At 39.9% G+C, this 144,179-nt stretch overlaps 1 protein-coding gene across 5 annotated transcripts; it reads left to right on the forward strand.

Annotated features, from left to right (window-relative positions):
• Nucleotides 1-404: 404 nt before the first annotated feature.
• Nucleotides 405-102,803, forward strand: LOC124556582 (glycoprotein endo-alpha-1,2-mannosidase). 5 transcript variants are annotated; one of them, XM_047130549.1, is made up of 5 exons: nt 405-482; nt 35,043-35,259; nt 66,526-67,212; nt 67,319-67,726; nt 102,139-102,803. In XM_047130549.1, exons 3-5 carry the CDS (start codon nt 66,582-66,584, stop codon nt 102,555-102,557), a joined length of 1,458 nt encoding a protein of 485 aa, XP_046986505.1. In that variant the 5' UTR covers nt 405-482; nt 35,043-35,259; nt 66,526-66,581; the 3' UTR covers nt 102,558-102,803. The 5 variants fall into 5 exon arrangements, with proteins under 5 accessions (XP_046986505.1, XP_046986503.1, XP_046986506.1 ...); XM_047130547.1 differs by lacking the exon at nt 405-482 and adding an exon at nt 607-750; XM_047130550.1 differs by lacking the exons at nt 405-482; nt 35,043-35,259 and adding an exon at nt 609-750.
• Nucleotides 102,804-144,179: the final 41,376 nt, after the last annotated feature.

A 144,179-nucleotide genomic window follows, 5' to 3' on the forward strand; every position in this document is an offset into this window, starting at 1 on the left:
TACTGCTATTGGAGATGCAAAGGAACATATATAAGTGATGTTGAATCGCAAATATTTCGAATTTTCCTTTCTTACTCTGCTGGTAGGTGCCCATAAAATGCCTTTGAACAAATCCCGTAAATTACGAGTTGTCTCCAAAGAGCTGTTATGAGATTCATCGTACAGATCGTAGCCGGTAAGTTCCTTACCGTAACCTTCCTGATAGGAAAAAAAAAAAAAAAAAAACAGTTATTTGAGCATCAGGGGTGGAGGAATGACGTAGTCACATATTTACTTGCCACTTTTTGTGTTAGTAACATTTTTTTTATTATTTCGATTGGTATCTGCTAAAAACAAAAGCGATGAATCGTAGTGCCACTACTCTATAAACTGACGAGTTTAGCTGAACCTGAATTTGTTCCGCGAATTTTCGCCAGTCAAATACGATCCCACTTCGCAGCGACGTGATCGAGGATTAACGTTTATACAACGCAGATTTCCAGGTTAAACTTAATCTAGAGTCATTTTCTGTCGTAATCTAAGATTAAATGATTTATACAATCGACCCATAGTGGCTCATCATCTGACTTGACAGTTGTAGGCAAGTAGACTGGCGAGGGCAGTGGTGGGGTTACCCCTGCGCAAGTTTTCCGTGTGTGTGGAAACGCAGTGTAAACAGATGTCAGTTTATAAGTTTCGCCGAGATAGTGTGTAATGTGTATGATGGGGCGACTGACGCTTAACTCCGCAGAGTGTTAATACTTGTGACAGGTGAATGGCATTGTACGCTAGATGCATGTGCCTACTGTGCGGAATGAAAGTTTTAATTGCATGTGGTACTTAAGGGCAAAAGTGGTTGCAGTGAAGTGACAAATGAAATACAGACGAAGTATCTGATGTGATATGCCCGACTTTCCTTAATTACCTTCTTTCCCCCACCAAATAACCTTATATAACACAATTAGTCCTATGTGTATGAAGATAGAAACAATACAGCAATTAAAGAAGGCAAAGTTTTTTTTTATTATTGCATGTTTACTTTTTTATCCATCCAATTACCTAAAAAAGATTCATTTTCCGCCAACACTTATTAATGTTCTGTAAAACTGCCGACCACTTCCTGAATCGTACCACATCCCACCTGAAAAATAAGTAATATCAAGTTAATGTATAGTTAGTATCATGTAGAACTAATAACAACTAGATTTAACTTTCAGCATACCGTAGGAGTTCAGTACTGCCCTGATTTCATTCTCAAAGACCGTTAGGTACTTTCTTATGTATTTACCAAATCATTTGGTGTGAAGGAAGGCTGTTTCCAATAATAATACACTGGAAAGCAAAAATACTGCATACATTTCAACTATGGGTCATTGGTTTTTTTACAATTAATTGGCCAGAAATCAAAGCCCCTGCGAAAAGTTTCTGAAAGAAATGTGTAAAAAGGGCTGGGGGGAGGGAAGGGAGTTGACTTCAGCATTGCACTGAACAGTCTCATACTTTCATTAACTCTCCAGATGCATTAACCTCCTTTCATATTACTTTAGGCACAGTTAAGTAGATCATGTTGAACACAGGAATCCAAAAATTGAGAGTGCTGTCTGTAATGTAATCTAGATTAACGACAGCTAAGAATGTTGGCAGTTGGTTCATTGATATCAGAATTTTAAGGGTGACCATAGTTTTGTACCATACTCGTCTATGATTTACCAATGTTGTGTGATAAGAGTTCTACCAATCATTAACACATTTTATTTTGAAATTATTACACATTTTTATGATTTGACCACAAATTCTGCAGCTATTCAATTCAAAGATTGTAACAATGTTATATTTATTTATTCACCCAAGGATCATCTGATAATGATACGGAATTTTAGGGGGAGTAAAACGGAAATCCTTAGCTCAAAATATACATACGCGTACTATACATAAGGCATAGTCCATATCAATTCAGGTAGGCTGGGAAAAAAATCTTACCATCATAGTCTTAGATGCCATTGAAATTAGCATATGTTTAAATGAAGGACTAAGTAAGGAACACGTATTTTTTCGTTTTCTAAAAATAAATAAATAAATCTCTCAAACACTTATAGATATTTTGCTGGTTTTTTATTTGAAAGATAATTGTGTCGTGATTACAAAGAAATCCTCCATATTGACTTATCTGTCAAAGTTCTTTTACTGTAGCATTCTGAACTTTTTTATAATTTATGGAAAAAATTATAAAAAATGCCAATCCATAAAATTTTGATTTTTTTTTTTTTTTTTTTTTTTTTTTTTTTTTCTCTCTCTGTTGATTGGTACCTTATAGTTCTACATTCCCTGAAAAGGAGAGCTCTCATTTTGAGGTTGAACAGCTTTGATAAATTTTTGCCATACATAAAACCTGTTTTATTACCACATTCTCAGATAACAGGCTCATAAAAATCAAAACCTAGCCTTATTTAACGTAATTTTAATTTTGAAAGATGAGTAAGAGACTCATTTTTCAAGCACTTTTAAAGTAAAATGTATGTGAATGGTCCGAAGACTTAAGGGTTTCAATTTATACAACTTCTGGTGAGTCTGTTTTGTACTGATATTAGCCAGTCAATGAACTAAAAATGTGTTTCACTGCTTCAGTATCTTTGAAAGAGTGGCTTTAGTTTTGCCTTGGAAGTATTCACCAAGTCAGTTTTTAAATCCTGCCCCCGTGGCTTTCTATGGCCAAAAATTTTTTAGATTTTCTGAAATTTGTCAAGAAACATGTCACATTTTTAATTAGGCTCTGCAACAGCATTATGGGCTACATTTAAATTGTGACGTCCACAATGGATGGAGGTACAAAAAGTGCTATTTTTGTTTTGTCTGCACACTACTGTCTTTGTAACTCATGATGGACACTTAGTCATTACCTGGGGCACAACATTTGCTTGAGTCTAGTGTCTTTCAATCTATAGATTCAATTAGCAGATGTTTGAGTTCTATTGCAGGCTGACTACTTTTAACACAGCACAAGCCTTCATTTAAATTGCAGATAATAATAATGTATTGTGTTATCACATATTACATGAAAAAAATCTCTTTACTCTGAATGTATTAAATTATTTTGTTATGAGATAAGTCTGAAGTGCGTCACAGAGCCATAAGGTTTCTGTAGGGTTCAAATTGATGTAGGTTGCGGTAGTTGTACGGAGATCAACAAACTTCCATAGACTACACTAGCACAGATAGTTCCATCGCACTAGTCTTTTAATTGAAGACCACAACAACAACAACAATGGTTTCTGTAGTAAATCTGTTGTTGTTGTTGTTGTTGTTGTTGTTGTTGGTGGTGGTGGTGATGGTACTAAGTAGGCCTATATTAAAACTCAAATACATTTGAACTAGCTCAGTCAAGCCTTGGTCTCCCTCTACAATTTGTACTCCTCGCACTCCACTCCATTACCAAACTTATGATTCCTTGATACCTCAAGGTGTATCCTGTAAGTTGATACCAGTCAAGTTGTGCATTAATTTCAATTCACTCCCACTTCATTAGTTACCTAACATACCAGTCTAACCTTCAGCATTCTTCAGTTGCATCCAGTTTCAAAATCTACCATTTAATTCTTGTCTCACATGTTTATCATCCACATTTCATTTCACTATAAGACACCAGAAAAATGCTTTCAGAAAAAGCTTCCTAACACACTAATTTTTATGCTAACAAATTATTCTTTTCCAGAAAAGTTTTTATTGATACTGCCAGTCTGCATTTTATGTCCTCTGTACTTTAGCCATAGCCATTTATCTCACTGACCAAATGGCAAAACTCATCTACTATTATTAGTGTCATTTTCTAATCTAATTCCCTCAGCATCACCCAATTTAATTTGACTAAATAACCGTGCTTTACTTAGAGTGAAACTCATAACCTCTGTTCAAGAGTATCCATTCCGTTGAACTGGTCTTGCAAGTTATTTGCCCTCTGACAGAATAACAGTGTCATTGACAAACCTCTAATTTTTCCCTTTCTTCTCCCTGAACATTCCCCTTTCTAAATTTGTCCATGGTGTCCTTAATAATAACAAACCTCTGGGATAAGCTACAATGCCGTCCCACTCCCTTCTCAAGTACTGCTATACTTTAATGTAGTTTGACTGTTTTAACTTGAGTCTCATTCCTCAGAAAGTTGTAAACAACATTCATTTCCATCAATTGCAGAAACTTTCTCTAAATCTACAAATGCCATGAGAGTAAGTTTCCCTTTGCTTTGGTCTATACTCTCAGATAGGTCATGTGGTCAGCATTGTCTAGGATGTTACTAAATTTCTCCAGCGCCCAAATTCTTTGTCCCCAAGGTCAGCTTCCATCAGTTTTTTTCATTCTTAGTTCAGTAATATTCACACCTGTTAACACTGCCTTCCTCAGAATTGGAATTATTACATTATTCTTGAGGTCCAAGTGTATTACATCTGTCTCTTATCTGTTGTACAAAGGGGAATAATGTTGTCATGGCTGGTTCTTAGAAAGATCTTAATAACTGAGGGGACACTGTCTACTTTAAGAGCTCTATTTTCAGTGCTGTGTCAACTTCTTCTCATGGTAGTGTATCCGCCATTATATAATCTACTTCCTGCTTCCTACCTTTAGAGTTGTTTTCATGTTTGTTTCTTTTGTATGGTCCTTCTACACATTCCTTACATCTTTAGACCTTCTCTTCTTAGCTTAGCACTGGCTTGCTAATCAAACAACAAGATTACAAGCTGGAGACTGGTAATCTGGCCAGACAGTTACATGCTGCACCGTATGATTAGAAGAGGTTTCACAGCCTATGCACAGAGGTTGGACATAGCACTTATCCTCAAGGCCTGACACCAACCCAATGGTTTCTGGATGAAAGCAGTTCAAGGTCTTTCGATAGGATGGTCGTCAGAACCAAATACAATACAAACTCTCACATCCAGTGAGGCTACATGCTTAATAAAAGATAGAGGAAGGTCCATTCAATTAGCTAATGTGGTGATTAACTGAATGTTTTGAAGTAATTATGGAACGTGGTCAGGAAATAAGTGAAAAAAGGCAAGACCTAAAAAAAAAAAAAAAAATTTACTGCTCAATGAGTGAATGGAAGTACACTATTCCCACTACAGTTGCTCTGGAGAAAGGTACGCGGATAGTCTGAATACAAGCAGAGCCGTATTGAATATTAGGAAGTCCAAGCCGCCAGCCTGACCTACATAGAGGATGACGGGCTGAACATTAACTCTTGTCGGGCACCGCTGCCTCCACCTTTATACTATGCACCAGGGCACATCACTCCTTCCACATTGTTGTTTCTGACAACCAATCTGCGAGGTCTTGGGTCTGTATATGGTCACCGCTGACACCCTGCCCCACGTAGTGGTTTCTTCACATAAAGCCCGTCTCACACGGAGCAAGATTCGCTGTAAGTTTCCTTGTTGGCTCGCGCAGCGGCTACCTTGCGGGCTCCGTCGTCTGCTAGCGGGCTACCTTCTACATCTACATCTACATTTATACTCCGCAAGCCACCCAACGGTGTGTGGCGGAGGGCACTTTACGTGCCACTGTCATTACCTCCCTTTCCTGTTCCAGTCGCGTATGGTTCGCGGGAAGAACAACTGTCTGAAAGCCTCCGTGCGCGCTCTAATCTCTCTAATTTTACATTCGTGATCTCCTCGGGAGGTATAAGTGGGGGGAAGCAATATATTCGATACCTCATCCAGAAACGCATCCGCTCGAAACCTGGCGAACAAGCTACACCGCGGTGCAGAGCGCCTCTCTTGCAGAGTCTGCCACTTGAGTTTATTAAACATCTCCGTAACGCTCTCACGGTTACCAAATAACCCTGTGACGAAACGCGCCGCTCTTCTTTGGATCTTCTCTATCTCCTCCGTCAAACCGATCTGGTACGGATCCCACACTGATGAGCGATACTCAAGTATAGGTCGAACGAGTGTTTTGTAAGCCACCTCCTTTGTTGATGGACTACATTTTCTAAGCACTCTCCCAATGAATCTCAACCTGGTACCCGCCTTACCAACAATTAATTTTATATGATCATTCCACTTCAAATCGTTCCGCACGCATACTCCCAGATATTTTACAGAAGTAACTGCTACCAGTGTTTGTTCCGCTATCATATAATCATACAATAAAGGATCCTTCTTGCTATGTATTCGCAATACATTACATTTGTCTATGTTAAGGGTCAGTTGCCACTCCCTGCACCAAGTGCCTATCCGCTGCAGATCTTCCTGCATTTCGCTACAATTTTCTAATGCTGCAACTTCTCTGTATACTACAGCATCATCAACCTTGTAAGATTTCCAGGATAGGTCCAGCGCTATTTTTCTTGCAAGGTTCCCTGCGTGCTACCTGCGTTGGCCAATCATGAGGCGTTTCGTTTGTGACGTCAGACGCGGAAAGCTTGGGCGGGAAGGCTTTGTTGATAGTTGCTTTTCTGCTGTTGTGAGGTGCGGTAGGAAGTTCTTATAATTATTAAATAATGGCACCGCAGTGGTCCAAGGAAGCGATTGAAACATTGATATGTACTTATAGGGCAGAACAGTGTCTGTACGTCGTGAAAAGCGCAAACTATTATAATAAACACTTGCGTGCAGAGACACTAGAAAGAGTTGCAAATACTAATACATCCATTCATATGAAATTTGGAAATGATGTACAATCTTCTATCCTATAGAATAAAGTCGTATATAACAGTCATTATTGGTATATTTATAAAATCAAACAGTAATGAAATGGTGATACTTTTCAAACAAAAGTAGGTGTTATGTGAATTAACCTCAACTCTTTATGAAGCAAGGAGAGCACACCTTTTTCCAGCGTTTCTCCTCTTAATACAGTTTTTCGTCCATTCTTTCTTTCTTCTTCTCTCATTAGCATGCATTTCTGCATCGTTTAGCACCAAAACAGCTAATAACGCCAGTTTGCCCTGAACATCTGTACCTGAAGCAGCCATCTTCGTCCGATACAACATGCAGCCGATCACAACACAACTAGCTGCCGATCTTGCACCGTGGGAGAGCTTCGGCATGGAAGATAGCCGGCTCCTTCCCTGCAAGCCGGCAGGCATGCACGCCATCTCGCGAACTTGTGGCGAAACTTGCTCCGTGTGAGACGGGCTTAAGGCCCGTTCCTACATCCTGCCACACATTGCTAGTGGTGTTTTCTTTGTACATTCTACCAAAATCACCAATTCTGGCTTCTGTTCTTTGCCTTCTTAGACCTTAGGCATTGCATCATCCCTATGTACAAATGCTTCCTTCTCCCCTACAGAAAAATTGTCATCAGGGCCATTGCATGTCAAATCAAATTCTAAGATTTGCTTACTCTTGTAAGAACTTCTGCAATTTTTTTCCTCCCTCAGACTAAAAATTACTTTTGGCGTATGTTAAAATGAAGGACTAAGTAAGGAACACACATTTTTTTGTTTTATCAAAAAAGTTTCTGCTCCGAGATACAGCCCTCCAATGATAACACTACGCATACCATTTTGAAGATGCAAAATTTTGAAAAACTTTTAAAACACTGTACCTCTCAAACAGTTCTAGATTTTTTTTGTTTTTTTATTTGAAAAATAACTGCATCATGATTACAAAGAAATCCTCCATATAGACTTATCTGTCAAAGTTCTTTTACTATAGCATTCTGAACTTTTTTAATAATTTATGGAAAAAAATGTTCAAAAATACCAATCCATAAAATTTTGATTTTTTTCTGTTGTTTGGTACCATATAGTTTTACATTTGCTTTTAGGTTGAACAGGTTTGACAAACAACTGAAATTTTTGTCATACATAAAACCGGTTTTGTTACCACATTATCAGATAACAGGCTCATAAAAATCAAAACCTAGCCTTATGTAACATAATTTTAGTTTTGAAAGATGAGTAAGAGACTCATTTTTCAAGCATTTTAAATGGTTCCAAAAGATATGTGAATGGTCCAAAGACTTAAGGGTTTCTATTTATACAACTTCTGTGCACTCTGTTTTGTACTGAAATTGGCCAGTCAATGAACTAAAAATGTATTCCACTTCTTCAGTAGGGCCTATGTTCCTTTGCTATAGAGTGATGCCTTCCTGTTGAACCAATAGGGTCTGGAGCACTTACAATCTTCAAAACATTGTGAACAGGAAGTGAGCACTGATGGTGTTGTTGCTGTCATTCAGCTGGAAACCTATATCCAGCAGCTAGTCCATGTGGTAGCAGAAAGTTCACTAGAATTTCATTCAACTCATAACTGGTGTCTATAATCTCTGCAATCCACCAGTCACACCATACACACATGCCACAAACATCCCACTTCTCAAGTTATGAATCTGAATATTATCCTGCTGTTTCTGAGGTGTTGGCCGAACAAACGAAATTTCATCTTTCTTGCTCTTTCAAGTGTGTGGGATATGAGTTCGCCCATCACTATGAGTCCAAAAATATGTCTTCTGAATTCCTTTCATAGAAGTAGTTTATATGGACCATTCTTTTTTCTGTTCATGGAGTTCTTAGATTTCCTCTTTGGACAAAAGAATGAGGGCTGTGGATGTGTAAGATTTTACAGCTCTTGTAAAATCCTCAGCATTCTGAATCATGGCTGTATTTGGTTTGGAAAGATTATGTTTTGTAGCATGGTGTTTCAGCAAGCCTCGTACACCATCACACGACCTCTCCCCGTGACCAGTAGCACTGTATACCCAGTCAGTTGGCATAAGCGACTTGCTCAATTCAAACAGCTGATAACGATTTTTAAAATGACTAGGAGCACCATCAGAAATAATGATGATCTTCTCTGCCCCTGTTTGGACTTGAAGAATTTTGCACATTGCTAGCAAAGAGTGTGCCGAGTCATGTCCTATGCCGTCACTGCAACACTTGACACTTAGGTCGTAGTGCATAAAATTTTGATCTTCCAATATGTGAAGTTGTATAGTTGCTCTTATAAATTGCAAAAATTTCTTTAATACTAGGAGTGGTGTACCTCTTCACTTTCACAACTTTTTGACCTTCAACTGTTACAGTTACAGTGTCTTTGTTGCACTCTGTCGAGAACAGTACCATTTATCTTCCAGACACAATGACTGCACTATTGGAACTTGAGCTGCTTCCACAGGATGGCTATAATAGGGATCTGGTCTTCCAAAGACTCCTTTTACAGACCTCACATTTCTTGATTTGTCTACTATGTACTTTGATACTGATGGAATGTGGTTCAAAATAGTTTTTTGAAAATGGAAATGTCTCTGGAATAGTAGTTAAAACTTGCACCTTTTCACTGTAGGATGTACAATATTCAGCAGCTGAACTGATATTTGTGAAAAATCCCTGGCAAGAGTTGCAAGACTGCTTTGGTTCATTCTCTTCGGAAGATGAAATTTCTACTTTGAAGAGTATGGTCAGGTTTGCTGTAGTGTATTCATCCATGGCTTTAGTAATTTCTCTGCACTTTCTTGATGCATAGAGCTTATGACTTGACTTCACTGACCACAGTTTCTCAACAGGAGTAACACCTACCTCCTTAGTTGACTGATTCAGGTTATTTAATTCTTCCTCTACTGATGCCAAACCGCATCATCTGCACCATGGGATGCTTCACTTTGTTCAGGTACTATCATTGTTGTTGTAATGTCAAAACATTTAGAACACAAAAAGTCGTCACTGCAAACATCTTTACTTTGAAACAGAGTCTTCAAATGAGAACACTTCTTCCCAATCTGAACAAAGTCTGTTTTTTTGTTTGTCTTATATATCATTCTTTAATGGATATGCAAATAGTCAGCACACTTCACTCTCCTGTGGCCCCAGTCAGAAGACATTTCAAACAGTCCTTTTCACAAAACACACTGCAACTGTGTCAACTGCCAATTCTTCATGTAAACACAGAACTCACTGGATGGTCTCAAATATGTTAGAAGCCTCTCCCAGTAAACAAATTAGCACCGATCAACTGCAATACAGAAATCTGCAATGAACAACCATGAAAAAGAAACTGACAAGAAACTGCAACAAAGTTTAAGAAATATCTGCAACAATTAAAGTTAAAAGAAATAACCGTAACAAAGAAGGTGATAAGAAATAACTGCAACAAAGAGAATAGAAATAAATATTGTAACAAAGAAATTAGTAAGAAACAATTTCAGTTATAAAAAGAATATTTAAAAATAAAACCTGTCCAACTTAAAAGTGGAAGCTCTCCTTTACAAAGAATATAGTACTACGAGGTACTAATCCACAGAAAAAAAAATCTAACTTTTCTGGCTTGGCATTTTTGAAATTTTTTTTCTGTAAATTATATAAAAAAAAAAAAATTCAAAAGGTGACAGTAAAAGAACTTTGACAGATATGTCCAAACAGAGGATACCATTGTAATCATAAAGCAGTTATCTTTCAAATAAGAAAAAATTCTAACAAAGTATCTAGACCTGTTATAGAGATCCAGCATTTAAAATTTTTTTCTGAAATTCGCATCTTCATAATGGTGTTTGCAGTGTCATCTTTGAAAGCCTGTATCTTTGAGCAGGGATTTTTTGGAGGGGGAGGAAGAAAAAAGTGTTTCTTACTTACTCCTGAATTTTAACATATGCTAAATTCAATAACATCCGAGACTATGAAGATCATCCTCCTGCCTGAAGTGATATGGATTATGCCATAAGTTTGCTTTATGAGACTAGGACAAGGTGGTCAGCCAAACCTTGATGAAGGAACAGTCCCAGAATTTGCCTGAAATGTTTTAGGAAAACCACAGATAAATGAAACGAGGTTGGCTGGACAGGGCAAACTGTTTCCTACAGAATATGAGATCTGTGCTTTAACATCTGTACTGCCTCATTTGATTGATACCTATTGTAAAATGTTCTTTGATATCAAATATGATATAAAACAACGTTTTATTCTTCACCATGGCACACTTTAAGGACACCTGCTGGTGACTCCTGGACTGCGAATATGCCCCTATGCCTCTGATAAAAAGTGAGGGCTGGTATCATGTGTGGCTTTGAATGGGGAATGTCACTGTGCAACCATTTGAGTGCTCAAAGAAGCAAGTAAATCTTATTGTCCAAAACCTGAGCCAAAGCTATCAGGAGACACCATCGATCAGAGCCAACATTTGGCAGCTGTTAGTGAACAGAAGACAATAAGGGTAAACAGTAATGTACAAAATAAAGTTTTTCTGTTTTCAGTTACAAAAACACCTACATTTATCGCTGATGACTATTATTGTGTATAACTATATTTAGATAATACAGCTGTTCCTCACTCCTGCTCATTTGTGTTAGTTTTTAAAATTACTTTTAGATCTGGATTTAGTAACAGTAATTCACTTTGGACAGATGCTTATTACCAACAGTCAATGTTGACAGGGAGTTAAATACCGGGTGATCAAAAGGTCAGTATAAATTTGAAAACTTAATAAACCATGGAATAATGTAGATAGAGAGGTCAAAATTGACACACATGCTTCGAATGACGTGGGGTTTTATTAGAACAGAAAAAAAACAAAGTTCACAAAATGTCCGACAGATGGTGCTGGACAGCAAAACGTCAGTGACTGCGCATGACAATCACGTATAAAAGGAGCTGTAATGAGAGAGAGAGAACCAGATGCACCAGCATTCCCAGCATATTGACGTTACCTGAAAAGGCGCTTTTAGTGAAGCTGTATTATCAGAATGGGGAATGTGCTAGTTTAGCGTTATGATCCTATCGCCATAGGAAGGGGATTCGAATGGGTAAAGGTCCATTGATAAATGCAGCTGTGACTAGAATGATTTCGAAGTTTGAAGCCACGGGTTGTTCAGACAATAGACCCCGTAGTGGCCGACCAAGCACAAGGCGTAATGCTGCTGAGACATTTCAGGAAGAAATGGAGACTGTAGCAGATTTGTCTATGCACGGGGAAGTCAGCACTCGTGCAGTCGCACGTCACACCGGCATTCCATACACTACTGTTTGGTTGGCACTTAGGCGTACCCTCCGATGCTATCCGTACAAAATCCATTGGCATCATGAACTGTTACCTGGCGATTTAGTGAAGCGAAGGGCATTTGTGGTGTGGGCCTTTCAAAAGATGGTGGAAGATGACGATTGGTTGAGTAACGTGTTGTGGACCGACGAAGCTCATTTCACGCTCCGAGGGTCTGTCAATGCCCACAACTGCAGAATTTGGGCTACCGAAAATCCTAGAACTGTCGTGGAAACTCCATTTCATGACGAGAAAGTCCTGGTATGGGTTGGATTTACCACATCTACCGTTATCAGGCCTTTTTTCTTCGAGGAAATGCGTGATTCTGATTTTGTAACTGCTACCGTGATGGGTGAGAGGTATGCCAATATGTTACAGAATCACATCATCCCCAGCCTGGCTGATAAACACCTGCTGGAACGTAAGATGTTTATGCAGGATGAAGCTCCACCCCATATTGCTAGACGCGTGAAAGATCTCTTGTGCGCGTCGTTTGGTGATGATTGTGTGCTCAGCCGCCACTTTTGTCATGCTTGACCTCCCACGTCCCCAGACCTCAGTCCGTGCGATTATTGGCTTTGGGGTTACCTGTAGTCGCAAGTGTATTGTGATCGACCAACATCTCAAGGGATGCTGAAAGAAAACATCCGACACCAATGCCTCACCATAACTCCGGACATTCTTTACAGTGCTGTTGACAACATTATTCCTCGGCTACAGCTATTGTTGAGGAATGATGGTGGACATATTGAGTATTTCCTGTAAAGAACATCATTTTTGCTTTGTCTTACTTTGTTATGCTAATTATTGCTATTCTGATCAGATGAAGCGCAATCTTTCGGACATTTTTTTGAACTTTTGTATTTTTTTGGTTCTAATAAAATTCCATGTCATTTGAAGCATGTGTGTCAATTTGTACCTCTCTATCTACATTATTCAGTGATTTATTCAGTTTTCAAATTTATACTGACTTTTTGATCACCAGGTATGTTGTGGTAGCTGTAAAATATTTCTTGGTTTATGAAATTAAAAAATCTGCATGATGTCTGTGAAGTAAAACAATGTAAGGACTCTGATGGCATATTTTGTGATGTGTCTGGCCTTTGCCGAAATGTGCTTCACTTCACATTAGTTCAAATTCAATGATTGCACACTGCACAGATCACACCTGCATAGCCATTACTCTGTGAAACATGAAATTTGTATAAGGTGTCTAGGAACTGACACATATTAAGGTCTTAAAACAAGATAACAGTGTATTTGTAGAGATATTCAGCAACTTATAAAGAATTTGTTTCAGTTGCCTCAAATGAACCATTTATATAACTATCAGCTGTCTATATACTAGCAAAGTTGAGATCTTTTTGATGCAGATCTTACAGTAAAGCAGAATTTACATTCTACAGTTCAAATATTATGGTAAATTATAGGAATAGCTAACAACATATTCTTTTACTTCATTTTTGGGTATCTGTGAACTTTCAGTTTCCTGTCTGATGTCTAATAACAACACATTATAGACTTTTGGAATAGAATATAAAACACGATTCTGAATGCGGGATAGGGATTATAGACTGTTTGGAAATCATTTTTTACTTCTAGAATTGTGACTGAATTGCACAAGAGACTTCTGCAAGTAGTTTGGTTATCAATTCCACACTATATTTTTACTGCATGATTATGTAGAATAATTACATTTTTGTTCTAAGCTGCATCGATCAGGAAGATATGATAGTACTGAGTGAATGTATGTATGTATATATGTATGTAATCCCTTCAGCAGGTAGAATTGAGTTTTTTGATTAGCTGATATATATGCTAGTGCCACCTCAGTTTTTTTATCCATCTGGATGCTTAAGAACATCACATGTGGAGAATTATCCAGTGTGTGCTCATGTATTTCTGCTTAGGATACCTGTAAGTTGTTTTATTTGTTTGGAATGGAACTGCATAATGTGAGTGTTTGTGTTTTTGGTACACATACAGTAAAAATTGACTAGGTAATTTCTGTTTCTACACAGTAACAATGGTCTTCATTTTTTTCTGAAATAAACACATTGTTACCAGAAATAGCCTACTTTTAATGAATTAATACACTGTCTGACAAAGGAACATGACACACCCAGAAGACGTGGTTGGTTGTCAGTGTAACTTGGTACACATATCCACCATTGATGAGTATGTAAATGATTAGAGTAACAGTTCTGTCTGGCAGGTAGAGTGGCCATCAGAGTGCTTTAGCATTATTGCTATTGTTGTTTGGTGGTGTTACCAGGCATGGTAAGATATAAATGATATGTGACAGCATCAGATGTTGAGTGATCACAGTGAAAGACATGGGGATACCACATGCATATGTGAGTCAGGATTATCAACACATGATAGAGTTTGAAAGGAGCCTCATTGTGGGTCTCCAGTTTGGCCGGCGGGTTGAATCGTGCAATGTCCAGATTTGTGGGTCATTGGGATGTGACAGTGGGCTGATGTTGCATTGCATGGGAATATGAGACCAAGTATACTTGTTGTCAAGATTCTGGTTGACCATAAAGGGGGCAGTATTGTGTACCTGGCACATTGTACCCCCATCAAATCTGCTCCTCCCTTCTGAGAACAAGAAATGGACTCCCTGTAACATTCTGTACCACCTGACACCATTGGTCAGAGGCTAGCAGCAGCCAGACCATGGATTTACTGTTGTATGCGTAGGCTGCTGTTAACAGCACAAAACAAGTGGCTGCGTTTTGAGTGGTGCAGTGACCGGGAAGCATGGATTGTGGATGAATGTTGTCACATTGTGTTCAGCGATGAATTATGGTTCTGCACTGCACTGAATGATCATTGCCATTGAATATGGCAGGGACCTAGTGCAGTGGATGGGCCTAGTGGTGTTATTAGTGGTGCCATGGTGTAGGAGCCGTTGGTTATGATTTCAGATCACAACTGGTAGTGAGTGAGGCAGCTGTGACATCTCAGTGGTTCATCATGAACATCCTGCATCCTCATGTTTGTTTCTCATGCTCTGGTATTGTGATGCCATTTTTCAACTGGACAGTGCACGTCCACACATGGCGCGCGCGCCACGTGTGTGTGTGTGTGTGTGTGTGTGTGTGTGTGTGTGTGTGTGTGTGTGTGTGTGTGTGTGTGTGTGTGTGTGTGTGGTGCTGTGATACTCCATTGGCCCCGATAGAGCATTTGTGGGACTGGCTTGGATGTCAACGCCTTCACAGTGCCAGTATCAAGCATATCAAAGAACAGTTACAAAAGTTGTGGACCAGGGTACCTCGGTAGAGGATACAATGGCTCTGTGACATCCTTCCCAACAGAATCAGTGCATGCATCCAAACTTGATGGGGTGTAATGTCATACTAATAAGTGGACTCATACTGCCAAGTTCTTTGTAAATTTGACTGGACTTTGTGATCACTGAAATAATACTGTGTAACCCTCTCAACCTGAGGAGTTTCATGTCATTTCCCTCTCCCCTTTGGGGTGCATCACATTTTTTTTTCTTTTTTTTCCAGGCAGAGAGAGAGAGAGAGAGAGAGAGAGAGAGAGAGTGAAAGTGAAAGTGAAAGTGAAAGGACTATGCATCAGATGTCCAAATTTTTTACATCTTTTTGTAAATAATGCCATGTGTGCATTTGTATATTTGAGAGCGACAATATACCATGTTCTAGAAGGTGATTTTCTTTGCAGTGCTTTTATTTACCTTCTGACCTTCACAAATAAAGCCAATTAACCATGTATTAAAATGATTATCAAAATATTTGACACAGATATTATTGTGGGGTGCTTGTAAGACAGTGGTAGTTTGATGCATTCTGCACAGACAGAGACAGAGAATAGATTGCGGCATTGCCAGTGTGCTCCCTGTCTGTTTCGCGTCACACACTCCATCCATTGCCTACCCTGGTGACTGGCAATGCTGGGGTAAGTGCTAGACCTAGCCACTGTTTCTGCTTCAGACTCTATTTAACAGAACTGATATACTCGGAAAACTATTGCTGTTGCTTCTTAACATAATACTTGTTGTGCTTGTGTTACGTCACCACTAATGAACACTATAGTGGCTCAGTAATCTTACCATAACCAAACTTAACATGAAGATCAACTCTAAATGTTCTACACACACACACACACACACACACACACACACACACACACACACACACCCATGTGTGCGCTACAGGTTGATTCAGCAGAATGGTGCTCTTGGCTGGAGCATAATGTGGTACACTGCTTCTTGCCACTGCACAACACCCAACCACCTGCCTTCTTATGTGCACATCATTGTAATACAAGGTGTTACATGTATGACACAAGCACTGTCTCCTCTGTTGCATAGAAACCAATACTGATCTGATCTGACCTGGCTCTAGTCACCACTTGATGCTGTGGCCTGTTGCTTGGGCAGTGTTGTAGGTGATGTGTTGATTTTAGCTGTGAATTAACTGGATTAGTTTGGAGTGGCCTGGAAAAGAAGTGTGGGAAAATTCTTACATGACTTAGTACTTCAGTCAGTTGTGCCATTAGTGCCTGCTCACAGAACTAAGCACAAATTTAAAATGAAACCTTACAAAGCAATGATATGGCACCAACTGACCAATTCAGATACTGTTGTGCGATGTAAGTACTGCAGTTTGTGCACATTGGGGGAGGTTCATCCTGAATTGTTAGTATTATTTTTATTTTGGATGAAGCACAGTTGCATTTATCAAGATATATGATGTCCCAGAACAATTGACAAGTAGTTCTGAAATTCCTTGTTAGTTATATCAGAAACTTCTGCATGATGTGTAAATAGGAGTATGGTACACAGTTAGCGCATTATGAATTATTGGATTGACCTTTTTCACCAATTTATAATTTCTGCTGGGTATGTGAACAACATACTGCATCCTGTTTTCAGAAAACTGACAACTAATGAAAAGACCTATTGTTATTTTACAAAGGTCAATGTAAGAGCACTCGCCACCAGTGAGTCTATGTTGGTATTATGAATTGTTTTTGATGACAGGATTATGTACAACTATGTGAGCAGACAATACTGGCACACCAGTCCGAAGTGGTAAATGGCACATTATCATCTCATACTCCTTTCCGAGGACACTCTAAACATCTGTAGTTTTTTCTTGGCTGACACAAATATTCCAGCTTCCACATTGTCCAATCAATGGAACAGGGCATCGTGTTATGACTAAGGTCAGGCTTAGACAGTGCTTGCATGTATGTGGAATAACCTGTAGTTAGTAGCATATCATCGATATTGAAAAATGGTATTTACCACTCATTAGTGGAAAGCTTCGATAGGTTACACCAGTTTTAGTACTATGACTTGGCAATTCCAACTTCCCCATAAAAGGCATATAGGTTAGACATAATAAATTAGTTATCAGTTTTCAATATAGAAAATTAAATGTGACAGATTAAATTGGTCCTTTCACATTTTTAATTTAAAGGGACGGCATCCAAGAGTTGCCACATTAACACTTAGTCTTAGACTGAGAATTCCAAAAGCATGAAGCTTACTAAAAGTTTGAATATAGCAAAGGAGGGTAAGCACTGCAGGTAAATAACAAGTACTTTGTTTCTATATAAGCTGTGTAGACTCACAATGCTTGGGAAGTTTTGTAATTTAATAATTTCATATTACCATTTAGTATAAAAAATGCTACATGGGAAGATGACAACTCACTGATTAGTGTAGACACTGTGCAAGATACATACAAATCAGTGGAGAGTATTGTAAATCAGCTCTGAAACCAAAGCTCTATGTCAGGAAACGCTGTATCTCTTACCCGCTCTTTTCCTCCCCCATTTTTTGTCCATCACTCTTTCCCCTAAACGTCACTTAAGTAGTCACCCTATAGCCACTATTAATTGAAGTGCACATTTTTGTAGTATTTCCACGTGTGGTACTTAACCTGCATAAAGAATGTGAAATCTGTAGTAATGAAGGCAGGCAGAAAACTCAGATTTGTTGGAAGAGTCGTGGGAAAGTCTAAAGCCTCTGTGGAGACAACTTTCCAGATGATAGTGTGACCAATTATAGAATACTGTTCAAGCATTTAGACTGCTTTTCAGTTGATAAGGAATCCATGCCCGGGCGTGTACCATTTTGATGTAAAATAAGTTTAGAGATTGGATCACTTTCAAATCACCCATTTCACATTAGACACACAGTGGAGACAATGAGCTCTGACCTGTGTGCTCTTCAGGAGTCCACCGCATGGGCACTATATTGAGTAGTCATCGTCGAGTTTTGTTCATGTTGCGAAGGATGCCCTCTTCAAAATTGAGAATGCAGCACATCCATGGAGCACCACAGCCAGCCTTTCTAGTAGCGAATGTACCAATTTCTCTCACAGCCATTTTTGTAGTCACATGAAAATGATGTATGATGTCATAATTCAAATGGTCACTATATTTTGGTTCTCTTTGTGTTTACTAATGACCTGTTGTCTACATTGAATTCCTGTCCCTATCACAATTTTATGAGTCCTTCACACATCTTAGATGTTGGATACCACACAGGCAAAAGGCATAATGATATCAAAGACCAGTGCTTCAGTGTTGAAATGAGGTATTTTGGAACTTAACGACAGTAATCATTATACATACCTATTGTTGAACAAAGGCTTTTTCTAGATCTTAAGGTTGTTCCTTCAACAAAGCCAAGGGGGATTTCCTTTCCCATTCTTGTCAGTTGAGGAAGTATACAGTCTCTGATGACCTTGATTGCAGTGAAATGTTAAACTCTTAAGTTTCTTTCCTTGTACTAGGCTGCATCACAAATTACAAATTATTATCTTTCCTGTTCTCAAGTATTATGTCCCATTTTTTCACTAGGCAATATGGTCATTTGTTATGATGAATCTCACAAAGAATTTCTGTAGTCTATCTTCCAGTGAGAAATCTACTGTTAGCTCAGCACCACTCAATTTAAGTTTCAAAACATTGACTATGACGTTTGCAACATGTCTTTACTCTTATTGATTTTCCTTTCCTTTTCAGTTGTTCACATGAGATTTTCTTCCTTTGGCTCTAAATTTCTGGGTGGTTCTTGCACTAATGCTGAAAGCAATAGCCACTTTCCTTCTTAGCTTCATTCATAATTTGCTTTTGAATACAGTATTCTGATTTATCAAATGAACTGAAAACCACTTGCATTCTTCTGTTTATTATTTTTAGAGTTCCTTCATGTCTGACTTTCAATTGCTCTATGTATGGAATAAAATTATTTAATCTATTCATCTCTCAATACTATTATACGCCAGGTAAGTCATACTACTGTTGCGTTTCAATCCTCTTTTGTAATTTCTCTCTACAGTTCTTCCATTCGTATTTGAAGTTTGCCTGCAGTCAAAGAAGACAAAACAATTTCAACACGAAAAGGAAGTGTATTCATATAAGTTCTGTTGATTTATATCCTTACTCCATGTCAGTTTATTTATTTTATGGAAACATCTTCCAAGGTATGCATAAACAAATGGAAATTGTAGGAAAGCTGAAAGATTGTAGTGGGCCAAGTACCCACGTACAAGACATCTATCTGGTGCACACCCTGTTTCTGAAACTGTTCCAACATTTAAATGAAACATACAGTGACTGAAGTGGTCAACAAAATGTCTCAACTTGTCACTTGGAAGAAGTGCTTCCACTTGTTGATAGGAATCCCACAATAGTTTATCAAACATTTGCTTGTGAAATGGGTGTCACACACAGTCTTGTGTGGAAAGTAATATGGAAACAGTAACTGTACCTCTACAGTTCACCAAAACTGCAATCTCTAACTCCTGCTGACTTCAGTCTACATGTCATGTTGAGCCAAAGGATTCTGCAGTGCTGTATGCTTGATCTTTCTCTTCCTGAATATATACTTTCCTTGGATAAAGCATATTTCACTAGAGAGGGAGTGCTCAGTGATCACATTTAGTCCATTGAGAATCCCCATGCCACAGTTGTGATGAACCACGAACACAGTTTTACAGTGAACTTGTGAGTGGGCATAGTCAGCGACTATCTTTTTCCTCCAGGCATAGTTGGACCAGTTTGTACTATGTTTCTGAGAGATGTATTCGTCACATTGTTGAAAAGTATTTCACTTGATGTTTGATATTTGTGCTGCAAATGACTGTTATATGATAAGATCCCCAGCTCACTTTGTACATGTTGTTTGTGAACACTTGTGTCAGTTGATTGCATAAAGGTGTATTGGGTCAGGAAGTCAGATTTTTTTTTCTTGTGGGGTCATGTGCAAACTATTATGTTCAAGACATCTGTCAAGACTGAAGAGAATCTCCTGCCACAATTTACATCTAGCTGTGGCCTTGTTCAATCAGTACCAGGGTTGTTAGAACAATGTCATTATTGTACAGGTAGGGCTGAAATTTGTGCTTCAATGTTATGTATGCCTAGAAGCTGTAGGATGCCACTCAGCAACTGTTGTGTTATGTAGCACCTCATGTAAGTTGTGCAGATACATCTACATGTGAAGTGTGTGATAGAGGGTACTTTTTATTGCAGCATGTGTTAAAGTTTTTTCCAGTTCCTTTCAGAGATGAAGTGTGAAAAGAACAATTGCTTGTAGACCTGTATGTAAGTTGTTGTTCACTTAATTTTATCTGCACAATCTCTGTGGTACTGATAGATATGGGCCTGAAGACTATTCATAGTTTCTGCACTGAAAGATGGTTCTTGAAGTTTTCTAACTACGTTATCGTGATATCTAGAGTGTATTTCTTGGAATGGGCGCCACTTTAGATTTTTCAGCATTTCTGTTACACCTTCTCACCATTCAAAGCACTCTGTGACCACTAGCATATCTTTTATTTCTAGTTAGTTAGTTACAAGTTCCATGGATCATTTTGCACAATAGATTGCAGTGATGTGGAACGAGTCATTATAAATTCACACTGCAAATTAGTTTGTATGTATGGTTACATTCTGAACATTTTGAAGTGGCTTTCTCTCTCTCTCTCTCTCTCTCTCTCTCTCTCTCTCTCTCTCTCTCTCTCTCTTTACAGAAGAAAAGATGTACAGATGTGAGTCAGTAACTCATACCCACCACCTTTCACACATTACTATGACAGAAACCCTTCTACAGAACAAAAGGAGTTGTCAAGGCAAAACTTTCTCAGTTTTTTTTTAAAATTTTACTTTGCTGTCAGACATTTTATATCACTGGATAAGTGATAAAATTTTTTATTGCAGCATTGTGCATCACGTTTGGTGCTCTAGACAACCTTATTGTGTAGTAATAAATGTTATTTTCCCTTTTGGCGTTGTAGTTATGTACATCATTGTTCCTTTTGAACTATAATGCATTATTTACAACAAACTTCATAAGGGAATAAATACAGTATACTGTGAATCAATAGCCAGAAAGCCCAACTCCTTAAACAGATGTCTACAAGATGATTATGGGTTAGCACCACATATTATTCTTACAACACATTTCTGTGCAATGAAAACTAACTTTATTAAAGATGAGTTACCCCAGGACATTATTCCATATGACATTATTGAATGAAAATATGTAAATATGTCAATTTATTGATTTGTCTCTCCGCAAGGTTTGCATTGATTGTAAGTGCAAATGTGGCTGAACTAAGTTGTTTTAGGAGTTTCAAAATGTTGTTTTTCCAATTTAAATTCTTATCAGTGTGGACACCTAAGAATTTTGAAGTTTCCACCTTATTTATCATTTCCTCGCCATGTGCTACACTTATCATTCTAGTACCCCTCGGTGTGTAGAACTGAATATATTGTGTCTTTTTAAAATTGAGGTCGAGACCATTCCCAGAAGACCAGTCAAAGATACTGTAAAGAACTTTTTCTACCATTGTTTATTCTTGGCTCGATTACAATAATAGTGTCGTCTGCAAAAAGAATTATTCTGCTTTTTGTATATTAGATGGAAAATTGTTTACAGATATGAGGAACAGTATTGGACATAAGATTGAGCCTTGGGGAAAGCCATATGTGACGTCTCCCGAGTCAGTGTTACGTCCCTGGACTATATTGGTTGAATTACTAATTACAGCTTTCTATACAGTACACTCTATGTCCCCCATTAGTCTCATAGGTAGTTGAGTAGTATTCAGGTATGGGCTATACAAGTGTTTTTATACAATCTCTCATGTAGACAAACTGCAGTTTCCCAATATGCTGCAATTGCATTGCCTACTGCTTGACCTGTCTGGTGTTTCAACTTTATATACATACATATTGTTACTCCTAAATATTTACAGTACATGAGTGACTCTAGTTGTGACTTATTAATCCTGTAGTCAAAAAAATCATGGTTTTTCATTTCATGAAGCACACAACTTTTCATTTCTCTGCATTAAGAGCTAGTTGCCAGTTTTTGTACTAGGCTGGTATTTTGTTAGACTGAATTATTACTGCAACTTTCACTGGATACAATTTCCTCAAAGATAACTGGATCATCTGTAAGAAACCTCACATTGCAACTAATGCTATCCAATAAGTCATTAATGCGTAACATGAACAACAACAGTACTATTACACTCCCCTTTGGCACAGCATGTATTATTTGAGTCTGTAGATAGCTCTCCACACAGAATAGGTCTAATGTGCTACATCCTGCATGTCACTTCCAAATCTGGTCGAGTATTCCATGGGAATGTATTTACTTTATAAGGCTTCAGTGTAGTTACAAATTAAAAACTGTTTGAACGTCTGTAAAATCTGAATTAATCTGGTTTCTTCTGTCCGTAGCACTGAGGATATTGTGTTTGGAGAGCACGATTTGAGTTTTGCGTGTTCAGTGTTTCCGGAACCAGTGTGGATTTTCACATTGAAGGTTATTTTGTTCTATGTAGATCTTACATTATTTGACTTCAAAATAGGCTTTCAGGTTCCATTACATACATGTGAGGAATATAGGATGGTAGTTTTATTGATTAGTCGGACTTTATTGTTTATAGATTGGTGTGATCTACGCTCACTTTGTTGCAGGGAACATATCATTGGCCACAGGATCTGTTGGTAAATTATACTACTGGCCATTAAAATTGCTACACCAGGAAGATGACGTGCTACAGACGCGAAATTTAACTGACAGGAAGAAGATGCTGTGATATGCAAATGATTAGCTTTTCAGAGCATTCACACAAGGTTGGCGCTGGTGACGACACCTACAACGCGCTGACATGAGGAAAGTTTCCAACCGATTTCTCATACACAAACAGCAGTTGACAGGCGTTGCCTCGTGAAACGTTGTTGTGATGCCTCGTGTAAGGAGGAGAAATTCCTACCATCACCTTTCTGACTTCGATAAAGGTCAGATTGTAGCCCATCGCGATTGCAGTTTATCGTATCGCGACATTGCTGCTCGCGTTGATCGAGATCCAATGACTATTAGCAGAATATGGAATCGGTGGGTTCAGGAGGGTAATACGGAATGCCGTGCTGAATCCCAACGGCCTCGTATCACTAGCAGTCGAGATGACAGGCATCTTATCCGCAAGGCTGTAATGGATTGTGCAGACATGTCTCGATCCCTGAGTCAACAGATGGGGACGTTTGCAAGACAACAACCATCTGCACGAACAGTTCGACAACGTTTGCAGCAGCATGGACTATCAGCTCGGAGACCATGGGTGCGGTTACCCTTGACGCTGCATCACAGACAGGAGCGCCTGTGATGGTGTACTCAACGACGTACCTGGGTGCACGAATGGCAAAATGTCATTTTGTCGGATGAATCCAGATTCTGTTTACAGCATCATGATGGTCGCATCCATGTTTGGCGACATCGCGGTGAATGCACATTGGAAGCGTGTATTCGTCATTGCCATACTGGTGTATCACCCGGCGTGATGGTATGGGGTGCCATTGGTTACACATCTCGGTCATCTCTTTTTCGCATTGATGGCACTTTGAACAGTGGACGTTACATTTCAGATGTGTTACGACCCGTGGCTCTACTCTTCATTCGATCCCTGCGAAACCCTACTTTTCAACAGGATAATGCACGACTGCACGGGCCTTTCTGGATACAGAAAATGTTCGACTGCTGCCCTAGCCAGCACGTTCTCCAGATCTCTCACCAATTGAAAACGCCTGGTCAATGGTGGCTGAGCAACTGGCTCGTCACAGTAAGCCAGTCACTACTCTTGATGAACTGTGGTATCATGTTGAAGCTGCATGGGCAGCTGTACCTGTACATGCCATCCAGGCTATGTTTGACTCAATGCCCAGGCGTATCAAGGCCATTATTACGGCCAGAGGTGGTTGTTCTGGGTACTGATTTCTCAGGATCTATGCACCCAAACCGCGTGAACATGTAATCACATGTCAGTTCTAGTATAATATATAATATAAATAATATAAAATTAAAATTAAAAAATATAAATAATATAAAGTTCTAGTATAATATATTTGTCCAATGAACACCCGTTTATCATCTGCATTTCTTCTTGGTGTATCAATTGTAATGGCCAGTAGTGTATAATCAAAAGTCAGGCTAATTCACTCACAAATTCTGTGTTGAACTTGCCTGGGATTCCATCAGAGCCTGAGGATTTCTAGATTTTTAGCAGTTAAGCTGATAAGCTGATTTTCAACATCATTGTTACTGACTGCTATGTCACTTATGTTAGTTTGATACATTAAATTAATGAAAAAAAGATGCTTACATGGATTTTTCATCATTGTCAGTGTACTAACAGCAAATTTGAATTTTTTAGTTTATGCTTTTAACTTTCAACTCAGTCATTCCCAGACCAATGTTATTTTATCTGCAATCGATAAATTTACTCTTCTCTGTCATATCAGAATTTTTGCATCATCATTATCGTGGAAACATCCTCTAGAATTCTTCTACCAGTATTTGCAGTATGTATACATTTTTAAAATCTATTACCTGTTTTCTCTTCACTATGTGATGTATTAGGCACTTAAAAATTCTCTGTTGGTTGGATTAACGCCATCCATTGCCTTGTATACGTACCCTGTAAACTGACTTGTTCCTTATCATTTTTATAAATAAAATCATTCAAATGATCTAAGAAATATGAACTGACTGGGCTGACCAACACTTATGCTGACACTATACTGACTTTTATTCTGCAGAAAATCCTGTTTCATTTTTAAATTTCTTTTGTTTTTCATTATTTCTTATTAGTTCTCTTTAGCTACTTCCATTTATGAAAGGCATTTCTTGGTAATGAAATATGTAACAATTTTATCATCACTCACTCTTAATTATCATTTTTTCACCTACCTTTGTGCTTCCTCAAAATTTTTAAGTAATTATATTTTGATACATGGGTGTTTATCTGTTTCTTGAGAAATGTATGTATTATCATCATTTATCAAATTCGTCTTGTTCAGAGAGCTATTTGGAAGAAGTTCGGCAGTGGACTTGTTATTTTATACTTATTACTTGCTTATGTGCAAGGAACACTTTCTCCCTCAGTTAATAGTTGTTCCAGAATATAATGCTATAAGACATTCTGAATAAAAAACAACTTTTTGACAATTTTATATCAGGTTTGTTCAGAAGTTGCAGAGCTTAGACATCTGAGAAGATATTTAATGTATGACATACAGTTCAGGTTATTATAGTTTAATATGGTATAGTAATTTATTATTACATGGAAGTTTTTTTACAGTTATACAAAGCATTCCAAGAGGAATGGTCAGAATTCAGGGATATGAGAGAAATGGTCATTCAAAGCAAAAAGAGTTGTATAAACATGGGCTCTAAAATGCCTGTTTTAAGAACTATGGGCACTCTTCATTACAATACTATGAAACACATCTCTTCTACTGAGCAAGTGCTCTTAGCTATTAAGATATGCATTTTAGAGCCCATGTTCACTAGACTTTTTTGCTCTGAATGATCATTCCTGTCACATCCCTGAATACTGACAATTCCATTAATACAACAAAAAGACATGTCATACATATAGACATGTAAGTATATACAGATGTTGTTAATGAAGATAGACTTAGTTGATCAGCCATGTCCCAGTTGAGGGAATCACCCAGGCTGTTGTATGAAATGATTTAGGAAAACCTAAATCAGAATGGTTGAATAAGAGCGTTCCCGTTCACATGAATCTGAAGCCAGCATGTTAACAAATTCTCTACCTCAGTCAGTTTATAGCTGTTGTACAGTGAGCCTTTATTGTTCCATACTTGGAACAGTTTAGCCTTATAACATGAGAAATAGATATACAGTAGAATATTCTGTTTCGCTTATTAATTTTCTCACATGCGTTATCTCCAGCCTTCTGTAGTACAGAACTGGATCTTCAGCGACAGTCCACTTGCAGAGAACCATTTAATAATTTTTAAGAAATTTTTATTTACATTTTCAAGTGTTCAGATTTTTCAATTAGGTTTGATTACAATACTTGCATCATCAGCAAAGAAAATTTTTCAACTTCTCAGGTATATGGTAACAAATAATATATGTGTACTTGCAGACTGAAGCAATGAATGAAAAGTCATACCAAGGCTGGGATTCGAATCCAGTTCTCCATCTCACTAGGCTGATGCAGTAACCACTATGTCTTCCGGGCACACTGGCTTTTCACAACTGCATGGACTACCCTAGTGAGCCTGCCTCTTCAATCCAAATTATCATTCATGCCTCACCCCACTTGGTATTCCCCCTAAGGTCTCTGGAACCACATAGTTTCATTTGAAGGTGAGGTGCTACCCCAGTACAGTTGAAAGCCTCTGCTATGCTACTCGAGTTTAGGGGGAGTATCAAGTGGTCTGAGGTGTGAATGGTAATTTGGATTGAGGAGGGAGGCGTGCTAGGGTAGTTCGTGCAGTTGTGCATCTACCTTGTGAACAGAAGACCTGGGTTCAAATTCTGGTCTTGGCACAAATTTCCGTTTGTAACTTCAGTCTGCATGTATACGTCATAGATGTGTGAGTCTTGGAAAGGTCTCTGAAAACATATAGTTTCATTTGAAATTATGTATATATAACGAGAAGAATAGTGAACCAAATATTGATTGCTGTGGTACATATGTAGTGATTGTACCTCACCATGAAAATGCTGTTTCACTGTGTTTTTTTGTGGAATTCTTAATGTGACACTTTCCATGCCTTTAATTAGGATGAAAACCAGTTACTAGCAAGGTCTCTAATGATATATTTTTTGAGATTCTGGGGAAGAATACTGTGAATTATATATAAACATATTTAATTTGCCAATCCCCTAAAAATACCAGTTGGAACTATTATGTAATTTAAATTTTATATAATCTGATTTGCAAACTGAAAAATGTATTTTGAAATTCATAGTGGGACTGACTAAGTATGTTATTGTTGGATAGGATTGTTATTTCTCTTGCTTGCATAATTTTTTCCATTATCTTCAAGAAGGAGATAAGTAGTCACACTGGTCAGTAATTGTTAATATCTCTTTTACTACCTTCAATGTAAAGGCATCTGAGGGTTGCATGTTTCAGCTTTTCTGGAAATATTCTTTGTGAAATTGATTTATTGTGTATCTTGATATGGTACACAGTTGCTTAACTCCTTTTACAGACAGATTGATGTAAGGAATTGGTTAATATGCTGGACTCATTGGAGAGAAGTTGGATTCAAATCAGAGTCTGGTTTTTGGCTGGTGTCCAGATCCTTAGTGGACTAAGTTAGTACCTTGTTCTAATGACTTAGATGTTGTTGATATGCTAATGGTTAACATTTGTTCTTGTTTATCAGAATACCAATTGATTAATACGCTATTAACATTCAAGTGCTATCCTTAGAAAACTTACATAATTGTCATTATGTCTGTCAGATATATGCCATAAATTACAATATATATCCACTTTTTACACAAGTATTTTAGGACAATGTGGTAAATAAATACATGTACATCCTTTTGTTCTTTTAATAGCCACAAACCTGATAAACAGCTAGCAAAATCTTGTAAAAGAAAGAAAATGTAAATAGATGTATTTATACTTTGAAAACATACTGCAATAATGAAGTTTAAATACAAAAACAGGGGAGAATAATAGTATAAAGAACAAAATTAGTCACGGTCTTCTTCATTATGTTTATTTCCTATGTCACACCCATCAGCAGAAACAAAAATGCAATGTTGCAGGCTTAAATACTGTCCACATGTCTTGCAGGTATATTTTGTCGACTTGTTGTTTTCATGGCCTATCAGGGCTGCCAACGCTTCCTATTTGCACTGTCAGTGATCACCGGATTGGCATGAGTAATGACAGGTTGTCAATTTTCAGATGAGATTTCATGAAGTCTTGTAGAAATTGAGTGAGATAAACAAGGCATAAGTGACCACCTTTTCAAGTGATTATCAATAATTTCTCCTCCAAATATTCTAAGAAACAGCTGATATTTGGGTTGTTTGACTCTGTTTCCCATATGAATAACTTGAGAATTGATTCCAGCAATATTTTAAACTGAAAAGTAACCCATCAGCCAGCGTGTAGTACCTCTCACGACACTGAGTGTGGAGCACATTTTGTCAGCTGTATCTACTCTACATTATAGTAAGTTACCATTTCAGGCTTTTTCTTGTCACCAGTATGTTTGTCAGTTCAGTCTTCCTTGTGTAAACTTTAGATGAGCAGTACATTTTTATTTTTACTTTTATTTTGAGACTCGTATGAAACTAGCATTCCTTCTTTATGGAATACAAAAAGGCTGTAAAAGTTCTCTCTGTTTTTCACCTCTTTTATCTATTTAGGGATCTCCCATTTGCTCTTTTTTAGTGTTTCCTCAAAAAGCAGGCAATGTTTTGTCAATAAGGATTGAAGAAGAGTGACATCACTAAACTACTCATCAGCCATTGCATTATGTCCTGTGTTAGTTACGTGAGCAACCTTTCTTTGTACTAGGTCTGTGCATTTGTTACTGCATTGGAATGGTCCCTCAGGCTGTTTACCAGAATAAATTTCCAGTCTGATGGTATAAAACATTTTAGAATTGACAACTGAAAATATTTTTTTCACGTATTTTGATGGAATATACTAAGTGAATGGGGATCTGGTTCTAAAGGCTTCTAGCTTTTCATCAGTTGTGACATCAGCTCCCACACAACTGCAAGTGCTGCAGTTGTTTACAGACTTTTCAAAGAAATCATGAATAGCTCCTAAACAGTCTATTGTTCTCCTTTCTAGTCTACTTTCTCTATCATAAAATTTCAAAGTTTGCAATAAGTATTGAGGGACATCATCAAATGGAAGATTCGTATGCCAAATCCATTTTTATCCCACCACTCTTCAAGATTGTTCCTTCCACCTTTATAATGTCCTGCCATGTATAAAAGGCCTATGAAGGCATTTATGAGGGGTATTCATTATGTAACCAAACACATTTCTTTTATCTTTGCAATTTCGGTTGAAAAAACTGTGGAATTTGCTATGGGACATTGTGGAATAATCAATCCCTCTTCAGCCCTGTATTTTCATGAAGTCCTGATAGGTGGTGGCACTATATGTAGCCTTCAAAATGGCACCTGTAACGGAAGTGCATTTCAGGCAGACAACTGTTACTGGATTTCTTGTGGTGGAAAACCAGAGCATCTCAGATATCCATAAGTGCTTGCAGACTGTCTACAGAGACCTGGTAGTGAACAAAAGCACAATGTGTTGTTGGAAGAGGTCTCTGCCACATTGGAACAAGGTCTCACAAACCTGTTCAATTGCCCACGTGCCAGCCGGCCCCACACAGCTGTGACTCCTGTAATGTTGAAATGTGTGGATACTCTCATTCAAGGTGATCGATGGATCACAAACAAACACCTTGCTGCTCAACTGGACACCACCAGTTGGGGTACTCACAAAGGTGTGTGCCTGCTGGGTTCCTCGTTGCCTAACAGAAGACCATAAAGAACAATGACAGGCCATCTGTGCAGAATTGCTTGCTCATTACAAGGTTGACCATGACAATTTTTTCGAACATCATAATATGCAATAAAATGTAGGTTCATCACTTCGAGCCAGAAACAAAACGCCAATCCATTGAGTGACACCACATCACCCCTCCTCTGAAGAAAAAGTTCAAAGCCGTACCCTCAGCCGGTAAAGTCACGGCGATGGTCTTCTAGGACTCTGAACAGGTTATTCTGTTTGATATCTTTTCTCATGGTGCAATGATCAATTCTGAAATGTATTGTGCTACTCTCAGGGAATTGAAGAGATGACTTCGTTGTGTTGTTGCCACAGTAGTGCAAATGATTTTCTCCTCCATGACAATGCAGGGCCTCACACAAGTCTGAACACCCGAAAGGAGCTGACAAACTCCGCTGGGGTGTTCTTCCTCATCCACCCTACAGCCCAGATTTCACACCTTCTGACTTCCATCTGTTTGTCCCAATGAAGGATGCATTCCATGGGAAGCAGTCTGTGGATGATGGGGATGATCTGGATGCAGAAAGACTTTGGCTCTGGCGTCCAGTAGAGTGGACAATGCAGGCATTCAGGTCCTCCCAGTAAGGCAACATAAGGCCGTTGCATTGAATAGAGATTATGTTGAAAAATAGAGTTTTGTAGCCAAAAGAGTGGGAAGTAATGTGATGTATAAGAATTCTGAATAAAACCAACCTGCTTTCAGAAAAAAAAGGTGTTGCATTAGTAATTCAGCAGTCTTTGTTTTTCAGTCCCATCAGTATGGCATGTAAATATAGGCTGTAAATAATGTGGGATGCTGTCAGTGTACTGATTTGAATATGTAATAATCATATCTACCATGTCATTGTCAATGAGACACTTCCACATGTTTACGAACTTCCAGCATGCTGGAGTAGCTGTGGATCAGCAACTTCTGTTAACCAGGTGAATGAAAACCCAGCCCAAAGCTGCAAATTTTACTTTTTTACTCACTCAATAGCTAGTTTTGGGCTGAGACCCATTTTCAAATCATTGTAACATAGTCGAAAATGGCACTTTTGAAGATGTGAAAACCGTATCAAAAATTTGCACATCTCTGGAAGTGACATTTTCGACTATGTTATGATGATTTGAAAATGAGTCTTGGTCCAAAACTAGTCATCGAGTGAATAAAAAAGTAAAATTTGCAACTCTGGACTCAGTTTTGATTCTACTTCCACATATTGACAATTTTGTCAATATTTCGGGCCATTCCAATTACACCTGGCTGGTGCATGATTAGATTGTGCTTGGCAGTTTTCATCTGTTGACTGTTAGGTGTTTTCTCCCAAGTAAATGTTTCTATTACCTTCTTTCCCTGCTTCTGGTGATAAACATAGAAATTCAGCTTTTCTTCTTCTTCTTTTTCTTCTTCTTCTTCTTCTTCTTCTTCAACAACAGAGTCCACATCTGTGCTGCTCTGCTTATCTTGTGAGTCTTCCTCCCACTCTTCAGTGTCCTCTGATGCATCGGTGTCACAATCTTCCTCTTCTAAATTGTATGAAGATGCTCCAGGATGCACTTCATCCTCATCCATACCATCAAACTATATTTGGTGGCCTCTTGCTAGATCAGCTGGCTTATTCAAGTCAAAAAGATGTTTCTCTAATGCCAGTCTGATTCTATCATGGATAAAACTAATAGTTAGTTGGTGTTTTACTAAAATAATTACAGTAAAAGCACATAAATGGAACTAAGAAGAAAATTATAGATTGAGCAAAAATACTTACGAATTTGCTGTCATCGTATCTGAGTGATACACAGGCTTCCGATCATGATGACTTTCATTCCCAAAGGGAGAAAAATAACAAAACATTCGAATGCTACTAACACAATTGGAATAAAATGACAATAATACACTTAAGAACAAAAATAGAGGCTGATCAAAAATAATTACAAATTTGAAGTTGGTGTGTCTGAGAGATACAAAGTCCATTGAGAGTGATAGCCTTCACTTTAAAATGGTTGTTGTTTGGCACCTCTTGAGTTAGGAACATAGATGGTGGGAGGCTACCCCCTCTCTACAGCCGCACTTGCCATAGGCTAAGAAGTCAGTGTCTCTGCCAGAGATATGAGGATAGCTATCGAGTGTTCATGAAAATATCACATGTCTAAAATATTATTATTTCCATTCACTCTGTCCAGAAGCACAGAATTTGTACATAGGTGTTTTTGTCTCACCAGTTCCCTACTGCCAAAATTCTTCTACATTTCAAAAACAATTATTGGATTTGAATGTATGATATTTTATGTTGTGTGGAGTGTGTTTAGAATTTAGTTTCTGAAGTTCAAATAATCTCTGCAAGAACAACTCAACCTCAAATGCAGCAAGGGGTTGAGGTGGAGTTACTGTTTAATGCATCTACAACACTCAGCCTCAAATGCAGACCAACTGGAGACACTCTCAAAGATTAAAAACAAGAACATGCAAATATCTTCTGAAGTCTAAATGTTTCACTTCAATGTAGTGTGGCACAGAAAACTACTGGGTGGTTGAAGGAGCTCACATTTGAGAGGACAGTGTTTCAAACCCCCATCCAACTATCCATATTTAGGTTTTCCATGACTTCCCTCAATCAGTTGTGATGACACTCACCTGCTTTGTTTCTTTGTTTGTTTGTTGTCCTCGGTGTCGACATACTGGCTGAAAAACTAGGTGGTGTCTACTGCAAATGATGTAGCCGACAGGTGCACATTTGTGTTTCACTGTCTTATACTTTCACTGTTGACAAGCCCCCAATATTACACAGTCATATGACCAGTGCACTATTGTTTTAACTTTCTGTAACTCTCATAAATAGGTTGCAGGTGAACATCCACATACTGCTACAATAGTTTACAGTTGAACATCTATGAGCAGTAAAAAACATAACCACATAGTCCACAGTTTTTTGGGGATAATCAGGTACGTATGGAGCAGACACTGTCATTGGTTTAACACACAGCCTATTGGTGCAACACTTATTTCACTGTTAAGTTGGTGCATTGTCGTCATTCTAACCAACACAGGTTCCTTGTCTGAAACTTGGCCATGGACTGACTGTCTAGTGATAAAAAATTGGCCCCTTACATATCCTCACAGTAATAGGTACTGAAACTACACATTGTTCAAAGTTAAATTTGCAGAAATTACAATTAAATTTACTGAATACATCAAAAAATTGGTTCTTTTTAGCAGTTTCTTATACTACAAAAGCCGAATTATTTGTTTAAATCATGAAATTAACAAATATAAGTATGCAAACAATACTTTGGACAAAACTTAATTACTTTGGAATTAATTAGGAGCCAGCTTTGCTAACATGTTTTCAAATAGAGCCAAGTAGATACTTTAAGAATAGTAGTATTTCGTCTTCCAAATCTTTATAACTAGTACAGAATTTATATTTGTTTATATGTCAGCAATAGAATTTAAATTACAAAACAAATACTGACTTTCACCCTATAATGAAAGTTACTAACTAGGAATAGTCAAAATAAACTAGGAAATCAATTACTTACATAAAACTAAGCACAAAATTAGATCTTGTGTTATACTCTTTAAAACTGAGGGCCAATCTTTCTCTTTTATGAAAATACTGATTATACTCACATATGTTAATGAGTTAAAATCGGGGGGGGGGGGGGGGGGGGGGAAGCTAGTTTAAGGAGGCAGATGGCAAAACAAGAGGGCAAGTAAAAATAACCCAGCTTGCTTCATCACACAGTCCAGGCAAACGCCAGGATGGTTCCTTTGGAAAGGACAAGGCTGATTTCCTTTCCCACCATAATAAAAAAAATAGAAAAAGTTGTTTCTAAGTGCAGTTGCATGAGCAGAAGTAAAAAAAAATAGTGTTCATTAATATTAACACCAATCATGTATACAAACACGTAAACTGACTTGTTACACATCATTTCAATGAAAGAATCATCCAAATGGCATATGGAATATGTAACTAACAAACTAACTGAATAACTAACACTCTAACTACATAACTGTTGATGGAATGTTAAAGTCTAATCATCTTTGAGGGGGATTACAGGGAGAAGTAGATGAGGCTTAAATGCCTGTTGTACTTGTGGAAGTCACTAAAGGAATGAGGCAGACATTACCCATGTGTTGACAGCACTTTATTTAGACATTGGGAAAATGTTTGTTGCCGGTGCAAATATGAATTCAGTTTTCTTACAATTATGTTACTGTAGATAGAGCCTTTTTGCTCACCAGTTGAATCTATGGTGCATATGGCAGTCCGCTTACCTTGACATGGTGGTCAGAACAAAGTCTACCACATTATTGTTACTGACATGAAGGATTGATGTGCTTACATTTGGCACAATACTGCTCCAACCCAACACTATGTCTCAGGAAGGAAGCAGTTTCTATCATCTCCTATACTCAAGGAATTAATGTGATTCCATTCTGATTGTGCTACCCTGCTTAATGTTACCCATTGTTTCCCTAAATCGCTTTTGGCAAATGCCAGGATCCTTTCTTTGAAAAGGTCACATTCATTCATTATCTAATCCACTACCATCAGAGAAAGTAGTCTCTCTCTTGATGATTTTCATATTGGTGATATGTTAAACTTTAGTCTTCATTCTTAATTTAGAGGGTACTGTACCACACTTTAATCTTACCCTCTTATTGGGAGAATACAACAATCTTTTCTATGTAACCACCAGTCTAACACTAGAATAACAGACTTTCTGTATTTTCTGCCTTACTGTTTTTTTTGTAAGTATTTCCTGGAGGTAGAGTATTAGATATATGTATCAGATCAGGAAGAATTTAGTTGAGAAAGCCTGTCGAGCAGAGTTTATGTTGTTTGATGCCTGTGTGAAATGTACAACTTGTTTTATTTTCCATGTTTGTTTTTCACTGTCACTTTTCAGTGTTTGACATAGATCACATACACTTGCAAAGCATGGTCATTAGCTTCCGTGGTGATTTTAAGAGCTTCAGTTTTTTAAACAAACAGCTAATAATGAACCTCATGAACAATGTCATTGTTTGTCAGCATCTGATTGTTGATTGTATGGTAAAGGTAAATTTTTAACAAGTAATTGTGGTTTACAGATTACTTATGGATATCCCTGATATTTTTAAATATAAAAATTACATAATGTGCAGATGGTCTTGGGGAAAGCTGCATCATAGTTACTGGTAACTGTGATAACTGCAGAAGTTATTTACATTTGATTCTCTCTACACTTTCAGGCATTAGGGAGAAAATTCAGTCACATTTCCTTTTATCATTGAGAGGATGTGAAATCTATTGAGCCTTCAACATGGACCAAAATGCAAAAAATAGAACACGGCTGTTGGATGCTGTATAGTTTTTCAGCTCTCATGTGGTGAAAGCATATGCATTAGCATGTGCATGTGCATGTATTGCTGTATATACTTCTCCATTGCAGTGCATCTATTTTATGAGGTTTGTAGAGGCTTAAATTTTTAAATATGTATTGATATTTCTGTTCTTTTGTTTGTCTTACTAGCTCATTGCATCAGTCTGTCCATTCCCTGCTTTCTGTATTGAAATAAATAGCCCAAACTAGCTTTTCATATGCCATGCTTCAAATATGTTGTTTCACTGTATTGACATCAGAGTAGTGCTTAATGGGAAATTAGCAATACTGTATGCTGCAGTGACCAATTCAGTTTGTTCACTTTTTTGCTTTTGTTGCACCTGGCTAGATGCTATACGGTTTTGTTACCGTGATTCACCAAGCTGTTGAGGCAAAATGTTGCAGTCATCAGAACAATGTTGGAGTTCATAGAGGCCTTGCTTTACAATTAGAGATGAAACAAGCACTAGGTATAAAAGCAACACTAAATTGTAGTGCTCAGAACCTGTAGAAAACATTTCATTCCTTTGGGAAAAGAGGGAGGATTATTAAGGTTTAGTGTCCTGTCAACGATGCGGGGTTTAGAGAAGGAGCACAAGCTGAAATTGAGGATGACTGGTGAAGAATAAGAACCATTTTCTCTTGAATGGAACTTTCCTGTTATTTGCCATAAGCTATTTTGGAAAACTTAAATCTGTATGGCTGAAGGGGATGTCAACCTTTGCCCCCTCTGTGCCTCCTTGCTCAGTTCAATTCTTTGGGTTCAAATTGTAATATATTACTAAGTGAAACAAAAGCAAAGCAGGCAATACTTGTCAAATTGCATAAATCAACAGGTAACCCTATGAGTCCCAACAATATTAAAAACAATATTTTAAAATTTTCACAAAATTAATTCTTACTATCATTGTAAGCAATGAAAACAAGAAGAAATTGGCAAAAAAGAAACAATCAATAATATAATTTCTTAGACTTCCATGACCAATGCCATTTTGAATAAAATAATTTTGGGTATTAGGACACATCATTATGAAACACGAAAGCAGCTAAATTGGTGACATTTTGACTGACTTGTTATGGTCCTCTTCAGGTCGGTTAGTTGCTGGATACTGGAGAATGTCTTTCCGTATATACTGTCTATTTCAGTTACGTGGTGGCTACCGGTGTCACATATGTGGGATGTCGGTGAACAAATTGAAGAGAGATAATTATGGAGAGGGGCAGGAGAGATGGCTGTATGGTAGGTTATTGCCTGTGCTAAACTGGTGTCTAATTGGAAGGCAACTATAGTAGGTGAGTGTTAGGAAATAGCATATTGGCAGGCTATTTCTTGTGCCACTCTAGTAAGTAATTGGTAGGCAACTCTTGTCATTGATTGGTAGGCAGTAGCAGTTCGACAGCCTGTACCCCGGGGTAGTGTTTCCTGAAGTGAAGCATTAAGGTCACACTGCATGACATTTCTCTCATGACTGATGTTTCTGTTGTGAAACCCAGGTGAAGTGGTGCTGCTGGCTAATGAACACACTTGATCCATCAGGATGGGATCACTGGCACCCAGGCCATAGGTAACTGAACCATTTTCCCTGTTCATGCTGTTAGGGCATTTGATTATTTCAGTAGCTTCTGTTATTTTTTGTTGCTGCATCCACAGCTGCTGATCAGGTATGAGAGGTTCTAGATAATTGATAGAATGGCCATATTGCTGGTGGTGGTCTGCTATATCTGAGTTGTGCTGTGCCAATCATAAATAATGTTCATGCTGAGGCACATGAGTGCTTATGGGTCTACCGGCTTCACCAAAATAACCAAAATGGACTTTACCACATACACACCAAAGTTGGTAGATGCCAGCAGTGTGGAGAGCATCCACTGGATCCTTAGTGGACCCCAACAGATCTTGAATCTTGTGGCCACTCATGAAGTACAGGTTTGATTCCTCCACAACACAGAACCTTGCAGTCGTGGTCGCTGATGCCTCTCACATAAGGTAGGCAAGCAACAGGATGAGTTTCTTCTGTATCTTCATCAGTTTTGTCCTCACTGTACCTCTTAGTTTTTTGTATGTTTCTGTTGCTGTATCTGCTTGCACAGAATGTTGTCTTGAGCTCATTCAGTCCATTTTGTATGTGGTTAGTGCACCAATCTAGTGAACACAGACTGTCAGTATACATTGCACAGTGTCATTTTGTGCTGGATGGTGTTGTGAACCTGCATGCTGGTATTTGTTGCTGTGCATCAGTTTCCTGTAGAATTTATTTCCTAGTTTGCTGCTAGATGTTTTATACGCCTCCATGTTCAGAAAGGAATTGCTCTGTTGTTTTCCATTTCTAAAGAACAGTATGTTCTTATGTAAGCTGTTGAGGCACTCATGAAATCTGTATAGTTCTTTCCGTTGCGGCCGTATGATGAACAGTGTGAGCCCAGTGGCACAGAATTTAGTATTGTATGTTTAAAAGCTCCACAAATAAGTCAGCTTCTACAGGTGAAAGGGAGGACCTATTGCTATTCTGACTGCCTGTTCATAAAATTTGCCCTGCCAACTAAAATATGTTGAAGACAAGCACAATTGCACCAGCTGCAGATGTCTGGTAGTATTTACTCCTATAGGATGGTGATGATTTCAGCTATATACACATAGGTAAACAAAGTTTTTATGTTAAAATTAACCATAAGGTCCATAGCTAGTACTAGTAGGCTCATCTATGCCTGGCATCCAGGTTGTTGGCAACGACTGAAACAATTTTTACAAAATAACGTACAAGCAAGCCTACATGCTGAATGAAGTAGTAAAGAATTGCCAACAGAGATAAGTTATAGAGTTCACACTGGAGCAACAAATGTCAATGGGATCAACTTATCCACATATTGTCTTGCAAAGCATCTGGCCAACAAATTATACAGCCTGGTTGGCCACACATAGTCTTATGTTAAGGTTTCTATGCATTTGATCCAGCTCATATGGAAACAGCAAGTAATAGCTACAGATCTTGTGGTTAGCTTTGACATAAAATCATTCTTTACCAGCATGTCCGTAGCTGAAACCTTCAACATCCTGCAAGAGTAAATACCACCAGACACCTGTGGACCAATGCAATTGTGCTTGTCTTTAACATATCTTAGTTGGCAGGGTAAATTTTATGGGCTCTCCCCTTTGTCCTGTAGAAGCAGACATATTCATGGAAGCTTTCAAACAGACTGTGCTAAATTTTACACCACTACACCCTCACTGCTGGCTGAGGTAATTGAATGACACATTTGTCCTATGGTTGCATGAGGAAGCAAAACCACTCCAATTTCATGAGCATCTCAATGGCTTACATAAGAACATTGAGTTCATGTTAGAAATGGAAAACAATGGAGTGATTCTTTTACTGGATGTGAAGGTGGATAGAACATCTAGCAGCAAACTAGAACATAAAGTGTACAGGAAACTGACTCACGCCAACAGGTACTTGCATACAGATTCGCACCACCATCCAGCAAAAAAAAAAAAAAAAAAAAAAAAAAAAAAAAAAAAAAAAAAAAAAAAAAAAAAAAAAAAAACACACATTGTGCTACATACACTGAGAGCCCAAGCTCACCGTATTAGTGATGCTACCCACACACAACATGAACTGAATGAGCTCAAGACAACATTCCATGTGAATGGATACAACAACAGAGACATACAATGAGCTATGAGGTATAGTGAGGACAAAACAGGCAAAGGTACAGAAGAAACTCTTCCTGTTGTTTGCCAGCCATGTGAGAGGTTTCAGCAACTGCATAGGGAAGGTTCTGTGTTGCAGAGGAATCAAATCCATCTTCCTCAGTGGCCACAAGATCTGAGACCTATTAGCACTCATGTCTCAGCATGAACATTACATATGACTGGGACAGAACAACAAGTCAGCTGTAACGGAACACCACCAGCAAGGTGTACATTCTATCAGTTTTATAGAACCTCCCATGCTTGCTCACCAGCTGTAGATGCAACAGCAAAAATAAGAGGGGCTATTGAAGTAATCAAATGCCCTAACAGCATGAACAGGGAAGATGGCTACAAATGGCCTAGCTGCCAGAGATTCCACCCCTGCGGACCATGTGTGTTTGCCAGCCAACAGCACCACTTGGGTCTAGACTCTAGCTGCATACACAGTAGTCATGAGAGAACTGCCGTGTGGCCTTAATGCTTCGCTACAGGAAAACACTACCCCTGGGTACAAGCTGCCAATTTGCTATTGCCTACCAATCACCAAGAGTAGCGTATCACTTACCGGAGCGGCACAGGAAATAACATGCTGATATGCGATTTTCTACTGTTCACCAACTATAGTTGCCATCAAAGTAGCACAGGCAATAGTCTACCATACAACCATCCCCCTCCATAGTTACCTCTTTTCAACTTGTCCAGTGACACCCCAAATGTGTGATGCCAGTAGCCACCATATAAGCAAAATAGACAGAGTATACAGGAAGATATTGTCCAGTATCCAGCAACTAACCACACTGAATAGGACTACAGCAAGTCAGTTGAAATGTCAGCCATTTAGTTGCTTTAACTCAGTTGTTTTGAGATCGTGGTTTCACTTTGGAACCACTGGGCATATAGTTTTCAGTCACCCATCATTTAATGTGATATGTTTGAAAGCAATTTTGCATTTTTGGTAGGTACAATCCCACATCTCAAAACTTCTGTGAACTCATAATGCCTAAAAGAGATTATAATCCTAAATAACAAGCGAAAATGGGCCTAAAATTTAATAAATGTACATCGAAAGTTCATACTGCCTCAGTGATTTCATATCGAAATGACTCAAAAAAGCAGCAGTATAAACTCAAATTTATGTACCAATAACTGTAGATTTACTTACTTTCACTGTCAATGATCTCCTCAATGTGCTCACTAAATTAGGAGACTTCCTATGGAATTTTGGAATCTTTCAAGAGTATAATTGTCAGAACTGCTGAACTGCTCATAGCAGCATGTGAAGACACATTGTCTCGCAGGCCCTAAGTATTTTCCTGAGGCAGTAGTGGAACATCTGTCTGGTAGTGCTTCTCAAAGTGAGCCAGCTGACAACCACTCTTATCAAGTGTATTGATGTTGAGTAAATTACTTCTGAATGTGATTTCTCCAACACTGAGGCATAGCGTAGTTGTTCCTTCTCTTTGTGGGAAAATAGGTTTGCTGTTGTCAGTGTGAGATACAACTAGCCAACTTTAGTATCATGAGGCATCTCAGAAATCAATATCTTCTAAATATTTTTGTTGTTGCTATTTTTGGTGATTGGGGTGCTCAGCATCTAGATTCTCATTGCCCATTAATATTTTTAATGAAACCTGGCTGACTGAACACTTCCCAACTTAGAGAGAGGCTACTTTGATTGTCCTCTTCAAAACCAGACAAGGGCCATATGCCCCAATATTTAATATAGTCACCCTGCCTGACTATGAGGGAAAAACCTTACAGCAGATGGTCAGTCACCTTCTTTGTTGAATTTTTGGCTCCTGGAAGCTTCCTGCTTTTCATGTGTGAATTCGACTGGTATTGTACTGTTGTCTTTCCAATTTATTTCTACACATTTCTAAAACCTTGGTGACATATTTTAATGAAGACTTTTCCACTTTGGGTGTGTGAGTTTATTTATTTTTATGTGTAATTGGCCAATTTTCACATTTAGGTCATTCTCCAGAGGAAAAATTGTATTTAGGATTGTCATTTTTAAAGCACAAGCAACTCAAAGTCTAGAGGAGTATCATCAGTGAAGTACAACATGTAGAACTGAAAACACATTTATTACTGATATCATTGTACTGTGAGAATGGAATTGACGTACTGGATGAAGAGTGCAGCTATTTATACAAACAACAAATATTCCAGACTGCTGGTATTTTAACATACATCGAACATGCCAGAATATACAAATGTTGGAAATATAAGATATTTCAAGAACCTTCCAGAACTGATAAATACTAAATAACAAATAACTGCTGGTGGTCAGATTTGAACTGGTGACCTTCAACATGGCAGCTAGTGAGGCTAATCACTACACCACACTGCACATGACACAGCACGTTGCATTGCTCCCTTCCCTGGACAAAAAGTGACCCGCTGTCTCAGAAGCTGTCATTGGAGCTGACTGCAGTATTCTGGGTCAAGATCCAGTCAATGGTTCTTTGTATGGCAGTGCTGGTGGATCTTTGTGTTCTGATTGTGATGTTACATTCTCTTCACTATGATGAGCATCAAAAGGACACCCCCCCCCCTCCCCCTCTGCGATATGCTTTTCTGGACTGTTGTAGGAATTCATATGGAGGGCATGGATGACGTCTCTGGACTTTTGCCTTCTTGATGAAGGCTCATAACTCTCAACTTCATATGTGACATCTGACAAGTGGTGAAGGATATGATACAGCCCAGAGTAGTAAATCTGTAATTTTTCTGATAATCTCACTTTCTGCACTGACATAAAAATCCATACCAAGTCTCCCAGGCTCTATCTCACTAGCTGGTGCTTGGCATTATAAAGTTCCCAGTCTTCCTTCTGGGTGCCCAGCATCCGTATGTGAGCCAGATGCCGTGTTTCTTCATTTCTGTCAATGAGATGTTTCGTGGTCATCTGGAGTGTTGTCTGGTTGAAAACAGGAGGTGCATCAATTGTTGTTTTGGCCTCGCAACTGTAGAGCAGAAAGAATGGTGTGAAGCCTGTGGTTTCTTGCTTCACTGTGTTGTATACGCATATTACGATGGACAGTATTGTATCCCAGTCTCCATGTTCAACATCAGTGTACATCAGGAGTATATCTGATCTTCCAATGTTTTATTAAACTGTTCTTTAAGGCCAATCCACGGGTGGTAGACAATGTTCATCCTGTGGGTGAGTTTGCAATGTGAAATTACTTCTGGTACTGCTCTGTAATCAGAAATCATCACATTGGGTGCTCCGTGCTTCAGAATGATGTCTTCTACTACGAACTTCATAATTTTTGGATCTTTGGCAGTCAGCACAGTTTTTGTGACAGCATAGCGAGTGAGGTAATCAGAGCAGAATATTATACATTGAATCCCTTTTGTTGTCTCCCCAAGACATCACTTCCAGTTTGGTGGAATGGTGCTGCTGCTGGCAGGATTGGTACCAGATGCCCCGGAAGTAATTGTGGCACATGCTTCCATTATTGGCATTCCTTACAGTGGCTCACATAGTGTCTAATGGATTGGTAGAGACCTGGACCGTGATACCTGTGTCCACTTCTGTCTACCATCTTCATGAATCCCAAGTGCCCAGATGTTGGAGTGTTGTGAAAATACTTCAGGACGGCAAACTATAGATGAGCTGGGATGACAAGATATCATGTCTGCCCCATTTTATCATAGTTCTTCTTATGCAATGCTCCGTTTCTTAATTCAAATTCTCCTTTGGTTGGCTCCACCTCCAAAGCTTCCATGGTTTTCAGCAGTGCTGGATCTTCCCACCTATCAGCAGCAATGTAATTTTATATGAGAATGATTGAGATATAATCCACACTGTTGTATTCAATTAAAGGATTCCTTGAAAGGCTGTTGGCATCCTTGTGTCTGCATCCACTTCTGTATACTGCTGTGACCACATACTCCTCAAGCCTTGTTGCCCATCTCGCCAGTCAACCTGATGAATCCTTCAGGCTAGTCATCCAGCGTGGAGAATGGTGGTCTGTCACAACAGTGAATGATTTTCCAAGTAAATACTGCCAGAACTGCTTGGTGATCAAAACAACTGGAAGACATGCTTTCTTGGTTGCATTAGTAGTACATCTTGGAGAGTACTATGGAGGCTTGCCCAACTGGCTAGTCATGCAGTCTAATGTGCTGCTTCCCAAGCAGAAAAGCATGCCGGTCCCCTGCATGAATCTGCCCAGTGGATTTGTGGCGAGATCTGGTGTGCTGGCCAGCCTGTGGATGGTTTTTAAGGCAGTTTTCCATCTTCCTCGACGAATGCAGGCTGGTTCCCCTTATTCCACCTCAGTTAAACTGTGTCGGTGATTGCTGCGCAAACACTGTTTCCATGTATGCATACACCATAATTCTACCACGCAAACATTTGGGGTTACACTTGTCTGGTATGAGACGTTTCTGGGGAGGGGGGTGGGGGTCCAGTGAGGAACCACACAATAACCCTGGGTTCAGTGTGGGACGGCAGTGGGGTGGGTGGACTGCTGTGGCCTGTTGTGGGGTCATTAACCACTGAGGGCTATGGTGGGACGAAGCCTCTCCATCGTTTCTAGGTCCCTGGTTCAATACACAATACACACACACACACTATGGAAGCTTACACTATCATCTTTTCAGCACCTTCCTGATTTTGTACTAGAACTGTCCTTATCCCAAAATTGCTAGTGTTGATGTGAAGTTCTGTCTGGTCATTCTCGTCACACAATGTTAGAACTGGAGAAGATGTTAGCACCTACTTAAATGCAAGAAAAGAACTTCATTGTGCCTTGTTCCTGGAAAATTTCGCATCACCATGCAGTAGTTCTTCCAAGGGATGTTTCTTGGTACAGAAGTCTTTTATGAATCACCAGTAGTACAAACACATTCCAAGAAAACCTCTCACATTGGAAACTCTATGACTGTTCTTATTTTCTCTAAATCAGGATGGACTCTATTGTCATTTACTAGATGCCCCTAGATTTTTATTTCTTGAGTGACGAAGAGGCACAGTTCTTCAGATTCAGACAGAGACCTGCATTCTGAACGCACTTCAACACAGTTGTCATGTAGCTTAGACATTCTTCAGATGTCTTCGAAAAAATGAGTGTCATCCAGATAGCAAAGCCACTTCATCTGTTGAAGGTGTCAAAGCAGGTTGTCCATCATACATCTGAAGGTAGCAGGAGTGTTACACAGTCCAAACTGCATATCCTTATGCTCGTAGAGGCCATCACGGGTTTTGAGGGCAATGTTTTTCCGGTCACCATCTTCAGTGTAGATTTGGCAGTAGCCTGTCTACATGGCCATAATTGAGAAATACATTGCTCCTTTCAAGCAGTCTAGGGTATTGTCATTGTGTGGCAGTGGATAGGCATCTTTCTTCATGAATTTGTTAAGTTGTCATTAGTGGATGTAGGAATACCATTTGCCATCCTTTACTTCACAAGAACCACAGGAGAGGACCAAGGCTTCTCTGAAGGTTCAGTGATGTTATCTTGCAGTATCTTCTCCACTTTCTCCCAGATTATTCATCGTTCAGCCAGTGACACTCTATATGAGTGCTGACTAATTGGTGGATGGTCCCTAGTATACTGACAGGGTGTTTTATCATGGCCCACTTGGTTTGACTTTTCTCTGCACTGGATCCTAAAGCTTCCAAATATTGACACATAAAGATTGTTACTCACCAGTGTTCTTCATCAGTCAGAACAGATGTGTTGGCAGTTTGATAGTAACTTCCTCCCCTGCAGTGGAGCACAATTATTTCTCGATGACACTAAGCTACCCTTCATGGACTGGTCTGGCTGTCCCCACATACATGACTTTAGGGCAGACTTGTGTGCTCATGACAATTAGTGATCCAAAGTTCTCCTTGACCACCTAAAATGCTTATGATCATTGCTGACATGTAGATTTCTTTTGCGAACCTGAGAATGTTTTGCAATCAACAAAAGCATCAGTTTAACTGGCCATATTGACTGGAACTGTCTCATTGATGACAATAGGATAATGATGTCTTCAATGGCAAACAACCACCCAGAGCAATTTTTGTTTGGTGTGCGTAATGAAACAGCTTCACCGGTCTGGAGCTCTGATTTTCCACAGTCTGTGGCTGCTCGTGATGTCTAGTCCCAGCTGAGAATATCACCATGACTGCATTGTGTTAAAACGAGAAATTCAAAGGACTATGTTCTGTCACTGATAATTATTCTTGTGGTACATGTTCCTGCTGACTGGTTGTATTTCCCATTTGTGATTGAAATGGAAGAGATTACAATGTGTATCCAAGTCCTATACATATTTAGCAACTGTGAAGTATTGGCAAGTTCAGTTGTGAAGTATAATTGTCATTTTTGAGGTATATTTCTTACACTCTTGTACTGTCCATACAGTGCAAAAACATAAACAGTTTATTTGGTTAAAGGCTCTGCTTACATATAAATATAGCTATGCTGCTTGTTTACGAGAGGTGCAATAGGTTTGAAAACAAACAAATAACAGTAGCAGCTCTGATAGACTTAAGTTCTGCATTTGACACCATCAACCTTAGAATACTCAAGAAAAACTCTGCAACATATTTGAGGACCATCACCTAACAAAAGGTATTGAATCTCTATTACAAAACAAACAGTTCTGTGTAACACTGAAGGGTAGGAAAAGTCAATGGCCTCAACTAAAAAATGGTCTTACCCAGCACAGTGTTCTGGCCATCTTTTCATTTAATCTATACACAAATGATCAGTCAACAATAGGCCATACTACCCCCTTCTTGTATGCCACTGATCTGGCTATCACTGCACAAGGAAAGAGCTTTGAGGAAGTAGAAAAGAATCTGGAAAACTCGTTACACATCATGACTGAATATTAGAAGAGAACTGCCCCAAGCCAAACCCCAAGTTAGCGATTTCCACCTCAACTCAAAACATGCAAACACAACACTGAATGTCACATGGAATGACAGCAACTTGGATCACACAGACTAACCAACATAGCAGAGTGTCGTGTTGGACACATCACTGACATACAAATATCATTGCAAAAACACCTGCCAAAAAGTTGCTGCCAGGAACAACATTTTGAGGAAACTAGCAAACAGTAAATAGGAAGCCAGACCAACTGTATTAAGGATAACTACCCAAGCACTTTGCTTTTCCATGGTGGAATATGCATTCCCCGTATGGTCCAGAAACACACATCCTCAAAAAGTCAATACAAGCCTAAATAAGACACCTAGGATAAAAACAGGATACATGAAACTCATGCCACTTGGGAAGCTATATAAAGCGGACTGATTCTCAGATCCCGAATCATGAAGAATTGCATATGAACATACAGAAATAGTGAGCACCACTCCCAACATTGTTCTTCATGTGGAAATAGCAGACTTAAATCCCGCAAGAGTTCCTTAGTATTGAGCTAAATGAGCCCTCAAAAGACTAACCTCCCTCACAATAGATGCTCAGTGGCAATACTTCATGCTAGAAGATTTGGGGAAAACTGAATTGCAGCAAAGATCCAGTCATAACTAAAATAATTAAATGTGGCCTTAAAGATGAAGCAGACAACAAATGTGACTGTGGTGAAGTTCAGGACATGAAACACTTTGACTATGTCCCAGCTGCCCCACAAGATGTACCCTTGACAGCTTATGGCTTGGCAATAAAGCTCAATACTGGGCTAAAAAATCTTCAAAAGAAATCTTCCAGATGTGAGAAGGTAAAGTACTACAGAAAAACATTTTCTGGAGAGCAGTCCCTCTAGAGCAGCAGTATAGATCACTTACACAAGCAGGTAAAGCAGCTGACTCTCTCTCTGGCTAAGGACTGTAATTTGAACCACATTAAAACACACAATCAACTTGTAACAGGCAGTACCATATATACCAGCTCAGTAGCTTATCTGGAAGAGGATGGGTGAAGACTCGCCAAACTCAGACCACAGGCTAGGCATGATATCTCAGTGTAGTCTGCTTGTGGTGAAAAGCATCCAGAGTTTTTATACTTATAGGCATCAGTGAAATTTTCATCATGCCTTGCCGTGCGGTTAAAGGCGCTGCAGTCTGGAACCGCAAGACCGCTACGGTCGCAGGTTCGAATCCTGCCTCGGGCATGGATGTTTGTGATGTCCTTAGGTTAGTTAGGTTTAACTAGTTCTAAGTTCTAGGGGACTAATAACCTCAGCAGTTGAGTCCCATAGTGCTCAGAGCCATTTGAGCCATTCATCATGCCTTGGCTGCACAACAGACTTGGAAAACTAGGACAAACACACAGATTCTACTCTCCATGACTGAAGCGAATACATTTTCATATGCTTAATGTTTTGCTAAATGTCACTTTTGGATATCTTGAAAAGTGCCTTTCAGGCCAACTATCTAACACATATATGGATAAAAAAACATGACTGGTACTTGAAATCCATAATTTCTACTCATTAATGGAGCCTCTGAATTATCGCTACAATTGTAAAGTAGCTGCTATGCTGGAAACAATGGTAATGAAAAGTGTTATACAAACATTGAATACTGTAATGGGAATATTACTATACACACACTGCATACAAAAATGAAAAATAATTACATTCACATTTAAGAAAGAATTGAAAATTATCCTAATATCTAATACTACCTATAGCATTGAGGAATGCATAACTGATGGTGAGTGATCTGTAGACTGTATCACTATCAAATGATCAGTTACATAATTAATACTGTTAGCAACAATCGTCAGACTTCAAACAGGCCCTTTAAGAGGAACTGTGTTGTTACTCAGAATTATATGAAAGGTTATGTTATGCATGCAAGAGGGAGTGAGCACAGGATGGGAGGGGGGGGGGGGGGGAGGGGAGAGAGCAGGGGATAGTGCTTCCAGTTCATGTTCTGGCACTCCCAGACAGCGAAGAAGCTTATCAGGCAGCATTTACACTGGAAATGCTTCTATAAGGAACATCAGATATTTTCCCCACTATTTTTTTATTTGTATGTGCAGTTGGCTAATTTTTATCTTGTGGTTGTTTTCAAGTTAAACACTGCACTATCTGAAAACTACCTTGAGCAGTTAAACAGAGAACCAACTCGTGGCGATAACGTATTAGACTTTCTGGTGACAAACAGACCCAAAATATTTGAAACAGTTAATGCAGAACAGGGAACAGTGATCATAAAGCGGTTGCTGCATCGATGATTTCAGCCATAAATAGAAATATTAAAAAAGGTAGGAAGATTTTTCTGTTTAGCAAAAGTGACAAAAAGCAGATTTCAGAGTATTTGATGGCTCAACACAAAAGTTTTGTCTCAACTACAGATAGTGTTGAGGATCTGTGGACAAAGTTCAAAACCATTGTACAATATGCATTAGATGAGTATGTGCCAAGCAAGATTGTAAGAGATGGAAAAGAGCCACCGTGGTACAACAACAGAGTTAGAAAACTGCTGCAGAAGCAAAGGGAACTTCACAGCAAACATAAATATAGCCAAAGCCTTGCAGACAAACAAAAATTACGTGAAGTGAAATGTAGTGTGAGGAGGGCTATGCGAGAGGCGTTTAATGAATTCGAAAGTAAAGTTGTATGTACTGACTTGGCAGAAAATCCTAAGAAATTTTGGTCTTATGTCAAAGTGGTAGGTGGGTCAAAACAAAATGTCCAGACACTCTGTTACCAAATTGGTACTGAAACAGATGATGACAGACTAAAGGCCGAAATAGTAAATGTCTTTTTCCAAAGCTGTTTTACAGAGGAAGACTGCACTGTAGTTCCTTGTCTAGATTCTCGCACAGATGACAAAATGGTAGATATCGAAATAGACGACAGAGGGATAGAGAAAAAATTCAAATCACTCAAAAGAGGAAAGGCCACTGGACCTGATGGGATACCAGTTCGATTTTACACAGAGTACGCGAAGGAACTTGCCCCCTTCTTGCACCGGCGTACCGTAGGTCTCTAGAAGAGCGTGGCGTTCCAAAGGATTGGAAAATGGCACAGAGCATCCCCTTTTTCAAGAAGGGACATCGAACAGATGTGCAGAACTATAGACCTATATCTCTAACGTCGATCAGTTGTAGAATTTTGGAACACGTATTATGTCTGAGTATAATGACTTTTCTGGAGACTAGAAATCTACTCTGTAGGAATCAGCATGGGTTACGAAAAAGACGATCGTGTGAAACCCAGCTTGCGCTATTCGTCCATGAGACTCAGAGGGCCATAGACACGGGTTCCCAGGTAGATGCCATGTTTCTTGACTTCTTCGATACAGTTCCCCACAGTCGTTTAATGAACAGAGTAAGAGCGCATGGACTATCAGACCAATTGTGTGATTGGAGTGAGGAGTTACTAGATAACAGAACGCAGCATGTCATTCTCAATGGAGAGAAATCTTCCGAAGTAAGAGTGATTTCAGGTGTGCCGCAGGGGAGTGTTGTAAGACCGTTGCTATTCACAATATACATAAATGACCTTGTGGATAACATCAGAAGTTCACTGAGGCTTTTTGCGGATGATGCTGTGGTATATCGAGAGGTTGTAACAATGGAAAATTGTACTGAAATGTAGGAGGATCTGCAGTGAATTGACGCATGGTGTAGGGAATGGCAATTGAATCTCAATGTAGACAAGTGAAATGTGCTGCGAATACATAGAAAGAAAGATCCCTTATCATTTAGCTACACTATAGCAGGTCAGCAACTGGAAGCAGTTAATTCCATAAATTATCTGGGAGTAGGCATTAGGAGTGATTTAAAATGGAATGATCATTTAAAGTTGATTGTTGTTAAAGCAGACGCCAGACTGAGATTCATTGGAAGAATCCTAAGGAAATGCAATCCGAAAACAAAGGAAGTAGGTTACAGTACACTTGTTCGCCCACTGCTTGAATATTTCTCACCAGTGTGGGATCCGTACCAGATAGGGTTGATAGAAGAGATAGAGAAGATCCAACAGAGAGCAGCGCGCTTCGTTACAGGATCATTTAGTAATCGCGAAAGCGTTATGGAGATGATAGATAAACTCCATTGGAAGACTCTGCAGGAGAGATGCTCAGTAGCTCGGTATGGGCTTTTGTTGAAGTTTCGAGAACATACCTTCACCGAGGAGTCAAGCTGTATATTTCTCCCTCCTACGTATATCTTGCGAAGAGACCATGAGGATAAAGTCAGAGAGATTAGAGCCCACACAGAGGCATAGCGACAAACTTTCTTTCCGCGAACAATACGAGACTGGAATAGAAGGGAGAAATGATAGAGGTACTCAAGGTACCCTCCGCCACACACCGTCAGATGGCTTGCGGAGTATGGATGTAGATGTATATGTAGGGTTAATGCATTACACAAAGCAATTCTGTACGATAGACAACCCTGAAAGCACACTGTGCACCACTCAATTTCTTGCAACTGTCCGCATTTCACTTCAGCAATTACAATAACGTGGAATAGCACAGGCATGTGTCCACTATTGACTAGTGTGAACACATATGCTGACTAGTCAGTATTTGGACCCCCCCCCCCCCTCTCTCTCTCTCTCTCTCTCTCTCTCTCTCTCTCTCTCTCCTCCCCCCAATCGCCCCCCCCCCCATATTTTATCGTTGAATAAGTGAATTTTGGGAAGTTGCTCGGACGTTGAATGAGTCTGTGTGTTTTCAATGGTTTGGCTATTTTATGGATGCATTTAATACATTAATACTGCCATGACCTATTGTGCACACAGTTTAGTGTAGTGATTAGCCTCACTGGCTCGCATGCAGTGGGTTGCTCGTTTAAATCTGATCACCTGGCATTATTTGTTATTTAGTATTTACCAGCAAACCTCTGATTTTAGAAAGAATCAAAGCCCCATGTAAAAACAGCTTAAAATGTCTGTTTACAAATGAGTTTGTGTGTTAAATATTTGTCTTTAGTTATTTTCATGTTCCATGGATCATTCGCACAACAAATTGTAACAATGTAGAATGAGTCATTTTCCATTCACATCGTAGATTAATTAGTAAATATGGCTACAAGCTGAACATTTATAAGACTTTTTTATTATAATTATTGTTATTATTGTTGTTTTTCAGAATAAAATTCAGTCATCAGTTGCAAATATATTTTTATTATGCCTTACCGGTCTTGACACACAAATTTGTCAACTTCAGAAGCCTATATAATTAGGTATGTTATAAATCTTTAGACCTTGTCTGTATACATCTGCAACTGATGACTGCATTTTATTCTGAAAAATATACACTATAGTTGCTGATAATTACAGCCATGAATAAAATAACTACTACTACTACTATAATAATAATAATAATAATAATAATAATAATAATAATAATAATAATCATCATCATCATTATTAAGTATTCCTATGTGAATTAGTAATTCCTACCCACTGCCTTTTACACTTTACAATAATAGAAATTCTTCTGCAGGAAAGAAGGAATTGTCAAGGAGAAACTTTTTCAGTTTGTTTTCAAATTCAGCCTTGGTGTCTGCCAGGCATTGTATATAACTGCGTAAGGTATCAAAAATTTTATTTGTGCCACTATGCACCTCTTTTTGTGATAAAAACAACCTTATGTGGAGTAATAAATATAATTTTTCCTCGTGGTATTGCAATTATGTACATAACTCTTCTTTTAGAATTGCAGCAGATTATTTACAACAAACTTCGTGAGGGAATTAATATACCAGGTGGCGCAAAAGTCATTGCACAGTTGGTTAAAAGAAAACAAAAGTAACAGCAACACGTATTACAGTAGGAAGTTTTAACCTGTTGAGTTGTTATAACAAAATTGTGATAATTACGCCTTGTGGAGTTGGTATACAAGGTGGAATCCAACATTTTTGGGACTGGTGCTCCCATCTGGCAAGTGGGAGTAGTAGCTCTTAGCACCGTTAGGTGGCAAGAGCTGCATATCTGATGAGTCAGTGTGTGGAGTGGCATTCAGCTGGGAGGACATGTTGTGTGTCCACAGAGATTTCCGTAATACTCAGTGTTTGGTGTATGGTGATTTTACGATGAATCCGTGAACAGAACAGCACATGTGTATCAAATTCTGTGTGAATCTCGACAAAAGTGCTATAGAGACCCTTGCAATGATTCAACAAGTGTTTGGGGGCAGAGCATGAGCCGTACGCATATGGTCTGAGTTTGGCGAGTCTTCACCCATCCTCTTCCAGATAAGCTACTGAGCTGATATATATGGTACTGCCTGTTACAAGTTGATTGTGTGTTTTAGTGTGGTTCAAATTACAGTCCTTAGCCAGAGAGAGAGTCAGCTGCTTTACCTGCTTGTGTAAGTGATCTATACTGCTGCTCTAGAGGGACTGCTCTCCAGAAAATGTTTTACTGTAGTACTTTACCTTCTCACATCTGGAAGATTTCTTTTGAAGATTTTTTAGCCCAATATTGAGCTTTATTGCCAAGCCATAAGCTGTCAAGGGTACATCTTGTGGGGCAGCTGGGACATAGTCAAAGTGTTTCATGTCCTGAACTTCACCACAGTCACATTTGTTGTCTGCTTCATCTTTAAGGCCACATTTAATTATTTTAGTTATGACTGGATCTTTGCTGCAATTCAGTTTTCCCCAAATCTTCTAGCATGAAGTATTGCCACTGAGCATCTATTGTGAGGGAGGTTAGTCTTTTGAGGGCTCATTTAGCTCAATACTAAGGAACTCTTGTGGGATTTAAGTCTGCTATTTCCACATGAAGAACAATGTTGGGAGTGGTGCTCACTATTTCTGTATGTTCATATGCAATTCTTCATGATTCGGGATCTGAGAATCAGTCCGCTTTATATAGCTTCCCAAGTGGCATGAGTTTCATGTATCCTGTTTTTATCCTAGGTGTCTTATTTAGGCTTGTATTGACTTTTTGAGGATGTGTGTTTCTGGACCATACGGGGAATGCATATTCCACCATGGAAAAGCAAAGTGCTTGGGTAGTTATCCTTAATACAGTTGGTCTGGCTTCCTATTTACTGTTTGCTAGTTTCCTCAAAATGTTGTTCCTGGCAGCAACTTTTTGGCAGGTGTTTTTGCAATGATATTTGTATGTCAGTGATGTGTCCAACACGACACTCTGCTATGTTGGTTAGTCTGTGTGATCCAAGTTGCTGTCATTCCATGTGACATTCAGTGTTGTGTTTGCATGTTTTGAGTTGAGGTGGAAATCGCTAACTTGGGGTTTGGCTTGGGGCAGTTCTCTTCTAATATTCAGTCATGATGTGTAACGAGTTTTCCAGATTCTTTTCTACTTCCTCAAAGCTCTTTCCTTGTGCAGTGATAGCCAGATCAGTGGCATACAAGAAGGGGGTAGTATGGCCTATTGTTGACTGATCATTTGTGTATAGATTAAATGAAAAGATGGCCAGAACACTGTGCTGGGTAAGACCATTTTTTAGTTGAGGCCATTGACTTTTCCCACCCTTCAGTGTTACACAGAACTGTTTGTTTTGTAATAGAGATTCAATACCTTTTGTTAGGTGATGGTCCTCAAATATGTTGCAGAGTTTTTCTTGAGTATTCTAAGGTTGATGGTGTCAAATGCAGAACTTAAGTCTATCAGAGCCGCTACTGTTATTTGTTTGTTTTCAAATCTATTGCACCTCTTGTAAACAAGCAGCATAGCTATATTTATATGTAAGCAGAGCCTTTAACCAAATAAACTGTTGATGTTTTTACACTGTATGGACAGTACAAGAGTGTAAGAAATATACCTCAAAAATGACAATTATACTTCACAACTGAACTTGGCAATACTTTGCAGTTGCTAAATATGTATAGGACTTATATACACATCCTAATCTCTTCCTCCCCCTCTTTCTGTGAATCTCCTCTTCCCCCCCCCCCCCTCTTTGGTCATCTGCTCTTCCTCCCCCTCTATCTGCCCATCAACTCCTCTCCCCTCTCTCTGTCCATCTGCTAATTCCCTATCTCTCTCCACCTTCTCCTCCCACCTTTCTGTGTCCATGTCCTCCTTCCCCTCTCTGTATCCATATGTCCATTTCCTCTCTTGTTTTCATCCATACCCTCTTCACACTCTGATCTGTAGCCTTGTTTATTGTTACTGCCAACAAATCTTGACTGAATATTGAATTAAATTAAAATAAATTGATAAATGGGCTGGGATCATCATATATTTAGTATACCTGCTGCTGGGTCTGTGAGGATAGTACAGTCACATAAGGTAACTTTTAACTTTTTAGTAGTTAGGTTATCTTTGTACCACTTACTACTTTTGTTTCAATGGCTGCTGCTCCAACTACTTGTGCATTGACTTGTACTGAAAGTAAGTTTTGTTACCTCTGTGATTTCTAGTTAGTATGTCAGTTGTCTTTACAACTTTCTATAATCTCTTAGGTTTGTGATTATCCTTTAATTGTGTTGGATGTGAAGAGAGTTTCCAGTGACAGTGATGTAGAGTGAACAATGCAAGGTCGATACAAATATCTTGACATTTCAAAGGAAACCTGGAGTACTGTATAAACACTGTTTGTTTTTCCTTCTGATTAACATCTGATTTTTTTAATGGCATCATCTAAATTTACTCAGAGCATTAGGTATAGCAAAACTTCTTTGTTTTGTAAGAATAGTCTAAAGTTACCACAAATAACTGTGTAACTTTGTACCAGTATTAAAATTGAAATTTTACTCTAATAGGGCATATCTAGTATACGTTTTCAGTTTTCCAACCACTCGGAAACTATAGATGTAAGATGTTACAATGTCTGTTGCAATGTGTAAATTATTTTGTTTCCAGTACTTTCAAAAAATGGAAAAAAGTGGTGCAAAGTTACCTCAATTGACTGTAACATCACTGACACTATTTCATATACGAGGCTTGAAACTTAAATAGTGGCAACTATTTATTCACAACCGATACAAAAGAGTTTCGTGTTTGCACCTGTTACTGTCCTTCAAAGTAGTCACCAGCGTTGTGTAGAAACTGTTGCCAGTGATGTGGAAGGCATAGTATACTGTTCTGTTGATCGTGCAAATGAAGTGCACTACTGCCTGTCGAATCTCTGGAACAGTTTTGAAGTAAATGCCACAAAGTGGTTCCTTCATCTTCAGAATCGCAAGGACTTAAGTACGGGGAGTATAGTGGATGGTACAGTACTTCCCAGTCCCATCGACTAAACGGAGCAGCCATAGCTTGTGCTGTATGAGCCCGCACATTGTTGTGCAAAATGATAGGTGGGTTGCGCAGAAAAGTGTAGCTGCTCCTTTGACAAAGCATTATGGGTCTCCATGAAAGTTGAAAGTGTGTCGGAGCCCCAGTATGGTGAAAGTTGTCATGTACAACTGTGATGGTATTATTTTGAAACAGGGCTTCACAACATACGTGCTCGCGGAGCAAGCTGTGAGCAGCAAGGCGCACAGGCGTCTAAAGCTAGCGAAATGAGGGATGCTCAACTACCAGACCTACCGATAGATGGCTCTAGCGCATGCCGGCAAAAGATCATATCATTGAGTGTTCGCCAGAAGTCACTGGTGTCCGCCATATCTGAATTTGGCAAAAAATGAAGTGTCAAAACACGGATGAAAATGTTTTTCGTTCTGCGCCCTCATAAGTCTTTTATATTGGATGTTCTAGACATCTACACATCAACATAATGAAGTGTTTCTGATCTAGCGAGAAAAAACAGTGACAGTTCTGCTATGAAATTCCTAAATTCGAGTGTGTTTTGGAAGTTTGAGAAGCTGACCTATAAATCGTTTACTATTAATTTTATGAGTACTTATTTGCCCATATTCAAACACTATTTAAGATTCAATGGAGGTCAACAAATTACCTTACTTCCCAAAGCTTTCAACTACAGGTATAATTCAGAAAATCAAGTTTGGAAAACAGTGAAGACGTCTCTTTAAAAAAAAAAAAAGGTGACATAGTTTGCTTTGGGGTATCTTTACTGACAACAGAAATTACAATTGAACTATTAAAGTATTACTTACGTATAAACGGAAAAATTGTTATTTTTCTTTATCTGAAGTGATGCATTACCGATCTGCATATATGCTGACACTTAATTGCAACATTCACTTACGAATGTGGCCCTCTCTTTGATCAGAAATGTAAATGCTATGATTTTATTAACGCCTGTGCATGACATGGTGTATTTTAACTGAGTAATAAGGTAGAAGCACCAGTTTTTGACAGTGCTTCAGTCTTTGATACGAGACGAGAAATACATTTAAATGAGACAAACATAAAGGCCAACGTTAAGGCTCCTCTTAAATGCATGACTTGCATCATTTGGAAATTAAGTCTAGTAATAATATGATACTGGACTGATCCATAATGATGTAGAAAGTGAAGGAACTTGTTGAAAATAACATCGGTCACAGCTTTTAGTTTTAAGGTTGGGGTGTCTTAAAACTATAATTTTCCAGTCTGACACCCAAACAATGACTGGTACCATGGTTTTATTTTAAAATTGAATTCAAAAATGTCAGTGAGCAAAGTTAATTACACTATGAATTACAACCATGGAATTTTATTTCTGTGAATCTTGGTTCCAGTTTATGACATGGTGTCAATCACTGGAATGACTGGTTGTCAGTATAGGGCCCAAGAAAAAAAACAAACCTGAAAGCGAAAGCTGCAGAAGCTGGCCAGACAGGCACCCCAATGGCTGATACAATCTGTGTGAGACAAGGGTGACATTATATTGCAAATTTAGTGTAAAAAGTTCCATATTGTCTGAATCTGTCCTATACTGACAGCACATTCTAGTCCAGTCGATTTTCTTCTCTGCAAAAGTACAGTAGCCAATACCAGTGGCACAAAGGTAGTGCCAAATTACAAACTATCCGGTAACAACAGAAGTATTGCTGGACAATGTACAGTAAATAATATGTAATAACCTGAAAAATTCAGAATTGGTTTGACGAAATAGAACAGTATTTGGAAAGAGAGTAACATTTTGAAAATAACAAATGACGCAAGTAGAGTTTTCAGTTATTATGAAAGCTCGCTTAAGTTTTTTCGCCCCCCCCCCCCCCCCCCCCCGGTCTTCTCCATTCTCAAGGGGAAAATGTGATAACATAAAAGTGCAAGAAAGTTGTGTACAATGTTGGAAATGATGAAAAAGAAAATCTCATTATGCTTTAACAGCATATGCTGCTGTAAAGCTTTAAAGCTTGCTCCTCCTAAGAACATGATTTCCTCCCATCTCTCTCTCCCTCCCTCCCTCCCTCCTCCATGTGAAGAGTATTCCTGTAATAATAGCTAATAGCATACCAAGAACATGAGGGTGTCACAGTGGAGATATGTTTTCTGGTACAGACGTCTGATACAACTATTCCACAGCAAAACTTTCTTTCAATAGGTGTGGTACCAGTGCAGTCCCATAGGATAACAGAATATTATGTCCTCCAGGAATCACATTGGGTACACCACATTGAGCATAAACTGTACAGCAACTACAACGTTTTGTGAGCAAGTAATACCAGTCAGTATCTTTAATTTTAACGTAACTCTTGACTACCATAGTTACCTGCTTATATGAGTGCTTGTACAACAGGTTATTGGTAAAGCAAATACTAACTGAATAGGTCTTCGCACTTTCAATACTTAGCAGAAATTCTGAAAAAGTAAATTGTTTTATTACTGTATCACGTCTATGTGACTTAAGAGGTACTGACTGGTTTATTTGAACATTTAATAGAAGCCTTCTTTTTACCTGCTATTGATAAAGAGCCATTCCAAGTTCTGTACTGAACAATCTCTCGCTTTTTTCATGAGGTTTGTTATTGTGTACACTAATATTTCTTCTTCTAAATGGTAAATAATGCATTCAGACATGGTTGGTATTAAAGATAATTCATGAAATAAATTATATTTGAACCAGAAAATTAAAGGTTCCACATGGCACATGAAAAGTACCTTGCTACACACATGTATGTTCAGATTCCAAAATGTCTGTGAATTTGAGTTACAAACTTTTTTTAAATAGAAATATGAAGAGCACGATACTTTGGGTCTGCAATAGCTCAAATGTAAAATACTTTAGCTGCCTACGGGAAACTTTGTTCTTTACGTGACTCGTGCAACTGCTTTCACTGTTAATGGAAAACTAAATGGTTTATGTTAAAGTTATCTAGCAAAAAGTGTAACCATTGTTACATAATTTCTGTGAAGTAAGACTCCTTAATGTTAATTCCTTCCTTTGTCATCATAACTTGATAATTTCAGGTCCGTATGGGACATATGAACTAACAAAATGAAATGCTTTTATTACTGTAACCAAACAAAATCTTTTTAACGTGTAGTACACACTTCAAATCAGCAAAAAGTGTAACTGTATAATTAAGGTAAATGTTGATGAAAATTAGGCATGTAACATGAAGACTGAAATTTCCTAGATTTCCAAGTGTAACTGTAATCACTATATTCTGTACTTTGTGGTGCTAGAAAGATAATTCTATATGATTATTTGCATTTATGGGGCAGAGGCATTAATTTTTGCAGGTATGCATATGCTGCTGGTGAACAAAAGTACACAGTCATCGCAAACATTTTCACATTTGTTGTGTATCTATTACCCTTTGGCGAGAGAGAGTTGTTCACTAAATTGCACACTAATTCCACTTGTGTTCCTTTCTGATGATTGAGGAAGTTATGTAACTTCTCAGGAAGATGCCCCTCCTCCTTCAATGAACTTATGATGTCATCCATGGAAAACACTTTCTTCTCTCTTCTTCGAAGTTTTTCACGGACGCACTTCAGTTTACGTTTTAATTCGTGCACAATGTCTGAGAAAAAATTGCAAATTTCGGTCGCCTTGTCTTCCATTCCTACTTTCGACTGTATACCACAATCAATTACTGAAGAAGCAACTGCACTCTGAAATAAAGAAATAATTTCGTTATATATGATTGAAATAACTCAAGGCATGATGAAAAAATATTATAAGAAAACTTTGGGGTGTGAAAACATCCTTATACTAACGTATTCGACACAATTCGCAGCTTCTGCATTGGATAAATGGGTCATGCTTTCCACGCAAGAATTCTCATTGACAACATTCTCCACGCAATCAGTAGCTTCTACAGTGGGCAAATCGAGCACGGATTCCATGACAGAACGCTGAAAACAAAAATATGGACCTGTATTACAACATTGCTTAGACCTATGTAGCCCATTTGTGTCCGTACAAAATAAGTTCACAAAAGCAAAAAGCACACACATAGCAAGGAAATTAATTAGCTACCTCAAATGGAGAAGCATCGTTGTCACTCAAAATCCTAACAACATCTCGTCGTGGCTGTTTATTTGGTGGCATCAAATGTGTCGGAAAGTCAAAAACTGATGGCACTGCTTCGGGTTTGGGACGTTTCTTCCACGTTCCAGGGCTCACTACGTAATCATCTTGTCGGAAATGGTTTCCCCGCAAAGAAAACTGCAAGACATAGGATTAAAACCTTTCCGCTTCACGGAAGTAATCCACTTCTTCAGCAGCTCTGGGTGCTTTAGAGGAAACCTGTTCAAAAACATCTAATTAGCAAACGCACTAAGTCTGCAAAAAATGGCTCTGAGCACTATGGGACTTAACATCTGAGGTCATCAGTCCCCTAGAACTTAGAACTACTTAAACCTAACTAACCTAAGGACATCACACACATCCATGCCCGAGGCAGGATTCGAACCTGCGACCGTAGCAGTCGCGCGGTCCCGGACTGAAGCGCCTAGAACCGCTCAGCCACCGCGGCCGGCCACTAAGTCTGTATTGTATCAGTAGTCCTATTACCTGTGAAATGGTAAGTCACCTTCGTTACCCCATCGCTTCATACAATTGAAAGCGTAACAAGAAATTACCATTTCCATAATCCTTAATTCCTTATACACCGTACAGACCGAGAGAAACTTCTTGCCAAATTCGAATATGGCGGGCAATACAGACGACAGTAATCAGCTGGTAGAGCCATCTATCGGTAGGTCCGGTAGTTGAGCATCCCTCATTTCGCAAGCTTTAGACGCCTGTGCAAGGCGCGAGCACGGAGCAGCGCGAGCGGAGAGTCGGGAGAGTCACGTGGGGCACACAACAGCTGCCGCCAGTCATTGTAAATCCGCGTCCACCTGCAGGGATATCACTCACGAATTATTACTGCGACAAATGAAACAAATAAAGGAGAATGTACATGTGCCACATAATTTTATTAGCTTAGTGTATGCCTCTACATTCGTATTAATTTGTGAATTGTTACACAATAAAAGGTGTCACTGAAGTGTGGGATTCTCGGTTATCTTGTACTTTTTGCCCTTTACAATTGCATCTATGTTCGGAGTAATTGTTCTTGTGCATTGTAGGCGCAGCGTGCAGTTTAGAGATGGGCAAACTGAAACACGTAACTGTTTCGAAACAAATGAAACAGTACAATGTAATGTTTCGATACGCTGTTTCGAAACAAATGAAACAGTTTGTGTTTTGTAATTTAATAAACCTACACATTTTATCATCTTGAATGTCAACTGTATAAGTATGTCCATATAAACACGAATGAGGTGCGAGAGCGCTAATCATATCGCAGAAAGTATGAAACTATCACTTAGGCGTCTTGGCAGTTTCGTATTTCATGCAGCAAATGCGCTGCTTTCGTGTCGTGTGACTTTCATACTTTTCAATTGGCTGAGGACAGCCATAGCTGAAGACAGAAGAACCACCACGAACGGAACTGGAGGTGGGGGCAAACTGCAGAAACAACGGATATGCTACTGGGATTCCCACATTCCGTTAGTATGGGTAATATACCCATCCTGCTAACTTCCATGCACACAAAGGGAATCATTGTGGATAATAGGCACAGTGACTATAGCCTTACAAATAATGCCAAATAATTCGAATAAATAACAAAATATAACAGAAAAAAAAATTTTGTCTTTCAAGGTGTTACTATAAATTGACCATGCTTCCCAGCCCTTCCCGTTCACCATTACACTATCAGTGATATGTCAAACAGATTGCTTGCAATTATACCGACATCAAATTTATATATATGTCTAATAACTGTCACTCTACGCCTTTTTTTAATTCACAATGGTGTAGGCTTACTTGCGTTTCTTAATATGATTACTGCACATGAACAGAGAAGCGTATGTTATAAAAAAAAGTGTAATTAACTGAATGATTTTCACATATTTATTACTTTGAATGTGAATAGTATGCGTTGTTTAATTGTTTGGTTAGTGTTTATAAAGCAGATGTTACACCATTTCGGGATAGGACAGTCAGCTATAAACGAAGCTTTATTTTCGGATATCTTAAGCTTCATGCTATTGTTTGTCAAAAAGATTTCGACACTCTTGAAAGTGTTTCACGAAGTGGTATATTGTGTTTCAGTACCTGTGCCGAGCCCGAATCTCGTCCGACACAGAGCGGAGTGAAACATCACTGTTTCGATACAATTAGTCCGTTCCAAGCACCGGTGGACTGAAGCAGCCTTATTTTGAAACAACGATACAGTTTCTGTGTCTGGCTCGAGATCGAATCTGGTCCGGTTATCCGAGACAGGGGCGGAATGAAACACCACTTTTTCGAAACAGTGAACTACAGCCGTTCCGAAACACTGAAACAGTTCCACGTATCGATACACTGTATCGAAACATAGAAACAGTGGCCAAGTCTAGTGCAGTTTAAATTTCGATCAGACAATGCGTTTCTCAGGCGCGTCTTGTTACATATCATTGCAGAGAACAGTTGTTCACAAACATACGTGGAACCGAACATTGATATTATTGTAGCCGCCAGTTTGTGCAAACGAGGAAATCTATCCTGAGGGAAGTGTCTGTAGAATTCCAAAATGTTTTTCTTGTTCTGAAATTTGTCTCTGTATTCTCTGTCACACTGCAGGTCAATAATTTCTAGTTGCAGCTCAGGACGAATCTCTTCACTATTCGCCGAATATGGAGAGGAGAACAGTTCAAAATCACTGTCTAGTGCTGTCAGATCTTGAAAGCGTTGATCAAATTCTTCCTTAAGGGCAACTAAACTATGTGAATAACGTTCACAGTCTTTGTGAACATCTTGCATGGATAATAATTTAGGAAAATGAGCTAGATTTCCTGTTTCCAGCTGACTCACCCAAAGTGTCAATTTCATTTTAAAAGCTCGTATTCGATCTATGAGATGAGTAATTAGCAGATCTTTACCTTGTAGTGAAATGTTCAAAGCATTCAGATGGCTAGTTAAATCTGCTAAGAACGCGAGATCACATTTCCATGAAGGCTCTTTCAATTCAGGAACACTCATGTTATTTATTTCCATGAACATATTTATCTCATCTAACAGGCAAAAAAAAAAATCGATTTAATAATTCGCCACGACTAAGCCAGCGGACCTCGCTGTAATAAGGCAGGCTACCATACTGGATTTCTACATCCTCAAGAAAGCATATAATTTGCCTGTGTTGTAGCCCATGCTTCCTTATATAATTGGTTGTACGGACAACAACACTCATCACATTTTTTAGAGTGATACTCTTTGCACATAAGTTTTCCTAGAGGATCACACAGTGAACGTCCCTTTGCAACGAAACCTGATTTTTTTCCCTGTCATCGCTGGTGTACCGTCTGTAGACACTGAAACTAAAGAATTCCACGACAATCCTATATTTTCAACACTTTATTCAACATAACTTAAAATATCATTTTCGGTTGTAGTGTTCTTCATGGCTACTACATCGAGGAGCTCCTCCCCCACCTGAAGATCTCTATTAACACCTCTAATAAATATGGCAAGCTGCGCTGTTCCAGTGATATCAACACTTTCGTCCAGAGCTAGAGAATACGCCATAAAATCTTTACAGAAATTTGCAAGCTGGCTCTGGACGTCGTCTGCCATGTCCTGTATGCGACGCATAATGGTCATGTTAGATAATGGCTCAGTCCGAAACTGTTCAACTTGAGATGGACACAAATGTTCCACTGCAACTACCAAACATTCTTTTATTAAATCGCCGTCAGTGAAGGGGCGCAGGGATTTTGCTAAAAGCAAAGCAATTTTGTATCTCACTCTGAGAGCTGCCTCAGTTGATTTTTCTTCGTCGTCCAGATCTTCTTCGGATAGCTTCCTTTTAAGTTTAATAACTTCCTGTGCACGATCTGGTCCATCACATTTTCCACTTCCGTAGTCTTTCGCGTGGTACGACTTATAATGTCGCTACAAATTAAATTTCCTAAAAGAATTCAGCGTTTTGTGACATACTAAACATTTTGCAACACCATCTTTTCCTGTAAACAGATACAATTCCTCCCAATGGGGATTCAACTGCGAAAGCATGGTTGGGGTTACACAACGGCGACTTTCTGCTTGCTCCGTGACCTTTGTCGATTTCCCAAGGAAGGTACCCCTTCACTTGTTTATCGTCGGGCATTTGCTGCTCTATGTGCACAAATGACAGAAGCCACACTTATTTACACCGACGGCTCGAAAACATCGTTAGGTGTAGGGAGTGCCTATATTGTTGGCGACACCCCAAATCACTTTCGGCTTCCCGACCAGTGTTCAGTTTATACTGCGGAGCTTTGCGCTGTTCTCCAGGCTGTCCACTACATCCGCCGCCATCAGCGGATACAGTACGTTATCTGCTCAGATTCTCTCAGCTCTCTCCTCAGTCTCAAAGCTCTTTACCCTGTGCACCCTCTGGTCCACCGGATTCAGGACTGTCTGCACTTGCTCCACCTGGGGGGCGTCTCGGTGGCGTTCCTCTGGCTCCCGGGACACGTTGGTATCTGTGGAAATGAGGCGGCCGGTATTGCAGCCAAGGCTGCAGTCTCTCTTCTTCGGCCAGCTATTCAATCGATTCCCTTCGCCGATCTACGGAGCGTTTTATGTCGTCGTGTTCTTCATTTATGGCACGCACATTGGTCGACACTTCCCCATAATAAATTGCGGGACGTGAAAGCTCTTCCTTGTGCTTGGACCTCTTCCTCCCGAACGCGTCGTCAGGAGGAGGTAATTTTAACTAGACTCCGGATAGGGCACTGTCTTTTTAGCCATCGACATCTTTTAAGCGGCGATCCTCCCCCACTCTGTCCCCACTGCTCTCAGCTGTGGACGGTAAGACACCTTTTAAATGAGTGCCCCTATTTTAATCCGTTACGCTCCCGTCTACAGCTATCGCCTGATATATCGTCGATTTTAGCAGATGACACGCGCTCAGCCGATCGCGTTCTCGAGTTTATTAGTGCCAGTGAAATGACGTCAGTCATTTGAAGCTTTTTTTTGGGGATAACCACCCCTTTCTGTAGTGGATTTTTAAGCCTTCCTTCTGCTTTTCGTTTCTCCAATTTTATGACTTTCGTTCCCATTGCCGCAGGTTTCCATTTTCGGTTTTTTACTGTTTCCTAAGTCACGGACCGGGCGCTAATGACCATGGCAGTTTTGCGCTCTAAAACCAAAAAAAAAAAAAAAAAAAAAACAACGGCGACTTGACATGATTCTTAACCAGCGAAGTGACTGTTAGAGCTGATCGTAGTACTTTAAACGTTACACAGTCGGCGCGAATTCAATAGGCACGCTGCGGCCCCATTCAAACGTGCGCGCGCATTTCCCCTCCCTCCCCACTCCGCGACCTTGCACCTGCTCGCGAGCATGTGCCTGAGCAGATGCGAGTACTCGCGCTCAAAACCGGCCAGTTGTTAAGCCCTGTTCTAAAACATTACATTCCTCCACGGCAGACAGTCAATGCACAGTATTACTGTTCGTTTTTGGAGCATCACCTGCGACCAGCTTTGCGAAACAAGCAGCGACACTTTCTGCGCAACCCACCCATCATCTTGCACGACAATGCGCAGGTGCATATAGCGCAAGCTGTGGCTGCTTTGTTCAGTTGATAGGACTGGGAAGTACTGTAGCATCCACCATACTCCCTGGACTTAAGTCCTAGTGACTTTGATTTGATTCCGAAGATGAAGGAACCACTTCGTGGCATTCGCTTCAGAACTGTTCCAGAGATTCGACAGGCAGGAGACCGCTCCATTCGCACCATCAACAGAACAGGCTCTGCTAATGGTGTATTACGCCTTCCACATGGCTGGCAACGGGTTGTACACAACGCTGGTGACTACTTTGAAGGACAGCAACAGGTGCAAACAAGTAACTCTCTTGTATCGGTCGTGAATAAATAGTTGCCACTTTTTAAGTTCCAACCCTCATAGTTTTAATCTGTAAATGGGTAAGATTACAAAGGTTTGGACACTTCGGGTTCCGAAGTAGTATTCTAATCATAATCTGATAAGCTATAAATACAACTTTCCTGTTTGTTGTGAAAACTGACTGTGAGGAAGAAAATAAAACAGCACATAGTCGTGAATACAAGTTTTGTTTAAAACTGTATTAAGGAGAAAGAATATATAGGGAGAAACAATTTTCCTAATGGTTTAAGTGCCCCACTATTGCAATTAAAACTTACTGCAGGAAAAGTTTTAACAGGAAACCTGTACGTCATTGTTTAAAAAATATTTAGCCTATGCCCATCTAAATGTTTATAGAGTATCCTGTAAAAATTTGAACTTTTCGACAGTTTTGCTAACAATGTTTCCCTATGTGCAACCAAACGTTTATTAGAGCATTGTGTAAAAAAATTGAGGTAAATCAGTCAAAAAATTTTCTGAGGTATTTGCTAAAAATGTTTCTTCTATATATATATTGCTACATATTTGTTTATATAGCTTATGTATAAAAATATATGTAGCCTATGTCCATGTGAACATTTGAGTATCATGTGAACATTTGATGTAAATGGGCCAAGAACTTTGTGGATTTGTTGCTAACAAATTTTCCCCTTTATATGCATATTTAGTTAGACCAAAAATTTAGTAGAGTATCACATAAAATTTTGGTAGCAATGTTAAACATGACTTGTCGTTATATAATTGTGTAGATTTTATACATGCAAGGTGATTCTTCTTAACAGTTAAAAATCCATGAAGCATTGTAGATGACACTGAGACAAATAATTAAACATAATGCACATGGGGTTGCAAATGTCAGGAAATACCCCAAAAGTGGACATCAAATGTTGGATATGTGATGTCACCACATGACATACTTCACTACATGTATAGCAATAGGGCTTGTCGATCTTACCTTTGCTGGTAGGGGGCAGTGTTCCACATTGCTCTGCTAGGCTGCTGTGTTTACAGGCTTTATTTAGTAAAAAACATGTGGGTCATTTAATGGCAGCAATGCAATTCGGAAGCTTATATTTGTGTGCTTGTGACGCATTGTGGTAGGTTTTTGTTGTACTGTACTTTGCAGTTAACCAGTGGAGAGCATGAGACCAATAAATAAAATAATGAATACTACCTCGGTGTAGATAATTGTCTAATGCAATGCAAAAAAATACTGCCTGCCAGATGCACTGAGTCATGCCCGGAGCTACACTTAACACTTGACATGGGATCATCAGGTGTGATAGACTGATAGGCTCCACCGCTGGACGTGTGGTGAGGTACGTCATCAGGTGATGTCACATGTTCAAAATCACCCAGTGAAACCCAAAATCTCAAAAAGTTCTTGATTGATTTACTTCAAATTAATTTTTGCTCTATACCCCAATTCAGACAGACATGGGCTACATTGTTTTCTAATATGTGTATATGTACTGGTAACTGCAGTATTAAGTGATTTCAATAACAAACCAGCACCAGTACTAATAACCATCAAGTCAGTAATTTTATGTACTGTCTTCTTTTTCAGAATGGGCCTAGTGATGTCATTACATTGAAGTAGTCTGAAGCTTCTATGCATTGTACATGTACATGGTAATGCACATTCGTCTGTTAATTATCCGTGTCAAGCGACATGTTTTTCTGACAATATTTATGTTCAGTTTGGTTGCTGTATTGGGCTTCGTAAGTCACAAATGGCGGAATATGATTTTGAACCTAGATTTACGAAATAGAAGACAAGCCGCTATTGTACAACCATTTGTTATCAAGACTGACCTTTTGAAAGAGGAAAATGTACAAAAGCTACTGTCAAGCAAGTCTTACCACCTTACCACAGAGAAAATACTCAATGAAAAAATTGCTAAAGCAAAAAGGTTTTATCAAAAGATGCAACATATATCACAAAAAATGAAGAAATATCGTAGTAATAGTAACACAGAGCAAAACAGAACTGTGAGTACAAAACTGAACTATGATGTACATATATTTTATTATGTGTGGTATGGAAATTTAGTAGTTGATCATGAGTGGAAACACTGGAATCACAGGTACCTACCAAACTGGAAAAGAGAAGATAAGAGAGTTTACCCTACAGGCAGTCATCAGCCTCCTACAGACATTAGCTCGAACTTTTACCCAGCACTTGGATGTTACAGCTCAAGAGATAATAATATTATTGATGTGCACATGAGGCTTCTAAGAGATGCTAACATTGGTATTTACTAGCATGCTATATAGTTAGAGAAACTTATTATTTTACATTATGCCTTATTGTTGGTTGTTGGCTAATTTACTCATATCTTAATCTTTTTATTTTCAAGGTGTACTTGTCATCTCATGGTATCCACCAGGAATGTCTGATACCGAGGGTGCCTCATCAGATTCATTAGTTTCAGTTTTGCTGGACATTGCTAATAAATATGACCTCAAGATAGCACTGCATATTGAACCATACAATGGCAGAAATCCTATCAATCTTGCAAAATATTTACAATACATTGCAACTCAGTATGCAAGTCATCCAGCCTTCTACCATAGACAACATAGAGGAAAGAAACTGCCTGTGTTTTACATTTATGATTCCTATCTAACTCCTTCTGGAACATGGAAAGAGCTTCTCAGCTATAAAGGAAATCTTAGTGTACGTGGAACAAAACTGGATGGAATATTCCTTGGGCTCTTGGTAGATGTTCAACACAGATATGAAATAAAGAAGGCACACTTTGATGGTGAGTTTCTGAGCAGCTATGTAAAACATATTTAGACAATATTTTCTGTAAAGAATTTATTTGTATGAACATTGTTACCATGTAAATAATATTAAGCTTTTCTGAACAGAAACTGAATATGGTTGTTGTGTGTTTTTTATTATTATTATTATTATTATTATTATTATTATTACTGTGTCATGTTTGGCTGTGGAGCTAGTTTTAGGGACTCGTAGGGCTTCAGTTAGCATAAAAGGAGACATAATGATAGTCATGTCTGTTGTAAACTCACTTGGGTTACAACATTTATTGAAGATAAATAACTTCCATAACAATAATGTAACAGTTAATTAGTTCTTGAACCAAGAAGAAACAGTTCTTGGCAAACTATTAATATCAAATGTAATAGAAATTATCCTGAGATTTTTCTGTTCTGCCAGCCCATTGGAGACTGGATAGAAAGGGGATACGGTAAGATGTTTAATACTATTGCAGCTGCAAACCTTTTGAAATCTGCATCTGTGAGTTGGGGACCATTATTGGCCACCAGCACGTGGTGTCCAAATTCTATTACACAGATCTGCTCCAAGGCTTCCACCTTGGCGGCTGCTGCTGCTGCTGCTGCTGCTGCTGCTGCTGCTGCTGTCAGCTGCTGTCAGCTGCAGGTGGAAAACATACAGGAAGTGGAATAAGGTGTCCACAATAATTAAGCACATGGACCCTTAGATAAGGATCCACAAAGTCAGTATTAACGTAGTCCTGTAGCTATGGGGATGTGGGCTACAGCGAGAACAATTGGGTCCGCGCTGGTTGGTGTGCCCGGCCAACAACACACTGTCGCACCACTCGTACATCATCATCATCATCATCATCATCATCATCATCATCATCATCCATACAGGGCCAGTAGTCATAGTGGCATGCCAGTTGTTCCATCCTAGAACTCCCACAGTGGGGCTGATGCATGAGCTGAGCTGAAGCATCCAGTATTGTAGAGAGGATGGTACCACCACGTGGCACTGTTCATCATCTTCTGTAAGGAGCACCATGTCTTGTCAGACCTGAATTTGGTGCTACAGATGGGGGGGAAAAAAAAAAAAAAACACAGGAAGACCAGGTGGATCTGCTCCAGAGAGCTTAGGAGGCCAAGCAAATTGGACATATTGCAGGACCAGTTGAAGAAGTCGGTCACAAGTGAAGCTGTAGCACCATCCCAGATATTTACAGGGAGTTAATCAAGCAGTTGCTCCAGTTGGCTTTCTACATGAAAATAAACTGTTTCCTGGGAGTAAAATTCAGGATCCTGACCTGCTGGAAGACAAGATAAGGCACCCATGTTAGAATGCTGAGGGGAAGTGCAATATTAAATTAAATATTGGGAATTTGCCAAGCAGATCGCTGATTGATGAAGGCAGTCCACCTTATACTCTGATAATTTAATATTGGATCCAAAAAATGACAGGCTGGTGATAAGATGAAACTTATGACCATACAAAAGATATGAAATTCATGGACATCAAAAATGATGACCACCACTTTCTTTTTGATCTCAGAGTAATCCTCATGTGTCGAAGTAAGTGTCTTTGTTATAAATGTGACAGATCTCTCCCATTCCATCATTAAACTTATGAGAGAGAGTGGCCCCAACACCATGTGGAGATGCACCTGTGGCCAGCATCAATGACAAGTGGGACTGGTAAGTCCCAAAGCAGAAAATTGATGGAATGCTTAATTTAACTTCTGAAAATCCTGATTATATTCTGCAGACCATCAAAAATGTACTCTCTTTTATGGAAACAGTGAGTGGGTTATGGAAACTGCGAGAGGAATAAATCGTGCATAGTAATTCAGTTTATAAATACCAAAAAAATTGCAGGGGAAATAATATAAAGTATGTATGTTCAGGTCTAAATATATGTTGTTTCTTCTAAAGGAGAAAAAGAATATAACCCAAAGACAAAGTGTTGAGGAAATGAAGTCAGTTCAAACATTAGAGACATCAATGACCTCCAATGATAATTACTCTGTGATTCAGTTGAGATATGTGTGTGATCCACAAACTTTCATCCATTCTTCTCATTCAGACTTAGTTTCATAATACTGCATTTCAATGGAACCCAGGAATATTGAGATGACTCAGTGGTTATCACACCTTTATGAGGAACAAAGTTTACACCCCTTTCTAGCGATAAAGATTTGGGTTTCCTGCTGTTTTCACAAGTTGTTTAAGGCATATGGGGGAAATGAAAAGGAAAGGACTGACTTCCTTGCTCATCCTTTCCCATTCTGAGCTGGTGCTGCTCCTCTAATGACCTCATCAGGAATAGGACATTAAATCCTAATTTTCCTTCTCAGTCACAACCAACATATTACATCTGTACATCATCATACAGTGACAGAAAAATTTGCAACACCATAAAATAATTAATGTACAGTAATGGAATTTTGGGAATAGATTTGTCTAGGCAACATATTTAATGGTTAACATTGCAAGGTCACAGGTTAATGTTAGCGCAATATAAGCCATTGCAAATTTGAAATGCTGATACATTAATAACTGGTATAACTACCAAAATGTTGAATGCAAGCAAGCAAATATGCATGCATTGTGTTGTACAGGTGCTGGATTACAGTTTGAGGGATGGAGTTTCATGGCTAACGTTATTTGTCGATAATGCTGGACTTATCGTCCAATGACGTCCCATATGTGCTCGATTGAAGACAGATCTGGTGTTCAAACGGGCCAAGGTGACATGTCAACACTCTGTAGAGCATGTTGGATTACAACAGTGGTATGTGGACGAGTGTTATTCTCTTGGGCTAGTGTTATTCTCTTGGAAAGCAATCCCCAGAATGCTGTTGATGATTGGCAGCACAACTGGTCAAATCACCAGACTGACATACAGGTCTCCAGCTAGAATGTGTGAGATAACCATGAGAGTGCTCCAGCTGCCATACCAAATTGCACCCCAGATCGTACCTCTAGGTGTAAGTACAGCATGTCTAGCATGCAGACAGGTTGGTTGCAGGCCCTCAACTGGCCTACTTCTAACCAGCACACAGCCATCATTGGCACCAAGGCAAAACTAGTTTTCATCAGAAAATACAAAATACCCTGCCCTCCAATGAACTCTTGCTTGACACCACTGAAGTCACAAATGGTGGTGGTTTGGAGTTAGTGGAATGCATGCTACCAGGCACCTTGCTCGGAGCTGTCCTTGATGTAACCAATTTTTAACAGTTCATTGTGCCACTGTGGTGCCAGCTGCTGCAGATGCAGTACGGTATGCCAGGGCCATAGACTGAACATGATAGTCTTCCCTGCTGGTAGTGTCACAGGGCCGTCTGGAACCCAGACTTCTTCCGGTTGTACATTTTTGTGACCATTGCTGCCAGCAGTCATGTACAGTGGCTATATTCATGCCAAGTCTTTCTGCAGTATCACAGAAGGAACATCCAGCCTCTGGCAGCCCTGTTACATGACCTGGTTCAAACCCATTGAGGTATTGATAATGGAATCTTTGATGCCTTAAAGGCATTATTCACTAAGAACAACCACCACATCCAATCTCAAAGGAAACTAATGCTCACGAATGGTACAGCGTGCATTTAAAGTAAACATGAATTGCGGCCTCATAGAGATGCTACTTGTGCTACTCTTTTGCGACTGGCACAAAATTTGAACAGACATAATCTTTAGATGTAGATACATGCTTACCAACATTTGTTTATGTTTTACAACTCCTCCTTGGTGCTGCATTTTTTTTTTTTTTGTCAGTGTACTAAAAAAATCGTTTACACTCTTACTCAATATTATGACATTCACAGAAATGTTGCAGGCTAATGAATGCATAGGATTAAGAGCTATTAATAATCCCGAGCTTCTAATACATCGAATTAGAACAAATTTAAATGACTGGCTTACTCAACCATGTTCTTGTTAGTGCGGAATGTTACTTACCTGGTTCTTACTTCATGCGTCTCATGGAATGTTTTCTTTAATTGTCCTCCTATGAGTACTGGATATAGTGAGCAGTTGTTGAATAAATGGGCACCGCACTATAGAGATTACTTTTCAATTTCTTCTCTTTAACACTAAGTTCAGTTTTGATGATCTTCTCTATCGTATGTGGGGTATTCAATAATTAATGCAACACATTTTTTTTCTTGACCAATTTTGGTTGAAAAATGTGGAATATGTTGTGGAATCTTCCTGCTTCAACCACTACAGTTTCATGAAGTTCGGATAGGTGAAGGCACTATATGTAGCCTTCAGAATGGCATCTGTAACAGAGGTACACTCTAAGTGGAGAGCTGTCATTGAGTTTCTTTTGGTGGAAAGTCAGAACATTGCAGAATGTTCACGGAGACCTGGATGTGAGCACAAGCAGGGTGAGCTGTTGGGCGAGGTGTCTGTCATCGCAACTAGGTCGCACAAACCTTTCCTATCTCCCATGTGCCAGCTATGACTTCAGTGGTGTTGAAATGTGCTGACACTCTTATTTGAGGTGATCAGTGGATCACAATCAAACACCTAGCTGCGAAACTAGATGTGTTTTTGTTGATAGGACTGACACACTTATTCATCAGCTGGGGTACTAAAAGGTGTGTACCCGCTGGGTTCTTCGCTGCCTAACAGAAAACCATAAAGAACAAAAATGCAAAGGCATCACACAAGTCTGCGCACCCAACAGGAGCTTACGAAACTTCATTGGACTGTTCTTCCTCCTGAATCCTGCACCTCCTGAGTTCCATCTGTTTAGCCCAAAAAAAGGATGCACTCCCTGGGAACGTGGATGATGGGAAGGTTATTGATACAGCAGGACATTAGCTCTAACGTCGACCAGTAGAGTGGTACCATGAGGGCATACAGGCCCTCCCAGTAAGGTGGCATAAGGCCATCACATTTAGTGGAGATTATATTGAAAAATAGGGTTTTGTAACCAAAAGAGGTGGGAACAATATGGTGTATTGGGATCCCGAATAAAATCAGCCTGCTTCCAGAAAAAAGAATGTGTTGCATTACTTATTGAATGCCCCTCGTATGTATGGACATCAATATTGTAACACAAATCAGTAAGCTACACGAATTAGAAGAAACTCCAAAAAGTTCTCAAGTGGCAATAGTCAACAAAATAACTATACATCTTCAAAGCAATTGAAGACTGTTTCAGAACTGACAAAAAACTGCATGAAAGAGTCTATAAAATGAACATCGATTGTGCACTCATTGACTTTTGTATACCAACTAAAATCTGACAAATTTCAAAATTTGACTACTGGGTATTGGTGGACTAACATGTTACCTTAGACAAAGATTACCAAATGCTGACTGATTCCTGCTTTGTGCACAATGCCTATCTGTAGACAGGCCTGCACATGCTACAGAAATTACAAATTGGTAAAACACTGTACTATTACACTTTAGATATCAACATAAAAGATAGAAAAAGCGTAAGTGAGAGAGATTCAATTGACAGTGAAGTAAATTTGCTCAAAAAAGTTTTAATTAGAAATTGACAATAATAATTACTAATCTTACAAAAAGGGAAGTTTTAATGAGCATGGGGATTCCCAAAGTTTGTCAAGAATTTTCTAAAAAGTGGGGTTTTTTAATTGGAATAGTAATAAAACCAACATGTTATTTTAGTAGCTGTGTACATTTTCAAAAACAAAAACAATCACTGCTGCTAAACTTTAACAATGGATTTTGGAAATAACCTTATTTCAAGACTGGAAAATTCTGAAAAAACACAAATTTTGAATAAAAATAACTTTTGAAATATTAAGTTTTCATAAAAAGTAAAATGTTTGCTTGAAAGAGAAGAATGAGGTCTTTCAAATAAGGTGCATGGGAGAGAGAGAGAGAGAGAGAGAGAGAGAGAGAGAGAGAGAGAGAGAGAGAGAGAGAGAGAGAGAGGGAAGTAGGAATGAATGAATGAGTGAGTGAGTGGCTTAGTGTGAGAAATTACCTTGAGCAGTTAATGAAAGAACCAACTCACGAAGGTAACTTCTTAGACCAGCTGGTCACAAACAGATCCGAGCTTTTTGATTCAGCATAGAATCCATGTTCATAGGGCTATTACAGCATCGCTGAATACCGCTGTAAACAGGAAAATTTATAAACAGATTTGAGGTTATCTGACACGTCAACTTGAAAATTTCAACTCCAGCACTGACAATGTTGAGCATCAATGGGCAAAGTTCAAAAGCATTGTACAATACACTTTAGACAGGTATGTGCCAAATGAAGTTATGAGGGATGGAAAAGACAAGCCATGGTTTGACAACCATGTTAGAAAGGTGCTATGAAAGCAGAGAGAAGTTGGGGGGTTGTTTTGGGGGAAGAGACCAAACAGCGAGGTCATCGGTCTCATCGGATTAGGGAAGGATGGGGAAGGAAGTCGGCTGTGCCCTTTCAAAGGAACCATCCCGGCATTTGCCTGGAGTGATTTAGGGAGATCACGGAAAACCTAAATCAGGATGGCCGGACACAGGATTGAACCGTTGTCCTCCCGAATGCGAGTCCAGTGTGCTAACCAAGCAGAGAGAGGTTTACTGCAAATTTAAATGTAGCCAAATCCTCACAGGCAAACAAAAACTAAATAAAACCAAAATTAGCATCAGGAGGGCCATGACTGAAGTGCTCAATGAATTCAAAAGTAAAATTCTATCTACAGACTTGACAGAAAGTCATAAGAAGTTTTGATTGATCTTACATTAAATCAGTGAATTGATTGAAGCCCTCTGTCCAGACACACTCTGACCACAATGGCATTGAAACAGAGGATGATACAGAAAAGGCCAAAATAGTGAACTTCTCTTTCCAAAACTTTTTCTCAGAGGAAGACTGCACTGTAACTCTCCTCTAAATCATCACAGAAACAACAAAATAACAGATATTGAAATAAGTGACCAAGGTATAGAAAAGCAACTGAAATTGCTCAATAGGTAAAGACCAATGGACCTGATGGGATACCAATTCAGTTATATGTAGAGTATGCAAAAGAACTTGCCCCTCATATAGCAGCAGTGTGCAATAGGTCTCTGAGGGAGTGAAGTGTTTCTAATGATTGGAAAAAGGCGCAGGTCGTCCCATTTTCAAGAAGGGTCTTCGAGCAGGTGCACTAACTATAGGCCCATGTCTGTGACGTCGGCCTGTTGCAGAATTTGGAACATGTTTTATACTCGCATATTATGACAGTTTTGGAGATTGAAAATCTCCTCTGTGGGAATCAACATAGGTTCCAAAAACAACTATCATGTAAAACCCAGCTCACTCTGTTTGCCCCCGAGACCCAGAAAGCAGTATATATAGGTGACAAGATAGATACTGTGTTCCTTGACTTCCAGCAGGCATGCAGTACAGTTTTGCACTGATGTCTAATGTACAAAATACAAGTGAATGGAATATCAGACCAACTATGTGAATGAATTGGTGAGTTTCTAGCAAACAGAACACAGCATGTCATTCTCAACAGATAGAGGTCTTCAGATGAAAAAGTAATTTTGTGTTTGCTTGAAGGGAGGGTTACAGGACCATTCCTTTTCACAATATATGTAAACAAACTAGAAGATAATGTTGGAAGTTCCATCCGGCATTTCCTGGGTATAATGTAAATGTCATGTGACTAGGGCCTCTTGTCGGGTAGACCGTTCACCGGGTGCAAGTCTTTTGATTTGACACCACTTCGGCGACTTGCAGGTCTATGGGGATGAAATGATGATGATGATGATGATGATGACAACAAAACACCCAGTCCCTGAGTGGAGAAAATCTCTGACCCAGCTGGGAATCGAACCCAGGTCCTTAGGATTGACATTCTGTAGCGCTGACCACTCAGCTACCGGGGGCAGACATTTCCTGGATGATACTGTTGAGAGAAGTCCTGATGTTAGAAAATTGTAGTAAAATGTAGGAAGACTTATAGAGGATAAATGCTAGGTGCAGGGATTGCCAATTGACCTTCAACATACACAAATGTAGCATATTGTGTATACATAGACAGAAATAGCCTTTGCTGTATGATGATATGATTGCAAATCAATCACTGGGAGCAGTTACTTCCATAAAATATCTAGAAGTATGCATATGGAACAATCTGAAGTGGAATGACCACATAAAAATTATTGTGGGTAAGACAGATGCCAGACTGAGAATCATTGGAAGAATCCTCATGAAATGTACTCCATCAACAAAGGAAGTACCTCACAAAACACTTTTTTGACCAATACATGAATATTGCTCATCAGTTTCGGATCTGTACCAGATCTGATTGATGGAGGAAATAGGGAAGATCCTAAGAACAGCAGCTCTTTTCATTACAGGTTCGTTTAGTAAGTGCGAAAGCGTCACTGAGCTGCTCAGCCGAGTCCAGTTGCAGACACTGTAAAAGAGGCATTCTGCATCAAGGTGTGGTTTATTATTAAAGTTCCAAGAGTGTATGTTTCCGGAAGAGTTAGCCAGTATACTGCTTCTTCCTATGAATATCTCATGAAAAGACCAAGAAGATAAAATCAGAGAGATTTGAGCCTACATGTAGGCTTACCAGCAGTCATTTTCCTATGAACTATTTAAGACTGGAGCAGGAAAAAACAAAGTACCTACTGCCACACACAGAAGGTAGCTTGTGGAGTATAGTTGTAGATGGGGAGGGAGAGAGAGAGAGAGAGAGAGAGAGAGAGAGAGAGAGAGAGAGAGAGAGAGAGCGCCAGCCTCACTTGTAGAAGTAGAATATGAGTTTGGCTCAATTATGTGGTCTGTAGGTGGTGGAGATTTGTGGCTCCAGTTTCCTGGTTTATCATGATCATAACCTGTCTTAATACTTGCAAAATTAATCACAGTTTACAAGTGCTTTTGTATTGAAGGGCTTCTAGATGTGACTCTGCACATGAGCAGTCAAAGTTCAATACAAGTAGGAGAGAGTGCTGCTCTAGCTTTCTGTTTCGATTGATCTCGACTGCACATGACCCAGAGCAATGTGTGAGCTTCTCCACTGAAGTGGATGTAGTGAATAGTTTGAGAAAAATTAGCAAAATGAGGGAGAGTCAACTTGATGCATCCCTTAAACAGAATTGGTGCCAGATACAAGCATAGATGACACCATTTCTCACCTATATAGTATGCACAAACAGAGTTTTGGCAGAAAGCAAGCCAGAAATACATATACCCCATTGAACTGCCAAATGACCTCTCACCTGGTGTACCTTTGAACTAAGGAGGGAAACAAGCCTAAAAATACTTACATTCAATGGTTACCCACTTTCTTAATAAAATTAATGACTTCCAAATCTGGAACTATTTCAAAGAAACAAAATTAGTAGGCAATTAACCCGGGAACTTAAAATATTACCTCCAGGCTCTTGGTCAACTTTTTAATAATTAAATTATCAAGAAATCTGACTACTACAGATGGTTCATCTCAGTTTCTTCTATGGTGAAATGTATAATTCTTATAAGAAAACTGTGTATCATAAATGTACTCCTACAGACTCTCCCTTTCAGAGGAGAGAAAGACTGAAGAATGGAATGTGAATGCTTTATAACACTTGCAGAGAATATGAAACCCTCTGCACAGGGGAGACTCTCATGTGTTTGTGTCTAACGAGATACAATCTCCGCTGAAGTATGACTTCTGTGGGTGTAGGGTTAAAGGTAGAGTGGCCACTTTTGTGAATGGCACATTCCACTCAACTTACTTAACAAATATTTAAGCACTTGCTGTAGGAGTGCACATTGATTTTACAAGTTTTCTCTATAGGGTTCCTTGAAAAGAACATTGCCTTCCCTCAATGAGTTTCCTAAGCATCTCCATAATGCTAGCATGTTTATGATATTGTAGTGCCTGTGTTGTTCAGAAGTACAATGCAGTGTTCCTTTGGACATGCATGCAGACTTGTTTTCTCACATTGCAGGATATCAGTCACAAGGAAAACTGGGCATAATCGGGATTTCTCTTGTCTTTTTGAACATCCCATTGTTGTCAGTGAGGGAGCACTATCTTGAATCTCCATCCCCAATTTCAAAATACTGGCAATGACTTTGCCGTGTGGAGAGACTGCCACATCTGGGAAAATTATAGGTTAATAGTGAGACCACGTAGCATCTCTGGAATTGTGCCGTTCCTGTATGAGGTTTAATTTTTTGCTATGTTCACCCCTATCTCTTGAGATTATTATATGTTCAAATTGGCCTGTGAATATCTGAGTACCCACAATGTGTGGAGGTTAAATCTTAATTGAATTCCAATAAATAAACTTTTCTTTTTCCTGCCGTATCAGCCTGCTTGCAATGGAAATCAGTTGTCAAACAGCCTTTCACATCATATGGGCAGAGGCAGGAACAACAATCAGAGGAAACATGGTGTGATCACAAGAGTAGTTTCTGCAACAGATAAATATTTCTACCAACTACATAAAGATGTAGGGATTTCTGGAACATGTGTTATGTGTCTAATAACACAGACCTTAACTAAACAACTGGAATCATCTGCCATTCACCCATACAATTTGGAAATATTTCCTGTCAGTCACTGCAACTGCGAACCAGGACACAACGTTGATCTTTTCTGCAACCTAAAGGACAGATGGGCTAGGACTTAGATTCCAATTACAGTGAAGAGTACAACTATTAGGTTGGTGCATAGGTCCGAAGTGTTTATCCATAAGTTTAATAAAAATGACAAATGCACACAACAGAGACTTTAGTTGTCAGTAATATATTCTCCTTCATTAATTACAACAATCTTCCAACACTGGCGTAACGTTTTGATCGTGTGACTGTAAAAATCACATGGTTTTGAGGGAAAGAACTCATTGAGCCATGTTTGGAGTTCATTTTAAGCTGGAAAGGAAATTCCTTGAAGGTTGTTCAATAAAGAATGGAAAAGGCGGAATTCTGAGAGTGAAAGATCAGGTGAATGAGGTGGGTGTGGAATGACTTCCCACTCCAGATCCTGAGTAGTGTTTTTTGTCAGTCTAGCAGAATGGGCGGGCATTATCGTGGAGTAGCATCACTTCACACAGTCTTCCTGGTCGTTGTTCTTGGCTAAATTTCAGCAGTGATGCTTCCAGCCCAGGGAAGCTATTCATAGTACATCACTCTGTCGCTGTTCCACCAGATACATAACATTATGTATTGTGGGTGCACCAGCTCTTTGTACTGGGTGCGGCACACGTACAACCAAATTTTGAATGTTCCCCATTGCATGCAAATGTCGTGTGATTGTGGAATGATCACAGTTCATCACATTTGCCAGTTCTTGAACATACTGACATGGATCATTATGGATTAATATGTTTAAACAATCTTCACCAAACCCCGAAAGTCTTCTTGAATGTGGAGAGTCACTAATGTTAAAAACAATCCTCCTTAAAATGAGGAAACCATTTTCATCTACATCTATATCCATACTCTGCAAGCCACCTGAAGGTGTGTGGCAGAGGGTACTTTGAGTACCTCTATCGGTTCCCCCCTTTTTTTTTGCCATTCTCTGTCCAGTGGCATTATCCCCATGCACAGCAAAAATGTTTCTGGCTGCCTCCACTGCTGTCACCTCTCTATTGAACTCAAACAGAAGAATATGTTGGCAACATTCCAATTTCTCCACTTAGCACTCTATTTTCTAGTTTCCATAGCTCCACTCACTATCTCCAAATGACAAAATGACAATATGTGAACTCATATAGCAACAGTGAACTACATATAAAAAATGGCCCCCAATAAATAAAGCCATAGAGCCGAGATACCAACATGAAAAACAAAAATGCTACCAGCTTATACACCAACCTAATATCTCTTAACCAAATAGCATCCAAATTATGCATTTCTGAGTCTTGTAAAGCAACTTGTGATACTGGCAGAATCCATTATCATGTTTCATGACACCTAGAAAATTTAGAGGAAAAAAGTATTAGAATAATTTAATGATAGAATCTATCATCCTAATACCGTCATAGGTGGACTGGTGATGTTTGCTCTTGCATTGTCCTGTATGAAATGGCCATACATGTTTTCCATAGCTGTTATTTGTGTGAAGAAATGTTGCGGCATATTGTTCATGTACCCATCAGAAGTTATAGTGCAGTGGGAAAAGGTCAGTCCGTTAATTTGTGTTGTATTATACTTTATCAGAAGAAAGGAGCATTTGAGACTCAGCCTCTCCATCATGTACTGCGTGTAAGTTTTCAGCATTTGCACACAGATCTGTGAGCAGATCCTACTGACACACCAGCCTGAAGTGCTAAAGTGGTGCAGTGATTTTCTCATATTTCCTTCCTAGGCCTCTCCGAAGTCATTTAGTTTGGCTGAAACTGATGCGCCAACTTGCCAGAGTCCAGGGAATAGGCCACAGTGTTACTGACAATTGGATCCCACCACTCTGGTAATGATTCTCATGTAATGTCAGACACAGTGCTTATAACACATGCGAAACACACTGTTTTAAGGCATTGTCCCCAGTATCAGACACATATTATTTCTGGAGCATATTCTTTCTTGCAATGTGTTAACACAGTTTCTACTTTATTATATGAACTTATTAAAGTGTTAAAGAAATTTTTCTTGCATGAAAATTGATTTTGTTTCCTTTGCATGTGAACTGTTCTCAATTGTCTCTTATTATCTTCTTGTTATTTCTTTGTTTATTTATTGGATATGTGTCCTACAGATCCACACAGTGATTACTCACTGTGGGTGTGGAGAGTGGCAAAATTTTATATTTATTCAGTTATATAGCAGCATTTTTGATACACTTCCATAACTGATTTGTACATAAAATGCCATTTTAGTAATCATACAGCCAGACAAAAATTTGGTTGTGCAGTGAAAACAGTAGTTACAACAAAATCTATGCTGGAAAATAGTACTGGTTATGAAATTTGATGTTAATTATGGTGGAAGATAATTAGTTTTAGGTAATTTAAAGCACTTTACTGGAAAACCAGAATGATTAACTTTCAAGTAGTGCAGGTCACCTTTCTCATATATAAGTATTAGCTCATAGGTTTATACTGTAGTGCTAGCTTTAACTTTAAATTAACTGTGTAATAATGAAAACTAATTACACAGTTGGACTCAGAACACTTGAAATGAGACTCAGAGTGATAAATTTAAGTAAAATTCAGTATAAATAGGATCTTGAGAGTTTTATATGGATGTTGCATGTCAATAGATTAATGTATTTGAAATTAGATGAAAATTAGAAAAAAAAGAAATGTTTATTTATGGGAGTAGAAAAAAATCACAGATGGAGAGGATCCATCTGCAGTGTCATAACTTGTATAAAATTCTGGCTAATAAAGTGGCAACACTACACACCAAAAACACACACATGTTGAACACAAAATGTAAAATGCAAGTGATGTCTGTGATGTGTTGAATCAAATGTGAGTGAAAGAATGGCAGAAATCGGTCAACTGGAGCATGGAGACTAATGAACACATCTCCAGGACCACACAAATGGGCTAACAGCACTGGAAATCACCTCTGAAGATGCTTCACAAATGAAAGAAGCAAAATGCACGTGGCAATAAGCTGGCTTCAATAAGTTGTATGGACAGGATATACCTCCACAAATTTTGAAGCAACTAAGGAATGAAGGAAAACATGAAAAAATGACGATAAAGTGGAGCAGTTTAGTTATTGTGGTATTCATTGCAAAGTCCAGCTTGGTGCAGCTCTCTATACTAGTCATCATTTGCAAGCCTCATCATCTCTGCATAACTACCGCAGTCTACATCCATTTGAACCTGCTTACTGTAGTCAATCCTTGGCCTCCCCCTGAAATTGCCCCCCCCCCTCCCCTCCTCATGCTTCCTTAAATTACCAAATCAATGGTTTCTTGATGCCTCAGAACATGTGTTACCAACTGATCCCTTCCTTTAGTCTAACTCCACCACAAATTTATTTTCTTCCCAGTTCAGTGCAGCACCCCGTCATTAGCTATTCAGTCTATCCAACCTTCAGCATTTGCCTGTAGCACCACATTTCAGAATCTCAGACTCTCACCTCCTGTGAACTATTTTGGTTTATTGAATATGTTTCACTTCTGTACAAGATTACACTCAACACAGATACCTTCACAAAATTCATTTATTTGTTATTTATTTATATTTACATATGATGCTAACAGATTTCTGTTTTCAGAAATACTTTTCTTGGTATTGCCAGTTTGAATTTTATATGCTGCGTACTTTGGTAGTCGTCAGTTATTTTGCTGCCCAAATACCAAATCACATCTACTGCTTTTAATATGTCATTTTCTGCTCTCATTCCCTCAACATCACTTGATTGAATTTCGTGACATTCCATTACCTTGTTTTACTTTTGTTAATGTTCATTTTATGGCCTCTTTTCAAAACACTATTTATTCTGTTCAACTGGTCTTCCAAGTCCTGTGCCATCTCTGACAAAATTTCAGTGTCATCAGAAACCTTAATTTTTTAATTGCTTTTCTCTGAAATTTGATTCCCTTTCCAAGTTTCTCCTTTGTGTCCTTCACAGCGTTCTCAGTGTGTCAATTGAAAAACATCAGGGGTAAGTTAAAACACAGTCTCACTCCCTTTTCAACTACTGATTCTCTTTCCATGCCTTTTGATTCTTATAACTACAGTCTGGTTGGTGTAGAAGTTGTAAATACCTATCACTCCAAGTAGTTTTTTCCCCACTACATTCAGAATTTTAAAGAGTATATTCCAGTCAACATCATCCAAAGCTTTCTCTAATTTTTTAAATGACTTCATCTCACATATAATAGTCAATTTAATTTTATTCATTGTACTACTACAAAATTTCTTCCGTCAGCTATATTCAAGTATTGTGATAAGAAGTCAATGCGTCAAAAATCAGTTACAATCTAAACACAGTGACAAATTGAATCATAAAATTTGCTAAGATTAATAGGCATTTGCTAGGTGTTTGTAGTTGATACATTTGTCAAAAATTGGCTATAACATGTTATGCCATACTAGGCTCTTGCACATGTAGCATTTGAAGTGTGTCCACAGCCATTGTACTTGTAAGTGCAAATATTGTATTGTAGTTATCTTATTTGACCGATAGCTTGTACATCTAGAAATTTAATTAAACTTGTCCCATTACCCATAACCCTATATGAAGGAACTAATTAAACATAGACTATGCATGACACTCATGTACATCATTCCTGCTTTATTGTTTTAGGGTAAGTTCTTTGACACAGTATTTTTGGAAGCGCCATGTTAACATTAGTTAATGTCTGAGCATAACATATAAGTCAATTGTGATGCTATTTGGTAATTCATAAATTTTAAATTTGTTACATGTACCTGTATTAATGGTACTAGTGGCACATTCTTTTAATACAACTATGACATTTGCACCCACACGTACAGTGGCAGCTGTGGACACACTTCAGATGCTACATGTGAGAGAGACTAGTGTGGCATAATGTACAATCACTGATTTTTGACAAATGTATTGTTAAATAGGTTTCTATTAATCTTGGCATCTTTTATGACTTGGTTTGTCACTGTGTTCAATTTTTAACTGATTTTTGCGTCACTGAATTTGTATTGGTTATTTTTATCATGTCCTTGAAAATGTCCTAAGGCAGAAATTGTGCAGTAGTACAACAAATTAAGTGAAATTTATGAGTGGGATTCAATCATTTAAGTAATTTGTCACAGCTGCGGCCTCAAATTTAATTAAAAGCATCAGCTTTCTCTAAATCTTCAAATTATATAAATATAGGTTTGCCTTTCTTCTTCAGAGTATCTTCTAAGGTTGGCCCACCCGGTTAGCCGCGGTCTAACGCACTGCTTTTAGGGCGGGAAGGTGTGCTGGTCCCCAGCATGGATCCGCTCGGCAGATTAGTGTCGAGGTCCAGTGTCCCGGCCAGTCTGTGGATGGTTTTTAAGGTGATTTTCCATCTGTCTTGGCGAATGCAGACTAGTTCCCCTTATTCCGCCTCAGTTACACTATGTCGGCCATTGCTGTGTAAACACTTTCTCCACATACGCGTACCCCATAATTACTCTACCATGCAAACACTGGGTTTACACTTGTCTGGTGTCAGATGTTCCTGGGGAGGGGGGGGGGGGGGTCCACTGGGGGCTGAACTCCACTAACACTGGGTTCGGTGTGGGGCGGCAGTGGGGTATGTGGACTGCTGTAGCCTGTTGTGGGGTTGTGAACCACTCAGGGCTACCGCGGGGGCGAAGCCTCTCCGTCATTTCTAGGTCCCTGGTTCCATACAATACAATACAATCTTCTAAGATTGGTCATAAGGTCAGTACTGCCCCACGTATTCTTACATTTCCCTGGAATGTGAACTGATCTTCCCTGTGGTCAGCTTCTACTGATGTAATGTATTTGCAATATTTTATCTGCAGATTCTAAAAATAACCCCAAAAATTTTGATCGTACGTAAAATCTATGAATGTTACTAATAATTCAATACCTTCTCTTGCTGACAGTACAGGTAATGTAACTGATGATGATAAACAGAAGGCCGAAATTCTAAACCTAGCTTTCAAAAACTCGTTTACGGGTAGAGGACTGCAGCACCATTCACCTTTTCAATTATCGAACAAATGCAAGGATGGCTGACACAGTGTTTAGGAAGGCATCTGGCCTAGACGGTATCCCCATAAGATTTTATGTTGACTATGCTGCAAATATGGCACCATTCTTATCCATCATCTATCACAGATCATTGGAACAGCGGGAGATTCCACGGGACTGGAAGAAGGCCCAGGTCATAGCAATCTATAAAAAGGGTAGAAAATCGGATCCACATAATTACTGGCCAATTTCACTGACATTGAATTGTTGCAGAATCATGGAACATATTTTGTGTTTAGATATAAAGACCTTTCTAAACTTTGAGATGCTCATCTGCAGAAACCAGCATGGTTTTAGGAAACAGCAGTCATACAAGACACAGCTGGCCCTCTTTGTGCATGATACACAACAGGCTCTAGATACTGTCTCCCAGGTTGATGCCATATTCCTCGACTTTCGAAAGGCATTCGACTCAGTTCCGCAGTGTCGCTTCCTCCAAAAAGTGTGCGCTTATGGTCTATCCAATGACATATGTGGTTGAATAGAAAGTTTTCTAACAGACAGAGACCAGTATGTCGTTCTGAAAGGGGAGACTTCAACAGAAACAAACGTAACATCAGGTGTGCCCCATGGCAGCGTAATAGTTCCGCTGCTTTTTACAATTTACATAAACGATCTGGTTGATGGTATTGACAGTGGCATTAGACTGTTTGCTGCTGATGCTGTAGTCTACAGCAAAGTAGTATCACACAAAAGTTGTGAACAAATCAGTGAGGATTTGCAGAAAATAAATGCGTCGTGTAATGACTGGCAGTTATCTCTCAATATTAGTAAGTGCAACCTACTGTGAATAAGAAAGCAAAAATCCCCATTAGTGTACGAGTACAAAATAAATGCCCAGTCTTTGGAAGCAGTAACATCTGTCAAGTATCTGGGTGTGACTATTCAAAATGATCTCAAATGGAATGATCAGATTACACAAGTAACGGGTAAGGCGAAATGTAGATTGTGGTTTATTGGTAGAATCCTGAAGTGATGCAGTCCTTCAACAAAGGAAATTGCTTACAATATGTTAGTTCGTCCAGTCTTAGAGTATTGTTCATCTGTATGGGACCCTTACCAGTTGTCTGATTCAAGAGATTGAGAAGGTCCAAAGAAGAGTGGTAAGATTCGTGACTGGTACATTTAGCCATCGCACGAGCATTACAAATATCGTAGAAAGTTTGAATTGGGACACACTTGCAGATAGACGACATGCTAAATGGAAGGGGCTGGTCACTAAATTCCAAAATCCGATCTTCGCTGATGATGTAGAACATTTATTATTACCACCAACTTTCAAATCGTGCAATGATCATCATTTAAAGATAAGGGGAATTAGAGCTCGTACTGAGGCGTTCAGACAGTCATTTTTCCCTCGCACAATCCGTGAGTGGAACAGAGGGGGGAGGGGGGGGGGGGGGAATGTGACTTTAGCGCGAATATTGCCCTCTGCCACACACCGCTTGGTGGCTAGTGGAGTATATATGTAGATGTAGATGCAGATTTGTGTCAGTATTTTGCAGGAGTGACTTAAACATGGTCCGGTAATACTCGCAACTGGTCTCCAAGTCTCTTCCATGTGTACAATCTGTCATAATTCTTAAACCAAGTATTAGCAATGATTAAATTATATTCAGTGCAAAATTATATGAGGTGGTTTCAACTTTTTTGATTTGCTAATGACTAGCATTCTCATATACTGGAAAGTCTGAGCATGTAATTTCAATTAATGAATAGGAGACATGAAACATAAAATTATTTCTTCTATAATATATGAATGATGAAAATGATTTTTCACAAATAATTCTAGTTTTGTGTGTTAAATGATCATTTTCTTATAGATGTTTATGAAGAGGACAGTCAAAAGTGCAATCTTTTCAAATAACAGGGGAATGTAATTGCCTTGGATGTATAGCACAGAATGCCATACCTTATTACTGATTACAAATAACTGTGTTATGCAATTTTCCCTGTGTCCATGTTGATGATGGTGAATCAGTTTTACATTACAAATGCAAGCAAAATAGTTAACTTGATAGGTACTCGCTACACCTATTCCAGTTTAAAATCATATATAGATTTGATCCTAGAAATGTAATAGATTCCACTTCCACAATGTTGTTATATTTATTGCTTACTTTAATTTCCTGAAATTTTGTCTTTGGGGTTCTTAATTGTATCACACAACCGCTTTCTGCATTGCCCTCCACGGAACTTGGTTCCTGGCAATGCGGACCCCTGCACTCCATGGCTGTAAGGGATACTACAGGAACTGTAGTGACTGAAATCGAGTGTCAGGTGGAGTTTGCATTTATGCCCTAAGCTCAGTCTGTAGTGAACTTGTGCCCCTTCAAACCCCTCTTGAAGCTGTGGCTGTCAGAATGACGACGCAGGAAATAACTGTCTGGAATGTATATCTTTCTCCAGATGGTGTAGTATCCCTGAATGTATTAATTGCGTTGATTGATCAGCTCCCTAAATCTTTACTGCCTTTGGGAGATTTTAATGCCCATAACCCCTTGTGGGGTGGCACTGTGCTTACTGGCTGAGGCAGAGATGTCAAAACTTTACTGTCTCAGTTCGACCTTTGCCTCTTTAATACTGGGGCTGCCACACATTTCAGTGTGGCTCGAGGTAGTTACTCGGCTATTGATTTATCAATTTTTGCAGCCCAGGACTTCTCCCATCTATCCACTGGAGAGCACACAATGACCTGTGTGGTAGTGACCACTTCCCCATCTTCCTGTCACTGCCCCGATGTCAAGCCCACAGATGCCTGCCCAGATGGGCTTTAAATAAGGCGGATTGGGAAACTTTCACCCCTGTGGTTACTGTTGAATCTCTCCCACACGGTAACATCGATGTGATGGTTGAGCAGGTGACTACAATTGATGGTCGAGCAGGTGACTACAATGATCCCTCGCTCTTTAGGGTGCCCCTGGCAAAAGACAGTCCCTTGGTGATAACCACCGGAAGTTGCTGAAGCAATTAAGGAGCATCGGTGAGCTCTCCAGCGGCATAAGCGGCACCCTTCCCTGGAGCACCTCATAGCCTTTAAATGGCTTCGTGCTTGCGTTCGCCAACTTATCAAATGACGGAAGCAAGAGAGTTGGGAGAGATATATCTTGACCATTGGGTGCCATACGCCACCTTCACAAGTCTGGGCAAATTTCAAACGTGTTTTCGGGTACCAGACCCGAACAGGTGTTACCGGTGTTAACATAAATGGCATGTTATCTACTGATGCAAACACGACTGCCGAGCACTTTGCTCTAGCCTCTGCGTCGGAGAATTATCCACCAGCCTTTTGCACTTCCAAACGGTGGCTGGAAGGGGAAGTCCTCTTGTTTACTACACGCCACAGTGCATCCTATAACGCCCCATTTACAGAGTGGGAGCTCCTCAGTGCACTTGCACATTGCCCTGCACAGCTCCTGCACCAGATTGGATCCTCAGTCAGATAATTAAACATCTCTCACCTGACTACAAGCGACATCTCCTCGTCATCTTCAACCGAATCTGATGCGATGGCACCTTTCCATCGCAGTGGCGGGCGAGCGCCATCGTTCCGGTGCTCAAACCTGGTAAAAACCCACTTGATGTGGATAGCTATCAGCCCATCAGCCTCACCAACGTTCTTTATAAGCTGCTGGAATGTATGGTGTGTCGGCAGTTGGGTTGGGTCCTGGAGCCACGTGGCCTACTGGCTCCATGTCAGAGCAGCTTCCACCAGGGTTGCTCTACCACTGATAATCTTGTGTCCCTATAGTCTGCCATCTGAACAGCCTTTTCCAGATGCCAACACCTGGTTGCCGTCTTTTTTGATTTGCTAAAAGCGTATGACATGACCTGGCGACATCATAACCTTGCCACATTATACGAGTAGGTCTCCGAGGCCCACTTCCGATTTTTATCTAGAATTTCCAGTCGCTTCGTACTTTCCGTGTCCAAGTTGGTGCCTCCCATAGTTCCCCCATATCCAGGAGAATGAGGTCCCACAGGGATCTGTATTAAGTGTCTCTCTATTTTTAGTGGCCATTAATGGTCTAGCAGCAGCTGTAGGGTCGTCCGTCTCACCTTCTCTGTATTCAGACAATTTCTGCATTTCATACTGCTCCACCAGTACTGGTGCTGCTGAGTGGCACCTACAAGGAGCCATCCACAAGGCACAGTCATGGGCTCTAGCCCACAGTTTCCAGTTTACAGCCACAAGCTTCTGTCAGCATCGTACAGTTCATCCAGAGCCAGAACTTTACTTTAATGATGATCACACACTGTAGCGGAGACATATCGATTCTTAGGACTGGTTTTTGATGTCCAATTGACTTGGCTTCGTCATCTTCATCAGCTTAAGTGGAAGTGCTGGCAGCACCTCAGTACCTTTCGCTGCCTGAGCAACACCAACTGGGGTGCAGATCACTCTACACCGTTGCAGCTCTACAGAGCCCTTGTTCAATCCTGCCTTGACTATGGGAGTCTGGTTTGTGGTTCGGCAGCACATTCAGCATTGCGTTTACTTGACCCAGTGCACCACTGTGGTGTTCGCCTAGCGACAGGAGCTTTTAGGACGAGTCCGGTGACCAGTGTCCTTGTGGAAACCTCCATTGCGGGTTAGGCATGCACAGCTGCTGGCCAGTTAAGTAGCACACGTTCGTAGCTCTCCTGTGCGTCTGAATCACCGTCTCCTTTTCCCATCCATGGTGGTTCATCTCCTGCATGGCCAGCCCAGGTCAGGGCTTCCAGTTAGAGTTCGTGTCTGATCCCTTCTTTCTTAACTGGAATCCTTGCCTTTACCACCTATAATTGAGGTACATTCACGTACACCTCCATGGTGCACACCTAGGCCACAGCTTCACCTGGACCTTTCACATGGCCCTGAGGACTCAATTAACCCCGCGGCTCTCTGCTGCTACTTCCTCTTGATTCTTGACAAGTACCGAGGCCATGAAGTGGTTTACACCAATGGCTCGATGGCTGATGCTCACATCGGCATAGCGTATGTCCATGGAGGATGTGTTGCACAGCATTCCTTGCCCGATGTCTGCAGTGTTCTCACTGCCGAGCTGGTGGCTATATCTCGTGCTCTTGAACACCTCTCTTCATGCCCTGGGGAGGCTTTTCTTCTGTGTACTAACTCCTTGAGCAGCCTACAAGCTCTTGACTAGTGCTGCCCTCATCATCCTTTGATAGCGTCCATCCAGGAGTCCATCTATGCCCTGGAACAGTCCGGTCGTAGAGTGGTTTTTGTCTGGACCCCAGGTCACAATGGAATCCCAGGGCATGAACTTGCCGACAAGCTGGCCAAACAGGCTATGTGGAAACTGCTTATGGAGATTGGCTTCTCTGCAACTGACCTGTGTTCAGTACTATGCCGCAAGGTCTTGCGGTTTGGGAGACGAAATGGCATAACCTCAGCATGCACAACAAACTGCATGCCATGGAGGAGACTATGAATGTGTGGCAGTCCTCCATGCGGGCCTCTCACAGGGACTCTGTGGTTCTCTGTTGGCTCTGCATTGGCCACGCTTGGGTGACACACGGCTACCTCCTGTGCTGTGGTGACCCACCTCAGTGTCTGTGCGGCGCCCAGCTGACAGTGTCCCATATCTTGGTGAGGTGTCCTTTTGCTGACCTGCGACGGACTCTTCAGTTACCGGACTCGTTGCCATTAATTTTAGCTGGCAGTGCGTCATTGGCTAATTTAGTTTTACATTTGATACGTGACGGTGGTTTTTATCATTCTATATAAGTTTTAGCACATATTCTTTGTCCTTTTGTGTTCTCCACTGTAATGCTTTTAGGGTAGGTGTATTAATGTGACGCAGAGTGGCTGGCTTTTCCTTTTTATTCTTGTGGTCGGCCAGCCACTGTTATCTGCTCTCTTGTTTTTACCCATTCTACCTGTTTCTTGCTTCTCTCTATGGTTTTATTTTCCTTTTTTTGTCCATAGTAGTGTTGATGTCCTTCCATCGTTCTTCTGGTTCTTCTTTTCTCTTGTTATTGTGCTGTATGTCTCCTTTCTTCTCTTCTTTCCATTTTGTAATTATTCTACTGGGAACAAGGGACCGATGACCTCACAGTTTGGTCCCTTCCCCCCTCTTTTAAACCAACCAGCCTACCAACTTTTACAGCCATTATCTTTTTCTGAAATGGTATTTTCAATATTACAAAATTTGTCACAAGTAATGTTAACAGTTACAATTTCATTATTAAAATTAGGATCTATTTCTAAAATTTCACCCCACAAATTTACTTCCAGTTAGTTCCTTTTTGATTAACAATGTGAACACTGGATTCTGTGTTTGTAACTCTGTCATTTAAGTCTAATTTTTGAATTCATGGTTTCAGTTTGTCCACTTAGTCCATCTCTGAATGCCAGAATCTGATTTCCTACCCCCAAGTTATCACCATCACAACTTTCAGCAATCTTATTTCCTAATTTAGTTTTCAGTGCTTCACTCTTATTGGAAATTTATTTCTACATCTACATGACTACTCTGCAATTCACATTTAAGTGCTTGGCAGAGGGTTCATCGAACCACAATCATACTATCTCTCTACCATTCCACTCCCGAACAGCGCACAGGAAAAACGAACACCTAAACCTTTCTGTTCGAGCTCTGATTTCTCTTATTGGTGATCATTCCTACCTATGTAGGTTGGGCTCAACAAAAAATTTTCGCATTTGGAAGAGAAAGTTGGTGACTGAAATTTCGTAAATAGATCTCGCCGCGACGATAAACGTCTTTGCTTTAATGACTTCCATCCCAACTCGCGTATCATATCGGCCACACTCTCTCCCCTATTACGTGATAATACAAAACGAGCTGCCCTTTTTTTGCACCCTTTCGATGTCCTCCATCAATCCCACCTGGTAAGGATCCCACACCGCGCAGCAATATTCTAACAGAGGACGAACGAGTGTAGTGTAAGCTGTCTCTTTAGTGGACTTGTTGCATCTTCTAAGTGTCCTGCCAATGAAATGCAACCTTTGGCTCGCCTTCCCCACAATATTGTCTATGTGGTCCTTCCAACTGAAGTTGTTCGTAATTTTAACACCCAGGTACTTAGTTGAATTGACAGCCTTGAGAATTGTACTATTTATCAAGTAATCGAATTCCAACGGATTCCTTCTGGAACTCATGTGGATCACCTCACACTTTTCGTTATTTAATGTCAACTGCCACCTGCCACACCATACAGCAATCTTTTCTAAATCGCTTTGCAACTGATACTGGTTTTCGGTTGACCTTACCAGACCGTAAATTACAGCATCATCAGAGAACTGCTCAGAAATTAGATTGTTTGAAGTTTTGTTGGCATCAGAAATTTGTTAGTTACTTTTTTGTGCTAAAAATTTATAGCTGTGTTCATTTTTTGCATAAATTGATGTAATGTTTGTTTGTTCTCTGAATTTTCCAAACTCTAATTCTGAAATCCTAACCCTGAATTGTCTTCCTCAAAGGTGTTCTCAAGTGAGCCACCTTCCTCCTCCTTCAATGTTATTTTGAAATGATCAATGAAGTAGGTTAGCAAAATTACTTCACATAAAAAAACAAATATCACAAGTAATAAAATTTTTGTTACTGTTTTTTGTCTAAGAAGATAATTAAAGAAAAATTGGTATCATGTACCTAGCTTTTATTTCTGTGTATGTAATGTCCTCTTTGTTCTCCAGTCCTTTTGTTCACAGGTCTTGATTGTTGTTCTGTTTCATTTTCATTTCACTGGATTTTGCATTCGTGGTAAATTTTAATTTCTTTTTGCATTTAACTTCTGAAAAAAGTCTAATATTTCTTCGTACATTGTAATGATACCAGACAATGTCACAAAGTGGGTGTTTTAATGACCTATGTAGTTAGTTTGTAGAGATTCTCACATCACATCTATTGTTCTAAATTAGTACTTATGTTTGTTCATTGTTGGCCTTACTGTCTTCCATTAAGTCCCAAGTTGTCATCCTTATACCAAAAAATATTGAATGGACAAAGGATTGTTATTCAGCTAACTTACAATAAATGTAGTTTCTGTACTGTTAAATGAATTTCTACACTCAGAAATAATAACATATAATACTTCTGCCTTCAGCAGTACTACAAAACAAAATTGGAGTCCCTTAGCAACAACCTTTCTGCCAAGAGCTTCCATTCCACACCACATATTTGCAAAGTCTCTTACCCGTTTCTAAGTGAACAAGAACAGTGATCTTACGTTCAAAGAGTTAATAACACTATAAATGATAATTGCTGGTACAATTTCAAAACAATTAATAAAATGGATTTACATGAATTCGTGTGAAATGCTTCAACATAAGTTTAAATGTTCGGGATATACATTGAAGTGCCAAAGAAACTGGTATAGGCATGCATATTCAAATACAGAGACATGTAAACAGGCAGAATATGGCACTGCAGTCAGCAATGCCTATTTAGGACAACAAGTGTCTGGCGCAGTTGTTAGATTGCTTACTGCTGTTTAAATGAGTTTGAATGTGGTGTTGTAGTCAGTACATGAGCAGTGAGACACAGCATCTCAGAGATAGGGATGAAATGGGGATTTTCCCGTACGACCATTTCACGAGCGTACCATGAATAACAGGAATCTGGTAAAGCATCAAATCTCCGACATAGCAGTGGCTGTATAAAGATCCTGTAAGAACAGGACCAATGATGATTGAAGAGAACTGTTCAATGTGACAGAAGTGTAACCTTCCACAAATTGCTGCAGATTTCAATGCTGGGCCATCAACAAGTGTCACAATGTGAACCATTCAATGAAACATCATTGATATGTGCTTTTGGAGCCAAAGGCCCACTCGTGTGTGCTTGATGACTGCAAGACACAAAGCTTTACACCTTGCCTTGGCCCATCAACACTGACATTGGACTGTTGATGACTGGAAACATGTTGCCTGGTCGGACAAGTCCCATTTCAAATTGTATCGAGAGGATGGACATGTATGGGTATGGAGACAACCTCATGAATCCATGGACCCTGTGTGTCAGCTGTGGACAGTTCAAGCTGGTGGAGGCTCTTTAATGGTGTGGGTTGTATGCAGTTGGAGTGATATAGGACCCCTGATACATCTAGATACGACTCTGACAGGTGACAGGTACATAAGTATCCTGTCTGGTGACCTGCATCCATTCATGTCCTTTGTGTATTCCAACGGACTTGGGCAATTGAAGCACAACAATGCGACACCCCACACGTCCAGAATTGCTACAAAGTGGCTCCAGGAACACTTTTCTGATTAAAAACACATCCACTGCCCACCAAAATCCCCAGACATTAACATGATTGAGCATATCTGGGATGTTTGTAATGTTCAGAAGAGATCTCCACCCACCTGTACTCTACAGATTTATGGACAACCCTGCAGGATTTATGTTGTCAACTCTCTCCTGCACTACTTCAGACATTAGTAGAGTCCATGCCACATCGTTATGTGGCACTTCTGTATGCTCACAGGGACGCTACATGATATTAGTCAGGTGTACCGGTTTCTTTGGCTCTTCAGAGTAAATCTTTTATATGTGTATGTATGAAAATTATGGCTTGATTGCGTAACAGAAGGCAGCTGCAAACATTTTTTCCATGAAGGCATTGACCGTCTTGTCTCACAATGGGATAAATGCATTAACAGCTATGGTGATTACTTTCAAAATAATAAACAGTTTACTTACTTTTTTCCCCATCTGTTCCATTTTCATTTGACTGCTCCTTATAGAAAGCTTTTTCTTTCTGCCAAGCTTCCACAGCTTTTCTGAATGTACTAGTTTTCAACTGCTGGCTCCCACAGAATAATTGGTTAAAAAGAATTGTCCTGCATGCAGGAGACTTTTTTGTATTTTTGTAATTCTAGACCAGTGCATATTGAGAGTTCCTGTTCCTAGTTATGTAAGAGTGAATATTCAATTGCAACTTCAAAGTGGATAACCTGTGCTGTATACATTGTAAAAGTGGTATCTACAAGCAACTGACACTGTCTTTAGGATCACTTTTTAGATTAATTGCAGTCAGTGATAGCTCTGTGGCCTTCCATAGGGACAGATGGAGATGAAATGTGATTGGTGGAAATATTTTTTTCTGTTCTGTTCCAGAAGTGTTATTCATGCTTTTCAGCAAATGTATGCCAGATACAGAAAAGCATGCAGAAAACATGGCTCATTCACATACTGCAGTTGCATGGAAATTGAGTATGATTTTGCTGGTACATGTATGTGTGGGAATCAAAGGAAATTAGTAAGCTGATGCAGGAGCAGGGTGTGCATGAGAGATGCAGGAGCAGGGTGTGCATGAGATGAACACACTGTATTACTTTGTGCTATTCTTGTACCATGGTCTCTCAGTTTTGAGGTGGAGGTCACTTGCTAGAGGATGAATGAGAGATTGGAAATGTAACAACCTACATAAAGTTAGGTCACCATTCATGTTGGATGTGCATCCCTTAAGAATAGAACATTGCCATTTGACACTTGGCCATCTGTTTGTGACGATGCTTGTGAATAAACAGTATCATTGCTTGCACCATCTTCTAATTTGTGGTGTCAAGGGAGACAGCCATGGGCATACCTGGAGATCTGGCCATATTTTAGGTAATGAAAGACTGAGTTTCTAGACGTTTTTATTGTTCCAGTGGTCAACAAGTTCACAGGTTTAGGGCATGTAACTGTTTATATAATTTACCACGCATAATTGTTGCCCAGTACTTACCTTAAAGAGGCATTACATGCAGTGCTGCTGATAAACAGATATATAAGTAACACCCACCTATCTTTCAGAACTAAAGTAATTCCTGTGGTTGGAAGGCGAGATGAATAGGTTGGGCAATGTTAAAAAGGACTGGCAGGTCACTCAGACCCCAGGATGAGAGACAGACTCACCTGTAGTGAAGATGAAAGGAGAAGCCATCCCCCTTCATCTCTATCCACCCTCACTCTTACTACATGTGAGTCTTTCACATTCTGGGGTTCAAGTGACCTCTCCTATCTTTTAAATCTTCCACAAACTATCCATCTCTCCTCCCAACCAAAGGAACTATTAGTTCTGAATGCTAGGAAGTGTGTCACTTCATATGTGACTATAGACAATGTATACCTCTTGCCTCTTGAAGGAAAGAACTTGCCAGCAATACTGTCTCATAATTTATTAGTTTTCTCAAATGAATTTTCCTGTGATACTATTGAAACATTCTTTTTGTCCACTGCATAGTGTTGTGTGCAATTACATAACAGTCATGGCCAGAATCCGTGCACTCTCAGCGACATGCAGCACCTGAGACAAACTATGCAATGTGCTGCTCCACAGATTAATTGGAAACATTTATTAGCTGACCTGGATTAATTCTTTATGTTACTACACACAAGCTCAGTCTGAGAAAGGGTTGCCAGCCTTGCTTTTGACCTATGAACCTATGAGACAGGGTAAAACTTCTCAATACTCTGATTCAATAATGAAAGCCCTGTAGCAATCCTATTACTTTCAAAAAGATTCCGAGACCTGACCTTAGAGTTTAATATTTTCACTGCTGTCAGCCCATGCTCACTAATCTGCAACATTCATGGACAAAAACTGGAAAGTGATTAAGTAGAGTTCCATGCAATACCCAGGAACACACTTCCAATTCTTCCAGTCTGTCATACTTTAAGTCTCTGCACACAGAAATCAGTAAGACTCTCGCATTGGCACCTTCACTCCAGAGAGTCTAACAGGGCTACTGATCAACAACCCCAATTTCACTGGCTCAAACTGCCTCACAAAGTTATTTAGCATTTAGGCCCTTCAGTGAATCAGGATCAGGAGCAGAATGCAGGAATTTTCATCCCCCATTTTGCTCCTGCTAATAGAGCTTCTGTAAACTGCTGCTTTCTGTCAGGACTTTCAGAACTTTTCCAGCATCAGATGTTGGAAATGCCGGCCATTGTGGGGAAATTACTCTCTCTATAAGCCAGCCATGTAAGCTTCAGCCACAGCCCACTTAGTAGGTTTTGCAAATACTGGACCATCAACTCCATACTGAAGAAAGCCTCCTTCCCCTAAAAATCAATCCTGTCATAGACAGTAGCCACAGAAAGAGCACACAGGCACAGCCAGCAAATGAGATGTTATACTATTTACATAATTTTTTGCTTCTAATGAAATATTATCACACACAGTGTAGGACTTCCAGAAGTCTGATGTCATAGGGATAATGATATAGGATATACTGCTGTTCACCACATACAGGAGGTGTTGAGGGACAGGCAGGTATATTGAAAGAATAATGTTGGATATTATAAGCTATAGGACAAACTCCTTCTTGACATGTAGGAAAAACACACACACACACACACACACACACACACACACACACACAGCTCTTGTGCTAAGGTCTCACTGTGGTGAGCAGTGATTTTGTTTTGGATGTGAAGTGAGGGTGCAGAAGAGGCATAGGGGAGTATGGGTAGGGACAGTGGGGTAACAATGGGGGAATATTCTGTAGTGCTGCCTGTGGTGGGAATGTGCAAGGACCTGATGGGGATAGGGTAGTGGGGTGCTGGTTGTAGCATGGGCAGGTTGTGCTTGTGGGAGGTGAGGTGTGGTGTGGTGTGGTGTGGTGTGGTGTGGTGGAATAACAGGTGTATGTGAGACGTGCCATAGTGACCCCATTCCAGAAATCTAGCATTATCAGCAATTACTCCTCCAAGCCTTAGGTCCATACCAGAACCCCCTCTCCTGAAGGCACCTCTCTCCTCACCCCCCTCCACTCCTGCCTTCTACAATACATAAATCCAACCATTCAAGACACCCTATTGTGACTGGATTCTGTGTCCCCACTGAGAGAATACCTACCCTTGTGGACTAACACACCTGCAATGTACCCTCCTATATAAAAGACACTAACCATTTCCTCTGCTGACTCCACAGTTCCTGTCCCCTTACCACCCTGCATCCTGCTCACCACTGTTGATGCAACTTCCATCTATGCTAATATCCCCAGTGTTCATGTCGTTTCTGCCATTGAACGCTACTTTTCTCAATGTCTGACTGACCTCAAACCTACAACCTCCTCCTTGGGCACCATCACCAAGTATAGCCACAATTACTTCTCCCTTGAGGGCTTCACCTACAATGAATCTGCAGTACAGCCATGTACATCTATGTGGCACCATCCTATGCCAGTCTATCCATGTGCCCTCTAGAGAAATCATTGCTAGCCAGAATCCCAAACCCCTCACATAGTTCACATTCATTGATGATGTCTTCATGATGTAGATCAGGGGTTAGAACACGCTATTAACATTCTCACAGAACTTCAACACCTTCTCCCTCATATACTTCACTTGGCCCTTCTTTGTTCAGAAAGCTACTTTCCTCAAAGTTGACCACAACCTCATGGATGGCTCCATCAGTACATTTGTCCACATCAAACCTGCCAATCACCAACAATATCTTCATTTTGACAGCTGCCACCCATTCTACACCAAGATATCCCTTCCATACAGCCTAGCCACCCATGGCAATTGCATCCTCACTGATGAAACGTCCCTCCCCAAGTATGCTGAGGATCTCACTGGGCCTTCACAGATCAAAATTACCCTCTCCAACTTATCCAGAAACAGATCTCCTGCACCTTGTCTCCTCAGGGTTTCGACAACTTATCACTGTGCAATGAGAAATATCCTCCCCATTACCCCCCCCCCCCCCCTCCCAGTATTGTACCACTCACTCAATCTATGCAATATCATTGTCTGTGCCTATTCCATCCCTCCTTCCAACCCTTTGCCCCACAGCTCATATCCCTGTAATAGACATAGATGCAAGACCTGTCCCATACACCTTTACACTGCTACCTACTCAAGTCCTGTCACAGGCATCTTCTACTCCATGAAAGACAGGACCACCTTTGGAAGCAAACATGTGGTCTACTAACTTGGCTACAACCACTGTGTGGCATTCTATGTGGGAATGATCACTAACATGCTGTCTGCCCACATAAATGGCCACCTCCAAATTGTGGCCAAGAGTCAGTTCAGTTGCAAAGCCTGCCACCCAGCATGATGTGCCCCACTTCAACAACTTCTTCACAACCTGTGCTATTTAGACTATTCTCACCAACACCAGCTTTTCTGAATTGCACAAGTGGGTACTCTCCCTACAACATATGCTCCAATCTCTTAACCTTTCCTGGCCTCAACCTTTGCTAGCCCCTTTCTGCATCTGCTTCTGGCCCCTTCCCTGCTCTCACTCCAATGTCACAAATGCCTGCTACCCCTGCAATGTATCTGTGTAGTCCTTTCCCCTTGTCTGCTTCTCTCCCTCTACCCTTCCCCTCACCTCCACCCTCACCCCTTCAGCACAGCTTTCCAATGCTGCATGTAGCAGTTTACCATCCTGTCCTCACCACAGGCAGCACTATAGCATCCTATCCACTCCAATCCTGCTATCCCTACCCTTCCCAGTCACATACCTCTTCTGTAACCACACTATCCATGCAGTATTCAGCACAATTAGGCCAGAGATGACAGTGGCCATGTGTGTATGAATATATGTGTGTTTTACTGAAGAAGGAATTTGTCCAATAGCTTATAATATCCAACAGTCTTCGTTGCAGTGTACCTGTCACTCAGTGGTTAGTAGCAATCTATCCTATATCATATTTTTGCATCTCCTATTAAATATGTGTGGTTTGCCCACTAATAATCATGCTGCTTTGCAGAAATCTGAATTATCTTTCTTATTGATACTTGACAAGCTACATTGCCCCTTTGATGTTGTAATGACATATCTTCATAGCTACAGCCTCTGAGCTTGTCGTGCAGTAATTAACTGAGGACTGAATGGCTTCATTGCATATTTTTAGATATCACTGCTGATGTAAACATCTTGATGAAGAACTCCAAACTAGTTTGCGAGATGACAAAATGAGTAGAATTCCATCAGTACCTGTGTGTGTTGGCCAGGTTTGTGGCAGTAGAACAACTAGTTTATAATGCTGTCTGTTGTCGGAGGCAAATTTCCATAGTTGTAAACTAACTTCCTACATTGACAAATTGTCATTGGGAACTTACATCTTACTACTAGAGAGAATCAGTCTGTGGGCATGTAGAAAATTGTAGTAGACACAGTAATGTGAATTGTAGCAATTTCTTAACTGCATGATACACAACAGCCTGGCATATACAAAAAGTTAGACTGCGTGTGCTAGTGTCTGGTCACCAAATCCACGTGAGTTAGCCTTATTTCAAGTCCACCAGTCAATTCTGTTAACATGTGTTACATGTAATTTATTAATAGGCTTTCATATAAGGACATATTTCATTTGTCATTGTAGTTTCTTTGCAGGTGGCCTTATTACTCATTGTACAATAATGTATAACTGTTTTAAGAAGAATTTTTATTTTATTAGCAAACAGCAACCTTGGACTTATGCCACATTATTTCAGAAAACACAGAGGTGGAAGTGTGATTAGTGTTTTATTCTATGTGATTTAATGGATTGAAGGTAGAGCAGTATTTCTATGTACTCTGAGTATACTGCTGTTCCTTTTTGAATCTCGCTCAGTCACATGTTAATTAGATATTAAATTTGGTTTAGTGATGTTGTTTTTCCTTTCCTCCAGATATAACTTCGCACTTACTGCAAAATATATATATATATATCTCAGAGGGAAACATTCCACGTGGGAAAAATATATCTAAAAACAAAGATGATGTGACTTAGCAAACAAAAGCGCTGGCATGTCGATAGACACACAAACATACACACAAAATTCAAGCTTTCGCAACCAACGGTTGCTTCGTCAGGAAAGAGGGAAGGAGACATTTCATGTCTGCTTGTGTCTGTGCGGATGTGTGTGTGTGTGTGTGTGTGTGTGTGTGTGTGTGTGTGTCTTCTGTAACCACACTATCCATGCACTATTCAGCACAATTAGGCCAGAGATGACAGTGGCCATGTGTGTATGAATATATGTGTGTTTTACTGAAGAAGGAATTTGTCCAATAGCTTATAATATCCAACACTCGCGCGCGCGAGTGTAGACCTGTCCTTTCTTCCCCCCTAAGGTAAGTCTTTCCGCTCCCGGGATTGGAATGTCTCCTTACCCTCTCCCTTAAAACCCACATCCTTTCGTCTTTCCCTCTCTTTCCCTCTTTCCTGACGAAGCAACCGTTGGTTGCGAAAGTTTGAATTTTGTGTGTGTGTTTGTTTGTGTGTCTATTGACATGCCAGCGCTTTTGTTTGGTAAGTCACATCATCTTTGTTAGGTATGTGTTTTACCATATCTATCTTGTTTTACCAGGAACAACCAAATTGCATGTAATTTAAGGGTTTTTCTATCTGTCTGAGTAATAATTCAACTTAATAAGTAATGCATGTGTTACTGGCACATATTGAAAGTATTAAGTTATTGAGAAGAATGGTGATATCATAACTGTAGAGTAATACTACATAAAATTTATTTTTTCATTAAATTGGTGCCGTATGTACACTGAAGTGACAAAAGCCATGGGATGCCCCCTAATGCTGTGTTGGACCCCTTTTGCCCTGTGTAGTGCAGCAGCTGGATGTGGTATGGACTCAGCAAGTCATTGGAAGTCCCCTACAGATATATTGAACCATGCTGCCTCTGTAGCCATTCATAATTTCGAAAGTGTTGCCTGCACAAACTGACCTCTCAATCTTGTCCCATAAATGTTTAATGGGATTCATGTCGGGTGACCTTGATGGCCAAATTGTTCATTCAGATTGGCCAGAATGTTGTTCAAACCAACTGTGAACAACTGTGGCCCAGTGACATGGCACATCATTGTTTCGGAATATGAAGTCTATGAAAGGCTGCAAATTGGCTATTTGGAGACTAACATAACCATTTCCAGTCAGTGATCAGCTCAGTTGGTCCTGAGGACCCAGTCTATTCCATATAAACACAGCCCACACTATTATGGAGCCACCACTGGCTTGCATGGTGTCTCATTGGAAACTTGGGTCTATGGTTTCATGTGGTCTGTGCCACACTTGAACCATACCATCAGCTCTTACCAACTGAAATTGGGACGCATCTGACCAGGCCACAATTTTCTAGTTGTCTAGGGTCCAAATGATATGATCATGAGCCCAGGAAAGGCACTGCACATGATGTACTGTTAGCAAAGGCATCTGCTTCGGTTGTATGCTGCCATAGCCCATTAACACCGTATTTTGCTGCACTGTCCTAACGGGTATGTTCATTGTACATCCAACATCAATCTCTGTGGTTATTTCACATGGTGTTTCTTGTCTGTTAGCACTGACAACTAGTGCAAACGCCACTACTGTTTGTTGTTAAGTGAATGGCATCAGCCACTGTGTTATTTATTTATTTATTTGTTTGCTGTCCATATAACAGTCAGTTTTTGGACATTGTCAATACGCACCGCCATTGCGCTGGCGCGCGGGATTACTTCCTGCCAGTGAATCATCGGAGTACAAATGACAGCTCCACTAATCGATTGCCCTTTTGTACCTTGTGTTCACAATACTAATGGCATCTGTATATGTGCAGCCTGCTGTTGCATGATTTGTTACCTCAGTGTATATGGTGAAAGATATTTTTTGGTTATTGTGATGGTATAGCTTTTACTTAAATATTCGTTTGTTATTATTGTGCAGAAGTTTATCTTTTTCACATAATGTAGTCAGTGTTTTTTAGTGGTGTATGTTACATATTTTGTGTGCAAAAACGATCTCAAACATCAGTTTTAGTTTTCATTGACATTTTGAGATCAACTAATTCTTTACACAACATTCTTAGAACTACTTTGGAGATATTTATATTGACAGATATAATGTTTTATTATTAATAATTTATGTCTGTATTTTTCACAGGTTTCTACACATACTTTGCTAGCAGTGGATTCACATATGGATCATCATGGAAAAACTGGCGAAGTCTTAGTAAATTTGCATATCAGAATAGTCTTATATTTGTTCCATCTGTTGGTCCTGGGTATATTGATACCCAGATTAGACCTTGGAATGTCGCAAATATCAGGCACAGGCGCCATGGAAAATACTATGAGGTTGCTTGGCGAAGTGCAATAACTACCCAACCTAAAATAATTTCAATAACTTCATTCAATGAATGGCATGAGGGAACACAGATAGAACCAGCCTTACCGAAGTCCACTCCCTCATTTACGTATCTAGATTATGAACCTGAAGGTCCATATTTTTATCTAAATTTGACTAAATGGTGGATAAATGAATTCACAAAAAGAACACAGGACGACAGCACCAGAATTTAATATTAACGTTAATGTTTCATTGATACTATGTGCGTACTTTTTAATGGTATGAATCTAGCAAATTGCCACTGTAATTACTCAAGAGTTGTGTGATTGTATCTAGTTGACAGAATCAGTGAATCCCATACCATCATGTCACTTGCATCCAGAAAACTGATTTCCACATGAAAATGCCATATGACTACATATGTAGCTTTTAAATAGATATTATTTTCAAATAAAATTTTGCTACTTGCTGCTGGTAAATATTTTTCACATATGAATAAAAACATTTTGAAACTCAGAAATCTGTAACACAGCTGAAAGTTGTGTGTCAGTTACCAAGTTACCCTCACCTAGTCCTCCACTGCTCCTCCACCTCTTACCCTGGCTTGCCCCCTTAAGTATTCCAGCTAGTGCCCTCCTCTCCCCCCCCCCCCCCCCCCCCCCCCCACCCCCTCCTCCCAACCTAAGACGCCAATTGCAAGGTCACATCATTCCCCAAATTTGTATACAATAACTTCATTACCAATCAAAGTCACATTCATCCCTTTGAGTATTTCATTAAATATTACGTTTCATGTACTTCATCCAGTTGTATAAGTTGCCAACATAAATTTGTACAGGCTTTTAATGTTTTAAAAGGCATGATGAAACTTAGTGCGTTATGTGTCAGTTTTACAAAAATTTTGTATGGCTAATATCTAGCAGTAGCAGTAAGCAGACATGCAGACATAAGACAACAATATGAAACTATCAATCTGGCAAATTTTGTAGTGGAGCAGTCTTTCTGAATGGAATAAAACTCTGTGCCAGACCGTGTCTTTAATCTGGGTTTTTATCTTTGGGAAGCAATACATTTTCTAGTGAGCCATTCAAGTAATCTTTGATAATTTTCAGACTGGATCTCACTGTCAAGAATAGGTTTTTGATGGGAAAGATACTGTGTGTACCAGATCTTTAAATTAAAATCAGTAATTTGCCAAAAAATGTTAACCAGAAAATCTATAATAGCATCGTTTATTGATTCCAAGAAAGCATTTTATTCTGTAGATACAGAAAAGAGAGGATAAAATCCTTAGAGAATCTGGTGTTCAGCAAAATTGGGAAACATATTTTGTGAAACTTAACAAAAACTGTATCTAAAGTGAAATTTATGGAATAATATCTTAGCCATTCAAAATAATAATTACTTGTAGATAAGAATGATACCTTATAAGCTTTGGTTTCCAATTGTGTTTTAGAAAATATTGTAAAGATCTGGAGTTTGGAGCCACAAAATCTAAAAATTGAACCAATAATTCTGGGAAGGAAATCAAATAGAATTAATGTTAACTGCCTGGCCTTTGCAGATGATTTTTCAATACTTTCAGAAAATCTGACAGAAGCAGTTACTCAAATAAATCTTCTAGAAAGAACAACCATTAATGCTGGGCTTATAATTTCAACTGAGGAAACAAAATTCATGTCAAATATAAAAAAGTATCAAAATAGGTAAAATAGCTTCAGTTAGTAAATAACAATATCTATATTATTGTATACTTTAGGCCCATCCCAGAACGTCTCCCCAGAGTCCATGTGTCTCCACACTCCTAATTTCTACAAGTTTCCTTAAGTCCATTAACCCAACCACCCAGGACGCCCCATTGTGGACGGTTACTGTGACCCTACTGAGAGAATCTCTGCTCTCGTAGACCAACACCTTCAATCTATTGTCCAAAACCTACCCTTTTATATTGATACCAACCATTTCTTCCACCGACTCCCCACAGTTCCTGTTCCTTTACCACACTGTGCCCTGCTCATCACTATTGATGCCACCTCCTTTGACACTAACATCCCTAATGCCCACAGCTTTGCCACTATCGAACTCTACATTTCCCAATGCCCAACGGATTCCAAACCAACAACCACCTTCCTAGTCACCATGACCAACTATATCCTCACCCAGAATTACTTCTCCTTTCAAGGCATTACCTACAAATAAATCCAGGATATGGCTATGTGCACCCGCATGGCACAATCCTATGCCAACCTATTCATGGACGATCTAGAGGAATCGTTTCTAAACACTCAGAATCCTAAACTCCTCGCCTGGTTCAGATTCATTGATGACATCTTTGCGGTCTGGATCTAGTGTGAGGACACCCTATCCACATTCCTCCAGAACTTAACACCTTCTCCTCCGTTTACTTCACCTGTTCCTACTTAACCCATCAAGCCACCTTCCAAGATGTTGAAATCCACCTCAAAAATGGCTACATCTGTATCTCTGTCCATACCAAACCTACTAACCACCAGCAATACCTCCAGTTTGACAGCTGCCACCCATTTCATACCAAGAAGTCCCTTCCATAGCCACCCATGGCCATTGCATCTGCAGTGACAAGTAGTCCCTCTCTCAATATATACCAAGCGTCTCACTGAGGCCTTTACAGACTGTAATTATCCTCCCACCCTTGTACAAAAACAAATCTCCCGTGCTTTATCTTTCCAGTCACCCACCACCTCCCAAAGTCTCACCATCTAACCACAGAGGAGCATTCCCCTCATAACTCAGTATCACCCAGGACTGGATAAACTGAATTACATTCTCCACCAGGGTTTGGACTACCTCTCGTGGTGCCCTGAAATGGGGAATGTCTTGCCCACTATCCTTCCCACGCCTCCCACAGTGGTATTCTGCTGTCCGCCAAACCTACCCAATATACTTGTCCATTCCTACACATCCCCTGCTGCCAATCCCTTACTTCATGGCTTATATCCCTGTAATACACCTAGATGCGAGACCTGTCCCATACACCCTCCCAACACCACCTACTCCAGTCCGTTCACAAACATCGCCTATCCCATCGAAGGCAGGGCTACCTGTAAAGTCAAACATGTGATCTAGAAATTAAACTGCAACAACTGTGCTGCATTCTATGTGCGCATGGCAGCCAACAAGCTGTCTGTCTGCATAAATGGCCACCGACAAACTGTGGCCAAGAAACAACTGGACCACCACATTGTTAGCATGCCACCCAACACAACATTCTTCATTTCAATGACCGCTTCACAGCCTGTGCCATATGGATCCTTCCCACCAACACCAGCTTTTCTGAACTGGGGAGGTGGGAATTCTCCTTGCAATATATCCTATGTTCCTGTAATGCTTGTGGCCTCAACCTTCATTAGTCATTGTCCTAATCCAGATAGCTCCTTCCCTGTTCCCATTCTAGCACTACACAGCCCTCTGTTCCACCAATGCACCAAGTCTTTTTACTTCTCACCTTTCCCGCTACCTCCCCATACCCTTTCTCTCTCCCGCCCTCCGTCTAACCTCCCGGCTGCACCTAGCTGCCCTAGCCTCTCTCCACCTTGTCCTTGCACGCTCCCAGCAGCACTTCACTGTCCCCAACCCCAACCCTGCTAGCATCCCCCTTCCCTGCCCCAGCCTCCTCCTTACCTGCACCTTTGGCTTCAGCTGCCAGAGACTGGTTGTGTGTGTGTGTGTGTGTGTGTGTGTGTCTATATATATATATATATATATATATATATATATATATATATATATATATATATATATATATATATATATATATATCTCTCTCTCTCTCTCTCTCTCCCCCCCCCCCCCCCCCCCCCCCCCCCCCCTCCTTCCTATTACTGACAAAGGCTTGTTGGCCGAAAGCTTATTTTGTGACAGCCTCTTTGTTGAGCCTACCTGCAACTCAGGATCTCTGCCATATGGTGGTAGCAACTATCTTTCATAATATCGTTACATTCCATTCTGGATTTTTCATTGTTTAAATTGGAAACAGCATACAGTTAAACTAAAAATATGCATATTTAGCCAAAGAAAACTAAGACACCATACCACACTGATATAGCCAGAGTGTTTATCTACTTAGAAATGCTTAATGGTGAACTACAAACTGTACAGAATAGAGATACTAAAAAAATAATTGTTAAAAAAATAATAAGTGCTATAGAACTAAAGCTCATTGGAAAACAAAGAATGTACCAGAATGTACAGAAAATATGAGAAGTAGTGGCAGACTGAAGGTAAATCTTCTTTTGACAATGCTGCTGAATGAATGCAAACAAGCCGTTGAAACAAATATTTCTGGAGAAATAATTTGACAGTAGCTTGGATTATAGAAATAAGAAAAAAAAACTAGAAAGAAACAATATCAAAGAATCGGAGTTTCAGAAAGAAATTTTTTAGAATAATATACTGAATGTAGAAGGCTTCGGAGGCAGAATAAATAAGAAATTAGAAACAACATGGACAGAAGAAAGGAAAACACTACATTCAGGAAAGATGGAGTATTGGAAGAATAGGAAACAACAAAGAAAGAGGAGGAAGTGAAGTTATTATGTGATCCTAGTAAATCAATACATAGATAAAAATAGGCAAAGAAAATTAGGATGTTCTCATCCCACATTTTATGGCAGAAAAATATTACTAAATGCTAATTCCAGATGATGTGTCAGATAAACACTCAGACAAACTTAAATAGGCTGAAACTACAGATTGCTGATAAAACACTAGGGAAAAAAACAGACAGAGAGTGTACAAAACGGGAATGTACACACCTTCAAGAGCTTTCAACCCTATGGTGTCCTCTCCATGTATAGAAAAGACCAGTCAAGAACATTACAAGGACAGGTCAAAATGGCACATGTGTGAGAAGTAGAATAATGTATTATTTTCAGTTTGTTACTGTTCTGCACTGAAAACTATTAGGTTCAAAGAAATTTATGAACTTGCAGCATGCTGCAGATGAAAAATAGGTCTTAAACTTGTTTTATAATTGAAATAAAGGGTTGTAGCTCAATCATACATTGCATTAAGAAGTATCCTTTATATTTCATAACGGTGACTAATTTCGGACACCTTTGTCCATTTTCAGGCCTTACGTATCGTAAGTATCACAATACAGGCGAAAGCCTATGTACAGAAGTTGCTCCTGCAGTGACAATCAAAGTAGCACTATGGCCGACTCCATACAACAGTATAGAGACCACATAGGACAGATGTATGTTCTCCAATGTCTGTCCTATGTGGTCTATTTACTGTTGTTGAGTTGGCCGTATTGCTGCTTTGATTATCACTGCAGGGGTCATTTTTGTACATAGGGTTTCACCTGTATTGTCACACTTACAATACGGATGGGTTGAAAATGGACATAAATATTCAAAACTAGTCACATCAGGAAATAAAAAAGATACTCCTTCATGTAACTTATGATACAGCTACAACCATGTATTTCAGTGGGATTTACTAAAAGAGTGCTCTGCTGACAATATACGTTTTGTACAAAATTTGGACCTGCAGGAAAACTTGCAGCAGTTGTAGGATTCAATAAAAGTAACAGACTTATGAGTTAAAATCACAGATGGTAAAGATAAAGGTAGTCATTTGGTATGGAACATAATTCTGATTCTTATAAACAAGACACAGCGACACAGCACATTTGATGCAGGGAATACAATCTTCTCAGATTTTTTACTGCAACTTGGGTTACTAATATCTAATAACATAAAATCTGCTTCCTTACATATTGTTAGTTCGACATTTACTGAGATAAACAAGATATTTAAAACAATGTAGGGAAATATATATTGCTACTTGCTGTAAAGGTGACACATTAAGTTGCAGACAGACACAATTAAAAGACACTTGCTCATAAGCTTTTGGCCACAGCCTCCATCAGAAAAAGAAAGAGAAGTACACATCATTCATTCATACAAGGAAGCACACCTCACACATACATGACCGCCACCTCCGGCAGCTTGGACCACCTGGGTATTCTGGTCTGAGCTGCCAAAGTTTTCTGTCATATGTGCATGAGGTGTCCTTGCTTAGGTGTATGTTTCTCTTTCTTTTTCTGATGAAGGCTGAGGCCGAAAGCTTAAATGTAAGTGTCTTCATTTTGCCTGTCCGCAACATAATGTCACCTTTACAATAAGTAGCCATCTATTTTTTCCTATGTTTTTGATATTTCAACCTTGAGTTTGTATCGTTTATTTAAACAACATACTTGACATGTTTCAGCATAGGTTGTGCTGATAGCAATTTCTTTCATTTAATTTTCATGGAAAACTGTCATAAAAATGAAACAATCTCCACAGATAAAGTGTCACTGTTTTCTTAAACCTCACCTGGGGAGAGGCAATAACACCATGAGCCCTCTTGGGAAAACCAAAGGTAAAAAACAAGGTGACAGGAAAGTGAACATTGTTATGCTTCACCTATTGTTGATATGCTAGAGAATCACTTTGTCAGTAAATAAACAAATTAATTAGTTTGAAAGATGAACCAGAAATGAAACTTTAATATCTCCCGGTTTACGTAAACAACTAATTCCATCACACAACCAAACATGAGCGATGTCAGAAGCTATCAATACTGAATATTAACTACCAGTGGGTGAGAAAGGAACATTTACTTTTCCCCCCTTTTGTTTGATCAGGGAGAGAACAGGATTCCAAGTAGAATTTAAGCAGAAATCTCTGTCTCTATTAATAAGGTCACTTACTAATTTTATTTCAAATGCTTCCTTAATAAGACTGTCCCAAAAGCTGGACGTGCATGTCAGAATCTCAATGTTATGTTATATATTCTGCAATAGCAGAAGTGAGTGGTGTGATGCTTATGCTCAGTACACTGGTCTTCCATGTTCCTTACGGTGACCAATATACAACATGCCACAACTACAAGGACTATGGTAGACACCTGCTTATGCAAACCAAGATCATACTTGACTGTCTTAGACTGTGATCAAGAAACACACTCTACTCTTTATTTCCACACAGTATGGCCAATCCCCATGGTAATGCTAGCTGTGTAAGGCAAAAAGACCAGAGACTTAGATGCCACTTCATTATTTTCATCATCCAGCTGATTCATGGTCGGCTGATAGTGCAATGTGTATCTGATCTGTTTTTCACTGTAATCATTCTGGTGAAAGGTGACTTCAAAGTGAGTTAAGTCAGCTGGCAAACTTTCAGAGTTTGAGATAACATGGATCCTATGAACCAAGGTATGAAATACCCCTATGCTGAGCTGCATGCTGACAACTGTCAACATGAAGATATGAATCAGTGTGAATTGGCTTCTTATAAACAGCATTTCCCAATGTACCATTAGCCTTTCTCCTGGCCATCTGATCAAGGAAGGGAAGATAGCTATTCTTTTCACCTCCATTTTGAAGTAAATATTCTTGCGAATGGAGTTTAGATCTTCTAAAAGCTGTTTAAATTCTCACTTCCATGGGGACAAAGAATACAAGTATTGTCCATGTGTTTAAAAAAGAATAGTTTCAATACTGATTACTCCAAGGCATGTTCCTCGAAATACTCCATATACAGATTGGCAGTAATAAGTGACAAAGGTCTTCCCATCACAACTACATATTTCCATTCATAGAGCTGGTCAGTGGATATAACACTTTCTTGTCCAATGGAACTTATGAGTCCCTTGCTCTTTGTAGTGTCATGAAGCAGCATGGAGCTCAATTCACACATTGCATCCTGTGTGCCTCTGCCGCAGTCTAGGAATCTCTTTGATTGTGATAGTTCAATCACTGGCTACATAAGGCAGTAAAAGGCATATTGTCATACCAATGTGTTGTTGATTTCATCATAAGAATTTACATGTCCTGCTTGACTTGGAAGGGCTTCCTTCATTGTGAGTGTGTCAATGTTTATAATCCAAGTATTGTACTGGTTTAGTTAATGTAAACTGATACTACTAATGCAATAATATTCTTTGAATTTAAATAATGTTGTAAAATGTGTCCAGGATATTCTAGTTCTGTCATGCCAAGAAAAGCGCTTTTGTGCACACGCATTTTGTGTTGTACATGGCTATCTTTTTTTGCAAATTGTAATGTAGTTACACTGTTGTAACTTTGCTTGAATTTTGTATTTATTAGTTACTTTAAATTAACATATTAATGTACAATGGCCAGGGATGGAAGTTTTTGCTAAAATTATGGTTGGAATTCTGTTCTCTCCATGGTAAGACAATGAAAGGACAAAGTTAATGCCCTTTGCTCATCTATTGGTAGTTAATAGTCTTTGATTGTGTGGTGGTGGTAGTTTTTTTACAGTGTGTGTTATCTTTCTGCATTTGCTCTGCAAACCCAAAGATTTAAATTTCCTTGTACAGCACTGTCACTTTGCATTTGTGCCTTGAAAATTATGGGATGTGCACCTATTGGAATACTGGCAGTTGTCAAAGACATCATCTAGATGCATTCTCATAAGTTGTCTAAAGAAACCATACCTGCATCAGCAGCTGTCATCATTTGCACACTTTGGCTCTGTGTACAAACACAGATATTATGACTGATTATTTGGGCCTTTAAATATTAACTTCATCTCATTAGTTTCCTCAATGTAGTGTGTCAATTGCATACCTGTGGTATTTAAATGAATGCTTTTACCATATAGTTGAGTGAAAGAAAGGAAGAGGCCTAAACTTGGTACCAACACACAAACTGCTCTCCTCAATTAACACCATATAGCTTACTGAGCTTAACATCCCCCTCCAACATATTGGTCACTATCAACTGTGTTTCATGCACTCATTTTGTGAGATAATTTAAATAGTTTTGGGATTTAACTGCGGACCTTGATGTATGTGTATGATCAGCCACTGTTCACTGTCATGTCTCCCATTCCCCTCTTCTCCTCTTTCTCACTACTGACAATGAAAATTGTTTTTCACCTTCAGGACGTTAATGGATATTTTATTGTAATTGTTGTTTGAGCGCAGGTTCTGTCAGTCATCATGAAATCTACTTGTGGCTGTAATAATTAAGCAGTGGAGTTGATAAAAGATCATAGAGAAGGTAAACCAATTCTGTGAGCTTGAAGATTAATGTTTAGATTGATTTCTAAAAGAAATTGCACATGATATTTATTCCTTTATGTTTATGGTGGATATAAAGGGGTTTGGAGTTACCTGGATAGGAAAATGCGGTTTTTGAAATTCAGTTCCACTTATGTATCTGAGAAGTTCCTGAGGCAGTCAGTGGTACTAGAAATGAAAGTAGTTGTTTGAAAGCTGTTAATCCTGTCTTGTAAGTAACAGTGAAAGTAGTGCCGAAGTGGAAGGAGACAGATAGGTGACTCAAGTGTATTTTTTACTTAAGTGCAACATTTCGTTTGAGTGGACAGAAAGCGTATAATTCACAGAACATTGCTAATAATGCAGAGATGCCATATAGAAATAAAATGAATAACATTGCAATTCCTCTAATGGTGTGTTCATTATCTTACTGAAATATGCAGTAATTCTCAGGTTATATAACATGCATGAAATTCTTCAGGCAATCCTTACATCCATATCTTGGAAGATAACATCTGCTAGTACACTTAGAATAATTGTGGACTTAAATCACATAGCAAGAAAACACTATGTCCATTCAGTTACCAGAATGCATGATGGATTTTTTACAACAAAAGTGAGGTGTTTCAGTGGTTAAGACTCTGGGTCCATATTTGGGAGAAGTAGGCTTACAATCCCCATTTGGCCTTAGCCATTCAGATTTAGGTTTTCCATGGTTTCCGTAAACTGATTAACCCTCCCACTGCAGGTGACACAAAGAAGTGCATTCATCTCTGTCCAGACAGTTCTGTGGGACCCGCTATTATTATGTTGGATGCAATTTCTGCGCTGTTTGCATGTTGGAAGTCACACTTTTCACATGAAATACTTTTCTGTTGCTCTGGAATATCACAGGCTGCTGTCTTCCCATCAGATCTTTTTCTGATGCTGTGGAACATCGGAGATCACAATTTTTCCATTAAACCTTTTTCTTTTTGTCTGAAGTATCAGGAGCTGCATTTTACACATTCTCCTCGTTTCACTCACATACTTACAAATATACCTTCTCTCACCCGCAGTTTTGTAATCATATTTCCAAGCTCGTGTATGGAACCTTGCTTCAATATATGCAACATCCAGAAAAATTATCACTAAGTTTATTCTCTTTTTATAATGTTGAACATGATCTTTGCATTTCCAAAATGTCAATTAAAAATTAACTCTAAACTGAGTTTTTGGTTTTCTAACCATTGTACCACTGTCATAAGCTCCCCTGAATTAAATACCCAGTTGAAACGTGGTCAGAAACTGGATTTATTATTATTTCTCTATGTCCATCTTTTTAGAGATGGTTGCGGAACTCGGCTGTTCAGTACAGAATGTCAAATCAAACATCTTTCAGCCATCTAATTTTCAAACTTATTTTATTTGGCTACCAGTTCTGGCGATTTACTATGCCATCTTCACACCCCCTGACCGATGTGTAGAAAGATTCCAATCTCGGTTCTGGTCAAAACAGGGTCCACCATTCAAAGGTTTGTATCTTCAGATTTCTGCTTGATACAGTGATCCAGTGGGCCTTCAGGGGGCCTGAGGATGGTGTAGTAAATCACCCTTTATTGTTATTTGTTTCCACATTTTGCAGAGTATCTTTTCTTCTGTAATCATCCTGTTCATTTTTAATGTGACCTTCTGCTATTCTTCAGTCTCCTAATATCCCAGAAGAAAAAAGCACCAACTATCCTTCAGCAACATGCCTTACATAATGTAAATGTATCTTATCTTATGTACACTGAAAATCACTTCTATGAGATTCATGTATGGATGATGTGATTGGAACCAGAGGTAGAAGAAATCCATTTTTTTCCACAATTTATCCAGACTTACACGAGAAGTTAAGTGCACTAACATCATATGTATAACTTCCTCAGATTTGGCTCATAATGCGATTTATTAGCAGCAACTGCATTTCACTTTTTTGTGAACTAAAAGAAGGTTTGATGTATTCTCCTAATTGTTTTGATGTGGAATATGTTCAAAGACGTTGTGCTAGGAGATCATCTTGAAGTGAACTTGAGTTCTACCAATTTTTAAAAATTTTTGCTATTCATTTCTGAATGAAACTCCAGAGTATTGTTTTTGTATCATATGAGAGAGGTGAATCACGAATGAAACCTTGGGCATAACAGCAATGTGTTGCCACTTTCATTAATCCGTACTCCTCAAGTAATATCTATTTCACAGTAGTTATCAGCTGCTTAATGTGTATGAATCCATGCACCCTGTACATAAACCACCCATCATTATAATTCCACTGTTTCGTTTCTTTTTTGAAAGATGTAATGCATTATACCCTGTTTCTTGCTTTCGTTTACTTTAGTTCATCTACATCTACATTTATACTCCGCAAGCCACCCAACGGTGTGTGGCGGACGGCAATTTACGTGCCACTGTCACTACCTCCCTACCTCCCTTTTCTGTTCCAGTCGCGTATGGTTCGTGGGAAGAACGACTGTCTGAAAGCCTCCGTGCGCGCTCGAATCTCTCTAATTTTACATTCGTGATCTCCTTGGGAGGTGTAAGTAGGAGGAAGCAATATATTTGATACCTCATCCAGAAATGCGCCCTCTCAAAACCTGGTGAGCAAGCTACACCGCGATGCAGAGCGCCTCTCTTGCAGAGTCTGCCACTTGAGTTTGCTAAACATCTCCGTAACGCTATCACGGTTACCAAATAACCCTGTGACGAAACGCGCCGCTCTTCTTTGGATCTTCTCTATCTCCTCCGTCAACCCGATCTGGTACGGATCCCACACTGATGAGCAATACTCAAGTGTAGGTCCAGTGAGTGTTTTGTAAGCCACCTCCTTTGTTGATGGACTACATTTTCTAAGGACTCTCCCAATGAATCCCAACCTGTTACCCGCCTTACCAACAATTAATTTTATATGATCATTCCACTTCAAATCGTTCCGCATGCATACTCCCAGATATTTTACAGAGATATAGGTCTATAGTGTTTGTTCCGCTATCATATAATCGTACAATAAAGGATCCTTCTTTCTATGTATTCGCAATACATTACATTTGTCTATGGTAAGGGTCAGTTGCCACTCCCTGCACCAAGTGCCTATCCGGAGCAGATCTTCCTGCATTTCACTGCAATTTTCTAATGCTGCTACTTCTCTGTATACTACAGCATCATCCGCAAAAAGCCGCACGGAACTTCCGACACTATCTACTAGGTCATTTATATACATTGTGAAAAGCAATGATCCCATAACACTCCCCTGTGGCATGCCAGAGGTTACTTTAACGTCTGTAGACGTCTCTCCATTGATAACAACATTCTGTGTTCTGTTTGCTAAAAACTCTTCAATCCAGCCACACAGCTGGTCTGATATTCCGTAGGCTCTTACTTTGTTTATCAGGCGACAGTGCGGAACTGTATCGAATGCCTTCCGAAAGTCAAGGAAAATAGCATCTACCTGGGAGCCTGTATCTAATATTTTCTGGGTCTCATGAACAAATAAAGCGAGTTGGGTCTCACACGATCGCTGTTTCCGGAATCCATGTTGATTCCTACAAAGTAGATTCTGGGTTTCCAAAAACAACAAGATACTCGAGCAAAAAAACATGTTCTAAAATTCTACAACAGATCGACGTCAGAGATATAGGTCTATAGTTTTGTGCATCTGCTCGACGACCCTTCTTGAAGACTGGGACTACCTGTGCTCTTTTCCAATCATTTGGAACCTTCCGTTCCTCTAGAGACTTGCGGTACACGGCTGTTAGAAGGGGGGCAAGTTCTTTCGCGTACTCTGTGTAGAATCGAATTGGTACCCCCGTCAGGTCCAGTGGACTTTCCTCTGTTGAGTGATTCCAGTTGCTTTTCTATTCCTTGGACACTTATTTCGATGTCAGCCATTTTTTCGTTTGTGCGAGGATTTAGAGAAGGAAATGCAGTGCGGTCTTCCTCTGTGAAACAGCTTTGGAAAAAGGTGTTTAGTATTTCAGCTTTACACGTGTCATCCTCTTTTTCAATGCCATCATCATCCTGGAGTGTCTGGATATGCTCTTTCGAGCCACTTACTGATTTAATGTAGGTCCAGAACTTCCTAGGATTTTCTGTCAAGTCGGTACATAGAATTTTACTTTCGAATTCACTGAACGCTTCACACATAGCCCTCCTACATGTTATTTGCATGTGCCATATATTATAATTATAATTGTGACCTCTCTGTAGAACATGGAATGACAGTTTTACAAGTACACAACTATTGTACACTTCCTGAATGAAACATATGGCAACGTGCAGATTGTTTTTGTGACTGTCTTAAGCTACCTCATTTTCTAACCAGTTTATACTAACTTTATACGTACACATGTAGATTTTCTCTCTCTCACACACACACACTATAATTACATAATCAGAAATTAAAAGCAGATATGATTTTGGTTTGTTTTTGAAATTAATTTTATTATCAATTAAATTATTTATATCACTGGGTATGTGGAAAATGATTTTGATAGCTGAATACATCACTCCTTTTCATGCCACACTAATTCTGAGTGAAGAACAGTTTAATTCATTTCTCCTTCTAGTATTGTATTTTTAGACTGTTACTGTTATCATCTACATCTACATCTACATCTACATCTACATACATACTCTGCAAGCCACTGCATGGTGCTTGGCAGAGCGTACTCTGTACTGTTATTCATTTCCTTTCCTTTAGGCTAATATCAGTGTCCAATGAGAAGTTCAGGCAGGCAGGTGCCAAAGAGATCCAAAACTCACAAAATTCTCACAACAGGAAAGTAAATAATAATGTTACCATATTTAACCAAAATATTGCTGGATTAAAGAAAAAAGTAGATTCTCAGAAAAGTAAAGTAAAAAATAATGTTACCGTTTTTCACCAAAACATTCCGGGATTGAAGAATAAAGTAAATGAGCTCCTGGTTTGTTTAGATGACATTGAATCTAACAATGTAATAGATATACTATGCATGTCTGAGCATCACATTGTGTCTGATATGGAAAAGGTAAATATCAGTGGTTATAAACGAGCGGCACATATGAGTAGAGAGAATAAGGTGGGAGGAGGAGTTGCCACATATGTCAAAAGTTATCACTGTGTATAAAGATTAGATACAAAAATGTTTTGTCTAGAGCAACATATAGAAGCATGTGCCTGTCAACTTAAACTGAAGGAGGGCACTTTTATAATTGTAACAGTATATAGGTCCCCTTCAGGAAACTTTCATTTATTCATGGAAAACTTGGTTGCCTTGTTGTGCTATCTGTCAGATAGGGGAAAGCAAATTATTATTTGTGGGGACTTCAATGTTGACTCATTGAAAGAGTGTAATAGGAAGCATGACCTGGAAGTCTTGCTCGGTTCTTTCAATTTGACATCTGCCATTAATTTTCCAACTCGGCTATTCAAGGACAGCAGCACATCGATAGATAACACTTTTATAGACCAAGATAGGTTTAAAAACATAAACTCTTGTCCTGTTGAGAATGGGCTTTCTGATCATGATGCTCAGCTAGTTACTGTATATGACATAGCTCCATTCAGTAATTCAAAACTACCCTCGAATGTTGTGCATTCAATTAATGACTCAACAATTAGAAATTTCGGAGAAAATCTTCAGCAGTTAGACTGGGATGAGGTGTACAAGGAATCTGATGCTAATTTAAAATATAACTTATTTCATGAGACACTTGTAAGAGAATTTGAAACTGTTTCCCCAAGAAAGTAGTTATATCTAATTATAAGAAACTATGCAAAAAACCTTGGCTTACTAAAGGAATAAAAATATCTTGTAACCACAAAAGGGATCTGTATCTAACAACAAGAAAGAGTAATGACCCAGAAACAGCCAAATATTATAAAAACTACTGTGCTACATTAAGAAAGGTTATTAAAAAGTCCAGAAGCATGTGAATCATGTATGAGATTAATACCTCTGATAACAAAATCAAAACAATTTGGAATATTATTACAAGGGAGACAGGACAACCAAGAGTACAGGATGATGGCACCACCATCAAAGCGAATGGAAACTTGATAAAGAACAAGCCGGAAGTCGAAAACATTTTGAATAATCATTTTTTAAATGTTGTAGAGAAAATAGGATCTAAATGTTCATTAGAAGAAGCAAGGCAGTTAATGGAAGAGGCGTTACCCACACCATTTGATACAATTGAAATTCCATCCACCTCTCCATCTGAAATTAGGAAGATAATAAACTCTCTCAAGAATAAAAGCTCACATGGGATTGATGGCATTTCCAGCAGGATAATAAAAGCTTGTTCCCAAGAAATAAGTGGGAGTCTTAGCCACATATGTAATAGCTCTCTGAAGTAGGGTATTTTCCCAGATAGACTGAAGTATGCCATTGTTATACGACTGCATAAAAAAGGGGATATGTCTGATGTCAACAACAACCGCCCAATCTCTCTTCTGACTGCCTTATCCCAAATTCTTGAAGAAGTAATGTATTGTAGAGTAGCTTAACACCTTTGTAAAAATCAAGTTTTAACAAAATGTCAGTTTGGTTTCCAGAAGGGTTTTTCAATGGAAAATGCTATATATACTCTCACTAATGAAATATTAAATGCTCCGAGTAACCGGAAGTGACCCGTTGGGATTTTTTGTGATCTATCAAAGGCTTCTCTAGATAAGCTCAAGTACTGTGGTATGAATGGGACAGTGCTCAAATGGTTTAAATCATACCTAACCGGAAGAGTGCAGAAAGTTGAAATAAACAGCTCACATAATATGCAAAAAAAAACTGGTGATTTCTCAAACTGGGTAACAATCAAGAATGGGGTGCCGCAAGGTTCAGTATTGGGTCCTCTGCTGTTCTTAATATATATTAATGACTTGTGATTCTATATTCACAAAGATGCAAAGCTGGTACTTTTTGCCGATGATACAAATATAGCTATCACACCCGACAGACAAGAATTAACTGGTGAAATTGTAAACGATGTTTTTCAGAAAATCATTAAGTGGTTCTCTGCAAATGGGCTCTCATTAAACCTTGACAAAACAGAGTATAATCAGTTCCACACAGTAAATGGAGTGTCCACATTAATAAATACAGACTTCGATCAGAAATCGGTAGCTAAGGTAGAATATTCAAAATTTCTAGGTGTATACATTGATGAGGGATTGAACTGGAAAAAACACACTGAGGATCTGCTGAGACGTTTGAGTTCAGCTACTTATGCTATTAGGGTCATTGCAAATTTTGGCGATATACATCTGAGTAAATTAGCTTGCCACGCCTATTTTCATTCTCTGCTTTCGTATGGCAACATATTCTGGGGTAACTCATCATTGAGTAAAAGTGTGTTCATTGCACAAAAGCGTGTAATCAGAATAATTGCTGGAGCTCATCCAAGATCATCCTGCAGACAGTTATTTAAAGAGCTAGAAATCTTCACTGTAGCCTCACAATATATATATTCACTTATGAAATTTGTTATTAACAATCCGAACAAATTCAAAAGTAATAGCAGTGTACATGCCTACAACACTAGGGGAAAGGATGATCTCCACTACTCAAGGTTAAATCTAACTTTGGCTCAGAAGTGGGTAAATTATGCTGCCAAGTCTTTGGTCACTTACCTAATAGCATCAAAAGTCTGACAGATAGCCATATAGCATTTAAAAGGAAATTAAAAGAATTTCTTAATGGTAACTCCTTCAACTCATTAGATGAATTTTTGGATATAGTGAGTGGGTAATTTCCCAACCTCCCCCCCCCCCCCCCCCCCCCACAAAAAAATAATAATATTGAGTGTCATGTAATATTTTGTGTAATGTAATATCTTGTATAGACACCTTTTATTAACATGAGACGTTCCAAATCATTACGAAGTGTCGTATTCATGATCTATGGAACAAGTACTAATCTAATCTAATCTGTACCACTCCCAAATAGAGCGAGGGAGAAATGAATGTCTATATGCCTCTGTATGAGCCCTAATTATCTTTGTGGTTCTTATGCAAAATGTATGTTGGTGGCAGTAGAATCATTCTACAGTCAGCTTCAAATGCCAGTTCTCCAAATTTTCTCAATAGTGTTCCTTGTAAAGAATGTCACGATCCCTCCGTGGATTCCCATTTGAGTTGCTGAAGCATTTCTGTAACACTTTCATGTTGTTTGACCCTAGCGGTAACAAATCTAGCAACCCACCTCTGAATTGCTTCGATGTCTTCCTTTCATCCGCCCTGGTATGGATCACAAACACTCAAGCAGTACTCGAGAACAGATCGCACTAGCATCCTATATGCAATCTTCTTTACAGATGAACCACACTTTCCCAATTTTCTCCCAATAAACTGAAGTCGACAATTCACCTTTACTACCACAATCCATACATACTAATTTTATTTAATATCACTTTGTTACGTTGTGTCCAGATATTTAAATGACCTGACTGTGCCAATATTCTATCTTACCATTACAGGTTTTTTTTTCCTACTCTTCCATTAACTTCAATTTCTCTACTTTTAGAGCTAGCTGCCATTCATCACACAAACTAGAAATTTTGTCTAAGTCATCTTGCAGCCACAATTTTGACACCTTGTCGTACACCACAGCATCATGAGCACACAACTGTAGAGTACTGTGCTGCCCACCCTGCTGGCCAGATCATTTACGTATACAGAAAGTAATGGCAGACCTATGACACTTCTGTTTTTGCATTCCTAACTACACCCTTGTCTCTCACGAAAACTCGTTGTTGAAGACAACACACTTTGTCCTATTACTGAAGTCTTTGAGTGCCTCACATATCTGGGAACCTGTTCCCTATGCTCATACCTTTCTTAAAAGCCTGCTGTGGGCCACGATGTCAAATGCTTTACGGAGACCTAGAAATATGGAATCTGCCTGTTGCCCTTCATGCACAGTTTTCTGTATATCGTGTGAGAAAATGGCTGGCTGAGTTTCTTCTGAAAACCGTGCTCATTTATGGACACAAGCTTCTAGGTCTCAAGAAAATTTATTATATTCGAGCTGAGAATATACTCTAGGATTCTGCAACAAACTGATGTTAGGGAAATTGGTCTGTAATTTTGCGAGTCCGTTATTTTACTCTTCTTATACACACGAGTCACCTGCGCTTTTTCCCAGTCTCTTGGGACTTTGCACTGGGCTAGTTTCATGGTAAATGCAAGCTAAGTAAGGGCCATTGCCGGATTGGGATTCCGTCCAGGCCTGGTGACTTATTGTTTTCAGTTCTTCCAATTGTTTCTCTCTCTCTCCCCCCCCCCCCCCCCCCCCCCCCCCCGCCCCTTCTCCAGGGATGCGTATTACTAAGTCTTCCACAAGGGAGTTCGTGTGATGATCAAACAACGGAATGTTTGTAAGATTCTCCTGTGTGAACGACTTTTTAAAAGCTAAATTTAAAATTTCGACTTTCGTTACGCTATCTTCAACTGCCACACCAGACTGGTAAATTAATGACTGGATGGAAACCGTAGACGCACGTAGCGATTTTGCATAGGATCAGAATTTTCTGACAGATCTTTTGCCAAGATATGGCGGTGGTAATTGTATGCTTCGCGCATATATCTTTTCACAGACGCACGAATCTCTACTGACTGCTGCCTGTCGTTATTTGCGTGTTGTCTTTTGAACCGAGAGTGCAACAGCCTTTGCTTCCCCAACATTTTACGAGTTTCGTTGTTAAACCATAGTGGGTCTTTTCCGTCCTTAATCCACCTACTAGGAATGTATTTCTCCCAACCACGATTTACAGTCTGTTTAAACCACAATTCCTCTACGTCCGTCATACTGGAACTAAGCGAGGTGCTAACAAATGCTTATCTGCTCTTTCTATCAGAAACACTCTCTTAATCTTGTTAACTAATTTATGAACTTTCGTAAACATAGTTACTGTAATGAGATCATGCTCACTAATCCGTGTCTCTATAGGTAAGGAACAACCTGTTTGTAGCTAGAAGGTCTAAGATATTTCCACTATGTTTGGGCTACCGAACTAGTTGCTCAAGACAGTTTTCAGAAAACGTGTTCAAAAGCACTTCGAAAGACTGTCTGCCTGTATCCGCTGCAATGAATCCATAAACATCCCAGTCTAGACTCAGTAGGTTAAAGTCGCCTCCAAGCAGTATTGCATGATTTGGCTATTTTCGCGCTACTGACCGTAGACTTCCTTTAAATGGCTGTAGGACTGTCACAGCAGAATCGGGTCGCCGATAAAAACTTCCAGCAATTAACTTGGTTCCACATAGATCTGTTACAAGTGATCAGACAACTTCGCACTGTCACACTGAACTTCAACCTCTGTAGAGGCAGTATTTTTGTCAACAGCAATGAACACTACCCATCCTATGGCGTCTAATGTGTCTTTCAATTATTTGTTCCATGACTCGCAAAATATCTCAGAGCATTCTACTTGGGTTTCAGCCAGCTATCTGTCCCATGAATAAGAATTTTCGAACTGAGACTGATAACTAACAACAAAATTCATAATGAAATTTTTTGAGTACACAAATATTTGTGTATAAAGTTAGCAGTTTCAGTCATTATGATCATTTTCAGATTGGTCTAAAAAGAGAAAATCTGCATATTATGAGAAAATGTACGTAATAGTAAGCTATCAACTATTACAAGCAGTATCATAACACACATTGTTTTTAAGGCTAGCAAACATACCGGTTTTCATGAAGTTACAGATTAAGCAAATAAAATATAGAGTCATAAATGGCATCATCACAGAGTAAAATCATAACAACTTGGTAAATACCCGTCACTCATAATGTTGGGTTCTCGCTCGTGTACTGTGCTTACAACCTGTTACAACTACGTTGCAAACAGCTGAGCGGTCGTGGCCGCTGGATTTCGCTGGCCGGAGACAGTTTCAAACTGCGTCATACAAAGTCAGAAATACGATCTAGCATTCTGCGTACAGCTACACGATGTGATCAAAATTATCCGGACACCTGGCGAAAAATGACGCCTCCATCGGTAATGATGGAATTCAATATGGTGTTGGCCCACCCTTAGTTTTGATGACAGCTTCCACTCTCACAGGCATACGTTCAATCAGATGGTGGAAGGTTTCTTGGGGAATGACAGCCCATTCTTCACGGAGTGGTGCACTGAGGAGAGGTAGCGATGTCGATCGGTGAGGCCTGGCACGACGTCAGCGTTCCAAAACATCCTAAAGATGTTCGGTAGGATTCAGGTCAGAATTCTGTGGAGGCCAGTCCATTATAGGGATGGTATTGTCGTCTAACTACTCCGCCACAGGCCGTGCATTATGAACAGGTGCTCGATCGTGTTGAAAGATGCAATCACCGTCCCTGGATTGCTCTTCAACAGTGAGAAGCAAGAAGGTGCTAAAAACGTCAATGTAGGCCTGTGCTGTGATAGTGACACGCAAAATCACAAGAGGTGCAAGCCCCCTCCATGAAAAACACGGGCACACCATAACCCCACCGCCTCCGAATTTTACTGTTGGCACTACACACGCTGGAAGATGACGTTTACCGGGCATTCGCCATCCTCACACTGTGCCATCGGATCGCCACATTGTGTACCATGATTCGTCACTCCACAAAATGTTTTTCCACTGTTCAATCGTCCAATGTTTACGCTCCTTACACCAAGCGAGGCGTCATGTGGCATTTACCGCTATGATGTGTGGATGAGCAGCCTCTCGACCACGAAATCCAAATTTTCTCACCTCCCGCCTAACTGTCATAGAACTTGCAGTGGATCCTGATGTAGTCTGGAATTCCTGTATGATGGTCTGGATAGAAGTATGACTATTACACATTACGACCCTCTTTAACTGTCGGCGGTCTCTGTCAGTCAACAGACGAGGTCGGCCTGTACACATTTGTGCTGTACATTTCCCTTCACGTTTCCACTTCAGTATCACATCGGAAACAATGGACCTAGGGATGTTTAGGAGTGTGGAAATCTCGCCTACAGACGTATGACACAAGTGACACCCAATCAGCTGACCATTTTCGAAGTCCGAGAGTTACGCAGAGCGCCACCCGGTGTGGCCGAGCGGTTCTAGGCGCTTCAGTCTGGAACCGCGCGACCGCTACGGTCGCAGGTTCGAATCCTGCCTCGGGGATGGATGTGTGTGATGTCCTTAGGTTAGTTAGGATTAAGTAGTTCTAAGTTCTAGGGGACTGATGACCTCAGATGTTAAGTCCCATAGTGCTCAGAGCCATTTGAGAGCCAGTTCCGCAGAGCGCCCCATTCTGCTCTCTCACGATGTGTAATGACTACTGAGGTCGCTGATATGGAGTACCTGGCATTAAGTGGCAGATATGACAAATGTATGTTTTTGGGGGTGTCCAGATACTTTTGATCACATAGTGTCTGTTGTATACATTACGCCAGCGATGACCCGACATTGTCGGTCATGAGTGCTTACCATTTTATCATGATTTTACTCTATGTGATGATGCCTTATATGGCTATATATTTTATTTGTTTATTCTTTTACCTCCGCGAATGCAGATGTGGTAGCTAACCTTACAGACTACGTATGTTACGATACTACTTGTAGTACTTGATAGCTTACTATTAGGTACATTTTGTCACAAATGTCTACATTTTCTCTTTTTAGATCAATCTGAAGATGATCATAATGACTGAAGCCGGTAATTGAACAGAAGTCATGGATAGCTCCTAATATAGTGTCAGGCTTCCTTTTGCCATTGGAAGTCCCCTGCAGAAATATTGAGTGACGCTGCCTCTATAACTGCCCATAATTCTGAAAGTTTTGTGGGTGCAAGGTGCATTAACTGATCTTTCGATTATGTCGATGGATTTCATGTCAGGCGATCTGGGTGGCCAATCATTCACTCGAATTATCCAGAATGTTCGTCAAACCAACTACAAACAATGGTGGTCCAGTGACATGGCACATTGTCATCCATAAAACTTCCATCGTTGTTTGAGTCTGAAGTTCATGAATGGCTCCAAATGGTCTCCAAGCAGCCGAACATAACCATTTCCAGTCAATGATCGGGGCAGGTGGACCGGAGGACCCTGTCCATTCCATGTAAACACAGCTCACACCTGGATGAAGCCACCACCAACTTGCACAGTACTTTGTTGACAGCTTTGGTCCAGGGCTCTGCGCCGTACTCGAACACCATCATCAGCTCGTAGTTACTGAAATCTGGACTCATCTGACCAAGCTACAGTATTCCATTTGTCTAGGGTCCAGCCGACATGGTCACGAGCCCAGGGGAGGCGCTGCAAGCGATGTCGTGCTGTTACCTAAGGTATTCGCGTCGATTATCTGCTACCATAGCCTAGTAACACCAAATTTCGCCGCACTTTCCTAACGGATACGTTCGTCTTACATCCCACACTGATTTCTGCGGTTATTTCACGCAGTGTTGCTTGTCTGTTAGCACTGATATCTCTACACAAACGTCGCTGCTCTCAGTCGTTAAGTGAAGGCCGTCGACCACTGCGTTTTCCGTGGTGAGAGGTGATGCCTGTAATTTAGTATTTTCGGCATACTCTTGACACCGTGGATCTGGGAATACTGAATTCTTTAACGATTTCCGAAATGGAATGCCCAAGTGTCTAGCTTCAACTACCATTCCGCGTTCAGTGTCTTAATTCCCGTCGTACGGCCATAATAACGTCGGAAGCGTTTTCATATTAATCACATAAGTACAAATAACAGCTTCGCCAATGCACTTGTGTATGTGACACTACGGCCATTTTTGTGTGCGCGTACCTCTCTATCCCATGACTTTTATCACCTCAGTGTATATTATCATTATTTGACACTTTTGTGTGACAGCGTTTCTCGTCATTGACAAGTTACCACAGAATATGATCTCGTAAGATATTCGTGTATGACAACAAAAAAAGAAAGTCAAGATTTTGCCATTCACATCTCCAAACGCTGACTATTATCTGCAAAGTAAAAATCACAGAGCTTAGATGTTTAAGAAGGCGATTAATATGTTTCTTATGAAATACAAACACATAAGAATTTACAAAATTCTATTTCATATATTGATTTGACTCCTTGCATTATTTCTAATGGTGTGGTCAGGTTCTGTGCGGTACAGAATTGTGTGAACTGTTTTTATCAAAGTTCAGCCCATTGTAGAAATGGTTCAAATGGCTCTGAGCACTATGGGACTTAACATCTCAGGTCACCAGTCCCCTAGAACTTAGAACTACTTAAACCTAACTAACCTAAGGACATCACACACATCCATGCCCGAGGCAGGATTCGAACCTGCGACCGTAGCGGTCGCGCAGTTCCAGACTGAAGCGCCTAGAACCGCTCGGCCACCAGCGGCCGGCCCCATTGTAGAGAACCAGTTGTTAACGTTCAAGAAAATTTTACTTACATTGTCAGATATTGAGGTTTCTTCATTAAACTTGACTGTACTATTCCATTGCCAGTAAAGAAAACTGCACGGTCCAGTTACATTAATGTGACCGCCACCTATGTTCAACTTCAATGTGAAATAACCACTTACAGGGGGCAGGTGGCATTACTAGCAGTGGAGAGTATAGAAAGCGTGTTGGGGGACGAGGAAAACAGTGCAGTTACTGTTGTGATGTGGAAACGAAACGATTTATCCGATGTCCAAAACAACATTATCATTGACTTTCGGCCAAACAAAGGAAGCATTTCTGAAACAGTTAACTTTGTACACTGTTCACATGCTGCCGTGGTTAAAGTATACCGAGCATGTCAAAATGGCACCATACAAACCCAGCGCTGAAGCAAATGTAGTCACCACAGGACATACGTGACAGGGGTGAATGCGGCTGTGAGAAGTGTATGGGTGAATAGACGTGCAACTGTGAACCAAGGGGGCTATCAACAGTGTCTCCTCAAGGACTGTTCAGCGATTTTGCCGCGTATGGGCCTTTGCAGCAGGCGCCTGGTTCATGCACCTTTGCTGGCCGCTGTTCATCAGCGACGAAGGCTGAATTTACACGGCAATACCGCAACTGGACGCCCACTGAGTGCTCCATTGGACACATGACTATTGGTGTGTAAGGCGTGAAACGTCTGAAAGCAAACACCCTGCAACAATCGTCGAAAGGGCACAGGGCGGAGGAGGGAGCGTTATGGTCTGGGGAATGTTTTTGTTGCCATACCCTGGGTGATCTTGTTATTATGGAAGGCACAGTGGATCAACACAAGTATTTATCCATGCTTGGGGACCATGTCCACCCCCTACATGCAGTTTGTTTTTCCTCAGCAGGATGGGATCTACCAGCAGGATAATGCGGTGTGCTACACAGCTCGCAGTGTACGTGTGTGGTTCGAAGAGCACCAGCATGAATTTATTGCCTGGCCAACAAAGTCCCCCGATTAAAACCCAATCGAGACCCTGTGGGGCCACCTGGATTGGGCTGTTTGCGCCATGGACTCTTCGACAGAGAAAACTAGCGCAGCTGGCAATGATACTGGGTTTGACATGGCTCTACAGCCCTGTCTCTACCTTCCAGAACTTCATTGACTCTCTTCCTGCACGTTTCGCAGCTGTCCGCACTGCAAAAGGTGATTATTCAGGCTTTTATAGAGGTGGGTACGCTAGTGTGACTGGGCACTGTAAATCCTCTCTATTTCAACCACAATTAGTTACTTTATTGCCCAAATAGCAAAACTCATCCACTAATTTTTAGTGTCTCGTTTCCTAATCTAATTCCCTCAGCAAGGCCTGATTTAATTCGACTACATTCAATTACCACTGTTTTATTTTTCCTGATGTTCATCTCACATCCTCCCTTCAAGACACTGTCCATTCCATTCAGTTGCTCTTCCATGTCTTTTGCTGTCTCTGACTGAATTACAATGTCATTGGCAGACTTACACGTTTTTGTTCCTTCTGTCTGAACTGTAATTCCTTCCCTATATTTTTCTTTGGTTTCCTTTATTGCTTGTCATTGTACAGATTAAATAATATTCGGGATAGGCTTCAACTCTCTGTCACTTCCTTCTCAGCCACTGCTTCTCTTTCAAGCCCCTCGATTCGTATAACTGCCGTTTGGTTTCTGTACAAGTTGTAAACGGCCTTTCACTTCTTGTATTTTACCTCTACTACATTCAGGATTTCAAAGAGTGTATTTCCATCAACATTGTCAAAAGCTTTCTCTAAGTCTACAAATACTATAAACGTAGGTTTGCCTTTCCTTAACCTACCATCTAAGAGAAGTCGTAGGGTCAGTATTGCCTCGCGTGTATGATATAATAGAATCAAAAATGTTCCAGTCCACAAACGAGCCGTTAATGAGATACTTGCAAATGTGTGGTTATGGCCTGCTCTTTCTTCAGAATGAAATATTGTCATAATTAGTACAGGGGAGAGGAATAAAAGTGGTCCGAACAAGTGGATATGATTGGACGTGAATGTATGCATTTAACCGCACCACGTGTACGCCTGCCACGTGATCCACACTGGTTCAGAGCGTAGTGCAGACTGTGTCAGTGTGAGTGGAGCAGTGCAAAGGGGACGATGGTACTCACAGTGGAGCAGCGGGAGTTCGTTGTGGAAAGTTACGTCATAACAAAGTCGTGGAAACGGTGTGGTCACTTGTTTGCTGAGAAGTATAATGGTGTCAAAGTGCCATGAAACGCTTGGTCCGAAAATGGCGTCAGACAGGATCTGTTTTGAGTAAGCCAAATAAAAAAAAAAAAAAAAAAAAATCCGAAACGTCTGCACACCAGAAGATGTGGCTGCAGTTCACCAGAAAATGCTTCAGAGTCCTACCAAATCAACCCAACACCTGTCGCAAGAGACTGCCATATCACGTCGATCATGCAGGGGAATACTCCACCTGGACCTGCACATGCATTCCTACCAAGTGTCTGTTGTTCATGCATTAAAACCAGCTGATGCTCCTCATCCCCTGCTGTTTTGTGAGTGGGTGTTCACTGAGATAAGGCTGAATGGCTTGGGCATGGATCAGTTCCTTATGTCTGATGAAGCCTGGTTTCACCTGAATGCTTATGTCAACTGACAGAATCACATAATAGCGGAGAATCCACATAACTTGCACGAAACACCATTGCATGATTGAAAGGTTGGGGTTTGATGTGCAGTGTCTGCACGGCGCATTATTGGTCCCATCATCTTTCATCAGACGCTGACTTTGGCGCGTTACATTGCCAACATTTTGAAACCATTTTGGCAGCATTAACGGAGGAAGAAAAGACCTACAGTTACATCCAACGGGACGGAGCAACTGCCCCCACAGCTGGCCGAAACTTAGAGCACATTTACACAGTCCTCACGTTTGACAGAGTTGTTAGCAGAGGTCATTCAGATCGCTGCCCTATCTGGCCACCCAGGTCACCTGCTCTGTTACTTTGTGATTACCTTGTGTGGGGAGCCATCAGGTCGAAGGCGTATTGCAACAACCCTGATAGCCGTCAAGAACTGCAGCTAAACTTTTCGGATGAGACTACAGCAATTCCAGCAGTCCAGCTTCGATCCGCCTTCAGTAGCTGACCAGAACCCGAAAGTGCCTAGAGATGAATTGTGGTCACTTTCAACCTCTGCAATAGTCAGGTTAGTACTGTGTTTCCTGTCCTGTGCTGTGTTTCTTTATATCCTGGAACTCTGTTCTCCGGGCCACGTTTATTTGTACCATCCAGTACAAAAGTATTTGAAATGTAAACTTTTCTATTAACTACCCATATAATTGGGCTCAAATTGCCTACCTTAAGAAGAATACAATACTACGTTAGCACATTACATGTTACAAATTACTGTACACTCGTACCTGTTACAGAAACGGCTTGTTTTCACATTTGGAGGTAGTACTGCTCTCGTCTCTGTAGCGAGTTACGAATTCTTTCAAATACGCCAATTCATTTCATAAATCTTGACAAGACTGTACAACTCGTTGCTATGGTTCTTCAACCTGTTCATTCCAAACTATACTGCCGCATTAGCTCTCTCATGCACCAATTATCAAGCCGAAACTGAAAAATTCTGATACTTTTTTATGCCATAATACCTAACTTATTCAGAATTCATCACAATTTACCCAAAAAATATTTCCATAGACCTTTAAGGACCTGTCCTCATATCAGGGCAGTGAGAAGGAAAACTACTACCTATTACACAGACCACTTATTAATAATATGAAAGAGTACTTGAAGAGAGTACACTTTTTTGAATTTTAGTTTGTGGAATGAAATTGTTTCACACAATCAGGTTACAGAGCAACATTATACTTCTCGTAGATGTAACGTGCTTACCGTCCCTGTTGCCATTTGAACCATTTGACTTGGCAGGCAAGTGCGATCTACCACCGGAGCGTAATTCATTGGGTACTGATAAGCAGGCCCTCTTTTTTTGAATATCCCGACGACAACGGGATTTCATCTGAAGGTCAACCTCTATTCTTCCTCGTAATATCTGCTTTCCCTTTGTATATTAGTCAAAAAACTATTCTGCTTTTGAATGATAGCAGATCCATATTTTCTTGTCCTCTCATCTTCCGGAGTATTCAGGCCTTTACTGCGGTCACATTTAGCATGTAACAGAAAATCCTGATGAACCACCTAAGGTTGCTAGTCGCTAGTTTCATTTCTGCAGAGGGCAACAAGACAGTCCATCATCTACCATGTGCTTGTTATAAATTGCAGTACAGTGGGGTCTTTTAATCTGTACAAATTTCTTTTTCTTTCGGCTAAACCGAGTAGCAATCCCGTCAAGTTCTCATCCAGCATATGATGATACAATAATTACAGTTGTATTGTCAATCCATCTTGTGACAATAATCTCTTCGAATTTCAGTCTCAACTTCTGTATTATCTGTTGTATTACATTACCCACCCAGGTTCGTCAAATTACCCGACTTTACCTCAAAATACTCTCTGTTTCAAAAATAGTTGCAGAAGTGCTTGCTTACTAAAAAAGGATCAAAAATTACATGAAAGATTAGCTATTAAACATTTGACTTATCTAATCTGAGTTTCCTGATGCTGAGCGATGCCATACACTGCTTCTTATAATTTCCGTCGTCGGTTCGAAAGAAACATCCTCCTACGCCTTCTATCCCCTTTTGTGCAGCCATCAATGCTTCTATTGTTTCAGTTCTTAGTCTGTTCCTGTGAGCCGCTTTCAAGTTTTTAAGGGTACTAAACACTCGTTCCACTAAGGCATTGGAAATGTAAAGACAGAGGGGAAGGAAGATTACTTTTTGTAAATTTGGGAAATTTTGAGTTTTGGCTGCAGATTTCACATCAAAAATTTTCTTTGAATATGCAGTGGCAGGCTTAGATACATCTAATCCAAGTTTTCCATACTCCAGCGTCGCATGATTTTTCGTCAGAAAGCAGCTGCTGATTGTTGATTAATTTTTGGAGAATAGGAAACCCGTTTACGACAGGGAGCAAGGATTTAACAGTGTAGGATTATGTTCCGACATGGAAAATTATTTAAAAAGTGGGATCTGAGAAGTCAAATCGTCTTTCGATCTGTAATACAAGCTCTACATAGAAATTCAAGCAACTTTTGGAAATACAGTTTATGTCCTGTTGCTGCACTTCAGTGTTAGCTTTGAGTCCATCAAATGTTTCCTGCGCAGCGCTACTCAAGTATATCTTATCTAATCCATCGAAATGCTCTGTGTGTGTGCTGTAACAGCAAAATTGGAATTGTCTTAACACATCAAAATTAATAAAATTAGAACACAGATCTTTTAGCATTTTTCCCACTTCTGACTTCTGTTTGTGAAGGACGGGAGCTTCACTTTAAAAAAGAGTATTAAAATCTGTAAGTATGCCTAAAACATACGACATGAATTCCTGATATGCGAAAGTAAATACGTTATCCATAGTTGAAAGCACACGTTCTGTAGCTGGAGACAGACCTTTCATGACATTTCTCTTGTGGACATTAAGTGCGGTATACTGTTTCAGTACCTTATCCACACAGGATTTGACAGACAACCATCGAGTTGCACAAGTACATAGAATATTGCGTATTTCAGTACGAAAAAACACTTGAAATTCTTTAAATGTCTCTCTCCTGCCAAAACTTCTACTGAAATGAGAACCTAAGTTTCTTGGAAGTTTTAAACATTCTTTCAGTGCACAAAGATGAATCGTATGAAATGAGCAATTAATACGCGCTATACGAGAGAAGTCTCTTTTTGGGCTCGAAAAAACTGAATGATGCTCTCCAATCTTAACATTTGCTGTGTTCGAGCTAAAACCAACGAGATTCTCTTTGATTTTAAAGAATCTGTTATTGTCTTGGGTAAGGTGTCAGCAGTACCCGATGAACCTCAGACATGCCAAAGAAACTAGTTTTAATCTGGCCTAAATCCCTATCAAAATACACGACTGGTAATGCACATTGTTTCGTAACAGATCAGTAGTTTCATCCATGATCAGTGTAAAAAGCATGTCTGGATGTCTCAGTTTATCATATAAGGGCTCTGAAAGTGACTTCCCTAACACATTGTTAATAACGCTTGAAGATTTCGTGCGGTTTAAAGCAATCTGAGTGACTGTTTAATCAGAAAAGACCTTCTCACAAAGAGGAATCAATGTTTCCGAGGTGCTGAAAAAGTTCTGTCTGGACTCAATCCCTCGACTTACTAGGCACAAACGACAGTGTGAGAGATTTGCCAGTAGTTCTAATATTTAGCGAATGAGCTGCTTCCCTCATACTTTAATTTCTCTGTCTGACACTGGGCTATTCGAATTTCTCTCCATTTTATGGACAAGAGACGAAATTCGTCACCTTTGACTTTTACATTGCAATAGAAGCTATTTTCGACTCGTGGGATTTCCCACTTATTGTATCGGAAGAGGTGGTAGAGAGAATTAGACGAATTCAAAACCCATGGAAGTGCCAGCAATCGCAAAAGTCGAAACTATTGCAGTAATTCTCTTTCTAAAATAATTCTAGGTATAACACATAGTCTGGTTATATCTCGATGAGATTGCAGGACGCAAAATGTTTTCGCAGTTCATCGTTGCTTCTAAGTACTTTTTGGAACTAGCGCTTTGGTACTTCCCTTATAAGAAAAGCGCTTAATTTCCTGGAGTTGTGTGGTGTGTGCCCTTTGTCTTTACACAGTTGCGGTCGAACTTGAGTGGAGAGGTCTCCACTTCGGCGAAAGCGGCCGCAGAAATATCTGACACTCCTGGTTGCTTGTACGGGCTAATCTACGCCAGCCGGATAAACGAGCATGAGGAAGCAACGAGTCGTCGCGCCTTCGTAGGATCCGGTCTCTGGAATGACAAGAACGCCAAGAGAAACCATCAACAGTGTGGCGTTCAGTGAATTGATCTCACGCTCAAATCTGGTAATGTTCTTTGTGCCGTGTTTCACGAGTTATTCAGTTCATACACCAAAGTTCAAAGTCCCCAACATGGCTTCATTTACTTCTCTTTTGTTCACTTGGAAAGAAGGGTGATCACCAGTGGACTTAAACTGGTCGGAGTGGTGGGGTATGGGGGAGGATGGGGTCACAATTAGTAGTTATTGATGGAAAAAGTCGTCCTTGGCATTAACTTGAAGTGACTTTGGTAATCAGAAAAATGCTAAATTATAAAAGTTGTATGGCAATTCTAAACCATTTATCTTGGAATGTTGATGTGATCTTCACTCCGAAGACTGGTTTGATGCAGCTCTCCATGCTACTCTATCCTGTGTAAGCCTCTTCGTCTCTGAATAACTATTGAAATTTACATACTTCTGAATCTGCTTACTGTGTTCATTTCTTGATCTCCTACTACAATTTTTACCCCCCCCCCCCCCCCCCCCCCCACTTCCGTCCAGTACTGAACTGGTTACCAGTTGGTGTCTCCGAAAGTGGTCTATAACCGATCCCTTCTTCTGGTCAAGTTGTCTTCTGGTCAAGTTGTGCCACAAATTTCTTTTCTCTCCAATTCTATTCGGTACCTCCTCATTAGTTACATGATCTACCCATCTAATCTTCAGCATTCTTCTGTAGCGCCATGTTTCAAAAGCGTCTGTTCTCTTCTTGTCTAAACTGTTCATCGTCCATGTTTCCCTTCCATACACGGCTACACTCCATACAAATACTTTCAGAAAAGTCTTCCTAACACTTAAATTTATTTTCGATGTCAACAAATTTCTCTTCTTTAGAAACTCTCTTCTTGCCATTGCCAGTATACATTCCATATCCTCTCTCCTTTTTTCACCATCAATTATTATGCTGTCCAAATAACAAAACTCGTCTACTACTTTAAGTGACTCGTTTCCTATTCTAGTTTCCTCAGCATCGCCTGATTAAATTCTTTTACACTCCGTTATGCCTCTTTTGCTTTTAATGATGTTCGTCTTATATCCTCCTTTCAAGACACTGTCCATTCCGTTGAACTGCTCTTCCAAGTCCTTTGCTGTCTTTGGCAGAATTACAATGTCATCGGCAAACCTCAAAGTTTTTATTTCTCCTCCTCAGACTTTAATTCCTATTCCGAATTTTTCTTTGGTTTCCTTTTGTGCTTGCTCAGTGTACAGATTGAATAATATCGGGGCAAGCTACAACCCTGTCTCACTCTCTTCCCAACCACTGCTGTCCTTTCATGCCCTTCGTCTCTTATGACTGCTGTCTGGTTTCTGTACAAGTTGTAAATATTCTTTCACTCCCTGTATGTTATCTCTTCTATCTTCAGAATTTCAAAGAGAGTATTCTAACCAAAACTGTCAAAGGCTTTCTCTAAATCTACAAATGCTATAAACGTAGGTTTGCCATTCCTTAACCTGTCTTCTAACATAGGGGTAGTGTCAGTATTGCCTGACGTGTTCCTACATTTCTCCAGAATCCAAACTGTTCTTCCCGTTGGTCGGCTTCTACCAGTTTTTCCATTATTCTGTAAAGAATTCGTGTAAGTATTTTGCAACCAATACTTATTAAACCGATAGTTCGTTAATAATCACACCTGTCAACACCTGCTTCCCTTTGAATAGGAATTAGTACATTATTCTTGAAGTGTGTATTTTAGAATACAAATCCATATTTCAGCTACCTGTCAAGCGAAAGCAGCATGTAATAATAACAGAAAAAAGATGATTCATATTCCAAGTTGCTTGCCTTTTTGTTGTATTTTTAAATGGCAATCAAATTTCTTCTTCTGAAGTCTGAGGAAAGAGCCAGCTTAAGAGAGTCTGCACACATTCAGTGTTTGTTGACAATAGTAGATTGTCAAACCTTCAATACTTTGCACTATAAGGGTCGATTGCGGCTGCTCTATTACGACTTTAAATATGTTTAACTTTATCTTAGCCGGCCATGGTGGCCGAGCGGTTCTAGGCGCTTCAGTCTGGAACCGCGCGACCGCTACGGTTCGCAGGTTCGAATCCTGCCTCGGGCATGGATGTGTGTGATGTCCTTAGGTTAGTTAGGTTTAAGTAGTTCTAAGTTCTAGGGGACTGATGACCTCAGATGTTAAGTCCCATAGTGCTCAGAGCCATTTGAACCATTTTTTTTAACTTTATCTTATTCTGCCGTGATTGTGTGGAAACTTATACCTTATGTGCAGTTATGGAGAATGGGGACGTAAATGGCGAATGATATGAACAGTATCGATTTTGTATTTGGTTTATATTAAAAGTTTATGCATATTAGTGTGTATGCATGATCTCATTCAGGATGTGTACGCTCGCTATATTGGCCGCCAATGTTTTGGTCGTTCCCCTTACGCCTGCCCAAGGTTACCGGCGTCCCGGCCGGCCAGGGCAGAATTTTATGGCCTCAGACGGCGTCCGCTTTCCATAGAATGGCGATGGCCTCTCATCGACGACTTCTTTGCTGCATAACTCAAGCCTTCAATCACTCTGAACGGACGGTGAACCAAATAATTGTTTAATTTTGAAAAACTAATTGCAGGTCACAAGTTTTAGAACGGTATGGGCACTAGATACTCCAAAGTACTCGATTTAAGTGGATGATTTGAAACACCGACAGTTTCTTCGGCGAAAGACAGTCTACAGACTTGAACCACATGCAAACAGAGATAATTTTAGCTATTGAGCTAAAGAAAAGGAGAAAGTACCCCAGTGGTCAGGTTATTTGAAACGGCAGTTAAACAGTAGCAGTCTAAGTAATTCGTCTACCGTAGTTAGCTAGTGTTATTCAGACTGAACTGTTTCATGGAAACTTAAATTCGTCGGGACTGAAGTTAGTTACAAAGTGTTAACTGAACAACAGGTGCACTAAATGTTGTTTCACTGGACACTAGTTTTTTTCCCCTCAATCTGATGACTGTTACTCACTTTTTAGCGATCTCGAGGGCGTAGCACTCTACCGACAGTGACTACTACTACTACTACTACTACTGCTACTACTACAACATACTGCGCTCCCATGAACTCCTTACGTTTCGACGTCTGTTCAATCTGCACACTAGAAACGCGCATTAAAATTGAATTGGTGGTGGATAACAAAGTGGGGTAGGCGAGAGTGGATTGGTAGTGTTGTTGTAATCATTCAAAACTGCGGTCGATGTCCGATCAACAGATGTATTAACTCATTTGCGCAGTCCACTGTGGGTAGAGAAAACGATATCTATTGGACAAGATACTGTAGCCTACAGCTTGCGATTTTTACCCAATTCCTGAGTGTATTACAAACTTCATACTATTACTACGTGTTAGCTCACAGTTTTGCGTACCAAGCTCCTAAATATCAGTCTTGCTACAGACTTTCCATACTCTGTATACGAGTGGAATCTGTTTTTAAATGTGTGCAGCGCCGGCTCGAATAAACTCGGCGCCCTAGGCGAATCACTTTGACGGCGCCCCTCAGAAAAATCGCGACAATATAAAACAACAATGTAAAAGACATAGAGCATCTTTTTTATTCAAATACGTAATCACAACACACACATTATATAAACATATTTTCCCATTAAAAATTTTCAGTCACACGAGACAAATAAGCACTTTTATAAAACGATGTTACTTTTTCATCGTTTTTTCTCATTCTGTATTTTAAAATGTTCTGATTTATAGTTTACAATAAGTGATATGATTATAAGCCTCATTATATGATGCGTGTATTAGAATCACGTTAGTTTCATTTTCCTTGCCTTGGCTTTTGCGAAATCGGAGATGGTCTCCTTTAAATCAGTTGTTTCAGCTATTTCTTGGTCTATCGACAAAGTTGCCGACTCCACAAGTCTCTCTTGAGTAATTGTAGAACACAGATATGTTTTAATAGGTTTAATTTGGAGAAGCTGCGCCCACTACTGGCCAGACACAGGAAGTGTAAGCAACACCCGTAGTGCAGCACCTAAATTAGGTACACTGTCTGTCAGTCCATTGTAATAAATATAATTCAGGACTTTCTATGGCGTTGAGTTATTAGGTACTCTTCTAGCAATGGCTTGTAATTCATTGCATAGATGAGTGGCATCAATATCTTTGGAGTTTTTGTGAGTTAGAGGCTCTTCCAAATTTATTCTTCGAGAACAAGTTCGGAAGTTTTACTTTGTTCATCAAGAATGTTGTATACACGATTTACATTTTAATCCGATGAAATTTCTCTTCAGTTGAATTTAGTGCAGTATCCAATATTGCGAAATAAAAATTAATTTTGAACTGATTTTGTTCACCACGAATAGGTTCGTCTTCTGCTTCATAACCACACTGCCTTTTCTTGTGTCTTAGATGAACTAGCTCCGTTTCTGATGGAAATGATGCGGAATTGTTGGCTTCTTCTGGAATTTCTCTTCCTTCTACCAGCATTTTGTCGAATCCCAAATCACTTCTACAATTTGTAAGAAACACTTTTGTTTTTAGCAGAGCATTTGTAGCAGCGTTAAGATCAGTTTCCTTTGATTGAAGAAGTTCGCTTGTCAAATTTACTTCGAACAAAATGTTGTACCATACAACCAGAGAAGCAATAAACTTGAAGTTCGCTACTTTTTTAGCGGTAGACTGAGCCTCAGTTCGCGTTTGATTTCCAGTTGAACTAGTCAACGTTTGATCTTTATAAATATCCATGAGCGCATCATGAACATCAGATAGTTGGTAACGTAAAGGACGCACTGCATCAATCCTACTTTCCCGTCTAGTGGTTTTAGTGTCAAAACAAGCACCTGACGCAACAGGACATAGCGGCAAAGTATTATGCGGCCACGAAAACATAGCCACTTGCCTCGTAGCATGCGGGGAGCAGTAAAGTTTGGGACAACACAGCCGCGGGGGCATAGAGGTGATGGGAGGCGATTTATTGTCAGGGCCGGCAACTTAGTCGCATCTCCAAAGTGACCTATGTACTCACTGCGCCCTGCCGATCGGTTTCACTTTGTGAAAGAGTGTTGTAGACATGCTATTGAACGAATGTGGTGCCCATTTCATTGTGAAATTAAATTAATAATAACACTGCCAGACAGTGTTAGACAGCATAAGTTGGCAGTAGTACGAATTTCGATCGGTAATTCTCTGGAACCATCGGAGGTAGGCACCACGTTTCCGTGCCTGCGCCTTACTTTATCTGCACCTGTCTCATCTCATTGCGATTGAAATGGCTGTGATAAGGTGGCAGCCTTGGAATTATTTAGTCGTACTTCTTAGCCACTTTGATTCAAGGGTAGAACTCAAGGTTATTCCTTGCAACAGTATCCAGTAATTTGCCCTTTCTGGAGTTTTTCTGCAACGGAAATACTTCGTCGCTTCAGGCAATTGTGACGCGCGTGCTCATAATCCTGTTTATATAACTGCAAGTGTTAAGAGGGACGGTTCTACCTCGGTGTCATGAAATTTGTATTTTTTCTTTTCAATTTTCACAAGTGTTTTTATGAATTGTCTTCGCGTCCACTATTCTGACTATAGCTCTACTCGGTGGTAGCAAAGGCCACCATTGCCCTTTCCTCGTTCAAAATACTCACGAACATTGTTACTGCACTGCAGGAAAGTTTCCTTGAAGCCACCAGGAAACTGTGTGACGTCAAACTTCGCCGAGCGTTTCCAGTGCTTACCCTCAATAACAGATCTCTTACCACCTGACACCATGCTCTGACGTCAGCCAATACTGCGCCCCTTCACAGCCAACCGACAATCGAAGAAGGAAGGAAGGAAGCAAGCTTCCTGTTATACGGCCCGTCGACAGCCGGACAGACGGAAGAGTAATCACAAAGTAATTTCAATGGGACTATAGATTAAAATCATTCTATACTAAGAGAAAAAAAAATACTTTTGTAAAAAAAAATATTTCCTTGCTGCTAGAAATTACTTTGATGAAAGTTGTCAACTTAATGATTTTGTTTAAATAGCCAACAAGTTAAAAATAATTATAAATAATAATAAGTTAAAAACAATTATCTGAAGAATAGAGACATAATATCAATTCTAAATATACTGATCGTTTTTTATTTTTAAATTGTGTAAAAAAGCTTTATTTTTCCTCCATTAAAAATTAATTCTGGTGCTAATATTTTGATTCCAACAGTATTTTTTAAATATTCTGTGTAAGAAATGTTTGCCTCTGCCAAAAGTATTTTTTTTATCAGGGCAAAATAAAGTATGTTCAATAAGGGTAACTTGACGCAATGATATTAGTTACTTCTTTTGGCCTCTACGCTTCCGCCCGTTTAAAGTGGAGTAGCTGTGGAGTCGGAGTATTGATTTAAGTGTCAGGAAGTCGTTTCTGAAAGTATTTGTATGGAGCGTAACCATGTATGGAAGTGAAACATGGACGATAACTAGTTTGGACAAGAAGAGAATAGAAGCTTTCGAAATGTGGTGCTACAGAAGAATGCTGAAGATTAGATGGGTAGGTCATATAACTAATGAGGAGGTATTGAATAGGATTGGGGAGAAGAGAAGTTTGTGGCATATCTTGGCTAGAAGAAGGGTTCGGTTGGTAGGACATGTTCTGAGGAATCAAGGGATCACCAATTTAGTACTGGAGGGCAGCGTGGAGGGTAAAAATCGTAGAGGGAGACCAAGAAATGAATACACTAAACAGATTCTGAAGGATGTAGGTTGCAGTAGGTACTGGGAGATGAAGAAGCTTGCACAGGATAGAGTAGCATGGAGAGCTGCATCAAACCAGTCTCAGGACTGAAGACCACCACAACAACAACAGAGTCTAGCAGCTGGAAGAAGAAGAAGAAAGAACCGCACATATACCCATACATAAGCATACACAGAATGAATCAGTTAAGACAGGCGACCCCAAATATATCTAGAACGAATAAATTATATATAGAGGTTCGGTTTTAGCCAAGTTGTAGCGAAAAAAATGTGGTGAGTTTCCTGACGTTCGCAAGCAGTTTTTATCGTTTGTAGCCGCTGAATTACGACACCAACTTCGTTTGTTTTTTTCTAATAGAATTATATATTTTTTTCCATGGAATTTCAAAGAAGCTACTAAGAGAACTTAACGACATAATATGTACGGGACTTGATCAAATAGTATCAAGATAACATTGCCGCAAACCATTTTTCCATCGTCAGGAGATGATGTCCCCCAGAGACGTCTGCCTTATACACTCCTGGAAATGGAAAAAAGAACACATTGACACCGGTGTGTCAGACCCACCATACTTGCTCCGAACACTGCGAGAGGGCTGTACAAGCAATGATCACACGCACGGCACAGCGGACACACCAGGGACCGCGGTGTTGGCCGTCGAATGGCGCTAGCTGCGCAGCATTTGTGCACCGCCGCCGTCAGTGTCAGCCAGTTTGCCGTGGCATACGGAGCTCCATCGCAGTCCTTAACACTGGTAGCATGCCGCGACAGCGTGGACGTGAACCGTATGTGCAGTTGACGGACTTTGAGCGAGGGCGTATAGTGGGCATGCGGGAGGCCGGGTGGACGTACCGCCGAATTGCTCAACACGTGGGGCGTGAGGTCTCCACAGTACATCGATGTTGTCGCCAGTGGTCGGCGGAAGGTGCACGTGCCCGTCGACCTGGGACCGGACCGCAGCGACGCACGGATGCACGCCAAGACCGTAGGATCCTACGCAGTGCCGTATGGGACCGCACCGCCACTTCCCAGCAAATTAGGGACACTGTTGCTCCTGGGGTATCGGCGAGGACCATTCGCAACCGTCTCCATGAAGCTGGGCTACGGTCCCGCACACCGTTAGGCCGTCTTCCGCTCACGCCCCAACATCGTGCAGCCCGCCTCCAGTGGTGTCGCGACAGGCGTGAATGGAGGGACGAATGGAGACGTGTCGTCTTCAGCGATGAGAGTCGCTTCTGCCTTGGTGCCGATGATGGTCGTATGCGTGTTTGGCGCCGTGCAGGTGAGCGCCACTATCAGGACTGCATACGACCGAGGCACACAGGGCCAACACCCGGCATCATGGTGTGGGGAGCGATCTCCTACACTGGCTGTACACCACTGGTGATCGTCGAGGGGACACTGAACAGTGCACGGTACATCCAAACCGTCATCGAACCCATCGTTCTACCATTCCTAGACCGGCAAGGGAACTTGCTGTTCCAACAGGAGAATGCACGTCCGCATGTATCCCGTGCCACCCAACGTGCTCTAGAAGGTGCAAGTCAACTACCCTGGCCAGCAAGATCTCCGGATCTGTCCCCCATTGAGCATGTTTGGGACTGGATGAAGCGTCGTCTCACGCGGTCTGCACGTCCAGCACGAACGCTGGTCCAACTGAGGCGCCAGGTGGAAATGGCATGGCAAGCCGTTCCACAGGACTACATCCAGCATCTCTACGATCGTCTCCATGGGAGAATAGCAGCCTGCATTGCTGCGAAAGGTGGATATACACTGTACTAGTGCCGACATTGTGCATGCTCTGTTGCCTGTGTCTATGTGCCTGTGGTTCTGTCAGTGTGATCATGTGATGTATCTGACCCCAGGAATGTGTCAATAAAGTTTCCCCTTCCTGGGACAATGAATTCACGGTGTTCTTATTTCAATTTCCAGGAGTGTATTTACCAAATGTGAGCAAACACGTAAGACAGATACGGTTCGTGTGTTTAATATCTTGGCTGTCATAACAAGAGCTCAAAATTTTGACACTGAGTATTGCTACACGCTATAAAGTGATTATGGAGAAACAATACTGCACGCTGAATTTCATCTGGACGCAACGGCAGTGCAAGTCCTTGTTGTAAGGCATTTCACGCCTTCGGCAGTCGTCGATGTTTCCTAATAGACCCTAATTTTTACCAGAGATAAAAGTAAAGGAGTGTTAAGTTTGGTAACTGTGAGATCAATTTGAATTCCAGTGCTCTCCAAATATTCCCTTAAGAGGGTCTACCATTATGTCGCGGAATGGGAAGGACACTCGTCATATTAGTACCACATTGATTGCCTAACGTCCAGGGGAATGTCTTCCAATAATTGCGGAAGCAGCATATCTTAGGAAGTCGAGATACCTTAGGGTATTTACATTACCATCAATAAAACACGCACCGAATGTACCGAATGTTGACAGACCAAGAGTGTTGTTTTTATTCACGACTTTGAGTCAGCGTGGCTTTTCAACTGACGATTAATGCACATTTCGAAGATGGACTTGCCCATGATCTGTAAATGATTCTTCCTTGAACAAAATTTTGCTTAGACATGCTACGTCACTTTACCATTTCGTAGATAACATTCGGAAAACTCTACCAAATTTTGGATGTCATTGGCATGAAACTGTAGATGTAGCGAAATGTGAAGAGGATGAAATGCTGTGGAATGTAATGTTCGCAGAATAACCGTTTGGTTGATGGTTCTCGTACTTCCGAGATGCCTCTTAGCAACATTTGCATTGTGTGTTAGAGCTGCTAAAATGTTAGTTTCATTTCGTTCATCAGTTGCTCACTTTTTTTCTTGGTGTATTTTACTCTCCATACTTCCAGTTTCTAGAACTTTTTTTCATAATATTTGCAAAGACAGATCGTGCGCATTTGGCACGAGCATACAACCGCACCGCTGCTCTAATAGTTTGGCGACACTCACTGTAAACGATATTCACTTTTTCTACTGTCGCATACATTGTGAATGTCTCAACAGCTTTATGAGCACGTTATCTCATCGCTACAACGGCAGAACATAGACTGCCGGGCTTCAAGCGCACTGGCAAACACAAGAATCATACCTTAGTTACATGTTTGCTTACATTTAGTATAATACGGCAGACGTTTGTGGAACCTCTTCTCATGATGGCGGGACATTTGTTTGCGGCGCTGTTACCTTGATACTATTTGACCGAGTCCATACATGTCATGTCGCTGAAGTTCTGTTCGAAGCTTCTTGCAAACGCCACAGAAAAAAAGTACATAGGTTCTTCAGAAAAAAAAAAGTCGGCTTCGTAATTCAGTGATCTGCAACTATGATTTATTAAACTGATTGTTCTATAATATTCACTCCTGTCAGCACCTCCTTTCTTTAGAATTGGATTATTATATTCCTCGTACAGTCTGAGGGTATTTCGGCTGTCTCATACATCTCGGACACCAGATGGAAGAGTTTTATCATGGCTGGTTCTCTCAAGGCTATCGGTAGTTCTGACGGAATGTCATATACTACCAGGATCTTATTTCGACTAAGATCTTTCACTGTCTGTCAGATTGTCCTTGCAGTATCATATCTTTCATCTCACATTCATCTATGTCATCTTCCATTAACATAATATTGCTCTCAAGTAAATCTTCCTTGTATAGACCTTCTATATACTCCTTGCACTTTTCAACTTTCCCTTCTTTGCTTAATACTGGTTTCCCACCAGAGCTATTAGTACCCATAGAGCTGCTTCTCTTTTCACCAAACACCTTTTTAATTTTCCTGTAGGCGGTATCTATCTTTTCCCTAGTGATACATGCTTCTAAATCCTTACAGTTGTCATCTAGCCATTCCTGCTTAGCCATTTTGCACTTCATGTCGATCTCATTTTTTAGATGTTTGTACTCCCTTTCGCCTGCTTCATTTACTGTATTTTTATATTTTCTCCTTTCATCAGTTACATTCAATATCTCTTGTGTTATCCGCGGATTTCTACTAGGCTTCTTCTTTTTACCTATTTGATCCTCTGCTGCCTTTTATTTCATTCTCAAAGCTACCCATTAGTCTTCTACTGTATTCCTTTCCCCTGTTCTTGTCAAATGTTCCCTAATGCTCCCTCTGAAACTTTCAGCAACCTGTAGCTCTTTCTAATTACGTAGATCTCGTCTTCTTATTTTCCAATCTCTTTCGTTTTAATCTACAGTTCATAACAAATAAATTGCGTTCAGAAATGGAAATGTCTTACAATTTAAAATTTGGTTCCTGAACTTCTGTCTAACCGTTATATAATCAATCTGAAACTTTTCGGTGTCTCCAGGTCTCTTCCACGTATACAACCTTCTCCCATGACTCTTAAACCAAGTGTTAGCTATGATTAAATTATGCTCTGTGGAAAATTCTACCAGACGGCATCCTCTTTCATTCCTTTCCTCCAGTCCGTGTTCACCGACTACTTTTCCTTCTCTTCCCTTTCCTACTATCTAATTCCAGTCCTCCATTACTATCAAATTTTTGACTCCCTTAACTATCTGAATAATTTCTTTTATCTCATCATACATTTCCTCAATCTCCTCCTCATCTGCGTAGCTAGTTGTCGTATAAATTTGTACTACTGTGGTGGGTGTGGGCTTCGTGCCTATCTTGGCTACACTAATGCGTTCACTATGCTGTTCGTAGTAGCTTACCCGCATTCCTATTTTTTTTACTCATTATTAAACCTATACCCCTACACCACCCGTATTTGATTTTGTCTTTATAGGCGTGTATTCACCTGACATATCGGTATTCCTTTCTAAATTTTCTTACGTACTTGTCCGATTACGGGATCTAACATTC

The sequence above is a fragment of the Schistocerca americana genome, chromosome X (assembly GCF_021461395.2).
Source record: "Schistocerca americana isolate TAMUIC-IGC-003095 chromosome X, iqSchAmer2.1, whole genome shotgun sequence".
NCBI lineage: Eukaryota > Metazoa > Arthropoda > Insecta > Orthoptera > Acrididae > Schistocerca > Schistocerca americana.

What these genes read in the sequence shown, in the direction of transcription:
- LOC124556582 (XM_047130549.1), top strand. Translation starts at nt 66,582, where the DNA reads ATGTACATGGTAATGCACATTCGTCTGTTAATTATCCGTGTCAAGCGA. An exon ending in TCTAAGAGATGCTAACATTG is followed by an intron (nt 67,213 to 67,318) that starts GTATTTACTAGC and finishes TTTATTTTCAAG; the next exon opens with GTGTACTTGTCATCTCATGG. An exon ending in AAAGAAGGCACACTTTGATG is followed by an intron (nt 67,727 to 102,138) that starts GTGAGTTTCTGA and finishes TATTTTTCACAG; the next exon opens with GTTTCTACACATACTTTGCT.